Here is a 144,179-nt window from a genome sequence, read left to right as displayed (position 1 = left end):
TGGTATGGGCATTGGGTAAGCTTTCTCAGTCCAAAGGGAAGAAATTTCCCATAAAAATAGCACAAATGGGCCCACAGGCCCAACACAAGTCCAAAACTCAGCGGGACAGTATTCACTCAATCCCACAGCTGCAAATATCATCAAGAGAACTCACTATCACGCAGGCGGCATTAAGGAGATAGTGTTTAAACATTTGTGAAGGATCTGCCCCCCTACCCTTACCTTTTACCCCCACCCACAAAATAATCTCCCCCATTCTCCCCACACCCCTACCTCCAACGCCCACTCTTCTCCATGAATAAATCACCTCACACCAGGCCCCACGTTTAACATTCACCATTACAATTCCAAATGAGTTTGGTAGGGATGCAGACCCAAATCGTATTATTCTGACCCTGACCCCCCATATCTCATGTTGTTCTCACACTGCAAAATACAATGATGCCTACTCTACAGTTTCCCAATGTCTTAGCTCATTCCAGCATTTACTGAAATGTCCAAAGCCCAAAGTCTCTTCTGAGACAAGACTGCCATCCCTTCTGCCCCTGAGCCTCTGAAATACAAAGCAAGTTAATTACCTCCAAGGTATGACTGTCCAGGCATTGAGTAAGAACCTCCACCCGAAAGGAAGATTTTTTGCCAGAGAGAAGAACAAAACACAAACGGGACTTACAGGTTCCCATGACATTCCAAAACCCAGCAGGCCAGTTATTCAAACCTACAGCTCCAAAATCATCCTTTTTAAGTCCTTGTCCCACATCTAGGACACAAGGGCGTGAGGGCTGGGCTCCCAAGGCCTTGGGCAGCTCTGTACCTGTGGCTTTGCAGTGTTCAGCCCCCGCAGCTGCCCTCATGGGCTGGGCTAGTGTTGAGCACCTGTAGCTTTTCCACAATGAAGATGCAAGATGTTAGTGAGTCTATGAATCTGACGTTTCAGAATGGTGCTCCCTGTGTGGTGGTTCCAACCCTATATGTTCCTTCCATACTGCCCTAGTAAAGGATTCCCATGAGGCTCTGCCTCTTTGAATAGTTTCGACCTGGACACCCAGGTTTTTCTGTAAATCCTCTGTAGTCTACATGAAGGATTCTGAGCCTCTAGTCTTGGCCTTTTTGCACCTGCTGGCTCAACACTATGTGGAAGCCACCAAGGCTTGCAGCTTGCACCCTCTGAAGCAGCGACCCAAGATGTACCTTTGTATCTGTCAGCCATGGTTGGAGCTGGAGCTTCAGGTATGCAGCCAGCAGTGTCCTGAGGATGGACACAGCAGCAGGGCCATGGGACTGGATAAGGAAATCATTCTTTTCTCCCAGGCCTGGGGGCCTGTGACAGCAAGGGTTGCTGCAAAAGTCTCTGAAGTGCCTTCAAGGCCTTTTTATCCTTGTCTTGGCTATTAGCACTCAATTCCATTTTATGCACATTTCTGAAATCTTCTTGAACTTTCCCACGGAAAATCAGCTTTTCTTTTTGACCACTTGGCCAGCCTGCAAATTTTCCAAACTTTTAAGCTCTCCGTCTCATTTAAATATAAGTTTCACCTTGAGGTCATTTCTTTGGTCACATATAAGACACCTCAGGGTGTTTGGCACAGACCAGACACCTCTTGAGCTTTGCTGCCTAAAAGTTCATTCCACCAGATACACTCTAAATCATCACTCTCAAGTTCAAAGTTTCACAGATCTCCAGGTTAACGGCATCGTGCAGTAACGTTCTTTGCTAAGGGAAAACAAAAGTGACCTTGGCTCCTCATCCCAGCAAGCTCCTCATTTTCATGTGAGACCTTCTAAGCCTGGCCATCACTGTCCATCATTCTGTCATCTTTTTAATTATAACTATTTAACAAGTCTCTACACTGGTCCAAACTTTTCCACATCTTCCTGTCTTCTTCCAACACCTCCAAACTCTCCAACCTCTGGCCGTTACACACTTCTCAACCTGCTTCTACATTTTCAGCTATGTTTGTTGCAGCCTGGCAATGTGGTAAAAGAAGCAAAGTCTGTTTCAGGAGAAAAATTCAGGCAGGCTTCAGATATTTGCCGGAAAAGAAGCTGAGTGCTCATTGCCAAGAAAATAAGGAAAAGGCCTTGAAGGCATTTCATAGCTCCATTTCACAGCACTAATTTTCTGTATAATCAGAAAGAAAAGAGGTTGAACTGGCTCATGGTTCTGCACGCTTTAAATAAATCATAGAGGCTACTGCATCTGGGAGGACTCAGGAAGCCTCCCAATCATTCCAGAAGACCAAGCACCAATAGTATGTTTTATATGGCAGAAGTAGAAACAAGACAGAGAGAGGAAAAAGGTGCCACACCCTGTTATACAACCAGATTTCCTGAGAACTCTCTAACACAAGGTCAGCATCAAGAATGCTTAACCATTGGTGGAGCCATTGGTGAAAGATCTGCCCCCTACCACCCACAACCCCCACTGTTTCCAAGCAGAAGCCTGAGGCAGAGGCAGAGCTACTAGGAAAACCTCTACTAGGACAAAGCAGAAAAAAAACAAAAAACAAAAAAAAAGGCTTGGTGGCCCCACACAAGAGGTTACCATCCTCCAGACTCTCTAACCTCTGGCCATTACCCAATTCAGAACTGGCTTCTACATTGTCAGCTATCTGTGTCACAGCCTGGCAATGTGGTAAAAGAAGAAGGGTCCATTATCAAGGGAAAAATCAAGAAGGCCTCCAATATTTGCATTAAAAAAAACAGTGCTAACAGCCAAGAGATTGCGGGAAAGGCCTAGAAGGCATTTCATATCTTCACCTTGCAGCATTGATTTTCTGTATATACATAAAGAAAAGAGGTTTAATTGACTCACAGTTCTTCGGGCTGTAAAGAAAGCATAGTTGTTTCTGCTTCTAGGAGGACTCAGGAAGCCTCACAACCATACCAGAAGGCCAAGCGGCAATGAAGTGTTTCATATAGCAGGAGCAGAAGCACGACAGCGAGAGGAAAGAGGTGCCATATCCTGTTATGCAACTTGATCTCATGAGAGCTCACTATGAGGAGATCAGCATCACAAAGACGATGCTTAACTATTGGTGAAGGATCTGCCCCCCACCCCATATCCACCCCTCACTGTCTCCATGCAGAAGCCTGAGACAGAGGCAGAGCCTCTTGGAAAACCTCTACTAGGGCAGCGCAGAAGGAAAATATGGGTTTGGAGCCCCTATGCAGGAGGCCACCATCCTCCAGACCCCAGATTCATAGATGCACCAACAGCCCGCACGCTCAGTATGGAAAAGCTACACACACTAAACACCAGCCTAGCCCATGAGAGCAGCCATGGGGGCTAAAGCCACAGGTGCACTGCCCTAGTAGAGGTTTCCCATGAGCCTCTGCCTCTGCAGCAGGCTACTCCCCTCCCACAACATGCCACCCTCACACCACCCTACAGCCAACCTACTCCTCCCCACCTAACCCACCTCTTTGTACTTCCAACCCCACCCCTCTCCCATCCATGAATAAATCACCTCCCACCAGGCCCCACCTGCAACATTCAGGATTACAATTCCACATGAGTTTAGGTAGGGATACACAGCTAAACCATATTATTCTGACCCTGATCCCCTGAATATCATATCCTTCTCACAGAGTAAAATACAATCACGCCTTTTCAAAAGTTGCTGAAAGTCTTAAGTCATTTCAACATTAACTCAAATGTAAAAAGTTCAACGTCTCACCTGAGAAAAGGCTACAGTCCCTTTTGCCTATGAGTCCCTGAATTTAAAAGGGAGTTCTTTTCTTTCAAGGTATGATGATGGTAGAGGCATTGGGCAAGTTTTCTCAATCCAAAGGGTTTGAGATTGCCAGGAAAATAACACAAATGAGATGACAGGGCCAACACAAGTCCAAAACCCAGAAGGCCAGTATCCATTCAATCTCACAGCTCCAAAACCATCACGAGAACTCACCATCGTGAGGAAAACATTAAGGAGACAGTGTTTAACCATTTGTGAGGGATCCTGCCTCCAACCCTACCTTTCACCCCTCACCTCCACCAAAATCCACCCATTCTCCCCAATCCCCACCTTCCAACACCCACTGCCCTCCATGATTAAATCACCTTCAACTTGGCCCCACTTTTAAGATTTCCAATTAAAATTCCAGATAAGTTTCTGTAACACACAGCCAAATCTTATCATTCTGTCCCTGCCTACCCAGATTTCATGTCCTTCTCACTTTGCAAAATGAAATGATGCATTACCTGCCATTTCCCCAAGCCACTATGCTTTTTTTACAGCCTGCAGAACTATAAGCCAATTAAACCCCTTTTTGTTATGAACACACAAAAAATTAGTACTGTGAAGTTAAGCTATGAAATGCCTTCAGTGACTTTTCCCCATCGTCTTGGATAAGACCCCCAAGGTCTTAACTCATTCCAGCATTTACTCAAATGTCTGAAGCCCAAAGTCTCAACTGAGACAAAGCTGCAGTCTCTTCTGCCCCTGAGCCTCTGAAATACAAAGCAGGTTAACCACTTCCAAGGTACGATTGTCCAGGCATTTAGTAAGAATCTCCACCCAAAAGGAAGATTTTTGCCAGAGAGAAGAACAAAACACAAACAGGACTTACAAGTCCCACAAAATTCTGAAACTCAGCAGGCCACTTATTCAAACCTACAGCTCCAAAGTCATCCTTTTTAAATCCTTGTCCCACATCCAGGGCACAAGGGCATGAGGGTGGGCTCCCAAGGCCTTGGGCAGCTCTGCACCTGTGGCTTTGCAGTGTTCAGCCCCCGCAGCTGCCCTCATGGGCTGTGCTGGTGTTGAGTGCCTGGAGTTTTTAACCCATGGAGGGTACGAAGCTTTTGATGGGTCTATGAATCTGGGGTCTGCACGATGGTGGCCTCCAGTGTGGGGGCTCCAACCTCATATTTTCCTTCTGCACTGCCCAAGTAGAGGTTTCCCATGAGACTCTGCTTTTTTGGCAGCCTTCTGTCTGGACACCAGGCATTTTCATACATCTTCTGAAATATATATGGAGGCTCCCAAGTCTCTAGACTAGTGCTCCGTGCACCCACTGGCTTAACACTATGTAGAAGCAACCAAGGCCTATAGCTTGCACCCTCTGAGGCAGTGACCCAAGCTGTACCTGTACATCTTTCAGCCAAGGTCGGAGCAGGAGCTGGGGCTGCTGGGATGCAGGCAGCAGTGTCCTGAGGCTACACACAGCAGCAGGGCCATGGGGCTGGCCCAGGAAACCATTCTTCTCTCCTAGGTCCCAAGGCCCGTGACAGCAAGGGCTGCTGCAAACATCTCTGAAATGCCTCCAAGCCTTTTCCCCACAATTGTCTTGGCTATTAGCACTGGCCTCCACTTTATGCAAATTTCTGGAGACTTCATGAATTTTCCCCCTGAAAATCAGCTTTTCTCTTTGACCATCTGGCCAGGCTGCAAATGTTTCAAACTTTTGAGTTCTGCTTATCATTTAAATATAAGTTCCAACTTGAGGTCATTTCCTTGGTCACACATAACAGCACAGACTGTTTGATGCAGACAGGATCCCTCTTGTGCTATGGTGCCTAGAAGTTCATTTCACCAGATATGCACTAAATCATCACCCTCAAGTTCAAAGTTTCACAGATCTCAAGGGCAAGGTCGCCCTGCAGCCACGTTCTTTGCTACAGCAAAACAAAAGTAACCATGGCTCCTGTTCCCAGTAAGTTCCTCATTTTCATCTGAGACCTTGTAAGCCTGGCCTTCCCTGGCCTTCCTTCTGTCAGCATTCTAATCAAAACTATTTAACAAGTCTCTACAATGGTCCCAACTTTCCCTCATCTTCCTGTCTTTTTTCAAGCTCTCCAAACTCTCCAACTTCTGGTGTTACCGACTTCTGAACCGCTTTACATTTTCAGCTATCTTTGTTGCAGCCTGGCACTCCTGCCTTTCACCTGTAACCCCAAACACAATCCCCCCTAACTCTCCCCACCCTCCCAATACCCTCCAACTGTCCCCTTCCCACACATCCAACCTCCACTCTCCACCAGGGGAAACTTCAAGAAGGCTTCAGATATTTGCATTAAAAAGAAGCCCAGTGCTAACAGCCAAGACAATGGGGAAAAGTCCTTGAAGATATTTCATAGCTCCACTTTGCAGTACTTATTTTCTGTGTGGTCATAATGAAAAGGGGATTCATTGGCTCATGGGTCTTCAGGCTGTAAAGAAAGCATGGTGGCTTCTGCTTCTGGGAAGACTCAGGAAGCCTCCCAATCATACCAGAAGGAAAGCAGCAATGAAATGTTTCATACGGCAGGAGTAGGAGCAAGACTCACAGAGGAAAGAGGTGCCACAGCCTGTTATACAACCAGATCTCATGAGAACTCACTATCACTAAGTCAGCATCAAGAAGATGGTGCTTAACCATTGGTGAAGGATCCACCCCCCAACACACCTCCACCCCCTACTGTTTCCAGACAGAAGCCTGCTGCAGAGGCAGAGCCTCTTGGAAATCCTGTTCTGTGGCAGTGCAGAAGGAAAACAAGGGCTTTGAGTCGCTCTGCAGGAAGCCGCCATCCTCTAGACCCCAGATTCGTAGACCTACCAACAGTTCACACCCTCAGTTTGGAAAAGTGATAGACACTCAATACCAGCCCAGCCCATAAGGGCAGCCATGGGGGCTAAAGCCTGCAAAGCCACAGGTGCACTGCCCTGGTAGAGGTTTTCCATGAGCCTCTACCTCTGCAGCAGGCTACTCCCCCTTCCTACTACCCACCACCCTCCGACCACCCTACAGCCAGCATACTGTTCCCCACCCTACCCACCCCTTTTTTCTTCCACCCCCACACCTCCCATCCATGATTAAATAATCTCCCACCAGGCCCCACCTCCAACATTTGGGATTACAATTCCATGTGAGTTTTTCTAGAGGCACACAGCCAAATCATATTATGCTGACCTTGACCCCCCCAAATCCCATGTCCTTCTCACACAGTAAAATACAATCACATCTTTTCAAAAGTTTCCAAAAGCCTTAACTCATTTCCACACTAACTCAAATGTGAAAAGTTAAAAGTCTCATCTGAGATCAGGCTACAGTCTCTTCTGCCTATGAGGCCCTGAAGTTAAAAGGGCATTCATTTCTTTCTAGGTACAATGATGGTACAGGTATTGGGTAAGTTTTCTCAATCCAAAGGGAAGAAATTTCCAAGAAAAATAACACAAGTGGGACCACAGGCCCAATGCACATCCAAAACCCAGCAGGACACTGTTCATTCAATCTCACAGCTCCAAAATCATGAATAGAACTCACTCTCAGAAGGGCAGCATTAAGGAGATGGTGTTTACCCATTTGTGAAGGATCCACCCCCACTCCTGCCTTTTACCCATAAACCCAAACACAATCCCCCCCAACTCTCCCCACCCCCTCAATACCCTCCAACTCTCCCCATCCCTCCCATCCAACCTCCACTCTCCACCATGATTAAATCACCTTCCAGCAGCCCCCACCTTTAACATTCCCCATTAAAATTCCACATGAGTTTTGGGAGAGGTACAGAGCCAAATCATATTACTCTGTCCCGGGTCCCCCAAATCTCATGTCTTTCTCACATTGCAAAATACAATGATGCCTTCCCTACAGTCCCCCAAATCTTAACTCATTACAGCATTTACTCAAATATCCAAAGCCCAAAGTCTTATCTGAGACAAGTCTACAGTCCCTTCTGCCATGAGTCTGTGAATTATAAAACAACTTAACTACTTCCAAGCTACAATGATTGTACAGGCAATGGGTAAGCATTCTCAACCAATAGAAAAAAAAATTGCTGGAAAGAAGCACAAAACACAGATGGGATTCATAGGATACATAAATGTCCAAAACCCAGCAGGCCAGTCACTCAATCCTACAGCTCCAGAATCATCCTTTTTGAATCCCTGTCCCACATCCATGGCACAGGGGTATGAGGGCTGGTCTTCCTAGGCCTTGGGCAGATCTGCACCTATGGCTTTGCAGTGTTCAGCCCCTGTAGCTGCCGTCATGGACAGGGCTGGTGTTGAGTGCCTGTAGCTTTTCCATACTGAGGGTGCAAGCTGTTTGTGGGTCTATGAATCTGGGGTTTGGAGAATGATGCCTCCCTGTATGGGGGCCTGTGACAGCAAGGGCTGCTGCAGAGGACTGTGAAATGCCTTCGAGGCCTCTTTCCCATTGTCTTGGCTATTTGCACTGGGCTTCTTTTTATGCAGATACTCTAAGCCTCCTTGAATTTTCCCCCGGAAAATCAGCTTTTCTTTTTGACCACTTGGCCAGGCTGCAGATTTTCCAAACTTTAGGTCTCCACTTCTCATTTCAATAGAAGTTCCAACTTGAAGTCATTTCTTAGGTCACGCATAAGAACACAGGCTATTCAATGCAGACAGGACACCTCGCTAGGCTGCCTAGATGTTCATTCCACCAGATACATCCTAAATCATCACCCCCAAATTCATAGTTTCATAGATGTCCAGGGCAGGGTCACCGTGCAGCCACGTTCTTTGCTAAGGCCAATCAAATGTAACCATGGCTCCTGTTCACAGGAAATTCCTAATCTTCATCTGAGACCTTTTAAGTCTGGACTTCAGTGTTTATCCTTCTGTCAGCCTTCTGATCGCAAGTATTTAACAATTCTCTACAGTGGTCAAATTTTCCTCATCTTGCTGTCTTCCAAGCTTTCCCAACTCTCCTGACCTCTGTCTTTTACCCACTTCTGAACCTGGTTCTACATTGTCAGCTATCTTTATCACAACCTGGCCGTGTGGTAAAAGAAGAAATGTCCACTTTCAGGGGCAAAATTCATGAAGGCTCCAGATATTTGCATGAAAAGAAGCTGAGTGCTGGTTGCCAAGAAAAGGGGAAAGGGCCTTGAAGGCACTTCATAGCTCCACTTCATAGCACTAATTTTCTGTATGATCATAAAGAAAAGAGGTTTAATTGGCTCATGGTTCAGCAGGCTGTAAAGGAGGCAGAGTGGCTTCTGCTTCTGGGACGTCTCAGGGAGCCTCACAACCATACCAGAAGGCCAAGGGGCAAGGAGATGTTTCATATGGCTGGAATAGAAGCAAGACTGAGAGAGGAAAGAGGTGCCACACCTTGTTATATAACCAGATCTCATAAGAACTCACTGTTACTAGGTCAGCATCAAGAAGATGTTGCTTAACCATTGGTGAAGGATCTGCCTCCCACCCCCACCTCCCACTGTTTCCAGGCAGCAGCCTGCTGCAGACGCAGAGTTCTTGGGAAACCTCTACTAGGGCAGTGCAGAAGGAAAATACGGACTTGGAGCCCCCACACAGGGCTACCACCCTACAGACCCCAGATTTAGAGACCCACCAACAGCTTACACCCTCAGTGTGGAAAAGCTACAGGCACTGAACACTAGTCCAGTCCATGAGAGCATCCATGGGGGCTCAAACCTGCAAAGCCACAGGTGCACTGCCCTAGTAATGGTTTTACATGAGGCTCTGCCTCTGCAGCACGCTACTCCCCCTTCCTACTACCCACGACCCTCCCACCACCCTACAGCCAGCCTACTCATTCCCACCCTACCCACCCCTTTTTCCATCCACACCCACCCCTGCCCATCCATGATTAAATCACTTCCTCCCTCTCCCTCATCTTTCTGTCATGCTCTAATCCCTCCAAACCCTCCCAATCTTTGTTTGCTACCCACTACTGAGCCTGCTTCTACTTTTTCAGGTATCTCTATAGCAGGTTGGCTATGTAGCAATAACACAAAACCCCATTTAAGGGGAAAAATTCAAGAAGACTTCAGAAATTTGCATATAAAGAAGCCCTGTGCTAATAGCCAAGACAAAGGGAAAAAAGGCCTTGAAGACATGCACAGCTCTCTCGGCAGTTCTAATTTTCTCTATTATTGTAAATGAAAGAGGTTTAATTGAATCATGGTTTTGCAAGCTGTGAAGGAAGCATAGTGTCTTCCGTTTCTGGGAGGAATCAAGAAGCCTCCTAATTATACCAAAAGCCAAGACAATGAGATACCTCCTAAGGCAGGAGTAGGAGGAAGACAGAGTGAGGAAAGAGGTTCCACAGCCTTTTAAACAACCAGATCTCATGAGAACTCACTCGCTATCAGGAGGACAGCATCAAGGTGATGGTCCTTTATCATTCGTGGAGAACCTACCCGCACCCTTTTATAACTAAATCTTTTTCCACCTAGGCCCCACCTCTAACATTAGGGAGTATAATTCCACATGGGTTTTGATACGGACACAGAGACAAACCATATTATTCTGTCCCTGATCCCATGAATATCATGTCCTTCTCACATTGCAAAATACAATCATGCCTTGCCAGAATGAGTCTTAACTCATTTCAGCATTAACTCAAACTTACAAAGTCCAAAATCTCATCTGAGTCAAGGCTACGGTCTCTTTTTCCTATGAGCCTCTGAATTAAAAAGCAAGCTCACAGCTTCTAACGTATAATGATGGTACAGGCATTGTGTAAGCTTTCCATATTCAAAAGGAAGACCTTTTCCAGAAAGCTTCTTATTTCTATCTGAGACCTCCTCAGCCTGGCCTTCACTATCCATGTTTGTGCCAGGATTTTTATCACAACCATTTAACCAGTCTCTAAGATAGTCCAAAAATTTTCTCATCTGTCTTCTTTTGAGACTTCCAAACTCTTCCAACCTCTGCCCATTACCTAGTTCCAAAGCTGCTTCCACATTTTCAGGTATCTTTATAGCAATGCTGCAATCGTCATTTGCCATTTTCTGTTTGATTCATTTTGAAAAAGAGGTTTAATTGGCTCATGGTTCTGCAGGGTGGACAGGAAGCACAGGGCTTCTGATTCTGGGAGGCCTCAGAAATCTTTCAATCTTTGTACAAGGCAAAGAAAGAGTGAGTTGTCTCACATGGCAAGAGGAAAACACGCAGAGTAGGGAGGTGACATAGTTTTCAGTGGCCAGATCTCACGAGAAGTCACTCATGATTGTGAGGATGGTACAAGGGGATGGTGCTGAACCATTCATGAGAAATTTGCCTTCATAAATCAATTGCCTTATACCAGGATCCACCTTCCACATTAGGAAATATAATTAAATATGAGATTTGGTGGGGACACATATTCGAATTGCATCATCAGTCTTTGAGTATAAAGACATGCACAGCAGGCTTTATCCAGCCAACTTATTTGGGACTCTTTATAGGGTTTGTGGTCTACAGCATATACACTAAAATATTCATACTTCAAAGAGCAGTAAAGTGGTATTATCATTCTTCCAAAAGTCCCAATGGTAGTTTAGGCATTCATGGCATGATTTAGTTCATGTTTGCTACTGTTTCTATTCTGTCAACATATTAACTGTTTCCTACACAATTCTGTATTCAGCTGGATTTCAGTTGAGCACAAAACCATCCTTGTGCTACCACGGATAGCTGGCACTAGCTCCTTGCTAGTGTTATTATTCTGTGTAGAAAGTATCCTTGAACTGGAAACAGTCCACAATCAAATATCTAGTCATTCAACATTATCAATTCCTGGATGATTTTTGAAAAAATAGTATCTCTTGTTGCAAGAAATGCTGCATCTGTGATTTCATGTCTCTCATTCAAATTGGATGGAAGTGGTGAATTTCCACTGAAGTGGTGAAAGAATTCCTGTTCCTGTGATTCTGGTGTCATCAGCCTCTGCATCTCTATCTTCCCTTCTGCCACATGTTGCCTGTCCTCCGCGACTTTGGTAAGAACTTGCTTGTGTATGTGGATGATGTTCAGGATGTTGGTCTGGTGTCCCTGAGACAGCACTAACAGGTCCATGACTGGGTCCAGGTTCTGCCTGGGATGATTGGCAAAGAGCTCACTGACAGTGTTGAAGGCATCTGTGGTGAAGTGGATGGGCTGGTCCAGCTCCAAGGCCTGGCTGAGGCTGAAGAACTGGCAGCCTTCTGATGCTCCTTCTTAAAGCCTGTCACCATCACCTGCTTGCATGTCAACTCATTGGCTGTGAAGTTGAGCCGAGTGCCCTGTTGTTCATCTTCTTGGTGAAGCATTTGAAGCTGTCAATCTTGCTCTCCCACTCCTAAAGTTTGAGTGTCACCCTGGAGGTGGGCTCAGAGCCAGGGAGAATCTGGCACTCACCATCTCATCCTTCTCAGCCTTCCTCTTGCCCTGTCTCCAGGCTGTCTCTTCAGTGCTGGTGTGGCACATCAGGAAGTGATGGAAGATGTGGCACTGTGCCTGCACCCAGAAGCTGGCCATGTGGTTCATCCACCAGATTGGGCCCTTTCTGCACTTGAACATAGAATCCTCCTCAAGAGGGCCTGTGGTCTGCCTCTTGGCACCCAAGAAGCCCACAGTGCTGTAGGAGCCCTGATGCATGGATTGGAGCCCCAAAGGCAGCGCAAACCCTGCTCCTGAGGCTGCTGCTCATTTCCTCTATGTGGCTCCATTTGCAGCACAGTTGTTGAACTGAGGCTTGTGCATGCCAGGCAAGGCCAAGTTGGCTCAAAGAGCAACCAGCCACCTCTGCAAGGGTGTACCAGGAGCAGGTGGACCAGCCACCAACCTCACTTGCTGCCAATCGGGGTAAATCAGTTATTCTGCCCTGGAGGTAGGGCCCCAGTGCCATCTGCTTTTCCTCAGGCCTCCACTTCATCAGCTGTCAGGTGGTGGTCACTCAGGGTGTGGGAACCTGGCCATCCCTGTTTCCTTGAGTGGGTGAGGTTGGTGGCTGGTCCACCTGCTCCTGGCACACCCTTGCAGAGGTGGCTGGTTGCTCTTTGAGCCAGCTTGGACTTACTTGGCATGCACAGGCCCCGGGTACTGACAAGCTGCTCCGAGTGAGCTTGTCTTGTCTTGGGCCAAATTCTAACTCTGGCCAGGGCCACAGAAGGCTGAGTCCCCTGGGTGGTAATCCTGGCTGCTGCAGGGAGGCCCATGGTGCTCCTCCCCTCCCAGGGCTCAGGATGAGGTTCAACTAGGACAGGACCCTTTAGGTATGGGACTTGTGCCCCAGGAGGGGGCCTCTGTCACACAGGTTGGGTAAGATGTATGGCATGCTGCTGGCTTCCAGGGCTGTTGGGATGACACATTCACCCTTCCCTCCAGGGACCTCAAAATGACCAGCTTCCCCTTTGAGAATGACTTCCCAAGGCCTAGGAGCCATCTGGGGCTGCAGGGCAGCTGGCTGCATGCTGCCCTGGCTTCTTCCATGTCGTGCTGGTCACTACCCACCAAGGGGGGTCAGATGCAGGCACCATGCAGGGCAGTTGTCTCTGGACCTGCGTCTTTGTTATCATGGAGCTGGACTGGGCCTGGGTGAGAGGGCCTGATGGGGTTGTCCTGGGTAATCACGGGGGTGATCAGAAAAGATGCAGAATGGAATTGCTGCGAGGATGAACGAGATGACTGTCAGCACAGAATAGGCATCCGGTGAGTGTTCAGGGATTACCCTCAGTAGCTGCTCAGAGGCCAAAACCACCCAACTGATAGCGACTGTCCCCAAGCTAGGAGCAAGAGAAGAGAGCAGGTCCCACTCACCTGAGTCTGATCAGTCAGCTGTGTTGAGATGTGCCTCTCACCTAGAAAACGGTCCTTCACGCAGAGCCACTCAGACACCACAGTGTGTCTCTAACTGCTCCACAACACAGAGGCGATGGGGGCTCAGCAACAGTGACATTGTGGGGTGACACAACCCACCACAATGGGAGCCTGCATGGGTCAACAGCGCCCAGAGTCAGTGTCCTCTATCCCCTGAACTGACATGTGTGGATGCAGTGTGTTTGTGCATGCGTGTGTGCCTGTGTGTGTGTGTGCACATATGTGTGTGTGTGTTTCTCTTGCTTCTCTGGCCAGGCCTAGCTTCTCCACTCACAGGTGCACCCAGGTCATCACCGAGGGCTCATGGCCAGCATTAGAGCTTCTACAGGTGCTCCCCAATCTCTGCCTTCCCCACCCATGGTGGTCCTGGGGATGCAGAGAGAGGAGGGGCACCAGGCACAGCAGAGAGGGCTGGGACCCCCTCTAGGTGGCACACAGGTCATGTGTAAAGTTGTAGGTCTGCCAAGTGGTGCTGGATTCAACACATCTTCTCACCTTCTCTTTCCAGCCACCCTCCAAGGTGCCCTGACTCACCTTCCCTGCAGATGGAGGCAAGGAGACTCCACAGACAAACCCCCTGCCTGAGGTCACACAGTGGCCAGCTGGCCAGGTTCCTACTGACCAGCCGCCCAGGACCAGTTTCCCACTGATGAGGCCTCTAATGACCACTCCTCCATTTACCAGTTCCCACTGACCAAGTCCCCACTGACCATGTCTTCCTAACCAGGCTCACACTTAATAGGCCTCATAGGCCAGACCTCACTGACCAATTTCCCACTGACCTGGTCCCCACTGACCAGGTTCCCACTGACAAGACCACAGTTGACCAGGTCGCTGCTCACCTGACCCCCACTAAACAATTTTCCATGGATCAGTCCCCAGCTGACCGAGCCCCCTCTGACCAGACCCTCACTGACGAGGCTCCAAGCCACTAAGGCCCCACACTGACCAGGCCCCTAGTATACTGCATAGGCCCCACCAGTTTTTCATTGTTTATGTTCCAGCCCATCAGGCCTCACTAAGAAGACCATCAGTGACCAGGTCCCCATGAACCGGGCTTCCAATGACTAGGTCACCAGGTCCCCACTGAGGAGGCCTTTACTGAGGAGGCCACCACTAACCAGGTCCCAACTGACTAGGTCCTAATGACCAGGTCATCTCTGAGCATGGTCCACTGACCAGGCCCCTGAGCAGCGTGCTCAAAGTCTCATTACAATGCCCCCCTCAGCCCACAGACCCTCCCTCCCTGTATGTGTGTCCAGAGGTCAGGCCCTGGGGTTTTTTTTGGGACATGGCTTTTCCTCCAAGACAGAGGGAGAGACAGCTGGCCTCAGGCTCCAGGTGCCCAGCTCCACACTCACCCCAAAAGCCCTCTGGGCCAATCTCAAAGGAGATAGTGAGGTGGCCTGGCACTGCCTGGACATGCCATGTAGCCTATTCCTGAGTGTCAGAGTGGGAGGAAGGCAGGGACATTTGGCAGATGAGACATCTTGTGCTGTTGGGCATCCCAGGGCCCTTCCCACAGAGTCCCGATCTACAGACACAGCACAGAGGCTACAGGAAGACTAATGCAGGACCCTTGAGGCTGAGCCAGGGACCACATGAGGACTGTGCCCAGACAGCCAGAAGGCCCTTTGCTAGTTTCTTGGTACCTCATGGATGCGGCAGCGGTTGTTCTGTTGGGGACCAGTGAGCACGTGCTGGGGAGGGCTCGCCTGTGCTTCCTCAGTGGCTCCACCTCTGCTTCTAAGAAAAATCACTCATTCCATGGCTGGAGCAGAGAAAATACAACATTAGCTTAGAACATCTTGTTCCTGAAACTAAAAAAGTGCTGACAGAGTAACGAAGACAAATAAAAAAGACAAGAAGTCAGCTTGAAATGTCTACCACTGGCCTAATCTTGGGGAATTGGAGCACCAGAATCATGAGCTTTCCCTTCTCAGTTATTTATTGGTTTTACTTCTCCAGGTACAGCAAAGAAGAGAAGAAAATAATCATCTGGCAACCATCATAGTAATAATTGTTCAAACACAAGTCATCCATGAAATGCTAAATCTAGTGGGTTCTGGGAGTAACTGGATATTTACAGAGCCTCAAAGTATCTCCCCACAAAATACGGTTCAACTACAAAAAGAAAATTGTCACATTAGCATGCACAAGCCTGGCAGGTACTCCTTAACTCCCCTAAGTAGTAAAAGCTGTAAAATGCAAAGAAGCCTTCGATGACCTTTACTAAAGTATCAATGATGACTTCGTTCTTTGGCTGTTTAAACAGCTGGCATTTGGGCAATTTGAGTACGTCAAACTCAATAATACTGGTGTTCATTTGCAAGATCCACTTAAAACTTAAGGAGGCTAAAAAACATCATTTAAATTACCCTATAAATTATCATCACACATGTGATACAAAAACATCCTACTTCAGTAAAGATTGTAATGTTATATATTTTATGAGAAACAATTAAAATGTTGTGTAAACAGCCCAGTAATAAAGTTTTATAATCTTTTAAATAATAAAATTTTTCCTTAAGACTTTATGGTTAAACATTCTCTTCATTAGATGTGGCTTACCAGTGGATTATAGAGAAGTAAGTAGACGGGAGCAAGTGTTCAACACAGCAACAACTGGAAAGAGAAAGAATTATGTTCTTTACCTAAAACACTTCAGTTAACTAAATGTGAGTTTAAATACTAAAGAGTTGAGAACTTTATCAGAGTTAGTAAGAATGAGAAATATCTATGTACATTTACAATACAAAATTACTATTAAATAATTTACACATGGCATTAATTCTATTGTGTTTAAATATTAGAGGTTTTTCATTCTTCATTCATGTAATCAACAGCCACGTGCTAAGGTACTAGAACCAGCACTGGAATTCCAAGATGAAGATGGCATGGTCCACCTCCCAATAGTCATATGCTATAACCTAAAAACACAGACAGGTAGGCAATGTCCACATAGTGTCATAGATACCATGACAGGTATACAGCAGGGCACTACTGGAACACACAAAAGGGACATCTATCCCACTTTTATGTCAATATCATGGGCTTTCTGGTGGAGGAGATAACATAGGTTGATACCTGAAGGACAAGGAAAAGCTTGCCAGATAGAGGGAAGAGGCGAAGGCAAAGAGCCTGAGGTGAGGAAGAGCCCTGCGGAGTTCTACTCTCCTCCACTTTGGTGCTAGAGCAAAGGGTAGAGTGCGGTAAGTGGCAAAAAACAAGGCTGAGTAACTTGACAAGAATCACATTGACGTGGGTGTTTTTATTTCATGGTGAAAAATTTGGAACTTTTCCTGAGAACAGATGTAAGCCAATGACACAGTATATGATAGGAGATTTAAAATGTCACCTGTCAAGTGACTGCTTATGAAGGGTTATTGCCCAGCTAAGAATTTCAAAATGAGTCTGAGGTCTGTTGGCCTTCAATCTGTACCAAAACCCTGAGAACTTGGTGATGCCTTTGTTTTCTGAGAATCGTTTCAGTGTGCTGGCTGACAGTTCCATGATGATGGCAAAACTTAAGAAAGTGTAGAGCCAGTAAAAAACAGATGCACAGACTTCTTGGGAATTTTTTAAGCTATGGAACATGATGAATTTATGGTGCATAAGTACAGTCTTCTCTGTGAAAGTTTTTGTTTTCACATCTTGCATTAGATGTGTGTAAGAAAAAAAATACTTGACATAGTATCTACTAACCAAACAATGAAAAGGAATGCCATTTGTTATTTACACTTAATTTCTAAAATAAACCTAAATGTAATTAATAAATTTTGGCAACATACTTCTCTTTGTTTCTCTAGTTATTTGTTCTACACAGTCCAGCTCCATCTAAAATAAGTAAAAATAATAATAATGTTTAAGTTAAACAAGAAACATTATCATGCAAATAATGTATCACTTACAAAATGTGACCTTTAGTATTTTTAGTGACTAGACATAACTTGAAGTTTGCTTAAATAGAAAAATAATCACATAAATAAAGTAAAATTTCTACTTATTTTAAGTTTAGATAACAGAGGATGCACCTGTGTAATGCTGTTTAGAGTAATCAGACAAAAATACAGTTAATATTGGTCTACTGCATATACATGATTTTAGAAAGGTAGTGTTTTATTAGTACAAAGGTTAAACAATGGCCAGGTGTGGTGACTCATGCCTGTAATCCCAGCACTTGGGGAGGCCAAGGCAGGCAGATCATGAGGTCAGGAGATCGAGACCATCCTGGCCAACATGGGGAAACTCTGTCTCTATTAAAAATACAAAAATTAGCTGGGCATGGTGGTGCACACTTGTAGTCCCAGCTACTCAGGAGGCTAAGGCAGGAGAATTGCTTGAAGCCAGGAGGTGGAGGTTGCAGTGAGCCAAGATTGCACCACTGCACTCCAGCCTGGTGATACAGTGAGACCTTGTCTCAAAAAAAAAAAAAAATTAAATAATTAAAGTCATCTTTTCAATGAATGCATTGCTTTGAAATTCTTAGCAAAACTCTGCCCTTTATACAAGTTTAATCCAATTTTTTTACATCAATAAATTTTATCTTAAAAAGAAATTTCTATTCTCTACTTATAGTAAACTTTTTTAATAGTAAATTTTTCTTGTTTTTTTTTTTGTTTGTTTTTTTCTAGTTTGTATTCTAAATTAAGGTGGTACCTGTGTAGGCTTCTTCCAAGAGAATATTGAGGGATGCCAAGGTTTAGAGTACAGTGGAACCCATCACACAGGTAGTAAGCATAGGACCCAATAAGTAGTTTTCCAACCCTGGCCCACTCTGTCCCTCCCTGTTCTTATTTCCCAGTGTCTATTGTTCCCAGGTTTATGACAATGTGCACCCAATGTGTAGCTCCCACATAAGTGAAAACATGAGATATTTGGTTTCTGTTTCTGTGTTAGTTTGCTTAGGATAGTGGATTCCAGCTGTATCCATGTTGCTGCAAAGGACATGATTTTGTTCTTTTCTTGGCTGCATAGTATTCCATGGTATGTATGGAACATTCCAATCTACCTTGGATTTTCAATCTGCCTTGGATGCACCTGGATTGACTCCATGTCTTTGCTGCTTTGAATAGTGCTGCAATGAACACACATGTGCAAGCATCTTTTTATTACAATGATTTATTGTCCTTTAGGTATACCCCTAGTATAGTAATGGGATTGCTGCATCCAACGGTCATCCTTAGTTCTTAATTTCCAAACTGCTCTCCATAGTAGCTGAATTAATTTACATTGCCACAAACGGTGTGTGTTCCCTTTTCTCCACTGCTTCCCCAACATCTTTTTTTTTTTCTTTTTACTTTTCAACAAAAGTTATTCTGACTGGTGTGAAATAGTATCTCACTGATGTTTTGTTTGGCACTTTTCTGATGATTAACAATGGTAAGCATTTGTTAATATGTTTGTTGGCCACTTACATGTGTTATTTTGAGAAGTGTCTGTTCACGTCCTTTGCCCATTTTTAATGGTGTTATTTATTTTTTGCTTGTTGATTTGTTTAGATCTCTTATGGATTCTGGATAATAGGCGTTTGCTGTATCCATAGTTTGTGAATATTTTCTTCCATTCTCTACGCTGTCTGTTTAATCCTGTGATAGTTTCTCATGCTGTGCAGACGCTCTTTAGCTTAATTAGATCATACTTGTCAATTTTTGTTATTCTTGCAATTGCTTTTGAGGACTTTGCCATAAATTAATTGAGAAGTATGAAGTCCAGAAGAGTATTTCCTAGGTTTTCTTCCAGGATTTTTATAGTCAGAGGATGTACTCTTATGTAAGAAAAGCACAAACCTTTTTTTTTTTTTTTTGAGACAGAGTCTCCATATAGTGCAGTGGTATGATCTTGGTTCACTGCAACCTCTGTCTCCCGGGTTCAAGTGACTCTCCCGCCTCAGCCTCCCAAGTATCTGAGATTACACATGCCTGCCAACATGCCTTGCTAATTTTTGTATTTTTAGTAGAGATGGGTTTCATCATGTTGGCCAGGCTGGTCTCAAACTCCTGACCTCAGGTGATCCACCTGCCTCGGCCTCCCAAAATGTTGGGATTGTAAGTGTGAGCCACGGCACCTGGCCAAGCACAAAGCTTTGAACATAAAAATGGAAATGAACATTTTAGTGTTTTGTTTAATTCATAAAATGCAATTATTTTGGATTCTACTAAATAATAAACATCTATATGTGGTAAACTGTTTGGATGCCAATCATTCAGTTGTGATTATGGGTGGGAAGAGTTGAGATGGTGCAAATAAACTTTTTTTTAAATTTTTTATATTCAAGATGAAGTCTCACCCTGTCACTCAGGCTGGAGTTCAGTGGCACGATCTCGGCTCACTGCAACCTCCGCCTCCTGGGTTCAAGCAATTCTCTGCCTCAGCCTCCCTAGTAGCTGGGATTACAGGTGCTCTCCACCACACCTGGCTAATTTTTTTTTTCTACTTTTTGTACTTTCACCATCTTGGCCAGGCTGGTCTTGAACTCCTGACATTGTGACACACCTGCCTCAGCCTCCCGAAGTGCTGGGATTACAGACATGAGCCACCACACCTGGCTGGTGCAAAGAAACTTTAAAAGTGACATGGGCTGGACGTGGTAGCTCATGCCTGTTATCCCAGCACTTTGGGAGGCTGAGGCAGGCAGATCACAAGGTCAGGAGTTTGAGAACAGCCTGGCCAATATGGTGAAACCCTGTCTCTACTAAAAATACAAACATTAGCTGGGTGTAATGGCAGGTGCCTGTAGTCTCAGCTACTTGGGAGGCTGAGGCAGGAAAATCGCTTGAACCTGGGAGGTGGAGGTTGCAGTGAGCCAAGATGGTGCCACAACACTCCAGCCTGGGCAATAGAGTGAAACACTGTCTCAATTTAAAAAAAAGGGGGGGCAGTATGAACCACAGCTAAACTATAATCAATTAGAGAGTAAGCCAAAGCATCTCAAACTATATCATCAGTTATCAGGCAATAATATGCAATTTCTAAAACCTAACTTAAATGCAGCTTTTAAAGACATTTTAAATGTGTCAGTTTAGTCACATTTATGGAATAAAGTTAGTAAACGGGTATCTCTTGAAAATGAGAGCTCCAGGGAATTAAAAAATGTAAAGTTCCCATTTCCTTTCTGTGTTAACACAGCTAATTATGATCTTTACAAAACATGCATAAGTCAACAGAATTCAGTATTTCACCAAATTAAAAACAAGAATTATATTAGAGAAATGAAACCCAAAAGAGAAATGGTCATGTAACTAACCACAGTCTAAGAGTTCTTGCAGTTATTTGAAGTCTGTGGGCTTGAAATAGGAATTCTTATGGGTGTTTGGGGAATATATTTTCTGTTGAGTCCTATACTAGTAAGATTTTCAACACAAGGTGACTCTGGGTCTCGCCTTGTAGGAAGAGCACTGAGAAAATATTTCATCTGCTCTTTCTCCATAAGGAGCTTCATGCTGATCACTGCTATTTTCTTATTTGATCTGTAAAGATAGCAAAGACACACGCTTAGTATTTCATTTTTCCTCTAATGATTCTTAATGACTTGCAGTTTTTAAAAACTTGCCCTGAGAGCAAACCAAATTATCCACTAAACAGTGTTTTCACACTGAAGATGTGTGAGAGCATACCTGTTGTAAGCAAGTATAATTTTAAAATCATTCTAAAGAAGCACCTGTGTTTCTAAGGTGATTTATACTGAACAAGCAGTACAAACAAAGTAGACAGGGAAGAGAAATGGCTATCAGTGATATATGGCTTGACAGGTAACACTTGCTGCCTTCTAAAAGGGCTCTACTTGTGAGATTCTGAAGATTCCATTAGAAATACTCATATTTAAAGGGTAACAATGTGAGAAAAGAATATGTTGATTTGCTTGATTATAAGAACCACTTCACTAGAAATAATTGTATCAAAACATCATGTTGTACTCCTTAATGTAGGTTAAGAAAACTAAAATGAACAACAACAAAAAAATTTAGGAATACTTGTGTTTAGCAAACAAATTTTAGGTTTCACCCTTGTGCATTTCACCCATTATCTAGGAACAATTAAGCATTTGGCACTGAGGAATAATTCAGAACAACAACTCCTGGGGGAGAACTAGATTGGCTGGTTGGTGATCAAAAAGAACTAAAGCATGTCTGAAGGCAATTAGCGCCCAGCACTGTGACCAAGGCACTGGAGGTGGGGCTTTTTCCTTCTGCCTTCCACACACCCCTTCAGGCTGAACAAGTTTTTTTTTTTTTATACTTTAAGTTTTAGGGTACATGTGCACAACGTGCAGGTTAGTTACATATGTATACCTGTGCCATGTTGGTGTGCTGCACCCAGTAACTCATCATTTAACATTAGGTATATCTCCAAATGTTATCCCTCCCCCATCCCCCCACCCCACGACAGGCCCCGGTGTGTGATGTTCCCCCCTTCCTGTGTCCATGTGTTCTCATTGTTCAATTCCCACCTATGAGTGAGAACATACAGTGTTTGGTTTTTTGTCCTTGCGATAGTTTGCTGAGAATGATGGTTTCCAGCTCCATCCATGTCCCTACAAAGGACATGAACTCATTATTTGTTATGGCTGCATAGTATTCCATGGTGTATATGTGCGACATTTCCTTAATCCAGTCTATCATTGTTGGATATTTGTGTTGCTTCCAAGTCTTTGCTATTGTGAATAGTGCTGCAATAAACATACGTGTGCATGTGTCTTTATAGCAGCATGGTTTATAATCCTTTGGGTATACACCCAGTAATGGGATTGCTGGGTCAAATGGTATTTCTAGTTATGTTTTAACCACTTTGTGAATTACACTTCTTTAAATTCCTTGATAATTATTCCCTATTTCACAAGGATGCCTTTCTGTAACATCTTGAAAATGTTACACAAATAGTCTTTCTTGAGGCACGCTCTAGTGATAATACTAAAGATCACAATCAAAAATGATTGTGCCCGGAGTAGCAGTACCACTTGAAACTTTGGGTTTAGGTTGTGATCTACCAAAAAATAAATTAAACTCATTAATATTTCTATTTAGGAAAATTCTGACAAGCAATTTTATAACAAGATCACATTATTAATTATAAAGCTTCGAAAGTACTTAGTGACAAAAACTAACAGATCAGGTTAACTACATGAGACTTTTCAGGGGAAAAAAGCCATACAAAAGCAAAAAAAAAAAGAGAGAGAGAGAGAAAGAAATGGGACAGAAACTATCCTTGACTAACATTTTAAAGGTAAGATTATTTACTAACATTATTTTCTGAAATTACATTATTAGATTAGCATTCACTTCCTACTAATCTCCTGAAGCCATCTCACTAAAAATTATGCTTTCAAAACAAATTAATGAGCTTAATTCATTTTCTATGAGTGTATGTTTTGACTTACTTTGTTAATTTTTTTGACATGGAATTGTTAGCTTTCAATGCTGCTGCAAAGGCTTCCTTATATTCTTCTAATTCGGTTGTAACCTCTTCATAAGCAGTTTTCATTTCTGAGAATTTACATTCCACATCTTTAAGTGTGAGTTCCTTTTTATTTAGTGAAGCCATATTATCCTTGTTTAACTGCTCTAATTGTTTTTCATATTGTGCTTGTTCCTAAAACAAAGGAAAAGAATACACTTTTAAAACAATTATAACCTAATTATTATATGTTTGTTGCCTTTCATTTTGAGTCAGTGATTCAAAGAGCAATTGTGAATATGTTAGTAAAAGAGGCTGAAGCTTAAAATATTTATCAGCAAGATCAAAACTAATAACTGAATTCAGAATTGTCTGATTTATAAAAATTTGAAATCATAATTATGTTAGTATTAATGTAATCTGGTCATATAAAAAGTAATAGAATCCATTCATAATTTTAAAAAGTGATTAATGAACAATGTAGCTTAAGACCAATTCAAAAGTATCACATAATTTTGAAATCACAATTGTTTCTTATGCCAACTGATCTTAATCATCAAATGACTCCACAGTGAGAATCATTACTCTGAAAGATTGATTTTGTTATAATAATAATGGAAATGTAAATATTTAAAAGAAAAAACAGATGCCATTTTTTTTCTAGAACTCTACAAAGCAAATTGCTACAAGAGAGGCAGAGGAAACATAATATATACATATCCAAAATATAATTTGCGGTGAAATAAATGAAAGCACATTACAGATAAACTTACCTGATTTAAAAAACTAACCTGTAAATGGATTTCTTCTAATTTTTCTACTGCCTGCACTGCCTTTTCATCTAGCTCCAATTTATATTCTTGTAGTTTACTAAGTTCTACCCTATTGTTTTCCATATGTGTCTTAAGATTTAATATTTCTTCTTTCAACATCTTTTTATCCTCCTCAAGTTTCTCACATTGCTGTTGTACTTTTTTCATAGATAAAAACTCCTGTTGAAGAACTTGATTGTCTTTAGCCAAATTGACACATTTTGAAGATAAAGCTTCCTTCTCTGCCGTAAGATCATCAAACTGCATGAATAAAATAATATAGCTTGATAATGAAGTAGGCTGAGAATAATCTAATACAAAACCAATAGCAAATTTTGAAATGCATTTACTTGCAATAAAATGTTATCCGTAATGCAGTGGATTCTTCAAATGTGAACCCTTAAATTACTCAGAATTTTAAGAACAAAGTTAAAGCTACCATGAGTCACAAAAATATATTATTTGCTATCATCATCTTTGCCACAGAACTTTTGCACTTCATCTTACTTTTATTTTTCTGATAATTCATTTTTGTTCCTCCTTAGATGGCACTAAGTTATCTCTTAGTAAAAAGTGTCTAACCACCTTCCCTCATTATCATTCCCCATAATATGTCAAAAAAAAGTTTCAGAGATATCATATTGAGTTATTTAGGCCAAAGTCAATAAATGGCTCTCAGAATAAGACTTTGAAAATAATATAACACTCTATACTAGGCATGGTGGCTCATTCCTGTAATTGTAGCAATTTAAAAGCCTGTGCCAGAATGATCACTTGAGGCCAGAATTTGAGATCAGCCAGAGCAACATAGTGAGACCCCCATGTCTACAAAATTTTTTTTTTAAATTAGCTTGGCATGGTGGCTCATGCCTCTAGACCCAGCTAGTTGGGAGACTGAGGCAAAAGGATGGCTTGTACCCAGAGTTCAGGGCTGCAGTGAATTATGACCACATCACCGCACTTCTGCCTGGATGACAGACAAAGACCATATCTCAAAAAAACACAAAATAATGAATCCTGTAAATAAGGATTCTGATGCCATAAGCCTTTCCTTAAACTGCAAATGTTTCATGCTAATTTGAATTGCATTTTACGAAGTAATGATTCTTGGGGTAAAGGCCATAGAATACACACCCAGAAATAAATCCACATATTTACAGCCAACTGATTTTGGACAAAGGTGCCAAGAACATACACTGGGGGAAGGACAGTCTCTTCAAATGAATGGCACTGGGAAAACTAAATATCCATATGGAGAAGAATGATACTAGCTTCCTATGTAACAGCACATAATGAAATAAACTCAGAATTGATTGAAGACTGACATTTAAGGCCTAAAATTATGAAACCACTCTAAGTAAATGGAGGAAAAATGCTTGAGGACATTAGTCTGCACAAAGATTTTTATGGGTAAGACATCAGAAGCATAGGCAAAAACCAAATGATAGACAAATGGTATTACATTAAGATAAAGAGCTTCTGCCCAGCAAACTGAGTGAAGAGAAAACCAGTGGAATGGGAGAAAATATTGTCAACTATTCATCTAATAAGGGACTAGTATCCAAAATATACAAGAAACTCAAAAAACTTGACAGTAAAAAAAAATCTGGGTTCAAAATTGGGCAAAATATCTAACTATACTTTTCTTTAGAAAAAAGAAATACAAATAGCCAATAAATAAATTTAAAAACGCTCAGTATCACTAATCCTCAGGGAAATAAAAATCAAATCTTCAATGTGATACAATCTTGCTTCAATTTGAATAAATTGCTATCATTGAAAAGACAAAAAAATAACATATGCTGGTGAGGTTCCAGAGAACAGTAAACTCTAACATGCTGTTGGTGGGAAGGTAAATTAGTGCAGCCACTATAGAAAACAACATGAGGTTTTCTCAAAAAGCTAATAATGGGACTGCCAAGGGATCCGGCAAACCCACTATTGGGTATTCAGGCAATAGAAAAGAAAACAATAGATCAAAAAGATACCTGTACTCGTATGTTTATTGTAGCACTATTCACAATAGCTGATGTATGGAATCAACCTGCATGTCCATAACCAAATGAATGGACAAAAAACTGTGGCACACAAACACAGTAGAATACTATTCACCGTATAAAGGAATTCAATCCTGTTATTCGTGGCCATGTGGATCAGTCTGAGGGATGGTATGTTAAGTGCAGACACAGAAAGATAAACACTGCACATTCTCACTCATATGTGGGAGCTAAAGAAAAACTGAGGGCTGGGCAACATGGCTATTGCCTGTAATTTCCTAGCACTTTGAAAGACCAAGGCAGGAGAATCACTTGAGGCCAAAGTTCCAGAGCACCCTGGACAACATAGGTAGATAGCTCTACAAAGTCAAAAATCAGACAGGTGCAATGGTGCATGCCCATAATCCTAGCTGCTCAGGAGGGTGAGGTCAGAGGATCACATGAGCCCAAGAGTTTGAGGCTGCAGTGAGCTATGATCAAGCCACTGTCTCTAGTCTGGGTGACTACAGATGCCCAGAGCCCAGACTGGACTAGCAAGGCCCTGTCTCTTAACAACAACAAAAAAGCTCACAGAGGTAGGGGAGGGGAGGATGGTTAATGGATACCGAATTACAGTTAGATAAGAGGAATGAGTTCTGGTGTTCTGTGGCATTGTAGGGTGAATATGGTTAACTATGATTTATTGTATATTTTTAAAAAGGCAGAAGATTTTGAATGTTCACAATTCAAAAAATGAAAAATGGTTGAAGTAGTAAATGTGCTAGTTAGCTCGATCATTACACACTATATACATGTATCAAAATATCACTCTATTGGCCAAAATTATGTATATACATGTCAATTAAAACAAAAGAGAAGCTATATTTATCCCATTAAAAAAACAGAATATGGGCAATCCTTACTGACTTCCTTCTAATGAATAGAATGCAGTAAAAGGGATATCATGTGGCTTCCCTATCTCAGACTGCTTTCCCTTTGAACTCAGCCCCCAGATTGTGAGTGAGATCAGGCCAGAGAGACAGCCTGGGAGTGTCAGTGTCAATATTCATGCTGCCTGCTCCAACCAAGGTTCCAGCCAATGGCCAGCATCAACCATCAAACACATGGGTGAGCAAAGCTTCAGAGGATTCCATTTCCCCAACTGATCAGCTATTCCTAGGGAAGCTGAGGGGAGCAGAGATGACCTGTCCTGGCTAAGCTTTTTTCAAACCATAGGTTCATGAACAAAATAAATGTTTTTCTTTTAAGCCACAAAAACCTGGATAATTGTTAGAAAAATAAGTTTTAAAAAGAGACAACAGGAAACATAACTTATGCAGAGAAAAGAGTCTCCTTTAAAGTAGGATCTAATAAATGTTGAGATTAATTTATTGATGGCAAACATTATTGAGAAGCAGTAGATAACCAGGAGAGAGACATAAGCTGCTGAGGAGGAACATTTCCTAAAACCCCCTTCAATTATGAACTCTGATAACAAGGCAAGGGTGTCTCCTTACAATTTCCCCTCAAGTTAGGAAATAAGACTGCAAAGAAAGAAGAAGTATGATTTGAAAAACAACTAGAAATACTTGGTTAGATAACCAAAATCAGACATTTGCCTGATTTCAGTTAATGAAAATTCTAAAAGAATAAGCTTTGAGTATTTATTAATCAATCTAGTATTCAATTTTCATTTTCCTTTTCTCAATGAGGAAATAAGGAGAACATTATGGAATGATTTTTAGTCTTCACAGAAGTAAAATAAGCACAATATGCTTTGAGTGTTAAGACATCAAATGCAATTTCTCCTTTATCTTACTTCAAGCTTGTTTGTATGGAGAAGTTAAGACCATCCCATCTCTGTATTATACCACAATGCTTCTCTACAGCACACAACTTGGCTCCGAAATTTCAAAAGTCAAAATACTAATCTACTATTTGTCTCTGATAAATTGCCTGAACATTACCTGATTTTGAAGTGCTGCACTCCTAAGACTTTTTCTTGGAATGAGTTAAACTTTATATCCCAAGAATCCTCTACTGAGCTAGAAAGCAGAGCTGTGCATCTCTGTTTCAGTAAAAGGAGGTCAATACAGGGAACTGTGGTTTCTGAGAATGCAAGATCTGCACCAAGTAAAGGATTAGATGCAGAGCTACCCAAGAGAACCAGCTACCAGGTGGAAAGAGGATCTGCGAACTACAACATGATGACTTCACATGATTTCCACTGAGGAAAGCTGGCAGCTCAGACTTCTCCTTCCTGGATGGTAAACATCTATGGAAGATTCTATGAATTATAATGAGTTAGCAAAACATAATACACTAAATATTAGACTACATCAGCAGATCCTGTGATGAAAACTTACTGAAAATATAACTATAGAGGGAGGCAATGGAAAAGAGACTAAAGGTTTGAATAGAGAAAAAAAGAAAGAGTGTCTTGTAAGCCTGACTTGCCATCATGTCTTAGAGTAAGTAAGGTATAAGCTGGCCAGAGATTCCTTTGAGGCACAAAAGGTGAAGTTAAAGATATTCCACTAAATTTAATTTTTATTATGATATAAGACAACTGGTAATATGCAACATGCTTGAAAAAATCTTCTCATTAAATTCAATTTGGCCTTGGCATAAGAATAGATATAAACAAACTAAGAATTGATAATCTACAAATAAACCTGCACATTTACAGTCAATTGATTTTATACAAGGTTAACAAAAGAACAGAATGGGAAAAGAATAGTCTTTTCAACAAATGGTGCTGCGACAACTGGATATCCACATGCAAAAAATAAATAAAGTACGAAGAAAACCCTGGCATAAATCTTTGTGACTGCATTTGGCAGTGTTTTCTTAGCTATGACTCCAAAGGAAAAATGGATTCAATGAACTTCAAAATTGAAAACTGCTGTGCTTGAGAAGACAGTATCAAGAAGTGAAAAGGTAAGATACTGAGTAGAAGAAAGTATTTGAAAAGCATGTATCTGATAAGGGACTTACATATGTAGGATATATAAAGAACCTTTGCAATTCATAAATAACAAGATAACCCAATTTAAAAAATGGGCAAAGATTTTGAATAGATATATTTGCAAAGAAGATATAAAGATGGATAATAAGCACATTAATAGATGCTTAATGTAATTAGTCATTAGGAAAAAGTAAATCAAAACCACGTGTGGTATCACTTCACACCACAGGATGAAACCTTTATTCAATAAAAAAGAGAAAATAAGTGTTAGGAAAAATGTAAAGAAATTAAAGCCCTTATCCAATGCTGCTGGGGATGTAAAGTGGTGCAGCCACTTTGGAAAACAAACTGGCAGCTCCTCAAAAGGTTAAGCATGAAGTTACCATATGACCCAGAAATTCCAGTCATGAGTATATACTCCAGAAAATCAAAAACATATGCAAGCACAAAAACTCATACGTAAATGTTTACAGCAGCATTATTAATAAGAGTGAAAAGTGGAAAGAACCAAAATGTCCATCACCTTTGGGTGGGAAAGAACCCAAAGGTCCATCACCTGGTGAATGGATAAATAAACTGTTTGATGTATCCATACAATGGAATATCACTCAGCAATAAGAAGAAACTAAGTACTGATACTGTATTAGGAGGAGACAGCAAAATGCCTAGGCAGATAAGGAAGGGTCCCCGGAGAATCCCCAACAAGCCTCACAAGTGTTTACACCAGACGTTATGTGCAGATAAGGGAACCTGGACTTGTCTTGCCTGGACATGCCGGCAGCAGACCCGAGGCCCACAAGCACTGGGGGGATGGGGTGGAGTCACCAGGAATTCACGCCTTATGCAGAGCAGGAGCCTGGCCGCTTCAGCTCCTGTGCTCCTGGTATTCAATTGTGAGGTGGAAACCTGTTTGCAGGACGCCCCTCTTTGCTGAGAGCTTTCCTTTCACTTAATAAATTCTGTCCTCCTCACCCTTCAATGTGTCTGTGTGCTTAATTTTTCCTGGTCATGAGAGAAGAAACCAGATTGAGCTGAACTAAGGAGCAAAAACCCTGCATCAATACCTGCTGCAGCACAGATGCAGCATGGAAAATTATGCTAAGTGAAATAAGCCAGTCACAGTAGACCACTTGCTTTTCATTTCAGAGGCTTATAGGCAAATCTATACAAAGAAGGTGGGTGGTTACCTAGGGCTGAGGGAGGAAGGGAAAACTAGTGAAGATAGCTAAATGATGTGGGGTTTGTTTTTAGGGTGATGAAAATGTTCTACAATTGATTGTAATGATGACTGCATAACTCTCTGAAAATACTGAAGTTAATAAATTGTATATTTTAAATGAGTGAATTGCATGGTGTGTTCATTATTTCTCAATAAACCTGTTACCCCCCACCCCAAATTAATTTGGTACTAGTGATTTTGGTAGTAGTGATCTGGAGACAGGTACTGCTTGGTTTCAGATCACTGGCCAGGGTTCAAGGCCTAAGAGAATCAACAGCATGTCCTTTTCATAGAAAAAGAGATTGATATTTTAAAAGCTATCCTTTTCATTAGTTTCAAGTCTGTAAAATTAAATGAAAAATCTTTCACTGCTTAAAGCACTGACAGATTTATATTGAGGAATAAGACCTTGTTTTCCTTGGCCCCAATTTCTATCTAAAGGGTCTGGGAATCACACCCTTCAAACTATCAAATCTCATCAGATGGGTTTTATTAACTCTTATAATGTGGCTTCCTTTCTAACCTGATTCTGGTGCAGCATCACAGAGAGAAGAAGCTGAAGGAAATCAAAATATTTTACCCCAAAATATATTTTTTGTCATATTTTGAAATGGCTGCTGCAGGGCCAAGAGATTGAAATGGTCCTCATTAATGTAGCCCAATCTCTCCCCTTCTAGGTCTTCCCAGATCTGGGGAAGATTAACTAAGAGCCTGAGGCATTCAAAGTCTGAAAAGATATATTTACCCTCTATTTTCTCAACATATTTTGGCAGAATTTGGGTTTTTCCATTATCAATATTTTCCAAAATTACATGATTTTTAATACCAAAACTGATTTAAAATTACCATACGTTGGAATATAAATTATTCTATTATAAAGATACATGCATTTGTATGTTCATTGCAGCACTATTCACAACAGTAAAGCCATGGAATCAACCCAGATGTCCATCAGTGATAGACGGGATAAAGAAAATGTGGTACATATACACCATGGAATACTATGGAGCCATAAAAATGAATGAGATCATGCTTTTTGCAGGGATATGGATGAGCTCAAAGCTGATATCTTCAGCAAACTAATGCAGGAAGAAAAAAACAAACACTGCATCTTCTCACTTAGAAGTGAGAGCTGAATGATGAGAACACATGGACTCGGGGAGGGGAACAACAAACACTGGGGCCTATTAGGATCAGGAGGGAGAGCATCAAGATCAATAGCTAATGCCTGCAGGGCTTAATATCTAGGTGATGGATTGATAGGTGCAGCAAACCAACATGACACACGTTTACCTATATAACAAACCTGCACGTCTCACACATGTAATCTAGACCTTAAGATAAAATAATTTTTTTAAATTACCTTCTGTTTTAGCTTCTTAATCAGAATATCCATTTTCAGTTGATCTGTTTTTAAGTCTCCATGGCAATCAAAGTCTTCATTTCCAAATACATTTAACATATTTATTGTCATTTCCAGGAGTTTCTTATATCTGCAGAAATGTACAGAATTAGTAAGTCAAGTATTTTTAAGAGTAAATATTTAATAATTGTTTAAACATCTGTTATGGCATATCAAAGAAACAAATCTATAAACTATGTTACTTTCAGTTTCAACTGAACATAGTTTGAAAGCATTCTATATGAAATTATAATCTTAGATAAATAATATGAAGAACAATTTTATGGCATATATGGCAGGTAAAGTGATATTATAGCCATACAGTGTTTTTGTTTTGTTTTTTGTTTTGTTTTGAGATGGAATTTCACTCTTGTTGCCCAGGCCAAAGTGCAGTGGTGTGGTCTCAGCTCACTGCAACCTCTGCCTCCTGGACTCAAGTGATTCACCTGTCTCAGCCTCCCAAGTGGCTGGGATTACAGGTGTGTACCACCACGCCTGGCTCATTTTGTATTTTTAGTAGAGACGGGGTTTCACTGGTCAGACTGGTCTTGAACTCTTGACCTCAAATGATCCACCCACATTGGCCTCCCAAAGTGCTGGGATTACAGGTGTGAGCCACCACACCTGGCCTAACCATACACTTTTTGTAAATAAACTACTGATATCCATGTTGGTATGCTAAGTAAAATAACGTATTACTAAATATAAGCCATAACCCAGAGATGAGTAACCAAGATAAAAAAGTAAAACACATACATTTAAAAAGACACAAAAGTACATTTTGATACCCACTGACCACAGTCTATCAGAAGAAAAAAAAGTACACACAAAAAGCATCAAGGAGATCATTCAATGTAGAAAAAGAGAAGAAAACATCTTTAATATCTGAGTTGAGGAGAAAAAGGATACAGGCAGTTTTAGAAAAAAGGAAAGGGGCAGAGAGATGTGTGACGATTTAAAGACTTTGAAGAAGAGATCTAGACATCTTTGCTGACATAATGTCAACAAAATGAAAGAGATACAAAACCATGTAGAGAAAAGCAATGACAGAAAAATGTTGATTCTAATCAGAAAACCAAATTAAGTGCTCAGTAAATAAATAGAAAAGTAGCTGTGTTCAGGGTTTCAAAGACAGATTCCATTGTTTTAAAAAAAATCTGTGATCAAAACATGAATGTTCATTTTACTTTTTCTTTAAGTTATACGTATATTTTTATATATATGAAATTTATTTATGTAAAACAAGTTTAATAACATGTATACTTCATGTATACAACAGAGGTACTCATGTACAATGAGTAAATTTCCACGTTTTATATCTAAAAGAAAAAGCAGAAACAAAATATAAGCTACATATCAAGATAAATTTGATGTTAAAGAATGACACAAACAGGTCTTCTTTAAACAATTTGAATGCAGCAGAGGATACTACAAAAGGAAGAAAAAATGACCACAGACAGCAAAAAATATCTTCAGAAATAAAAATTCAAACCAGATAATGAAGAGTGCACTGGACATTATATGTCCAAGGCGTGGTCATTGTTTTCAAAATCATTAAAGAATAAGTGGCTGGGCATGGTGGCTCATGTCACTTTGGGAGGCCGAAGCGGGCAGATCACGAGGTCAGGAATTCGAGACCAGCCTGACCAACTTGGCAAAACCCCGTCTCTAATAAAAATACAAAAATTAGCCGGGTGTGGTGGCACATGCCTGTAATGCCAGCTACTCAGGAGGCTGAGGCAGGAAAATTGCTTGGAGGCATAGGTTGCAGTGAGCCAAGACCGCGCCATTGTACTCCAGTCTGGGAAACAAAGCCAGACTTTTTCTCAAAAAAAAAAAAAAAAAAAAAAAGAATATTTTGGCATTCAAAAAAAATTTCACCTTGCCCCAGCAGCTCAGCTGACTCCCACCCCCATGACACACGTCTAAAAAGTTGTGCTGTGAGTTTCTGAAATACATTTTAAAACAGAATTCATTTAATTATGAAAATGCAAACATAAAATGAATTTGTATCTAGGTTTTAGTCAAGTAAAATTAGAGTTAAATCAATTAATAAATGGCTAACATGTTCTACAATATGAAAACCATACCCAGTTGCCTCTTCTTCTAATTCATCATTTTTCTTTCTTATTCGATTCACATTATACTTCAGTGATGATATTAACTCAAAAAGTTTTCTTAATTCTTCATTTTCTTTTTTAGGCTTAAAAAAAGTGTTTAAAATTATTTTTGTAAAATCTGGAGACCCTCTTTTATCTCAAAAATATTATTTCTCATAAGTGGATTAGTAATACGTATTTATGCAGGTGTATAAAGTGTATTTTATAAACCTGATGCCAATAAGGTCAGATTTCAATAATAGTCACTTTTCTTAAAACTGCTAAAAATGATTCAAATTTTCATCATTATCTTTTCTGAAATTTAAACTGCCAACAATGTTTGTTACAAATGAGGGTTTTTACACACAAAATACTAAGGGTTAGTTAAAAAAAAAAAGAGTAGTTATATTTACATTTTAGTTTTTAAAGATGCTCTAGAAATATTGTTTTTAACAGTTTAAGATATTCCAAGTTCTCTTAAATTACATCTTACTAAGACAAATTTTAGAAAACTCTTATCTAGTTCCCATTACATTTTTCATCCTCATCTGTCTTCAGGCTGAGCTAAATACTGTCATTCTAAGTATTCACCCACAGGTTTCAGTTTTTCCCTTTCTCTTAACCATTTCTCTTTAAATAAAGTTTATTTTTTTCTACAATAAACAAAAACAACTTTCGTCTACTTTTTGTGGCTTTTCTATTATCCTGTTTCTCCCCTTCCATTGGACTCTATGACACATGGTTTCATTCAGAAATCTTTTTTCATCAATTATTGTGTTTTTTATATTGAAATCTGATTTTTAATAATTCCAATAAAAAAGTCCAACGGTCATGAAGGACTTTATCCTGCTTTACTCAGCAGAGCAGTGACCAAATGCTCCCTCTGCTCCTCTGACCCCACTTCCTTTCTAAATGCAGTGACCTCTGTTCTTCAGCCCTATCCCTTTCTATTCCTCTGACCCCGCCTCCTTTCTAAATGCAGCAACCTCTGTTCTTCAGCCCTATCCTTTTCTGGTTTTTTGTTTTGTTTTTGTTTTTTGTTTTGAGATGGAGTCTCCCACTGTCACCCAGGTTGGAGTGCAGTGGCATGATCTCGGCTCACCACAACCTCCACCTCCTGGATTCAAGCGATTCTCCTGCCTCAGCCTCCCAAGTAGCTAGGATTACAGGCATGTGCTACCACACCCAGCTAATTTTTTGTATTCTTAGTAGAGACGGGGTTTCACTATGTTGGTCAGACTGGTCTTGAACTCCTGACCTCATGATCTGCCTGCCTTGGCCTCCCAAAGTGCTGGGATTATGGGTGTGGCCACCACGCCCGGTGGCTATTTCGCTTTTTAAATTCTCTCAGGACTCCTAAAATCTCAAAACTTTGACCTAGATTCCCTAATCTACATTTCCAGCTCTGACCTTTTTCTTGAGGTCTCTTCCTTCTAGTACACATATTATAGACAATATTCTCCACCACATGCTCATACATTGCTACTTGGTGCAGATTACTTTTGTAGATAGTGAATCTTGTCTATTTTATGTTGGTTCTTATTGATGTTACTTTGAGTATACTGTTATTTTCTAATCTCAAAGGGGGACTATCTCACTGTTACGATACTAACCAGTATACTTTGTCCTTTTTTTCATTCTTTCTTCTTTTTTGGACCAATATACTTTGTCCTTTTCTTTTTTTGAGATGGAGTCACACTGTGTCATCCAGGCTGGAGTGCAGTGGTGCCATCTCAGCTTACTGCAACTTCTACCTCCTGGGTTCAAGTGATTCTCCTGCCTCTGCCTGGCAAGTAGCTGGGACTACAGGTGCACACCACCACGCCTGGCTAATTTTTGTATTTTCAGTAGAGACAGGGTTTCACCATGTTGGGTTGGCCAGGCTGTTTTTGAACTCCTGACCTCAGGTAATCCACCCCTCTCAGCCTCCCAAAGTGTTGGGATTACAGATGTGAGCCATGGAACCCAGCCCTCTTTTTCTTTGATAATGAAAACTTTCCCATGAGAATCAGATTATCAATTGTTTGCCTTTGTTTTCTTTTAAATAATTTCCTTTTCCATAGAGATATGGCATGATGAACATCTTGTTCTAAAGTTCCTTTTGGGGGACACTCAACTATGTCATCGGGAAGCTTCAGTAAGTAGAGATCTCCCTTCTTCCCATTCAAGATTCTTCATCTCAAAATGGTGTCTACCAAATGTCTTAATCCAGGTAGTCCCTTGCTTAGAAATTCATGAAATAAGAACCTTCTGGAGAAGTTAGAGGCTATTGATTGAGATGGTTTAAAGCTGCCCCTTATTATGTGTTTTACTCCCAAGGCAGACATCAAAGCGGCTAATAATTCTATGCCTGATGTCTAACTCACTTCTATGGGAATCTATACAACATGATTTATTTATGAGACAGAGTCTCCCTCTGCTACCTAGGCTGGAGTGCAGTGGCTTGATCACTGCTCACTGCAGCCTCAATATTCCAAGCTCAAACAACCCTCCTACCACAGCCTCCCAATGTAGCTGGGACTACAGGCATGCACCACCATGCCTCAGCTAAGTGTTTAAAAAAATTTTTTTTTTTTTTTTTAGAGACAGAGTCTCACTATATTGCTCTGGCTGGTCTCAAACTCCTGGGCTCAAGCAATCCTCCTGCCTCAGCCTTCCAAAACCAGGTGTTTAAATGGGGACTAACATGAAGCACTTAGAAGACTACATGGAACATAGTGAGCTACATAAAATATTTGCTATTAGCATAATAATTTTATTGTATATCTTAACAAAATTGTGTATTTACGCAGGTGGCATGCCAATGGAAGTAGTCTCCTATAGCTGCACTGAATCATTCTTAACACTGAGAGTTGCAGCAAATGGGGGACATAATTTATAACTTACTTTTCTCTCTGTATGACTCATTAGGCAATGACTGTGTATGTACTACAATGTAAATAGCACCTCCTGGATGGAATAGTACGTAACTGACATGACCAGCAGAGACAGGCTAAAGACACTGAGCTGAAAACCCTGGACTCTATTGCTAAGTCAAGGCTCCTGAATCCGTTCCCTCTGAGCAACTGTTGCTGTGGTGCTGCCTTCACAAGCACTCTGCTGAGCACTCAGATTGAGGGGCTGTGCTATCCTTCATCAGACAAGCTGCACCCAGAACTGTTCAGCTGACAGACTGGGAGCAGTCCAGAAACACAGTAATGGCTGCATAGTGAAAAAAGGCCAATTTATATTCTTTTTCATAGAGAGAAAAACATAAACACGTGATTGAACGCATCTCCTGTGTTAGACTAATTGGGTTAGATTTGATATTTAATTGCTAAAAATATATTTAGAATATAACCTTACTGTGTCAAGGTCTCAAAGAAGAAATAATTGGTATGGTATAAATGATTGAATTGTATGCTACAAACTTCTAAGCTAAAATATTTTCAATGTATGCAAGGATAGGTGGCATACACATTATATATTATTCCCCCATTAAGCAAATTTATAATGAGAGAAAATTATCTTCCATAAAAAAATAAAAGCCATGTAAAATTAAGGACTAAGTTTTTCAGCACAGACTAGACAACGATTGCTAACACATAAGGTCAATGACAGAACAGTCAGAGAAAGCTTCATGAAAACAAAAAAATTGTCTGCCAGGTCTGAATGAATGAGGCTAGATGAACAGAAACTGAGAAGGCAGAAAGAATAGCATGAGCAAGACAAGTGCTGAAATCTGCCCAATTAACTCTGAGGATAAAGTCCAATGGCAGGGAAATAAAAACCCGTGTCCACATAATAACCTGTAAGTGAATGTTCACAGCAGCATTTTTCATAATAGCTAAAAAGTGGAAACTAACCTAAAGGTCCATCAACTGATGAACGAATGGAAAACCAGTATAGCCATGGAATAGAATATCATTTAACTATAAGAAGAAATAAACTACGAATGTGTGCTAAAACATGCATGAATTCTGAAAACATTATGCTAAGTGAAAAAGCCAGTCACAAAGGACTACATATTGTATAACTCTATGTATATGAAATATGCAGAACAGGCAAACATATGGAGACAAAAGTAGACGGTGGTTGCCTACAACAGGGGTAGGTGGAGGGACATGGAGGAAGGCTGCAGTCATGCCTAGGAGATGTGGGGTCACTTTTCAGGGTGACGAAAATGCTGTGAACATACTAATAGACACTGAGTTGTACATTTTAAATGGTTGAACTGTCTGATATGTGAATGACATCTCAGTGAATCTTTTTAAAATCCAAAGGCAGGATCAAGATAATTTTCTCAACTCTTAATTTTTGATGTACATGCTATATCAAATCTAAATATTTCTACAGTTTTACAGTATATTTTAAATAAAAGATAAAGAAAATGCCTAACTTTTCAAATAGTTTGTAAATTAACCTAAAACATGCACATTTCAAAGAATAGTATAATGGCCTTTCTGTACAAGTTAACCTAGAATCTGTGAAACAAATAGACACAGATTCTGTGTCCATTCACAAAAGTGAAGAAATAAGACAATTTTCTGGAACATTCCATGAAACATTCTCCTCTGATTTAATCTGGCTTGCCTCATCAGAGCAATACACAAATTACTTAAAAATACTGTTTAACAGGAAAAAAGTCAATTTTCTATGAGGAATGATGTATAATTCTCAACTTTTCCAAGGGTACATATTGTAAGAGAAAAGGTATGCAATGGTTTTTCAAAATGGTATAATGAAAGTCACAATATAAAAAAATAGTACATTATAAAGATAGTAAAATGGAAATCATTCATTATAATGAAAATAAAAAATCAAGCTTCTGCCAAAATTAGTATCCTAAAACACGTTATATAATTCAACTAGCTACAGAATAACTGTTGACATGTTAAATTCCATACATACTTGACTTTTCACTTGAAATAATTTCTTATTTGAGGCCTGTGTCTCATCCAAATTAATGTGACAACGTGATATACCTTCCAGTGGAGACTCTAACGTCGTTAATTTTTTTACGCTGTCAGCCACTTCTTGTTGAAGTTGTCTCACAACCACCTGATAAAATATTTGTTACTGATTTTATAAACTGCCTTATTAAATTATGTTAATAATGTTTAATTCTAACATATCTACTTTGAAAATTATCACCACACATATCAATTCACCTTCTTTTAATCACATGTACACATTTTTATTTATTACTGAATTCAGTGAGGGATGCAGAATATGTTCTCTTCCTGCCAAATTGGTATTCTCTTACTTACACAACAGATTCATTCCAACATTCAATCATCTCAGAAGCTCAACTCAGCCTCAAAGTTCCTAACATATTCAATCACCTGTTCAAATCCTTCCAACAGATTCCTATCTCAGAATAAAAGTAAAATTCCAATGGCCTTTGAGGCCCTAGGTAAAAAGGCCTCTACCTCCCTCTCTGACTTCAAAGCTCCTACAACTCCCTCCTGTAATTACTCCATTCCCACTGTATGTGAAGCCTGCCACCCCTCAGTCTGAAAATGGAGATGTAGTGCCTAACTCGTAAATCACAGACAGCTACAAGTATCTTTGTACTGAACAAAATTATATTCCAATGACAGTCATTGAGCCTTGCAATAAAAATTATGAGCTAATTATTAATATAAATATTCAAAGTAAACTATAAATACCAGTGGGAAAACTAAACCAAATATAGTTTTGCTAAGTTTTACCACATTTATCCTAAATTATGATTTTATAACAAGTAGGTGCCTTTAAAACATTACATGGTCATAAAAACACGTAATTTGACATATTTTCAGATTTGTTAATATGAATAATAACAAAGCTATACCAACTAAAATACATAAAAAGCTAGTTAAAGCAAGGTATTACAAGACACAGCAATACACTTCAATTCATCTGGGGAATCTAGAATTAAGTGTCGAAGAAAATCACTTAATTAAATTTTAATTTGAAAATACTCACTTCAGGTGTAAACATTTCCATTTATAACTACATTATGGTCTTAACATGTGGCAACATAAAGACATTAAAATTACTATTTCAGCAATACAGAACTATCTACCTTAAAATATGACTCTGTGCCTAATAAAATTTCATAGGTGACACAATGTCTTTTCTCAAAGTAAATCATCTCTCACCTCTATCTTTTATTTCCTAGAAATGAGGCATGTTTCTAAGCCGATATAGTAAACACATTTTTCCTTTTTTTATTAAAACAGCTTTGTTGAAATATAATTTACATACTATAGAATGTATCTGTTTTAAGTTAAAAGATTTTTAGTACATTTACTGAGTTGTGCAGCCATCTCTACAATCCAACTTTAGAGCATTTCCATCACTGTAAGATTCCTCATGCCCATTAGCAGTCACTACCAGCTTCCAGCCCCAGCCCCTTGCAAACATGAATCTACTTTTTGTCCCTATACATTTATCTTTTCTGGATGCTTCATGTAAATGGAATTATACAGTATGGTAAACACACTTTTAATCTAGATTTTTATATTCAACTAAGTTCAACATGTATCCAGAACCAAATGTTTAAATTTTCTTTCTAGAAGTTTGAAAATATTTATCTTCCTTGATACTTACTACTCCTTCTGTTTTCTCTCTCTCATACTGAAAGAGACTTTCTTTTAAATGATCACATTCATTCATTAGCTTCTTACTTTTCTCTTCTAGCACGAGGTCTTTCTTTCCACTCTCAATAAAGCCTCTTTGGATATTAGTTACTATCTCTTTATGATCCTCTTTCTGATGAACGTCATCTAGTTGCTGTACAAGCCACGCATTTTCACGTTGGAGGTGACATATCCTCTCTTCTACACAGTTCCACTTTCCAGTGGAATTATTCACTTTAGCTTCTGCATTTTGATACATCTCTTTCATTTCCTGTGTTTGCTGCTGTGTTTGGCTTAGGTCGTTTTGTACAGTTTCTAAAGCCAATGACTTTTTTCTGAGACTATCTCTTGTCTTACGGAACTTATCTTTTAAGGCATTGAATTTAATTTGTGTTTCAGAAAGTTGTTCAGTAAGAAACTCATTCTCATCTTTTACTTTGGAAATAGCAGAACTCATTTCTACTTGTACAGAAACATCTCGTGTTCTCTCTAAAGCAAGTTTTAGGTTTCTTTCTGTTTTCACACTTTCACTGTGTTTGCTTATAGCAGCAGCCAGTCTAGACTGATAAGATTCAATGTCAGCTTCCAGTCTTTTCTTGCTTTCTTTTTCCTTCAACAGTTCGGCATTGAGCCTTGTATTCTCAGCCTTGAGATCATTAAGCTCTTGTTGATACCGGAATGCTGTTTCTGTTATCATTTCCTCATTGAGTTTTATATACTTTTCAAGGGCAGCATTTGTTTCTTTAACAATTTTAATGTCCTTAAGATATTTATTTTCTTTTTCCAAGTTGTCATTTTTCATTGTACATATTTCCTGTCTGAGTATAGCAATATCTGCCTTCAAAATGCAATTTTCATCCATCAGACCTTTCATTTCTTCATGATTATGAAAATCCTAAATAAAACAAAAGAAAGTTTTAGCTAGTACTCAATAAAATAACATATCATGATTACCTCTGAAGTTAAAGAATAACCTGCACATCCGTACCACTAAAAAGTTTACCATAAGTGGATATCCACCTGGAGAAAAAGTTGAAGCAAAACTTTGAACCTTATAGAGCATAAATTCCAGAAAGTTCAGAAATGTATTTAGAGTCAATGAATTTATAAAAGTAAACACACACACACACACACCAGAGAATTTTTAAGAATATCAGAATTGGAAAAGCCTTTCCCTGAATTACAACAAACTCAAAAGCATAAATTAAAGCATTAACAAATTTGACTAAATTAAGATATATCAAAAAATTGCATTTACACTTTGATACCTAACCCATACACCACCCTATAGTAAGAACTTTTGTTCACACATATTTGGACAGATAAAATTTCCCAGAGTTATTACAGTTCTGTTTCACTGATAACATTCTATTTCAGTTTGACTCTTTTAACACTTTTATAGTCAGTTATAAGAATTACATTCACTAAATCATAAACTAGACATTATACTAGTCACTCCTATATACATTCATTGATGAACTCATCTAGTTACCATAATTTTGAAAAAGAAATGTTAAAAATATAAGCAAGCTACAGGATTTTCCCCAGGACTTCTGACTCTACTTCTAGTTCTCCAACAGATCACAGTTACTTCTGTGGTGTAAATACATCAATACGAAAGAAAACTTTTATTTCAAAACGCCAATAGTAAATAAGATAAAATTTATAGAGCTCTTCTTAGAATATCATGAGATTATTTGCGATTGCAATAATTTCTGTTTCCTCTTTATAATATTAGGTGCAGTAATCAATATGAAATAGGGGAAAGTACAAGGAAAAATTTTACCTGGAACAAAATTTTTATCAATAGGTTATCACTAAGTATAAATTATGGCATATTATTGTTTTCAAAAGCTCTTTGTAATAAAATAATATCCTATGTGGATGCCAAGATTTATAATAAATATTAATAATTGTACCTGTAAGTGTCATCATTCATTTTTAAAAATGAGATAACATTTATGGTTTTAGACCTAAACAATATATATTAAATCAAGTGGATATTATAAGTAACAGTGATAAGATAAAGTTTAAAATATAGAATTTTTACCAAAGATTGATTTACCCGATTTGGAGTATTTCTTGCAGTCTTTGATTTCATCTCTAGTGACTGAACAGTTGGTTCAAGTTGTTTTGCTTCAACTTCTTTCTTATATTGTTTCTCTTTCCTTTCTAATTCTTCTCTATTTTTTTTGTACAGCATATTAACATTTGTTTTTTCTTCATTTTCTTGTTTTAAGGTGCATCTGCAGATAAAGACATTTGTCTTAAAATTCATTTTGTTAAAAAATAAGGAGTTCATCCTGTTATCTACCTCTGCAGATGTTGTTTATTATCCTAATAAAATTTCTATGTTCTGGATTATTTTTCCTTTGCAGTTCTCAGATATTTAATTTCTCACTTCAACATCTTCAAATGAATGCATATACTTGAAAAGTAGTAAGGAAAGAATATTCTGCTAAAGTTTTTGTTACTAGTCACTCTAATATATATTATAAAAAAGGATACCAGAGATAATTCAGTAAAGTTACAGGTTCAAAATTACCTTTTTAAATCACACAGTCATAATTACTCCCTAATTAGAAAAGATCATTTACAATCAACTAAATTTTTAAAGTTACTATTTATTGACAAGCGTATAAGTTCACTAGAAATAAATTTTCATCTTTATGAAATATTGCAGGTGTTTCTCCAAATGATTTACAGAGTGAGATGACACCTTCAGATGTCTCTCACACAAACTATATCTGCAGATGACTGTCATCCAAAACTAGGCTAAAAAGTCTAACATCTGTTTCCCCACACTTTTTATATTTCTTTCTTAATACTTTCAATTCACCTTCTTATTACATATATTTTATATATTCATTAACCTATTGTTCATTATGTGTAATATATAATTAATGCATGTTAATTATATATTAATAAGTGTGTGTATGTTTACACCAGTTATGTTTTCCTGTGAAATCTAGCCCCAGAAGTGGAGTTGTTGAGTTAAAGGGATGTCAGGCTATTTGAAATTTTGATACACAGCACTAAGTTACCCTTCAGAAATAATTTACTAATTTCCTATACCAACAGTGTATGAGAATGCCTTTTTCCTCACATTTGCCAACACTAATAATTACTTTTTAAATATCAGCATGACTTTACAAAATATATCTTATTTTATGTTAATTTGCTTTTTTCTGAATACCAGGCAGGGCTAAATACCCCTGGTAAAAATATAAAACTTGTTAATCATAAGGAATATTAGTCCAATTTTCAATTAGTTTATAGCACAATGACAATTATCTCCTGTGAAATACTGCTATAGGCAGCCAGGCACGGTGGCTCGCTCCTGTAAACCCAGCACTTTGGGAGGCCGAGGTGGGCAGAACACGTGAAGTCAGGAGTTCGAGACGAGCTTGGCTAACATGGTGAAATCCTATTTTTACTAAAAATACAAAAAATTAGCCGGGCATGGTGGCACATGCCTGTAATCCCAGCTACTAGGGAGACTGAGTCAGAAGAATCGCTTGAACCCAGGAGGCAGAGGTTGCAGTGAGCTGAGATCACACCATTGAACTCCAGCTTGGGCAGCAAGAGAGAAACTCCATCTCAAAAAAACAAAAACAAACAAAAAAAACCCAAAACCAAACAAACAAACAAAAAAACACTGCTATAGGCTTACCTATCATGCTCTTCCTTCAGCTTCTTGGGAAATTGCTGAGGATACGTTTTCCCAATCTTTCTTTGTTGGGTTAATCTGCCAGCAGCAGCAGAAGATGTACTATCACATATATTTTCTGAAAGTTGTATTTTTTCACTTTTGTTTGTATTATTTCCTTCTTTGACCTTTAATAAAAGATGAATAATAATTGTTATTATTTTATTCAATAAAAAGAACTTTTTCCCTGATTTTTATTACTTGATTCAGGTTAACTATCACCACTTTAATGATAAAAGTATTTTGTGCTTACTTTAATTTTATCATTATACATAATTATTATAATTATAAGATACTCTTATTTTATCATCGAAATTTTTGTCAAATCTGCTCATTTCTGTTTGAGGGAATAGAAGAATTTTCCAAAATTTCAAAAAGGGCTCTTCTCCATTTTGTGCTTTTATTCCCATCCACTCTTTGCTATCTGGTATAAATTTTTATGCTATCTGGCTGGCAGAAACAGAGAAATAAAAAGACACAGGCATAATATATGTCTTCTGTCTTTACTACCTGGATTTTACATGAAATAGCCAGATTAAGAAGATGTGACCTTGTAGGCCTTCAGGAACAGTAAAGAAGTTTTCCCTTTTCTGTACTGAGCTACTCTTTTCCCCACTGCCTTTTATCTCTCTCTTTTTTTTTTTTTGAATCCTGTGATATCAAAAAAGTAAAGGTTCTCTTTGAATTATGGGAACCAACGTTTGCCACAACAAAAGAAGCAGAGTGAAACTGCTGAGTTTCTAGTGCAGAATTCTGGAAAATGAGATGCTTCCCAGATTTCACATTCAATTACCACAAAAGTTTATAGGTGGAAAACATATGGTACAGTTACCTACTTTAACCCCATTATCTACTGATAATGGGAGTCAAACCAACCAAGACATATTAAATGTTTCATCCAGAGCTCTTGAGGTGGCATTCACTAGCATTTCATGGCACCATATAACATGATACAATTCCATATTGCTGAATTACATAAATTACCAGATAAATTTATCAAATTAGATATATTAAAAGTCTAACTTGAGCAAAGCAATTTAATGCCTCAGAGGGTGGAAAAAGGCCTCATCTGCTTTTACTTTGAAAGAAGAAAATCTCTAGATTTTTGTCTATCTTTAGAACACAATGTACAGAACTCAACTTTCTACTAAAGAGTCAAAGGCTAAATTTTTGGCTAAGAAATTATGCTTCTTATATGATAAAAATCATACATGCCAAAACTTACCATACTTTATTAAACAACATAACGTAAGGTCTGATTCAACAGAAATATTGCAGAGTGGTGATTTTTTAAAATATGTGTAAGTATATGTTTGTTTTCAAAAATATTGGAAATAACCATGATGGGACTGTAAGTTCAAACAGTTTGAGCTAAGCAGATAAACTTGCATGCATGAAAACACATTAAACAGACTCATTTGGCTGGGAATATTCGTTGCAACTCTCAAGGCTAGACGTGTTTTTGTGGCTTGTCTCAGTCATTGCTTCCCTCCCATTGTATTCCCATTCTATCATTAAATAAATGTAAATTATCTCTAAATGAATACAAGAAAAAAGAATCTAGAATCTAGAGCTTGTTTCTTTAGCAATTTCTTTATGTTGATCTGGTTCAGAAGGTCACATGGTATGTGGCTTAATTAGTTTCCCAGCTCATACGCCACTTGGAAGACTGATAGTGAGACATAGGTTGATTAATGAACAAACATTATGAGAACATTCTCCAGAACCATTATTCAGATAGCAGAACTAATCTACTTTGACACATAATTACACATTTAGATAACCCCACTGTAACTGTACACATGAGATTTTCTTGAATAGAAAATTTGACTAAATCAAATAATTGATAAAGAGGAAAAAGAAGCAGCAAGTGAACCTCTGTCTTTTTGAAGTTGGACTTGCTTTTCTCCAAAGCCAGGAACTCAACTTGTAACATGCCTACCTCATTCTTTTTTTAATTATTATTATACTTTAAGTTCTGGTACATGTGCACAACATGCAGGTTTGTTACATATCTATTCATGTGCCATGTTGGTGACCTTGGAATATCTTCCCATAAGTCTTCTAGCTATATTTTTGATGTTCTCTCACTATGTGGTAAAGAATAACTCACATTTTATAATTCAAGATTCATGCTTCTGTAGTTGTTAGCACTGGGATTGCCATATAGTGGCTGCTGGAATAAACGCTGTATTGGTTTTCTGTTTTTATAAGTATCTGTAGCAGCAGAAATACTGTGGCTTTCTATCTGAATCATATGCTTCATTTCTTTGGGGTGGGTAAACAACAAATCAAAAAGACTTTCTGGATCTCTAGACTGAGGCCAATGCCTAATGTCCAATTTCCAATTAGTGGTATCTGGGTTTACATTTTTTGCCATTTGCATGTCAAACTCTTAATCATCTTTCATTTCAATCATAATTACTGGGTTCCTTAATTTTTTGGTTTCAGTATCATTACAAAAATTTTCATCATCTGTGTTAGAAACAAGCTATGTGTCTGGTTTGCTATCATTTTTATAGTCTGATTTATTTTCATTTAAATGAAGCTTAGAAGATGACTGGTAACTGTATTTCAGGGACCTGGAGTATGAATGGAATAAAAAGACATTTGACATGGGCTTCCTCTGTTCAGGCGCTGCCTGGAATGCCACAGAGTTAGACCCTCCAGATGCATCTTCCTCCTCACAATCAGGGACCTGATTCATCAGATTAGAGGGCACTCCTTTTTTGTTCGTCCCTCTTTAGAGTTACTATGTAGGAGCTCTTCCTCAGGGCAAGCAGTAATTCTGGAGTTTTCAAAACTTTCACCAATATTCAGCTTGAACTTGTTTGTAATGAATTTTAAAGAAAGTCGTGAATATACAGACAGATTATTCCCTTTATCACAATTCTTACCCAGTTCTGGTTCTTGAGACTTTTTTTTTTTTTGGCAGGTGCAAAATGGAAAACAAATTTGCTTGTTTTGTTTCTCAGATGCCTTTTCTGTCAGAGTGCATGTTTTAAAATTAGCTTTAATCAAGTATAAACAAAAATACTAGAAAATAATTAAAATTTAACTGTGAAACTTAATCTATGTGTTGCCACTCTTAAATTATGGGATTGTAACTAAAAAGTGAAAAATAATTTGCCTTGGCTTAACATAGGACAGAAATATGAACTGGCAAGCTGAACGCTTAGCATTTGTTTGGATTAAACTTAATGCATTATGTGTAAAATCTACCAGAAATGAATTCAAAGCTGATAGGTAGTATTATAAAATCTTCCTCTCTTACAAAGATTTTACCTCAGCATACCAGAAAAAGTGAGCCCCTACAGTACGTGTATATTTCTGAAGATTAACTACAGACTAGGCAAACACTGAATTATTAAGAGCCAAACTGAACACCAATAAGAAAGGGAAGCAAAAATTTAAATTCTAATTCAAATAATATACTATGATAGTGTTATGTATCTAGATGGATTATCTGCTTATATCCACTTCTAATATATTTTAAGTTCCACTAGTGATAGTGGATGGATTTTTTAAATTTTAGTAACATTTACTATGTATTTATGTCAAAATAAAGTTATTGTTTGTACCCTGACACCAAAGGTCCCATTCCACAAGGTAGGATTCTCTTAATAGGCAACTGGGTTGACTTTTATGACCCCACTCACTCCCTGAACACAGACACAGAAGTCAAATGGTGACCACAAAACAGAATAAATCTTTAACCTCGGCACTGGTGACCAGCAATATAAAACTGCAACATTTGAACCATTGGCAATGATGACTCCTTTAACACTAGTTTAACTCAGTGGCCATCATTGTTAAATTGTTCACAATTTCTATTCCTTAATAATATGACCCAATATTTCATGTTACCTTCTGTATTATGAGTAAGGTTATAACAATAAAAGAGCAAGATAATTCTGAAAATGTCTTGCCTCAATTCCAAGGGTAAAGACAGCTATGAGTTACTAGAGATAGTAAGAATTACCAGAATAACTAATAGTTACTAGAGATAGTAAGAATATCTTAAGTTTCATAACTGGTTAAGATGTTTTAAAAATTAAATATAAAATTATGATCTATCGGATTCTAAAGGTATAGTCTAAAAGGTCATGTCATTTGGACTATGCTTTGTTACTGAAGCAAAAAAACAAAACCCAATATTAAACAAGAAACTTGAATTTTCATATACCTGTGGTTGCTTCTTTTCACTTCTTTCATGCCTTTCTTGCTCTTCCTCTGAAGCCACTGGTAAGGCTTGTTCTGTTGACAAATTCATTGGTTTAGTTCAAATGAACTAAGAACAGTTAGATAAAGACTATAATCTATATAAAAATAAATAGAGAATAACATTTCTTTGTATTTTATATTTTGAGAGTTTCAATGAAGCTTAATGTTTACTGAAATATTTAGTTCTTTAAGAAATACTTCTAATCATCCAAAATTTCAACAAACCACTTGGGGAGACATTAGATATCACCAGGTTCAAGCCATATGAAATCTCAGGGTCACTCACAAATTGTTCCACCCAACATAAATCAACAAAACTGTTAGAAACAAAACAAAATTTTGAAATACAGTCAAAATATACAATGTAACACTTTACTATACTTCATAACAGTATCTTTTTAACAAGACACTAATTGAGTTGGCAGTTACTAATAATTTGCAAAATTATTGTTGTTTATACCTTAATTAGTGTGCACCCCATTTTTTACATCGCAAATGTTTTCCCCTACTATTCTGAAAAATTTATTTTCATCTTTTAAGACTCAGAAAGTAGGCTGGGCATAATAGCTCACATCTGTAATCCCAGCACTTTGGAAGGCCAAAATGGGGGAACTGCTCAAGGCCAGGAGTTTAAGACCAGCCTGGGAACCATAGATAACCTTGACTCTACAAAAAATTGGACAGGTATGGTGATATGTGCTTGTAGTCCCAGCTACTCAAGAAGCTTAGGTGAGAAGATCCCTCGAGCCCAGGAGTTTGAGGTTGCAGTGAGTCTCGATCACACCATTGCACTCCACCCTGGGTAATAGAGTAAGAACTTGTCTCCAACAACAGAAAAAGAAAAAAAAAGGCTCAGAATGCTGTGTGAAGTCTTCCTTGATTCTAGCTGTCTTTCTCCACACACACAGGTGTCTGCTTCATTGGAGTTCCTTAGTACTTTGTCAACTTTTCCAGCGTCACTTTACCACCTGAACTGCACATCATGTCTTTACATGTTGATCCCCTTTGCTGTTAGACTGTAGAGGACAATCTTTTGAATCATCTTTGTATAAACAGTCTTAATTTTGCTAAATAATTACTTATTGAGTTCCTGCTAAGTGTTAGGCACTGGGGTATAAGGAAGGAAAATAAAAGCTGTCAGGGATGGCTTTCCTAAAGATCATGCATGAGCTGAGACTTAGAGAGTAAGGTTAGCCAGATTAAGTGAGGCAGAGGGCAGGAAAGGGTGAGCACATGCCAGGCAGCAACAAGAGAGGGAGAGAAGCCTCCAAGAGAGTATGTATTTCTCTGCAAAAGAGGAATGGTGAGGGGGCCATTACCAGCAGCTCAGTAATTCCAGAGAAAAAGGCAGATGGGGAAAGGGCTACAGATGGAGATTTGGGCAGAAATCAGTTTCCTTTTCTTTTCTTTTTTTTGGGACAAGGTCTTACTCTGTCTCCCAGACTGGAGTGCAGTGGCATGATCTTGGCTCACTGCAACCCGGCCTCCCAGGTTCAAGTAATTCTCCTGCCTCAGCCTCCCAAGTAGCTGAGATTACAGGCATGTGCCATTACCACCTGCTAATTTTTGTATTCTATTAGAGATGGGGTTTCACCTTGTTGGCCAGGCTGGTCTTGAACTCCTGACCTCAAATGATCCACCTGCCTCAGCGTCCCAAAGTGCTGGGATTATAGACACGAGCCACCATGCCCAACCCAGAAATCAGTTTCTGAAATCCTTATATAAAACTTTAAGATGCTTGGACATAGGTATTCAGGAGTGGTTCACAGATCTATTTGCATTAGAGATAATTAACTCTAATTATTGTGAGGAGCATAAAATTCTGAGGCATATAAATCAATGAACAAAGATAAAATATAAGGCAGTGTTGCAAAGATGATGCAGGCCTGAGGAGATGTTTTCAGAAATATTTAGGACATAAGTATCAGTGGCCATTGTAAGCATGAATTTTTATTGAATGAATAAATGTATATATCTGGGTCCCTGGAGAAATACACTCTGCTCATTACTTTACAAATTTTATCAAATGAGAAGTAAAATAATATACATAAACTGTTTCAGTTACTTGTATTTACTTTACACTTTTTCTGTTTCAGTTTTACTGTGCCAAGGAAATGCATTTGGGTTTTGTGGTGGTTGTTGCTGTTGCTGTTGTTGTTGTTGTTGTTGTTGTTGTTGAGATGGAGTTTCACTCTTGCTGCCCAGGCTGAAGTGCAGTGGTGCAATCTCAGCTCACCGCAACTGCTGCCTCCCAGGTTCAAGTGATTCTCCTGCCTCAGCCTCCCGAGTAGCTAGAATTACAGGTATGTGCCACCATGCCCAGCTAATTTTGTGTTTTTAGTAGAGATGTGTTTCTCCATGTTGGTCAGGCTGGTCTCAAACTCCCAACCTCAGGTTATCTGCCCGCCTCAGCCTCCCAAAGTGCTGGGATTACAGGCACGAGCCACCGCGCCCAGCCACATATGGGGATTTTGTTTTAAAAGTTCTGTTTCCTGGATCTACCAAGCTCATGAGAAAATAGAAGCAAACAAGTCATTTGCATAGGTAAGAAACTTTGGATTTATACTTTGTCATCACTACTCTAGAAGATTATCATCATGTTTTGTAAAATAAAATGTTAATTCTAGACATAAGGGGAAAGAGAAATTAAAACTATAGGGGTGAAAAAATATTGCATAATTTATTACTGTTGACCTGACCATATGACTGATTAAGGGCACTGAATTTAACTTGTATGTGAAGTAGACCCCATATTAGCTGCAGTTAATCAATAGACCAGGTATTCTAGCAGAATTAAATTTGATGCTCCTGTGTTATCTTTAAATGATACAGCTCTTCTGAAAACCCATACTCATAGTGCATGATTATCCATTAAGACAAGGTGATGGAATGTGTGAATACAGCTCAGGAGACACCACAAGGCAAATGCTCAATGGTTCCCATTAATATTGGGGAAATCAACATTATAATACAGAAAACCATAGGCATTATTTAATATTTGGTTTTGGAAGGTATTTTTAGTGACACTGCATAGAGTTGTACCTAATAATTGCAAAATTACAGATGTAAAAATAAAACAAAGGCACATTGTGTTTGAGTAGGAAATCTGTAGACGTCTAGCTGGTTTTCTATTCCAGGCCCAAAATTCTAAATATAATCATGGTACCCGCACACAAATTTATGTTAAATACCAACTTCAATGAAATTACTCTTTCTCCTCATTCTCTTTGTTATTTATATGTTGCTTTCCTTAAGGGAAGAATACAAATGCCTTGCTAAGAAGCATTTTGTTTGGTTGTAGGCTGCATAAAGGGAGTAAACACAAAGTACATTTGACCACAAAATGACTTTTTAAAAGCCAGAACTATGGTAGCATGAAGCCAACTGAGGTAATCTAGAATAAAATTTTCTATGTTTGTTTCCCTTCTTTGCTCTCTTTCTACTCTAATAACTGCGATTCACAGAGGTAATGAAGAGTATAATTCCCTGATAAAAACACAGCTCCAAGATTAATCCTTTCTTTAACTATGAAGTTCGTGTGTCCAAAGTCTTGTAGTTGCTGATTTTTGATCACGAATGGTGATACAGATATTTATCATCAACTCACAACTTCCCAAATCTTTGAAAAGTCTTACTATTGATGGTTCAACTAGTAGAAACATAATCTAAAATATCTGAAAATAAAGTTTTTATTAGAATGTAAATAGTAATACAAATTGTAATAAGGTGTAAAAGTTCTTTCTTCACTGAAGCAGGACCATGATGTCCTCTACCCCACAAACACACTACTCCCTCATGGTCTAATGTATCTTAAAAGTCCTGTAATTTCTATTAACTCAGACAAGTTTACTTAACTTGTTCTAAGCTTCTGTTATTTACTACAATTTACTTTATCACTCAACAATCTCTATTATATATGTTGTTTTCCATGAGAAATTTTTTTATTAATAATTAGGATTCTTCAGGGATAAGAAAATATTTGAATAACTAAGTTTGTGCATAAACACATTAAGGTCAAATACCCATGACAATATTGTGTGTTTCTCTGTACTAGAGACAAAAACTTCAAAAAAATTTTTAATGAATATACATTAAAAACTGCTTTCATTAAACTGAGATGATCTTCCCTCAATGCATGAATACCTTCAGAATTCACATAGACCAAAGAATTGTATAAAATATAATAGCCTTAAAAATCTTATTTGTACCTGGCACAGTGGCTCCTGCCTGTAATCCCAGCATACTGGCAAGCTGAGGCAGGCAGATCACCTGAGATCAGGAGTTTGAGAGCAGCCTGGCCAACATGGTGAAACCCCATCTCTACTAAAAATAGAGAATTTAGCAGGGTATGGTAGCACATGCAGGTAGTATCAGCTACTCGAGGGCCTGAGGCAGGAGAATTGCTTGAACCCGAGAGGCAGAGGTGGTAATGAGTCAAGACCGAGCCACTGCACTGCAGCCTTGGTGACAGAGCAAGACTCTGTCTCAAAAACACAAACAAACAAACAAAACACCTAATTGTTCCCACATAAGTCTATATTCACACAAGATCTGAAGAGTACACAACACCGTGAGACAGGACAGACATAAATTTTAAAAGTTATATTCCCAGTTTCTGTAAAAATAAAACGGTTGAATTTAAGCTTTTAAGACAAGTCAAGGAAAAGAGCAAAAAATGCAAAAGTGAAACTTGAAAGGTCATTTTCCCATCAAGGGCTCATGATCCACTGGACATTCACAAACTATATTGTTCAAAACATTACTTCTGAATTTTGATCTGAGTATCCCTGGAGTTGCAGTTTCATTCAAAGATGTCCAAGAGGTCAAATAAGACAATATCATTTGCTATTTTCAGTTTTCTTTTCTGAGAACAGCACAACAAACTTCTTCAGAGAAATGAATTGTCCTAACTTCATAGGCTAAAGGCTCATGAGTCACAGTTCTAAGGGCATTTATAAAATATGGTGGTGCATGCTTGTATTCTGAACTTTTCAACTTTAAACTCTCATATAGTAAATATTAATAGATACAAACTGATTAAAGAAAAGCCCACTTAATCTGACATTATTTTTATTTTTCTTTCTTTCTTCATTTATCAGCAACAGGAGAGTCTAACTAAATGTGGTAAAGTGGTATAAGGGAATACAATGAAAAGTGTAAAATGAATTAAACCAGAGATAATCATATCAATGTGGATATATCTGGAAAATATAATACAAAATACACCAAAGAAAGTGGCAGAAAGGTATGTAAAGTGTATAACCACTCACATACCATTTTGGGACACAAATAAAAAATTCTGCATATTATTTCTGAGCATCACAATATAGTTAAAGATTTCAAAAGGGCATTGAAATGAAAAACAACCAACTTATGATGTCGGTAGCCTCTATGCAATCATGTTTTAAAAACCTTAACACCAAAAAGTCTCAAAATCACCATTTTAAAAGACTGTGTCTACCAGTTATAAATGAATCATTACTTTCCTCATTTTTAATAGTCAAAGATGCCACAAACACACACATACACACAGCTATATATACACCTACACACACAGTCTTGCTCATTAGAACATCTGATTGGCTTCAGATCATCAGTGTAATAACACTAGCAGCAAGCCTCTAAAGTTAAAACAGAATCTGACATGTTAATAAGTAAAGCTTTCCTCTAGGTAAAGTTCAGAACTCCAAGTAGCACTTAACTCATTGGAAATATCTTAGAGTCTCAAAATTCACTGCTTTGAATCCCTGACAGGTATAAAAATTTTATACTGAAAACTTCATGCTATTCAAAACATTAAAAGAGAAACATCTGAGTTAAAGGTTACATTTTTAAAATCTTTTTTATGCTTCTAAATTTATTTTTATTCAAATATGGATACCAACAATAACATTTATGTCAATGCCTTCCATTCAATTTTGAACAAATAGAATTAGGAATAAGAATAATGTGAGTACTTCCAATCATTGAATGTACTTATTTCCAGTATTCCATTAAATGTACCTGCTCTCAATGTCTGTACATTCTTTCTTTGTACTGCTCCTTTCACAGCAGGATCTTCTACTTCAGTGCTAGGCTGAATGGGTTTTAAAAGAAAATGATTCATAAATCATATATATTTTATACAACATGGAGTTAGTGATTCAAAAATATACATAATTAATTACCTTCAAGGAAGGATGTTTTGCAGGAGGCCCTACAAAGCAAAGGGGATATGTCATCAATTATATGTAAGTATGACAGGGCCAACCAAACATTCATGCAGTGGTACTATCGAGCTGAATTCTCATGCCTGGCTATAAAAATAATTACTTAAGGTTTTGAGGGTTCTTCTTGGCATCTTTTCATTGCCTAGGACGGCAACATGACAGAAACATAATGAGGAAAATAGGAATATAGGATTCCTAAAATGCACAGTTTACATTTCAGTAGTGAGATTATGTTTCAAATGCCTATACCTAAAATAGAAAAGCATGGATATCACCGTGAACATGTGGACTGATGAGGAGAAAAGGGACCATTAAACAGAGGAGCAAATCAAACCTGAGGGAATCGACGTCAAAGCTGATGGTGAATGTACAGAGTATTTTAACTCAACACAGCAGAGGCATTGCTGCCAGCATGCCACAAACAAATTCCCCTTGTCTTGTCACTGAGGAAATACACAGTTGGGATGACAGTTCAGGTGAATGTGTGATTCACCTCTCATCAAAGAAAGTGTTCTACATTGATCAGCTAGTATACACACTTATGAAATGACAGCTAATCAAACTACTCATTTTTCCCATGATCACATGGGCTACTGCAGCACCTACATTTCTCCTATCCCCTCATTTGGCCTTGAGTTAGAGCTCCTTGATCCACTCATGCAAGGATCACATAAAATAAACCATGTCGAATAAGCTTCCGATATCAAAATATTTATCAAAAAAGAAAACACTGAATTACCACAGACTTGCTGGATATGAATACATATTTATATTTCAAAATCAGTGCAGTATTTATTGAAAAAGAGAATTTTGGTATTCACAGAATGAATTTTGTAATATCAAAAAAAATTAGCCAAAGCATCTATATGCAACTTAATCACATCTTATTCACTCATGTCAGTGAAACTTCTCTCTCTGAGGCCTGACAGTTATCAAGTGAAATGAGCTGCTGTGGTTTACCCCAACTCTAGCACTCCCTCCTGCCTCCAGTACTCTCCACAGCAATAACCTCTTTTGTGAGACTGGGCATATGCTGAAGCAACTGGAAGTGAGTTGTCTCAAGTTTACTTGGCTTCAACTCCCAAGACCCCAGCAAATGTCTTTCTTTCCTCCCTCCGTGTCCTTTCACAATCCCTCTTCCTTTGAAACAGTGATTTTTAGAACTGTCATCCTGATGCTTCCCTTCCTAACTGCTTTTTATGGATAATTGTGACCACTTTTTTCATCTGTATTCAGCAGTAGTATACACCTGTAATCTCTCTGTTTTCATCTCATTCTCCTTCCCCTGTGGCTAGAATCATGCTCAGAAATAAAAGGAAATTAATGCTTTCCCTGGATTCTGTTATTTTTTAAATTGCTCTCCAATGGTTCTTTTTCCAGAGTTCTCTAAAGGAAGGCTATTCCCTTGCTATTCAGAGCTGTGTCCAAGGACCAGCACCAAAAATCACCTGAGTACTCATGAGAAATGCAGACTCCCATACCTGCTGAATCAGAATGTGCACCTTCCAGAAGCTCTTCAACTCATTCATGACAATTTGAATGCCCTGTTCTACACTGATGTGCTTCCATATTGGTTTCCCCTAATTGCCCTTTTGGCCTAGCCTCAATTTCTTCCCTATTATGTCCCTCAATTTAATACTACATTATAAGCCATAATGTTTCTAATGAACTTTTAATCAGGCAATAACTTCTTGAATTAATTTCTTCTCCATAAATCACCCAACACTATTCAATTATGTTAATTTGGCCTATATGATACTATCCTATGAGGTTACAACATTTTCTATAAAAACAAATTATAGCCATACATGGCTGACCATCTTTGGTGATGTTCATCTATGGTAGATAAAACACAGGTCTGTGTGGTGAGGTGCCTCAATCCTTAATGCCTCCCCAGTAGCGAGGATGACAGCAAGAGAAGGAAAATGTTACTGTAATTCTCTGACACATTTTGGTACTGGAAGCTCACTTTATCTTCTTTCCTGTTTCTAACACCATGTTCTTCCTTCTTCTACAGATCAATTTGCCTTTACTATCCTCTCTTACTTACCTCTGCATATGCTTTTTTATTTATTCCATGTACAATCCGCTCTCCTCATTCTTTCTTTCTCTTTATTCATTTCCTCTTCCCTCTCTCCTGACTTGCCTCAGGTCTTAGAGTATCTTAAAATGGAACTCACAATTCAGCTCCTTTAGTGGTACTCCCAATAGAATCAACTGCTGACCCTTGGTTAGAGACACAACTTATCACCATTTCACTTCTCCTTTACTTATTATACAGTTAATAGGACACTTTCTTTAGCTATTACACTCTATTAGTGCTCATATTTTCAAAGAAACATTCCATCAAATGACTTTTTTTGTTTTGTTTTTTCTGAGACGGAGTCTCGCTCTGTCGCCCAGGGTGGAATGCAGTGGTGGTATCTCCGCTCACTGCAAGCTCCGCCTCCCGGGTTCAAGCCATTCTCCTGCCTCAGCCTCCTGAGTAGCTGGGACTACAGGCGCCCACAACACCACCTGGCTAGTTTTTTGTATTTTTAGTAGAGATGGGGTTTCACCATGTTATCCAGGATGGTCTGGATCTCCTGACCTCGTGATCCGCCCGCCTCGGCCTCCCAAAGTGCTGGGATTACAGGCGTGAGCCACCGCACCCGGCCTCCATCAAAAGACTTTTTAAATAAAATACGGTTCTCACCTTCTCCTTGTCCATTGACTATTCTGTTTCCTTTTTCATGCGAAGATCCAGGTAAAGGCTCTGACACTTTCTCGGGGACACACTGCTAAGGTAATATCAAGAATTAGTTTCCATTTTAAAATTATAATGAGTTGCATCAAGAGTTTCTTATCAATCTCTTTTTATGAAACTGGGTCTCACTCTGTCAACCCAGGGCTAGAATGCAGGGGCCTGATTATGGCTCACTGTTGTCTCAAACTCCTGACCTCAAGCAATCTTCCCACCTCAACTTCCTGAATAGCTGGAACTACAGGTGCGTCCCTTCATGCCATGCTAATGTTTTTATTGTTATCTTTGCAGAGACAAGGCCTCATTATACTGCCCAGGCTGGTCTCAAACTCCTGAGCTCAAGTAAATCTTCCACTTCTGCCCCCCAAAGTGTTGAGATAAGCAGTGTGCACCACCACACCCAGCCCTAATCAATTTCTTTAAATCAATCTCAATGTTGCCCAGGCATGGTGGCTCACACCTGTAATCTCAGCCCTTTGCAAGGCCAAGGTGGGTGGATTGCTTGAGTTCAGGAGTTTGAGACCAGCCTGGGCAACATAATGAGAACACATCTCTACTCAAAAAATACCAAAAGGAGTCAGGCATGATGGTGTGCGCCTGTAGTCCCAGCTGCTTGGGAAGCTGATGTGGGAGGATCACTTGAGCCTGAGAGGTGGATACTGCAGTGAGCCAAGATCATGCCACTACACTGCAGCATGGGCAACAGAGCAAGACCCTGACTCCCCAAAAATTTCAATTTAAAATATGAGAATGAAGAGAGATACAAACAAAAAACAAGCCTAATTGGTCAATGAAATATGAGCTTAAGCCAAGAAAGAAAAGAGACAACATGAAGTACAATAAAGTACATGGGGAAATAGATCTATAACAGAGCCTTTTGCTCTTTCATATCCCTGATAATACTAATTAATATTTATGCTACAATTAGTTTTTTGTAAGTACTTCTGTGATATAGTTTATTACTATAAGACATTCAATTAGCTAAATATGGTCATCGACCACTACCTGAAAGAACATTATTATAACACAGAGAGAAAACTAGAACTTTCAATCAACTTTCCACCCAGAAAAAAATTGGTCACCAGAATTCTAAAGAGTAACGTATGGCAGACACATGAAAAAATGCTCATCATCACTGGCCATCAGAGAAATGCAAATCAAAACCACAATGAGATACCATCTCACACCAGTTACAATGACGATCATTAAAAAGTCAGGAACCCACAGGTGCTGGAGAGGATGTGGAGAAATAGGAGTACTTTTACACTGTTGGTGGGACTGTAAACTAGTTCATCCTTTGAGGAAGACAGTATGGTGATTCCTCAAGGATCTAGAACTAGAAATACCATTTGACCCAGCCATCCCATTACTGGGTATATACCCAAAGGATTATAAGTCATGCTGCTATAAAGACACATGCACACGTATGTTTATTGCGGCACTATTTACAATAGCAAAGACTTGGAACCAACCCAAATGTCCATCAATGATAGACTGGATTAAGACAATGTGGCACATATACACCATGGAATACTATGCAGCCATAAAAAAGGATGAGTTCATGTCCTTTGTAGGGACATGGATGAAGCTGGAAACCATCATTCTGAGCAAACTATCGCAAGGACAAAAAACCAAACACTGCATGTTCTCACTCATAGGTGGAAATTGAACAATGAGAACACTTGGACACAGGATGGGGAACATCACACACTGGGGCCTGTCGTGGGGCGGACAAGGGGGGAGGGATAGCATTAGGAGATATACCTAATGTAAATGATGAGTTAATGGGTGCAGCACACCAACATGGCACGTGTATACACATGTAACAAACCCACACATTGTGCACATGTACCCTAGAACTTACAGTATAAGAATAATAAAGAGTAATGTATGGCTTGAAAACGTATATTTAATAGAACATGAGTTAGAGCTAATAAAAAGCTTAAGAAATGTTAATCTAAAATCTCAATGTTAAGATTCCAGTTGAATGATACTAGAAAATATATTGTAACCCTATTTTCTACTGATGACCTATTTCTATTTTATTTCCTTTTTAATTATGGCATAATTTCTCAACATAACATATCAAAACTTATACACCCTTAAATATTAAAAAATACAATGTAAGCAATATTTTAAATACAATATTTAATTATTAGATACATTAGGTTTATTATATTACTTATAACATTCCATTATATAAAAATTCATTTGTCTATTTATTCAGATTAAACAACTATTAAGGCTGAATGTCTTATGCCTGTAACCCAGCACTTTGAGAGGCTGAGGCAGGCAGAACACTTGAGCCCAACAGTTAAAGACCAGCCTGGGCAACAAGGCAAAACCCTGTCTCTACAAAACTCAGCTGAGCATGGTGACACAGGTCTATGGTGACATAGCTCTATTGTTTAAACTACTTGGATGGCTGAGGTGTGAGGATCACCTGAGCCCAGGAAATGGAGATTGGAGTGAGCCAAGATCTCACCAGTGCCCTCCAGCCTGGGGGACAGAGTGAAACCCCATCTCAAAAAACAACAACTAAAATGCTTCTTACATGGAAGACTGTATTCTAGGTACTCCAGGATACACACAAATATGTTTACTGACCTCCAGTAGCTTACGGTATGCAGGAGCTTCCAATGATTATTTAAACAACTAAATAGAAAACCTTCTGAAATTCAAAATTTCAGAATATGATATGAGGACTTTGAGTGGCTATTTTATTTTTTAAGATGTAGTCTTGCTCTGTCACCCAGGCTGGAGTGCAATGGTGCGATCTTGGCTCACTGCAACCTCCGCCTCCCGGGTTCAAGCGATTCTCCCACCTTGGCCTCCTGAGCAGCTGGGGTTACAGGCATGCACCATCACGCCTGGTTAATTTTTCTGCTTTTGTTTTGTTTTGTTTTGTTTTGGTTTTGGTTTTTTTTAGAGACAGGGTTTCACCACGTTGGCCAGGCTGATCTTGAACTCCTGACCTCAGGTGATCTACCGACCTCGGCCTCCAAAACTGCTGGGATTACAGGTGAGTCTCCACACCTGGTGAAGTAAATATTTTAAATAAACTACAATGACAAAATTATGAGGATAAAGTCTTACCATCCATTGGTATTAAGAGTCTCTGCTTCTAGAACTGGTTATTTGCAGCAAAATACATGTTATTCAATTAGATGAAGTGCCTTATATAAACTCTTCATGGACAACTCATAAACCACACAAAAATTCCTTTGCAATACACATTTTGAGAACATAAATTTAAATTTCTATATTTCCACAATTTATATTTTTAAATCAGATACGATGTTGCCCAGGCTGTTCTCAAACTCCTGGGTTCAAGCAATCTTCCTGCCTCAAATTCCCAAGTAGCAGGGACTACAGGTGTACACCACCACACTCAGTTATTTTTCTACAATTTTTATTTTTTTTTTGTCTCACTACAGAACCAATAATATAAGTAGAAAAACAATCTCTCGTAAAAACAATATGATACCAAAATAATAAGTTTCCAAGAACAAAAGCTATATGCTATGTGCTGAATATTCTTGCCACTAAAAATCACCAGGAGGATCCCATGATTACTGCAAATAATTTGATCCACTGAAGATTTATACAGGCATAAATATTAAGAAAGTCACACTCGTATGATTTAAAAGTCAAAGTATTAGTATTTATCCAAATAAACCTTAAGCAAATTTCATATTTCCTCTATTGGAGAAAGCATTTCCTAATGTGATTTTCCTGTCACTACTAATTTTCCAGTTCATTTTTTTTCAGCTCCCACCCTGTCACAGTACTTATCAATCTTTGTTAGTTACCAAAGTTAAACACATTTTTTGAATCAACTAGCCATATGTATGTTTTTCTCTGACCAACTTTCCATTACCACCATAAAACAATGATAGGTAAACCACTGCTAAATTTGAAAAGTAAATACTATGCAAAAGTACATTCAGAGTGAGAAAATTAATTTTACAAGAGACCACTTTACCTTAGTAGCAACATTCAAGTCTTTGTCATCCGATGCAGGCAATGAATCCACACGCAGTTCATGGAAAATGCTTGAGAGCAAAAACACACAACGAAAATGAGCAAGTTGATTTCTTTACAATTTTTTTAACTGCCAGTTTATATCCAGCTTCCCCCTCAAAAAAGGAAACCATAATCTAGGGAAAGGTCAGCAATCTATATATTAAATAGTGATTCTTGATATAATTAAAATATGTCCTCTTCTAAAAATAGATTTTAGTTACCTATTTCTGCCTCCACTTGTCTAAATCTATAAAATATTCAATGAAAACTAACCTTGAGCTTTATAACAAATAGTGACAGTCAATAAATTGGCAGAGCCTGACAATGATTTGCCCTCACAAATTATCTGTCCTGAAGCTGAACTTAAAATTCAATTAATGGATGACATAAATTTTGTTACCTAAACTGGAAGAAAACTAATAACCTAAAACAAGGTAGAAAGATCCACTGTCTCTTTTCCATGATCTGTCTCTGGATAAAAGACTAATCTGCATCACTTCAATATGGCAGTCTTGATTCCTCAGCATGGAACCCACTTAGGAAGGTCCTATTGCTTTCCTTTGCCCTAAATCAGTACAGGAAAGCCCCTACAATATTTGAAATGTATGAAAGCTAAATGTACAGAAGTCAAATAACAAAGGTGTATGTTCTTATTGAGAATACTTTTCCCAGAAAGATTGAAATATTAACAATTATAAAATCCCATTATTTTCACCCTATAGGTCCTACCTTATTCAGGTCCACATAAACTAGCAAGCCCTTAAAACTTTTCATAGGCACTCAGACACCCAAGGAGAGAGACTGTCAGAAAAAAACAGAGTCCTGGTAGGTGTACCTCTATTTCCCTAAGTACTCTCTAAGTATCTGTCTTCCTATGGGCTCCCACTTCCAGATTCCACTTCTGCAGGGCTCCACAGAAGTCTCCAATCTTTAAATCTTCAGTCTATGAAAGCACAGATTCCTGAAAGGATGGCCTCAAATGACCAGGACTAGGAGCTCTCTATATCCCTGCTCCTGAAAAACAAGCTAACTGGAGTCTCCATCACCTGCCCCCAGCTAGACACACTACCAACTACCCAACTGAACTCCATGACTGATTTGCCAGCCAATCATGCCCCTGAACCAGCCCACATGGACATGGGAAGGACATCAGTGAATCGGGAAAAGAGGCAGAGGTGAGGAGACACCTGTACTGGGCCACAGATCTATGTAGTTCAGCAATCTCCAGCCCCTTAGTACTCCAGGGGCTCTAAGCCACCCCTTTCTAAGTCAGGATGGAAGTAGATGACACCACATTTCTATCTGCTGCAGACGCTCCTCCCAGTGTCTCAAAATGTTTTAGCATCTTTCAGTAAAAATCTTCAAGTTTGTCAGTCCTTGATTTAAAAAAAAGCAGCAAACTTTTTAGAGCTCCCTTGAACCTTCTATTTTAATGTGCCTTCGTAGATAATTCCCAACATCTTGTGTCCTTCATTTTTATAATTTATCTTTATCAAACTTGTCATAAACCCCAATATTTTGATCTCTTATAGAAGAGTCTGTACTCCTATCCAATCCAGTGTTGTTTATCTTCAAACTTGGACTTCCCCTGCTCATTCCATTCTTATCTACTTCCATTGGGTTCCCCAGCTAATTCCATTCTCATTCTACCCACAGACTCACTCCCGTTTGTATTATTAAAACACACGCCAATAGGATATAAAAAGAAGCAAGAGTACTGGGCTTTAACATGAGTTCAAATCTCATTTCTGCCAATTCCTATGTCTAAAAAAAAGCATCCTAAACTCTTTGAGCCTCACATTCTCTATCTAGAGAATCATTTGACCAGAATGTTCAACACAGGTAAAAATACTAGAAGGTATTTTAATTCATTCCAAGATTCCTTAAAATTCTGTAATTCTATGTCCTCTTGATTCTGTCTATAGAAAAACTTAGAATACATAGCCAGCAGAGTTTGAAAAAATAATAGAACAAAAGAAATACCAAGAAAAGCAGAGAAGAAAGTTTTAAAAAATGAAGGCAAGATTATAGAAAAGTCACGGAAAAAGCAACAAGACTAAAAAATGTATTATGGAAGTAAGCAGAAATACTTGCCTAAATGGAAAACCAAACTGGGAAGTCAAATAATTTGTCTCTAAGACTTGCCTAAACTTGCTTTTGTAAAACTTACACCCCTATGGCAAAGCTAAGTAAGATCTGCCCTAGAGCCTTTGATGGTAAAAATAAGATACTGGTTACCACTGAAATTGTCAAATTTATTAGGACAAACTCTTGGACTAACCACATTCTAATGATAAACTTAAATGAGAGTTCAAGGTATTTAAACTCTCATTAATTTAGACATTAATCAAATTAATCAATCTGACTAATCTGATTCAGACCTATACCTTGATCCAAGGGCTGCACAGATATCTGTCAATCTATGCTGAGGAGCAAGAGACAGGATTTGGAAGGCAGGCAGGCTGATGGTCAAACTGTAGGCCAGCTACTTTGTTAACTATGGGATCATGAGGCAATTAATCAGCTCTAATCCATAGTTGTTTATTTAATAAACAGTAGGTTATAGGAACACAGATGTTGTGATGGCTTTATGAGATGATAAACGCATAGAACATATTAGGATGTCTAGCCCAGAATACAACACTCAACAGATATTCGTTTCTTCCATCTATATTTTCTTAGTTAACATAATTTTTTAAATCTATAAAATCCTACCTGACTGCAGATTCATCAGAACTTCCAACATCTATTAAAGAAAAAGGTAAAATGCATTTTAAATCAATAACAAATGTACAGAATATTAAAAGCATAAGAATGCACAGTGATGCATCCCTCTAATCCAAACTACTTGGGAGGCTGAGGCAGGAGGATCACTTGAGGAGCCCAGAAGTTTGAGACCAGCTTGGGAAACATAGTAAGACTCTACCTTCATAAAAAAATTGTGCACACTTGTATGTATGCTTTAGATCCTGTTTTTTGTTGTTGTTGTTTTTGTTTTGTTTTGGTTTGGTTTTTTAAAGCATAAGACTGATGCTTTGTTACAAAGCATTCCTTTGGGAGCATGCCTGGGACCTTATTAGAATTAACATTCGTTATACATATTGGTAGGTAATTAATGCAGTAAGAACTCTTCCCTTTGTATTTATTAGATGCAAAGAAGAATAAATTTATTAAAATTTGGTATCTACAAGTGAACTGCAGTATGCAAGTCATCTTAGCCAAACCCTATGAGGTTGAGTAAAAATGGTATTGTTAGCAGAACAGGTGTGATGAGTCACCAGTGTCAAAGAGCATGATTTCTGGACCAAAATATGAGGCGCCATTAAAACAGAGTACACAGTAGTACCCCTTATCCACTATACGTGCAGAAAGACATACTTGACACATTTTTCTCTACTGTCACACCACAGCAACAATCATCAACAAAGAAGGCTTCTGTGACCAAATGTGTGGAGGGTTTTTCCCCACCAACAAGCAAGCAATCATTCCTGCTGATGACACAATTCAATTCTCACACCTTATCTGCTGGTAACATCAGATTCAATTTAATTTATAAATTAAACTTTAGCATAGATATGTATGTATAGGGAAAAACAGTTTGTGATTCAGTACTATTCATGGTTTCATGCATCCACTTGGGGGTCTTGGAATGTATCTCCCACAGTTAAGGGGGAGCTACTGCACTTATTTTGTTATAACACAACACAGCCTCTCTAGCTCTTCAGTTCAAACTGCTCAGTTTAGAATAAAACACCCTAACACCAGATGTCAGCAAAACATAGGAATCCGACCAGAAACAGGAATCCTTGCAAAGACTTTCCAGCCGCTAGTGGAAAAGAGCTCAAAAGAGATCAATGTATTACTCTGGCTACTACTCTTTGGGGAAGGTGCTGGGTGGTTTACTTAGTTGTAGCTATTTGCTCTGCCCTACATATAGCAAGGCCCAAATTCACCTGCCATTTTACCTCCCACAGAAAAACCACTGGAAAGATCACTCCTTTAAGAGCTTATACGCTAGGAACCACACCTCACATTCAGAGAGAAGCTGAAGAAACACCAGGGAGGTGTGGCAGGCTGCTGGACAGTACTATATGATGTGAAAAATATATAGAAAGAAAACCATCAATGCCCTTTTACTACCAGAATGTTCCAGTGCTTGCCCTTCTCCCTAGTAGGGGAAAAAAATTCTTTTTCACCTCACAGAAAGCAAAACTCTCTTGCTATCCCTCATGACAGAATCTAGTTGTAGGTGAGTCACATCATCATAATACAGGCTGTTGTCAACCTCATCCCTCAAAGGAAGAGGATCAGTGAGGAACCTATGTACTTACCTATAGCATTCACTGTCTGGTCTTATTTCCAACCGAAGGTAAGTATGAAAGACTTTGTGATTCCAGTTTTATAAAGTACAACCCCTTGCACTTGTCCCCTTCCATTGCTAGAGAATCTATCTGGACCCACCTCACAGAGCAAGATGCTCCAGTTTGTGCTGTGTGGTACAGCATGGTGTCCTTTTCCTCAACCCTTTCTATTATGTGCACATATCTATACAAATCATGTTTTCTAAGTATGTAAAGCATATGTCATCAGAATATATCATTCTTTACAATGATAAAGAAGCAAAAGAAAAACAAAAGGACAAAGAACATCTTAAATGACTACATTCAACTGCCATGGAGCTTTAATTTTTTAACTATTCAAAAAGATATCCACTGTATTATTCCAACTATGTGACTCTTCTGAAAAAAGTAAAACTATGAAGACAGAGTAAACATCAATGGTTGCCACGAGTTACTAGGGAGAAAGGGAAAGATGAACAGGCATAGCACAGAGAATTTTTAGGGCTGTGAAACTGTTCTGTCGATAATATTACAGTAATAGATACATGTCATGTCATTATACACTTGTCCAAATTCACAGAACGTACAGCATCAAGAGTGAAGCCTGATGTAAACTATGAACTTTGAATGATTATAATGTGTCAATGTAAGTTCATCAGTTGTAACAAATGTACCACTCTCTGGTGGAAAATAGTAATAATGGGGGAGGCTATGCATGTGTGGGAGGCATGGGATATATGAGAAATCTCTGTACCTTCCTCTCAATTTTGCTGTGAACCTAAAACTGCTCTAAGAAATAAGGTTATTGATTTAAAAAAAGATATTCAGCTGGGCTCAGTGGCTCATGCCTGTCATCTCAGCACTTTGGGAGGCAAAGATGGGTGGATCACCTGAGGTCAGGAGTTCAAGACCGGCCTGGCCAACATGGCAAAACCTCGTCTCTAATAAAAATACAAAAATTAGCTGGGCATGGTGGCTGGCACCTGTAATTTCAGCTACTCAGGAGGCTGAGGCAGGAGAATCGCTTGAGCCTAGAAGGTGGAGGTTGCAGTTAACTGAGATCGCACCACTGCACTGCAGCCTGGGAGACAGAGTGAGACTCCATCTCAAAAAACAAAAAGATATTCACTGTCTATGCATCCCAGGATCTCCAGAACAATTACAATAAATAAATAAATAAATAAATAAATAAATGGCTGGGGGCAGTGGCTCATGCCTGTAATCCCAGCACTTTGAGAGGCCGAGGTAGGTGGATCACCTGAGGTCAGGAGTTCGAGACCAGCCTGACTAACATGGTGAAACCCCATCTCTACTAAATACAAAAAATTAGCCAGGCATGATTGTGCATGCCTGTAGTTCCAGGTACCTAGGAGGCTGAGGCAGGAGAATCATTTGAAACTGGGAGGTGGAGGTTGCAATGAGCCAAGATTATGTCATTGTACTGCAGCCTGGGCAACAAGAGCAAAACTCCGTCTCAAAAAAATAAGTAAATAAAATAAAAAATAAAGATATTCACTGAACCTGTTACTATGATATATTTAAGCAAGACACGGTGACCCTAAAAATTAGAGATCATTGAAGACCAAAGTAACAACATGTGGTCATTACTTCTCAAATTGAACTATATAAAATATATAAAATAAATAAATTTAATTGCATGCTTAGGTAAGAAAATATTGATAAAAATAATTGAATATTTTATCTTATTTCATAATTCTAAACAGGGATTTAGCACAATATGAAAACTAGACTATTCATGTAATCAAAATAAAAGACAATTTTTATTCTAATGTTAACTCAGAAATTATTTTGCTTATTTAATTTAACAATTTTACTGAAAGGTTAATGAGATAAATAGGACAGATTATAATTACCTAACATTGCTATGGTAACTTATATACAAATAGCTGTTCATCACCAAAAGTCAAAAAAGTAACAAGCACTGCAACTTAAGATGGATCATACAACAGAAATTAGTACCAAGTTACCTTATCTTATAATATTATGTTATTAAAATGAAATTTTAAAACAACACCAAAAATTAAGTTGGGGTTACAAGTGTTGTGCAGAAAAGATTTCATATAGCAGGCAAGAGGCTGCCATCCTTAGAAAGGCCTGCATGCAAGGCTGGCCCTTGGCTGGTGTTTAGGAAATTGGAAATGGGAGGGTTTCCACCATTCCCTGAGAAGAGTGGCTCACTGTGTCTAAAGTGCTTATAGAAACAGTGTATTTACTCTAAACAGCTGCTTTCCTTGTAAGAGTCTGGAATTTGGGTACATGTGAGGGAGAGTAACCTCCATAGAAAAACTTGGGCACTTAGTCTCTAATGAAACTCTGGTACTGGTAGACATCACTGCACATATGTTGTCAAAATGTGAGCCTGGGAGAATTAAGCAGATCCCGGGAACTCCACAGGACAGAACTCCTGGAGGCTTGTGCCTTGTTTCCTCCAGAATTGACCACATGCACCTTTTTCCTCTACTAATTTTGCTTGTCCCCTTCCTTGTTATCAATTAAAGATCTGAGTATGACTATTTGTTGAGTCCTGTGAGTCCTTCTAATGAACCACCAAACCTGGGGTGGTCTTGGGAAACCTTGACACAAATTCATTGTGTAAGATTTGTATTAAGTTGATATGATACGTGTAACTGTAATCAGATGGTTATTTCACAGAATAACTTTACCTAATCTGTTTTTCTTTTCTTTTTTTGCCTTGATATTTGACTTGGAGATTCTCGTATTTCTATATCTATCCAATTGAATAAAGCCATAGAAGGAATAAATGAAAAAATAATGTCAGAAAATAATGTGAAATGAGCAGCAATCCTCTTTTATCTGAATAAAAAATAGAGAATCTGGGTGATTGACAATATGTTCTACAATATGAATGTTTCTAGAAAAAAAATGAAAAAGTGGTCAATTTTCTGCAACTCAACTGGGCTTCATTCCTTTTTATAATAATTTTGAAGGCCAGGTGCAGTGGCTCACACTTGTAAATCCGAGCATTTTGGGAGGTTGAGGCAGGAGGATCACTTGAGCCCGGAAGTTCCAGACCGGCCTCGGCAATATAGTGAGACCTCATCTATTAAACAAACAAACAAACAAAAATCCCTTAAAAAGAAAATTAGCCAAGTGTGGTAGTGCATGCCTGTAGTCCAAGCTACTTGGGAGGCTAAGGTGAAAGGATCATTTAAGGCCAGCAAGCAGAAGTTGCAGTGAGCCAAGATGACACCACTGCACACCAGTACTGACAACAGAGGGAGACCCTGTATTAAAAATAAATAAACAAATAAATAATTGTGTATCAGGCCAGATGTAACCACACAAAACTGTAGTCCCAGCTACTCAGGAGGATGAAGTAGGAGGACTGCTTGAGCCCAGGAGTTCAAGGCTACAGTGAGCTATGATTGCACCAATGAATAGACACTGTATTCTAGCCTAGGCAACATAGAGAGACCCCATCTCCTATGATAATAATAATTGATTAATTGTGCATCATTCAAGTAAATTGTGTAACTGGAGAAAAACATATGACTATTGAATATACTATTATAGTCTACTACTGACCATAGAGTTCCTGTTTACTTGCTTCTAATCTTTTTCTTCATTTCTCATAAAACTGAAAACATGATTTAAACCCATTAAAGGCAGTTCATCACAAAACAAGTCAAAAAGTCAAAAGAATTGCATCCAAACAGTAGGATGCGTTATCCACCGCTCTCTGTGAACAGTTGGATTTGGTCATTAAGAATAAGCAGGACTTTTAACTTTGTGTCTGTGTGCACAGGTGTGTGCACATGTGCACGTGTGTATGTGTATGTATGTAAACTATGACAGATAAAATCATTTTGCTTGTGTACGAATATGTAATATAACTTGTGCTTCTCACAAAGGAATTGCTTTTCCGTCTCCTGTGCTCAGTAGCTGTCTTCAAAAAATAATCTCCTATTTGTATGGGTGCACACTGGTTCAGTTCTACAGTTCTTATTGCCATTTATTTATGGTACCAGAAAGGGATTGCTGAGTTCCTGGTTCTAAAGATAGTTACTTTCTTAGTGACACAAATCAATATGTAATACAGTTCACCCTTGAACAGCAAGGGTTTCAACTGCAGGGATTCACTTATATGCAGATTTTCTTCTGCCTCTGCAACAGAGAGACAGCAAGATCCACCTCTCCTCTTCCTCCTCAGCCTAATCAACCTGAAGATCATGAAGACCTTTGTCAGGACTACTTATGCTTTATGAAAAGTCAATATGTTTCTCCTGATGATTTCCTTTCTAACAGCTTCATTTCTCTAGCTTATTTTATTGTGCGAACACAGTATATAATAATGCAGCAAAAACAAAATAGGTGTTCATCAACTGTTTATGTTATCAGGAAGGCTTCCAGTCAATTGTGGGCTATTAGTAGCTAAGGTGAAGGAATCAAAAGTTATACTCAGATTTTCAACTGCACAGGGATCAGAGTCCCTCACCCCCACATTATTCATGGGTCAACTGTAGTTATTTGTTTACTAAATATAAACAATTTATTATAAAAATGAAATCGAAGATCCATTTGTATAACAAGTCCAATTTGTTATAATGTGACTATAGAGGAAACATACAACATACTAACTTAAAAATCTTTTTTCTTATTTATGCAAAAATATTATATAGGATTTTAGGGATCATAATTAAATAAATGAATGTTTTCAGACAATAATGTTTGAGATTGTAAATTAGCTACAACTACCTTCTTAAATAAATCTGAATTTCAAACTAAAGAAGTTAAATTTTAAAAATTAATTTACATATGTATATACATATATACACATTCAATTTACACATATTTTTAAACTGGTCTTTTTTGACTGAAACTACCTTAATCTTACATCTTACTTTGTATTTTATCAAGAGTAGGACCACCAAGACAAGTAAGAAATTCACAATCAGAAGTCTTACCTGATTTCTCCTTTTTAAGTATCTTCTTTTTATGTTCCAAAATTTGTTGTTGAATTCTATGTATACAAAAGTAATAAATAAAATTGCCATTTTTATAATGAAATAAAAAATATTCACCAAACATATTAAATTCCAAAACACTTTCAAGCAATATCAGACCTAATATCAGAATTTTAATGTCCCATACACTTCAAATTTGTAAACCTTACAAGCTTATTAAGCTTATAATTAAAGAAGAAAAGAAAGTGAAGTACTCATAAATGGAGGAAGCACAGCTCAGTAAATGAACTCTAGTTAGCTGGATATCATGCAAAGTGTCCTGCACTCAGAGTAAGTCCTTGCTCTGTAACCAAAATACCTCGCTCTGTAGGTATTTTGTCTTCAGACAAGTTGCTTCTCTTAGGCTCCATGGTTTCTTCTAAAAAACAAGGATTCTGCTACCTTACTTCACTAGGTTGTTTGGAAGATGTAATGAGATTACATGTTTATATGTTCAGAGAAATAGTAAAGCAATGGAATAATTTATTCTTGAACTTTATTGCTGAAACCATTTTGGAATCCCAAATAATGCTCGGTGTGTGTTTTTCTGTAAGTTCTAATACTCAAATGTTGCAGTTTTCAGAAAATGTTATTAAGTGCTAATTTTGGTTATTACTTGTATTCATTGTGGCTTGTAATTCAGGGCATTTTACCTAATTCATAACTTATTACTAAATTTCTATATATATAAATTTAGTGAGCTCATCACTGAGCTCATCAATCACACCAAGGGCAGAAAACTAATAGGTGTCAAAACCTGGCTTGGACAACTACCACTCCTTCTCTACCTCCTCAAACTCTGAGCCAGCAGATCTGTGCTTGGCTGCTGGATCTCCATGGTCCTCTCCAACTAACAGACAAGACAAAACCCTGCTTTGATTGTTTTTCAGTTCCATGAAGGAAATACAAGTTGACATTTTCTCATTTCCAAGACATGTACTAACAACATGTAACATCCCCTTATTACTCAGCTCTGTTCCCATTTCAGAGATCACCATACATCAATAGTTTCATAGCGATAATCACAATTTCAATATTGCGTGTCACCTGTTTTGGTTTTGCTCACACTGCTTCCTTGGAGCTACTCAACAAATAGTCAAATGGCCTTCCTGGGACTAGGCAAAATATGGAATGTTTTCTGAATTTGTGTGCCATCCCTAGGCAGTAGCCATGCTTATCTGCTCTGTATTGATCCAATTTTAAAATATGTGCTGTTGAAATAAGTACAAAGCCCTGTTTGATACATGGATATTCATGAGTCATGGATGAGGCTTAGCTCTATTAAATCCAACTCACTTACTTCAGATTCAGAGAATTTTATTGAATGGCTTCCTGTGAGGTAGAATTTTAAAATATATTGAAAACTTGAGGAAGAGCTGCAAGTAGCCCAGGAGATTTTCATGATTATAGAGACACATTACTTGAGGGGCCAACTGCAAGCTGGTTCCCACTACTCAGTGGAAAGATAACATGGAACATTCCGCTATCTAACCAAAGCTGCTGCACAGGATATAAAAAAGCCTCAAGGTACAGATCTGATAGCAAAAGAGACAGGGAACTCTGATCTCTTCCTGCAACATTATTTGAACATCCCTGACTATTGAGAACAATCCCAACTAATATTGGTTAAAGGAAAGACAAACATGGCTCTCAAAGGATAACATACCACGAAGGCCTAGGCAAAGTCTAGCTAAGACGTGGGCTCCAAATAAGGTTTTTAGTGTAGGGTGAGCATCAACTTGCTCAATATTTGTGTGGATAAAGCTAGGAGGCCTAGCTGCCAGAGCAGGGTGCTGGGAACAATGACTGAGCACAAGTACATAAACTAATAAACACCGTAGCTTTGACCTCTATATATGAATCACCATGAAAACTGAGGGGTCTGAATCAGTGAAGGCATCCTGGTGGCAAAGGTCAATCATTATCAGATTGCAGGACCGGTTATAATGGCAATAATACAGCAAGTGAGTCCATGGAAACAACAGAATGATTAGAATGGCCTTTTTTCCCCTTCTTCTGACTTGTAAAGAAAGATTGCCTTCCTTGGACTTAGGAAACCCCTTAGCTTCTTGGAAAATTCAAAGAAGGAAGACACAGGAGAGAGCCCCAGGGGACAATACAAGATTTTCTGTTAAACTGGACATTACAAGACTCAATAACTAATTAGAAAAGTCAGGCCAGGCATGGTGGCTAGCACTTTCAGAGGCCGAGGCAGGGGGATTACTTGACCTCAAAAGTTCAAGACCAGCCAGGGCAACAGAGTGAGACCTTGTCTCTACAAAAAAAAAAAAAAAAAAAAAAAAAAGGAAAGGAAAGGAAAAGAAATCAAAGACATGGCTCTTTTTATCCCATGCATGGGGATTATACTTAGAATAAAATGAATAACATTGAGATCCCTAGGGATAAATGTCTCAAAAATCCAGAAAAAATCTCGCACTCTACTTCTAACTAATCTAGACTTCTGCTTGATTTCTGGCTAAAAGGTAGACTAACTCTTCGCTATTTCAAACTATCTGAACCAAACTATGAACTCTCACCTAATGCATAAGATGGAGTAGTTGCAATTATTTTAAACTTCAATTTAGCATTAACTGGCCTTTTAACATAAACACTTACTTTGTCAAATGATGAGAAATAGCATAATCTTCTGCATCTCGTCCACACATGTCTTGAGCGAAGACATCAATATTTTGCTTAAGAAGGATATTGACAATACCTGGTGAGTCATAGTATACAGCAAGCATGAGAGCTGACCTAAAACAACAAAGAAATAACTCCACTCAAGAACTTTAATAAAGACTTTTTTAAAAAGCTAGTTTGATACACTTTACCAGTTTAATATCCGCCTGTCAGTATAGATGTAATAACTATTTGCATGTACTAGCTTGGGTCTATAAGCATCTAGGGTGCTCAAGTGTTCATCTTTGTAAATTGTCACCAAGGCTAAAAGAAAGGGACAACAGGGAAGCCTCTTGTCCCACTGGGGTAAGACATAATACAAGTTGCTAACTTATAGTCCTTTGATGGCCAAGAAACTGTGCTGAGGTCACTTATCTAAAGTAGGCAAAGATTTAGATGAAGATTTCCCCATTGCTTTCCTAGTCAAATCAGCTAGGGGTCAGATAAGAGTTATCTGCAGGCTGAAAACAACAACAACAACAATAATAATAATGACAATGCTAGTAGTCATAAACTAAAAGTCCACACTTTGAAAATGAATAAAACTTGTCAGGTGCAGTGTCTCATGCCTGTAATCCCAGCACTTTGGGAAGCCAAGGAGAGCAGATCACGAGGTCAAGAGATCAAGACCATCCTGGCCAACATGGTGAAATCCCATCTCTACTAAAAATACAAAAATTAGCTGGGCATGGTGGCGTGCACCTGTAGTCCCAGCTACTTGGGAGGCCGAGGCAGGAGAATCGCTTGAACCTGGGAGGTGGAGAATGCAGTGAGCTGAGATCACACCACTGCACTCCAGCCTGGCAACAGAGCAAGACTCCATCTCAAAAAAAAAAAAAATTAATAAAACTAATACAAAACCCTTTAGCTAATAAAAGATTACAGTACGAAAAACATCTGATTATAAATACCAAACTCTGTATATTATAAGAGAAGATGAATCCTACTATATACTATTCTTTATGTTACTCAGTCCAAATATTTGCTTGTCTACCTGATTATTCATGGTGATATTTTTCATTATATGCCAATAATTATGTTAATCTTCTTATTAATATTTCTGACTTGAGTGACCACTCTAGAATACTCAGGTTTTATTTTTAAAAAAAGAACTACTGTACCGTCTCAGCCTATCAACGGCATGTGAACTTGCTTTCCTTTTCAATAAAAATTCCACCATTTTCTCTTTCTTGCAAATTATAGCAAATAAAAGTGGGGTATTATTGTCCTATAAAACAGCAGAAAAAATTAATAATTCACAAAATTACATATTTCTCAACTGAACTGAAAATCTTCTCCAGGATGCTTTGAACTTCAACATACAATATAGAAAGGAAGTAAATGAAAAGCAGTCCCTTCATTCTCACTCCTCTGTGCTTTCTGATGTGCTGTGCTTTGCCTTGCAAACAACCCTCCTCTGTCTCCCTGGATTAACTGTGGTCATTGCCAAAACTCACTTTAAACATTTACTAGTCCCAAGAATCCTTGCTTTGATCACAGCACTTATCATGGTACATTGTAGTCATTTCATTGTTTCCCACTGAAACCAAGAGCTTCTTGAGGCAAGGGCCTAAAACCCTAAGACACAGTAGCAAATATTTTAAGTTTTTTACATTAATTAATGATCTAAATTACTATCTCTAAAGCAGTGTCTCTTAAACTATATTCCAAAGAATATTTGCTTTATCAGAAGTATTATACCGCAAGAGAAAGACTCCATGACCATCTGTATTTGAGAAGTATTACAAAACTGTATTTTATGTCCAATAATCAAGAAATCTCTTTAATTTCACCTAATCCCCTTTCACAATACTATTTGTGGCAAACATTAACATTTGAGGAATTAAGAGTTTCAGAGATACAGTTGCCAGAGCTTCCCAATACAGGTGGCAGTTCCCTCTGGGTGGTACAAACTTGCTTGATTCACTTTTATGAATGGTGTCAGGATCCCAGATGCCAATGTCAGGCACTCCTGCTCCAAATGGGTCACCATGGAAATGAGCTTTGAATTAAGAGAGATTGGCTTCAAATGCATTTATTTTCCTTATTATTAAATAGTCCATGGGTTTTTCCCCTAATACAAGAGAAGAGATTTTTATCTTTACTGTTAGAAAGCTCAGTATATTCTGTGTAAGAGAGATAGGTTTAAAAAACTTAAGAACAAATATTTTAAAAACCAAAACTCAGTAAGAAATACTATTCTCAATTATAATGGTAATCCCGGGACCCTAGTGCAGCTCTACTTTTTAAATCCATTTTTACTGGCTTCCACTTAAATGGCTACTTAAAATTATTTTTTATTTTAGACAAAATATAAATCAGAAATAAAAACATAATGGCTTATCAATAGAAGTTCTCATACTGATCCACATGGATTATTTCTGGCATAATACAAGCCAATAAGTCACTTGCATCCTTAAGGAAGAGCACTGAGGAGAAGGATGTACTGTCTGCAATATTCATAAATTATCCAACTATAACCAGGAATAACCTAAAAAGGCTTCTAGGCATTCTTATGGGCAGAGAATTATTTGTGGTATATATAAAGAAAAGAGTTAAAAACTTCTAAACTCTAAAATTCAACTCCATAACTGAGGGATTTATATACTCTATAGACTATATATTATAAACAAATACATGCTGACTTAAAAACCTTGAAATTTTTATCAAAATATACTATAACATAGGAGTTGTAAACTCAGATACTTACAAGGACAAAGGAAGGTTGCCTGAGTAAGGGAAGTACTAAGGTGGGCACAGTAGCAAACTGGAGAATACCTGCCTTCTATAAAGGGGCAACTTCTGCACAGCAGACCAAAGAATGATAGAAACTCAGGGGACACCAGATTTGATTTTTTAGGATACGCCTGAAGTCCACATTTCTTCACGAGTCTTCTAAATTTTACATGTTGATTCAACTTATAGAGGCAAACAAACAAATCTGTGTACCACATTAGAATATAGCCCTTGTTTTTTTTATATTCGCTATTAATGTGTTACTAAATGGTTGTGTATAATCCAAGTATTTGCATGTAAAATATTTTCTTTCTCTGGTATCATATGTTCTACCAAAAAATCAGGCTCTCATATATAATAAAAATTGCTAAAAAGACTCACAATACCTGCTTCAAGAATTTTTCTAACATGTATTCATTTAAAATATGTTTGTATATAATTTTCCAAGATTGTTAACCAAATAGATAATTGGTTCACAAGACTGCTAAAACTAAATTATTAAAAGAATTCCTATCTATATTCTTATTAACTTCATGGATTTCAGTGTTTAAAACTGACATTTTGGGTATGCTAAAGTTCTATAAACTTAACAAACATACTGAGATAGTTCATAATAAAACTTCAACTAAAAAAAATAGTTTAGGATTTGCTACTATCTTAATTGAGAAAGCCAAACTTGTAATGAACATTTGTTGACACATAATCACCTGCGTGGTGACAAAGGGACATGAAATCATGAAAGGGTCAGCCTCTACCTGTTGAAAGATTACTCATAAGCAAATTTCTGAATACTCTCTGAATGGTAGTGAATGATTCATGGTGGGAAGCAAAACATGTTATTCTGTAAGCTGAGAGATATTGCCAATGATATTTCCTTTCACTTCCCAGTCACAGATGTAGAGAAAGACAGATAAGTCAGGCTAATATAATTGAAAAGGAGAACTTTGAAGGAAGTGGCAACTATCAAATGCCAACTCTTCTAGAGATTTCTTACATTTTTGAGATACAGAAATTTATATATTGCACTTATCTATTCTGGGGTTTTTAATCAAGAGTGTATCCCAACCTTGAAGGTTTTTTGTTTTTTTGTGGTTTTTTTTTTTTGGCTATTATTGTTGTTAGAGACAAGAGTCTCACTATGTTGCTCAAGCTGGATTCAAACTCTTAGGCTCAAGCTGGGACTACAGGAATACACCACTGTGCCCAGCTTCAAGAAAACATTTTTAAACACGTTCAGGCCTTATTAGGTCTATTACATCAAAATCTTCAGGGGAAAGCCTACAATTGTAGATTTTTAACAAAATGTCCTCAGGTCACTGTAATGCACAATTCTGAGAATCAGTGCAGCAGACAATCACTTCAGTCTCACCTCTCACCCACATGGCTAATTCCTTTATCAGTTGGAGATGTGGCCAAAAAGAGAAAAGAGTAAGAGATAGTGTCATTTATTAAAACTCCAGTTAAGTTTCCTGGCTATGGGTAGAACAGGGACAAGTAAACTCAAAATCCCACTTGATTTTGCTATTTACAAGCTCCTTATCTCCCACCTTCCCACTAAGACATTCTAGATTTGAGAGGAGGCTTTAGGTTCTTATCTAAGTGGCTGTTTCTGCCAGGATGAGCAATAAGTCAGTTAATAATTTGTTCCACCTTCTGCTGAAGTGTTTCTCACTTCGTCACCACATATTCACTGCCAATCTGGTTTCCTCAGAGTCCTCCTAAAATTCATCTCTAGGCAAGTTGCAACTCATTCTTTTTCAAACCAAAAATTATTAGACCCAAAGCTAAACAGCACCTTGTCTCAACACATAAAACAAACTTAAAAACAAAAAAAAACCTCTTCCTGGCATTTTCCCTCATTATCTAATATCCAAGTGACCTGCATATTTCTGATCGCTCTCTTTCTCCCCTCCCATTTTTCCCTCTTAAGCCTTGCCACTGAAAGATGATACATCAGTTTTTCAGAAAATTAGCAGCAGCAGCAACATGTCCCTTTATTGTAAGTTGCTTTAGTTTTGTTTGAGTTTTAGGATAAAGCCTATTTCCGGGGAATATTTTCTTTCCTTTGTTGTTTTACACTAATTAAGAAAAAAAAAAAAAAAAAGAATAAGCCTGTGTAGAAAAAAAGTTGAAAAGGTTTTACCTTTAACAAATTCACAAATATTTTCCAAAGTGCATTTTATAAAGCTGTGCCCTTTAATGCTTCTTTAAAAGTATCAATATTTAAAATAAAATCTTAGACAATTAAGTTATTTCAAAATAACTTAATTTGTATTTGCATTCAGGGAATGGTTGAGCTTCCAAATATAAAAAATTGACCCTTACCTATGTCAATGTTAAAACAAATATTTTGGAAAGAAAGTTGATTGACCTATACCTTGTCCAGTGCTTCAATATGTGCACCATGGGAAAGCAGTTTTTCTGCCAGTGAGGTGCTCTCACTATACACGGCATAATGGAGAGCAGTGTTGCCGTAGATATCCTTAAGGTTTGGATTGGCGCCATGTTCCAGCAGAATAACGGCACAAGCCTCTTCCTGGCAATGGACAGCCTGTCCGTGTTAGACCAAGAAACAGATTGTAAATTCCAAGAATTCAAAATACACATTCCACAGGTTTCACCAACTAGTTATATGTAAATGAGATCAATTTATTTTAATTCTATATATGTAAATCAAATCCATGTCATGCTAAAAGAGTTGGCTCTAATATACCTGTATCAAAGGCGTTCTGTTTTCTTTGTCACAGACATCAATCTGGCATTTTCTGTTAACCAGGAGAGTGACCACTTGCACATGGCCACTGGCACAGGCCAAGTGTAGAGCAGTTCTATGAGAGTAAGAGGATTTTTTAAGAAACTGTAGTACAATATCTCAAAACATACAATCATTCATGTAATGTAAAAACTGAATAGCATGTTTTTCCTCTGCCTTCAAAACAAATAAATTTTTTGAAGAAAGTACAATACTTACTCTTATTGCTCACTGCCTTAATGAAAACAGCAGCCTATTTGAGTAGAAAGAGCTCAGTCTTTGGATTCGGTTCAACTAGGGCTTGAGTCCTACTTTAAGCCTTGACACTTACCAACTATTGCTTAGCCTTTCTGTACCTCAACTTCCTCATTAATAAAGATGACAATAGTAGCTATCTCATAGGACACCATCATGATGCTTAAATGAGAAGCTATGTAAAGTATGCAGAACAGTTCCTACGACAACTCAATAATTGTAAGATTTTTGTTTTTTGAGACAAAGTCTCACTCTTTTGCCCAGGCTGGAGTGCAATGGTGTAACTATACCTGGAACTCCTGGGTCAAATGATCTCCATCCCCAGCCTCCTGAGTAGCTGGGACTACAGATGAGCACCAGCATGCCCAGCTATTTATTTAAAAATTTTTGTAGAGTAAGAATCTCACTTTGTTGCCCAGGCTGGTCTCAAACTCCTGGCATCAAGCAATCCTCTCACCTCAGCCTCCCAAAGTTCTGGGATTACAGGTGTGAGCCACTGCACCCAGCCAGATATTATAATTATTACTATTACTACTACTTAACAAAACCATTTTAATTAGGTAGAATGATACAATTACACCTACTTTGCAAGATGACTTAACGAGTAGGTCACATTTTAACACCTCTGACATTGGAATGCCACTTATAATTCATGATTTGTTATAACTATAATTGGTAGCATTTTAAAAATTATCTTATTGATATATAAAATATCGGGGCATCACGCAATCCATGAGACCTTACATTAAGTAGAATATGGTATACTCAGCAGGTCTAGGGCAGTTCTAGGCATGTAACTGAAACTTAAATACATTTTAGTTCTTAAAGGTACTATGGGGAAAGAGCACTGAAATAACAATAATGCATTTTTTAAACAAATTAATTCTTTGATTTTCAAACAACTTGAAGCCAAAGGAAACTCATGATTCAAATGAATACATATGGCTCATTGTATTCAATATTTATACTTAGAAAATATATGCAAATAAGACTTTCCAATGATTAATATTAGTATTTAAGACTGACAAACTTTCGAAAGAGCAGTTAAAGGTTATCTTCTACTATTTTCTAACTTCAGAAATGCTTTTGTTTGAAAGGTGGGAGATAAAGTTTCAAGGAGATTAAGTCCCAATATTCCTATTTTAAATCTCTCAGCTTGTGCAGGCGGGGCAGGTAAACATGAAGTGTTTAAGGATGGACGGGTCCTGAGAGATGACAGAATATGTCTGCTACATAGCAGGTACTCAGGTTATGCTTGATCCATAAATGGAATGAAAGAATGGATAAATACAGTTGGGGAGTTCATTATTTTTAAATAAACTCCTATAAAGCAATATTTTTGCAATAGTAATTATTTATATGTGTTGTTTTATTTTTAAAGAATACAATTAAAATGAAATGATTATGTTTGCATAAATGGAACGAGTATATAAGCAAAACATATGTACATAATAAAATATATAGATAATAAAATCTGGAAACAGATAAAAACATTCCCTTTTTACTTCTGAAGAGGCTAAAAGCTCAAAGAAGATAACAACACACACAATAATGATAAAAAATAGAAAGTGAGAAATTATTTTCATCAGCACAAGATTCATATTCCTCTCTTCCCAAGGATTAGTCCATTAATAATAAACTTTTACTAGAAGTTTTGTACTCACTGCAGCAATCACAGATAAGAAAAAGGAAAAAAACTTTACTTAAAATACAAATGCTCAGAAATTACAAATTTTATATTTTGTACATATTTTTGCTAAAACAAGACCATAGTATGTTTGTGTATGTATAATTTAACTAATTTTTTCTCCTTGCTAGCTATAACAAAATACATCTTTGCACATCAACGTACTTCTGTATCTATTGCCACCTTCAGTGGTCACATATTATTCCATCCTATGGATGCAACTGAAATTTATTTATAGGATCCATTCTATGGGTTCTCTTTAAAATAAGTACTGTGAAAAATAAAGTGCATGTATCTTTATTTCCTAAGGGTATTTTAGTATAATGGAATTGGTGGGTAAAGGGCATACACATTTTTTAAATGTAGTACTTACCATTTTCAAATGAGTACTTTGAAAAGTAATCAGCAACTTTAAGCAGCAGTATAAAACATCCTCACAAATATTGTGGATAGAAAACTGTTTCATTCCTCTTTTAGTTTAAATTCTTATACCAGAAATGCGAAGGATTTTTTCCTATGTATATAAGTAACTTGTAGATCTGGAAAAAGGTACTTTGCCCACTTTTAGAGTGTTTGATAATTTGATTTGAAAGAATTCCCTGTAAAATGAAGAGGTACTTTTCATCTAATGTGTATATATAACTGATATTTATAACATATTATATGTGTTATATATGTATACATATCAGTAATATATATATATATCTTATGATATATAATAAACAACATAGGCCAGGCGCGGTGGCTCACACCTATAATCCCAGCGCTTTGGGAGGCGGAGGCGGGCAGATGACTTGAGGTCAGGAGTTCGAGACCAGCCTGGCCAACGTGGTGAAACTAAATATACAAAAATTAGCCAGGCATGCTGGCACCTGCCTGCAATCCCAGCTACTTGGGAGGCTGAGGTAGGAAAATTGCTTGAACCGGGCAGGCAGAGGTTGCAGTGAGCCAAGATTGTGCCATTGGACACCAGCCTGGGCAAAGAAGCGAGACTCCGACTCAAAAAAAAAAAAAGAATATAATGAATTCCCTATAAAATGAAAACATACTTTTCATCTGAAAAAATATATATATATAATATAGTAAATATTTTTCAAGTAAGCTCTCTTATCTGAGAACTTTTCGCCCACTGAAACAACTCACGGTTATTTTTGATAGGGGAACAAGTACTCTCATTAGGCACCTCCTATAATGTATATAAACCATGTTTTAAACGTGTACGTTAAAAATAACAACGCTGTATATGCTTAACTTTGTGAGTTAAATCACTCAAATTCTCCAACTGCTCCAGCCAGGGAATTATGAGGGATGGAAAACAGCTGAGAGTCCGTTTGGCTCCGCCGCTCCGAGGGTGCCCGGCGCCCTGCACGGCCCCGTCCCAGGGTCTGCGGGGAAGCCGGGCCTGGGGGCCCCCTCCCACCCCGGGCTGAGCCCCCGCTACCTGTGCTGCTTGTCCAGGGCGTCCAGGTCTCCGCTCCTGCGCGCCAAGCAGCGCTCCACCTCCGCGGCGTCGCCTTTGACAGCTGCCCTGTGGATCTTCTGCAGTTCGGAGTCCCGGATTCGGTATCCGGAACCCGTGTAGACGTGGTCTATGGAGCCCTGGGCCGTCTGGCCCCTGCGGCTCCCGAAGCCGAATAACTTCATATTGGTGACTTCTTCTCAGACCCCCAACCACCGGCTCTTGAGCGAGGGCAGCTCCCTGTCACCTTTTCACCAACCCCCTCCCCGACCCCGGCCGACCCAGCCCCAAATCCCCTATCCAACCCCAAAGCCCCGATCCAACCCCAACTCCGCTATTTCAAATCTATAATCTACACAATCCGCGATCCAGCCCGGTCCACCACAGCCTTCAGCAGCGACACTCGCAGCCTCCGACCTCTCAGACCGAGTGAGCCTCGCAAAGCCGTTGGGCGCGCGCCTGCACGGCAGTTGCTGCCGGGCTCCCAGAAGACGCTCCCTGGCGGCGCGCGCCAGCAGGTGGGGCTGCAGCTCTGGGCGTGCGCCGATGGGCTCGCCGGTTCTCCTGGGATCGCCCGGGCAGCCCCAGGATCGCAGGCGCGCAGCCAGCCCGGCCTGAGAAGGAGGGCCTGTCTGGCCTTGCAGCCCGCCCCGCTCCTCCTCAGAAGGGAGATAGGGTGCTGGCAAGGGCACTCCGCGGCCACCTGAGTGGCTTCGCGGATTGGCTGAACGCTGAGGCTCTGACCCTGAAGTCTGTGTGGCTAGTGTCAGGTAGCTGGAGAGGGATGGAGGCAGAGTCAGGGACTGCTCCTTCCCCCACCCGCCCTCACTGCTGCCAGTGCCACACGCGCGGTTTGCAGCTGCAGATCTGGCACTGGCGCAGGATGGCGGAGCTTCCTTTGGATGGCCTCAGGGCCGCAGAGCGCACAGCCCACCTGGCCTCAAGGTCCGCTCCTCTTGGACATCTTTCTGGATCCTGGGCCCTGGCGCTGGGCACTCTGTGTCCACACGGATGAAACAGCGGCTGCTGGCGGGGCCGGTTGCCTGATTTTGCCGCCTGGGGGTCTGGCCTCAGGATCCACGCTACTGCGGGGCGGGCCTGGTCTGGAGTGTCCAGTCACTTGCTGCCGGTGCACCACGTCTAGACTGCAGCTGCGGCTCCGATGCAGGCGTGAGCTGGCGGGCCTGGTACCTGATGTCCTCAGGGTCAAGTGCATCGCCCTCCCACTTGAGAGGTTGCTCTGACTTGGCCTCCTCCAAGAACGCAGGGGCCGCCGGGACTGGCTCTTCGTGGTAACCGGGATGGTACCGAGCAGCAGGTTTTCACCCTGGTGCCACTGCTGTGCGGACTGCCTGACTTGGGCACCCAGGCACCCGCCCCAGGGTCCGCGCGGCAGGTGTGCAGGTAGGGTGAGTGGCGCGGAGGGTCGGGGGTTGCTCCGTCATCTCTGCCCGTGTGCAACTTGCAGTTTTGCAGTTTTCTGCAGCAGCCGAGGCGCTGGCGCGGGAAGGCGGAGCTCCCCTGGATGGCGTCAGGTTTGCAGGCACAGAGCACAGCCCACCAGGCCTGAAGGTCCGCTCAGGGGCCATAGTGGTTGAGTTCTCTGTGGAACTGGGATGGGGTGAACGGCCAGTTCCCGTCCTTTGGCCACCTGGCCAACTGCCAGACTTAACCGCTGCCGCCCAGGAATCTGTCTCTAGCGTAGCCACTACTTGGGTAGAAGTGGGGGTCGGGGTGGGGCGTCACCGGTTGCCAGGCCAGCACTGTCTTTGCAACATATTCAGATGGCGGCGGGCAGCTCAGGCGCCAGCATGGGCTGGCGGGGCTCCCCTGGACGGCCCTCAGGTCGCTCACAGCATTGTCCCAGGACTTCCTCGGCCTGTGCCAGGTGGGCAAGGTACGGGGGTAGCTTCGAAGGCTTCTATCCCAACTCTACCTATTTCTATCTATCTTCTCTTGAGTTATTTTGCCTTTATCTCAGTTTTATTTGCAAAAATAGTATACGCAAAATACATCGAGTGAATGCACATCAGGCATATAGAAGATCTGGCAGAAACATGTTTTCTCCTGCCCATTTCCAGTCAGTATTTGAACACAGAGGCTTCCACGGTTTTGATTCTTTCCACAAAAGGTTAGTTTTGTCTGTTTTCACCATTTATGTAAGTGAAACTATAAATTATATAATTTTTATGTTCACTCACTAAACATGCTTGTGACACATCATTTTGCTCCTATTGATTATTCATTATTTTCTAATATTCAACTTTATGACTATACCACAGGTTTGAGGCCTTTGCTTGTTTTGTTTTTAATCCATTCCACTATTGATAGACACAAAAGCAGTTTCTGATTTGAGGCTATCATGAATAAACCTGCTACGAACAAATCAGATATACATATTTTTTTCTGTAATAATATTTTCACTTTTCTTGAGTTTAAGTACATAAGAGTGGATTTTCTGGGTTATAAAATAAGTATATATTTGGCATTGTATGAAATGGGGAGACATTTTCCTAAGTGGTTATGCCATCTTAAACTACAATGAAAATGAGAGAATCAGTTCCACTTTCTAACCAATACTTGATGCTGTCAGTTGTTTTAGTATTATCCATTCTTATGGGATATAACTGCTGAGTAGCTGTCTGCCTTCTCCCATGACACAGAAAATTGAGGGCCCAGAGGACAGTTTTATTTTCATATTTGACATCTTCTATTATTTTTTATAGAAGGATGATTTCAGTAGTAAAATTTTCTTTCAATTTTCTAGGTTGTCTCTGAATCTTACTGGGGTTCCTTGTCCTAAACCACGTTCAGAAATTTTCACGACCGACTTCTTATCTTTGTCATACCAGGCCAATGAGGGACAGCATTCCTGAGACTTTTTAAGTACTTTGTGTGTGTGTGATGGTCTAATAATCATAGCCTTAAAACTTTCTGGCTGGGCATGGTGGCTCACACCTGTAATCCCAGCACTTCAAGAGGCCGAGGCGGGTGGATCACCTGAGGTCGGGAGTTCGAGACCAGCCTGACCAACGTGGAGAAACCCCAACTCTACTAAAAATAAAAAATTAGCTGAGCATGGTGGCACATGCCTGTAATCCCAGCTACTTGGGAGGCAGGAGCTACTTGGGCTGATGCAGGAGAATTGCTTGAACCCATGAAGTGGAGGTTGCAGTTAGCCAAGATCACACCATTGCACTCCAGCCTGGGCAACAAGAGTGAAATTCTGTCTCAAAAAAAAAAAAAAAAAAAAAAGAATCTCACACTTCTGGGAGACACTGAATTTGTGAATGTGTACAGCATATCACAATAACTTTTCTTTGAGACCAAGTCTCACTCTGCTGCCCAAGCTGGAGTGCAGTGGCCCATCTCAGCTCACTGCAACCTCTGCCTCCCGGATTCAAGCAATTCTCCTGTCTTGGCCTCCCGAGTAGCTGGGATTACAGGTGCTGCAACCATGCCTGGCTAATTTTTGTATTTTTAGTAGAGACAGGGTTTCACATATTGGCCAGGCTGGTCTCGAACTCCTCACCTCAGATGATCTACCCGCCTCGGCCTCTTGAAGTGCTGGAATTACAGGTGTGAGCCACCATGCCCAGCCAGAAAGTTTTAAGGCTATGATTATTAGACCATCACACAAAGTACTTAAAAAGTCTCAGGAATGCTGTCCCTCATTGGGACCACAACACCCAGATGATTTTTTTTTTTTTTGTAGAAAGAGGAGCCTTGCTATGTTGCCCAAGCTGGCCTCAAACTCCCACCCTCGAGATCTGCCCATCTCGACAACCAGAGTAACTGGTTCTACAGGAAAATACCACTATCCCATGATAATTATATTTTATTAATTTTTATTTGCATAGACAGGAGGTCTTGCTATGTTGCCCAGGGTGGTCTCAGACTCCTGGACTCAAACAATTCTCCCATCTGTGCCATCTGTGCCTCCCAAAGTGCTCCCAAAGTGCTGACGCCACAGGCGTAAGCCACTGCACCTGGCCCGACTTAAGATGTCTTTAATCTAGCATCCCATACTTCATATAATCAGGAAAAGCAGTAGTGTTTTTTTTTTTTAATTACTTAGTATCTCAACAAGAATCAACCATCTCTCACCATTGCCAGGACCCTGGTCAGAACCACTATCATCTCCTACCTGGATGTTGCCACAGCTTGGCCTCCGTGCTTCTACCCAAATCTTCCCACAATCTTTCTCAACTCAGCCACCATGGGATGCTTTTAAATCAATAGACAGTTCGTGTCACCTCTCTGCTCAGAACCCTTCCGCATCTCCCATCTCAGACAGCATAAAAGCCAAAGCCCCAGCAATAGCCTCCCAGGGCTTGCACAATCTGTACTGATCTGAGTCCCACAACTCCCTGGCCTCCTCCCCTACCTTCTCTCCCCCTCTCTGCTCGACAATCCTCTTTCCTGAGCTTCAGACACACCACGGAGTTCCCTCTTAGCATCTTTATTCTGTTGTTTCTGCCTATAATGCTCTTCCCTCAGTACCTTGGCCAGCTCCTTCCCCTCCTTCAAGTCTTTGCTCAATTTTCACTTAGGAGGCCAACCCTGACCACTCTATTTAATATTGCTATGTGTCCCCATTCCTGCCATGCTCACTCATTTCTTTTTACTTTTTTTTTAAGATATAATCTCGCTGTGTCACTCAGGCTGGGGCACCATGGCACGATCACAACACACTGAGACCTGGAACTCCTAGGTCAAGAAATCGTCCTGCCTCAGCGCCTCTAGTAGCTAAGACTACAAGTGCATGCCACTACACCCGCTAATTTTTTTTTCCCATGTAGACAGGGTATCACTTTGTTGCCCAGGCTTATCTTGAACTCCTGGGCCAGAGCAACCATCCTGCCTCAGCCTCCTAAATAGCTGGAATTATAGGTGTGGGCCACTACCCCTGGCTTCATGTTCATTTCTTCTTGCTGCTGTTACAAACTACCCTACGTTGAGTGGCTTAATACACCACAAATCTACTACCTAACAGGTCTGGGGGCCAGAAGTCCAAAATAGGTCTATTAAGGCTAAAGTCAAGGTGTCAGCAGGACTGCATCCCTTCTGGAGGTTCCAGAGAGAAGGTGTTCCCTTGCCTTTCCCAGTTCCAAAAGCCACCCCTATTCTTTGCCTCATGGCCCCTAAATGCATCTTCAAAGCCAGAAGCAAAGCATATTCAAATCTCCCTCTGTGACCTGTGCTTCCACCATCAAATCTCCTTCAATTCTGACTCTCTTACCTCCCTCTTTCACTTATAAAGACCTCTTGTGATTGCTGGACACAGAGGCCGGGGCTCACAACCATAATCCCAACAGTTTAGGAGGTCAAAGCAGGAGAAATGCTTGAGGCCAGAAGTTCGGGACCAGCCTGGGAAACACAGTGAGACCCCCCCCCCCTCAATTAAACAACAAAAAGAAATAAGAGAAAATTAGCTGGGCATGGTGGTATGCATCTGTAGTTTCAGCTACTTGAGAGGCTGTGGTGAAAGGATTGCTTTAGCCCCAGAGTTCAAGACCAGCCTCGGCAATATAACAAGATCCCATCTCTACAAAAAAATACAAAAATCAGCTGGGCATGGATGGTGTGCACCTGTAGTCCCAGATGCTTGGAAGGCTGAGGTGGGAGAATTGCTTGAGCCCAGGTGGTTGAGGCTGCAGTTAGCTACGACTGCATCATTGCACTCCAGATTGGGTGAAACAGAGACTCTGTGTTCAAAAGAAAAAGAAAAAAAATACACATTTGGTTTCTGCCCCTCGTCCTGGCACAGAGCTTCTCAAGTTCTTATAAAGGCCTTGGTGATAAAGGTGATAGGACCCCATCTTTTGTTTGAATATTTGGTCTTAGTCCCAGGTTTCTAACACAAGAGCCTCTAAGACCTTTGGGATCACCACAGTAAGAATGCATTTGGTGATGTTACTGAGATGACTGGGTGACTGAAAGCTCCTAGACCGCTTAAGAAAAAGGGCTGGTTGCCAGAAGAACAAACCATGTGATTAGAGGCTTGGAACTGTCAGCCTCACCCACTGGGCTCCAGGAAGAAATAGTGGCCGAAGACTGACTTAATCACCAATAGTCAATGATTTCATCTATCATGCCTGCTTAAAGAAGCCTTCATAAATGACCTCAACAACCAGATTTGGAGAATGCCGGGGTTGCTGAACACAAGGGAGATAGCAGGAAGGTAACACGCGCAATAGAGAGCATGGAAGTTCTGCACCCCTCCCGACCTCCCGACACACCTTGCCCTGTGGTTTTTTTTTTTTTTTTTTTGAAACAGGGTCTGGCTCTGTCCCCCAGCCTAGAGTGCCGTGGCACAATCGTGGCTCACTGCGACCTATGCCTCCCTAGCTCAAGCCCCATCTCTCATCCTCTCACCTCAGCCTCCTGAGTAACTAGAATTATAGGCACTGAGTAGCCAGAACTATAGATCACTGCACCTGGCTAATTTTTAGAAAAACCTTTTTGTAGAGATGCGTTTTCACCGTGTTACCCAGGCTGGTCTTAATCTCCTGAGCACTTAAGCGATGCTCCCGCCTCAGTCTCCCAAAGAGCTGAAATTACAGGCATGAGCCACTGTGCCCAGCATGTACATCTCTTTCACCGGCTGTTTCTGAGATATAGCCTTTAAAATGAACCAGTAAAAGAAAGTAAATTGGTGAGATGCAGTGGCTCACACCCATAATCCCAGCATTTTGTGAAGTTGAGGTGGGAGGATCATGTGAGCCCAGAAATTTGAGACCAGCCTGGGCAACATAACAAGACCCCTTCTCTACAAAAAATAAAAAAACTTAGCCAGATATGCTGGTGCGGGCCTGTAGTCTCAGCTATTTGGGAGGCTGAGGTGGGAGGATCACTTGAGCCCAGGAGTCCCATGCTACAGTGAGCTTTGATCACACCACTGCATTCCAGTCTGGCAATAGACTGAGACCCTGTATCTCAGAAAAAAAAAAAAACAACCTGTTTTTCTGAGTTCTGCAAGCTGTCCGAGCAAATGATTCCACCCAGCAATGGGGTCATGAAACCCTGTTTTCTAACTGGTCGGTCAAAACTACATGTAACAACCCAAGACTTGCAATTGGCATGTGGAGTGAGGGTAGACTCCTGGGACTGAGACCCCATCCTGCGGGGTCTGCACTAACTCCAGGGAGTGTCAGGATGGAATTGTGGGATACCCAGTTGGGATCCAGATTGTCTGAAAATCAGTGTAGAAACTCCACATGCACATTTGGTTAGAGGTGTTTAACCATAACTACTATTCACGAAAAAGGTCTACTCATTACAACTGAAAATCATAAAATTGTAAGTTCTACAAAAATAAATCAACCTTATCTACTGCCCAGTCCTACCAAACTACAGAATGTGAGAACAGAAGGTCTGACCGTGGACTCGAGAGCTGACATTAGGAATGTCACCACCATCCTGCTCTCCAAGGACTCCTCATCTTCAACAAACTCCTCATCTTCAATGGGCAGGGTGGAAACTGCAACTTGTGCCATGATCCTTGCACAAGAAAAGTAGTAAGAAAGTGAGTGGTAGAAATCCAGTGTCCTAAACTCACATCCAGAGCTGTGAGAGTTTTTCACCGGCTGGATAATTCACAGTTTTCTTGAATCAGGGGAAAAATAAGACTCAGAAACTAGGAATTCGTTTTGCCCAAAACTCTCATCAGATAGAGAATCCATCCACTAACTTTCTATCTAGTATTATTTCCATAAGTTAGATCAGTATCACTCCCAAATGCACATGGCACCCAGAATCTGCGCATTTCTCCCAAGTAAAAGAGGAGGTGGATGGGCGCAGTGTCTCATGCCTGTAACCCCAGCACTTTCGGAGGCCAAGGTGGGTGGATCACTTGAGGTCAGGAGTTCAACACCAGCCTGGCCAACATGGTGATACCGTCTCTACTAAAAATAAAAAAAATTAGCCAGGTGTGGTGGCACGTGCCTATAGTCCCAGCTTCTTGGGAGGCTGAGGCAGGAGAATCGCTTGAACCCAGGAGGCTGAGGTTGCAGTGAGCAGAGATCTCAGCACTGCACCTGAGCCTGGGTGACAGAGTGAGACTCTGTCTCAAAAAAAAAGGGGGGGGGGGAGGAGGCAATGCACTTTACAACCCAGTGATGGGCTACCACAACTCAACACAGCAAAGAGGTGCCAAGCTCCCTTTCTCCCCTGCACAACCCGACACAGAAGAGTTGGTGCAGTGGAATGAGGTTGAATGGAGAGAAGTTCCTCTTCTTTCCTTTTTTTTTTTTTTTTTTTTGAGATGGAATCTCACTCTATCACACAGGCTGGGTGCAGTGGCACAATCTCGGTCACTGCAACCTCCGCCTCCCAGGTTCAACCAATTCCCTGCCTCAGCCTTCCGAGTAGCTGGGATTAGAGGTGCCCGCCACCACACCCAGCTAATTTTTGTTTGTTTAGTAGAGACTGGGTTTCACTATGTTGGCCAGGCTGGTCTTGAACTCCTGACCTTGTGATCCACCTGCCTCGGCCTCCCAAAGTGCTGGGATTATAGGCATGAGCTGCTGCGCCCAGCCGAGAAGTTCCTCTTCTTACTGAGAAAATGGATCACAGGGCATCAAGTAACACATAAAATTCTTTATAATAAGCAGTATTATTTTTGGAAAACCTTTCCTAATATTTTGGTATCAGCAAAAACCCTCAGATTAATTTCAAACACTATAAAAATACAGTACATAAACAGAAAATATTAACTGTCAGCAATGCTATAGAGAAATTGGAAGCTGTATGCATTGCCTTTTGGAATGTAAAATGGTACAGCCCACTGTGGAAAATGGTTTAGCAGCTCCTTAAAAATATTAAGCACAGAATTATATGATCCACCAACACCCTTTAAGTGTATATACCCAAAATAACTGAGAGCAGGGACTCAGACAGGTATTTGTACACCCGTTTAACAGCAGCATTATTCACAGTGGCCAAAAGGTAGAACCAACCCTAATGCCCATCAGTAGGTGAATGGATAAAGAAAATGTAATATATACATACACAGAGTATTATTCAGCCATAAAAAGAAAAATATCTGGCCAGATTCAGGGGCTTACACCTGTAATCCCAGTATTTTGGGAGGCCAAGGTGGGCAGGTCTCTTGAGCCCCAAATTTTGAGACCAGGCTGGACAACATGGCACATTTGGTCAGAAGTGTTTGACCATAACTACTATTCAAGAAAAAGATCTACTCATTAGAACTATAAATCATAAAATTATAAATTCTACAAAAACAAATCAACCTTATCTACCACCCAGTACTACCCAATTACAGAATGTTAGAACGGAAGGTCTCACCATGGACTCAAGAGCTGATATGAGCAATGTCACCACCATCCTGTTCTCTGCGGACTCATCTTCAACGGACTCCTCATCTGCCATGGACTCCTCATCTTCAATGGGCAGGGTGGAAACTGCAGCTTGTGCCATGATCCCTGTGCAAGAAAAGTAGTAAGAAATTGAATGGTAGAAATCCAGTATCCTAAACTCACATCCAGAGCTGTGAGAGTTTTTCACTGGCTGGCAAATTGTTTTTTTGCATCAGAGAAAAAAACAAAACTTGGTAACTTGGTATTCGATTTGCCCAAAACTCTCATCAGATAGAAAGTTAGCGGATGAATTCTCTATCTAGTATTATTTCCATGAAGTTAGATGAATATCACTCCCAAAATAAATCCACGTGGCAACCAGAATCAGTGCATTTCTCCCAAGAGGAGGTGGCCAAGCTCCCACATCTGTAATCCCAGCATGTTGGGAGGCCGAGGTGGGTGGATCAGGAGGTCAAAAGATTGAGACCATCCTGGCCAACATGGTGAAACCCTGGTCTCTACCAAAAATACAAAAAATAGCTGGATGTGGTGGTCTGTGCCTATAATCCCAGCTACTTAGGAGGCTGAGGCAGGAGAATCACTTGAACCAGGGAGTCAGAGGTTGCAGTGAGCCGAGATCGTGCCACTGCACTCTAGCCTGGTGACAGAGCAAGACTTCGTCTAAAAAAAAAAAAAAGAAAAAAACAGTAAAATACAAAATGTCTTTTTCTCCTAACCTTCTTAGCCTTCTGCTGGTACTTCAATTTCTGCTGGTACTGTTTGGTCATTGCCCTCTAAAGAATGATGGCTTCCTAAAAAGAAAACAAACAACATATAAACCAATAAAAACTCACATTGAAAGATAAAAAATAATCTAGGTGACGATGCAAGCACTTTTAAGACATAATAGGCCAGGTGCAGTGGCTCACACCTGTAAACCCAGCAGTTTGGGAGGCTGAGGAGGGCGGATCACCTGAGTTCAGGAGTTCGAGACCAGCCTGGGCCAACATGGTGAAACCTCATATCTACTAAAATACAAGAAATCAGCCAGGCGTGGTGGCGGGGGCCTGTAATCCCACCTACTCGGGAGGCTGAGGCAGGAGAATCACTTGAACCCAGGAGACGGAGGTTGCAGTGAGCTGAGATCGCGTCGCTGCACTCCAGCCTGGGTGACGAGAGTGAAACTCCATCTCAGGAAAAAAAAAAAAAAGACATAATAAACATAAAATATGATTCTATTAACTCTATTAATCCAAATAACGTTTTCTAATTCAGAAGAAATATATAACATGTCTATTTGGTAGCTTAAAAACATTCTTTTAAAATACAAATACAGTAGACCCAAGTAGGCTTGGGGACTTAATATTAGTTACTCTAGCTACATGATAAAATTACTGGATATTGGAATCTGAAGCAGCACAATTATGCTTCAAGTACCATGCTCATCTGTCACTGACACACACACACAAGTGTGAATGCCTGCTTTGCTCAATTAACTCTGTAAATAAGTTCAGGATTTGCTGTGGAATGTTCCCTGCTTTCCATTTTCACTATGGTGAAAGTTATGGAAACTCGATCCCCATAATTTAAGCAAAGTTGTACTTAAAGTAACTCATATGTAAAAATTTAAGATACTACCTTTAGTGTCAAAAACATTTTAATCCAAGTAACGTAATCTGCCTGCTTCTAAAAACTGGCATATAAAGCAACAGATCTGTTAGGCAGTCACAAGGTAAACAGGCTCATCCTACTGGAGCAGAAGTTTTACTCACAAATATGAAAGAAATAATCTAAAATATCAGAGTGCCACTTAGGATTAAGACCACAAACTGCCCCCAGTACACATCCTCTGTCCTTAAAGATCTGAGCTACTAACATGGAAAAGATTGAAAAACACTGTCTTCAAGTATAAATAAAAATATATTACATTTCGGTAAGAATACATTGTTTAGGGGGAAGGGAAGCAGATGCTCATCTATTTTGTCCTATCTATTGATAACTAAATTCAGAAGCTGTACTAAAAGTCAAACAAAAGTTATAAATACATCTCAATTTTTAAAGAGCAATGATTACAGTCAGAAAAACTCATTTGGTGGCTAGTATTCTTGAATTAAAAGTGCCATACCAAAGTGAAATCTTTTTGGTTTTCAACACCTAGCTTTTTCATGTCACAATTATTTTGGGATTCTTTTCCACTTACTGCATATTGTGAAAACTCACCTGAACTCAAAACTCTAGGTAAATCTATAAACCTGTAACTCAGAATCCACCTTTAATTCATTTGTAAAATACACTTTCTCTGCACACATTTCCTCTCTCTTCTTTTAACCGTAATATTTGGATTTAGGGAGCATCAAGTTCCTTGACTGTAAAGTCAATGAAAAAAGAGATATGAAGTCAAAAGAATGGGAGATAATGAACAAGAGGCCAGTAGTTAAAAAGTAAAATTTCAATAAAGAATAACAGTTAAGATGGTCGTTCATGTTATTACCCAAACACTAGGGGTTTCGTCCAGGTCCTCCTGCTCATCGGAGAAAAAGCCAGTCACTGAGGTGACAAGTACTGCCAAGGAAGAAAGCTTTAACCTGGTGCTGCGGCCCAGGAGCTGGGAGCTCAGTCTCAAATCCATGGGCTTGACTAATAGGGGCAGGAAAAAAATTTAACAATGTATAAGAGAACAGAAATTAGGGAGGGGCAGGAGGCATGTGGTGCTGTGATCTGGTATGTTTCAGTTATCTGATACTTCCTGAAGGTCTTTTTTTGAGGAGAGAACTCAGATACAACAGATCCAAGTTTCAAGCTTTAACAGCAGGGTCAATTTTGACGTTCATCCAAAAAAAACCCATCCATTGGGACAACAGGGCCGGTGTCAATGTAAGCAATGATTCTGTAGTTCCTCTTTGTTCTTTCAAAATCTAAAATAAACAATTGAATTTATATTATATGCTAAATCTAAAGAAAATACATCTTGTTGTACTTGAGGCCAGAAGAGATAGAAGTAAGGCAGTCAAGTTTGGGAACATTATAAAAAATTCAAAAAAAGTAATAAATGCATAAAACTTACAGAGTAACAAGTGCTATTTCAGAATTCTTCTAAATACTAAGTATTCACATGACCTTATCAATATTTGCATTACTAACCATACAATAAGAACTTGACTTCTGACTGTTCTGAGATAAGGGATAAATGTGTACTTTACCTTAAATGGGAAAGTGCATCATGTACCCACTTCGAGATTCACAACAGGGAAAACTGATTTGAAAAATTGTTGCTTGTGAAGTTCATTTATATGTTAAAAAAAGGCCAATACATTTTCCCTTTTCCACATAGAAAAGGAACACTATACTTATAAATACTAAAACACAGTCTGTGGAATACAAGGAACCAATAGAAACAGTATGTAGGAAAATGGAAGTGAAAAGATTATACATTGCAAAGACTTCAGTAGAAGGAGTTTTTCATCAACATCATCAGTTTCAGAAGGGCCTGCTTTGGGATACAAAGACAATACTTCAACAGTAACTCCCCCAAGCCAGACGCAGCGACTTATGCCTGTAATCCCAGTAATTTGGGAGGCCAAGGCAGGCAGTGAGGTCTGGAGTTCAAGACAAACCTGGCCAACAGGGTGATACACCGTCTCTACCAAAAAATACAAAAATTAACCAGGTGTAGTGGCATGCACCTATACAGTCCCAGCTATATGGGAGGCTGAGGCAAATGTACTCATTTTTTCATTCCTGCACCCAAGAAACTGCAACCAATCTACTCTGTTAAGAGCAGAGATAAAGGGTTTAGACTCCATATTACATGTGAAATAGAAGAAATGAATCAGTTTAGTATGAACTTGTATGCACTTTTGGAGAGGAAAGTAGGTCAAGAAGCCATTAAGATACATGAAGGAAGGTCAAATCTTAAAGAAAACTAGAAATTCAGATTTATTTACATAGCTCTAGAAGGAAGAACCAGGAATAGTGGAGAATGAATGTAGAAAACATTTTTAGTGAATGAAAGCATGAGATGATAACACAAGCAGCCACCAATGGAACAAACTGATGTGCAACAGCGGATTTGCCGTCACTGAAGCTATCCAGTCTCCAACTGTTGCAGGTATTACAGAGCTATCGAGAGTTTTAGTAGGCGGCTGGGGTTCCTTTCAGATCTGACATGGCATGATGCCAAAATGCTGTACATGCTCTCATCTTTTTCTGGCTCATTTTTTTTCTCTCTTCAGGTTTCTTAACCTTTTATCTACTTCCCTCTATTAATAATCACCTAAACCATACACTCAGTCTTCTGGAGTAAATTTCTTTATCTTTCACTTCACAAATAAACATCTTTGATGGATGAAAACACCGCAGGAAAGCCACCTAAGCAGATATGACTTCTCAACTTTTTTTTTTAAGTGATTTCCATTCATCACTAATTCCAAACAAAACAATTACAAACTATCATAAAATTATTAGAAAGTGAAAATGGGAAGCATTGGTTAAATATGTGTTTAGTATGCTTCACCATGTCCTCAAACATATTTAAAAAGTTAATCCACACTTCTTTAAGTGCATTGGGGGACTTGCTTTAGATTAAAAAATATGTTAACTATTTCAGGACACTAAGGACCTTACAAATCTGAATTAGCTCAGATTGGCTGCTATCTCCTCAATTATTTTCTGATAAATAAGAAACAAACAGTAAATAGCAACTTGCAGAAAATCTACCAGTAGTACACAAGGGCAGCCAAACTTCAAAATTCTTGCCACTCAAACTCTAGACGGTTACTATTTACTAAAATGTAAATAATAAAAAGACTTTTCTCAATCTTGTCCTCCAGAAAGAAAAGCCATAAAGTTCAAACACTAACCAAAAAAAGGGTAAGGAGAAACGTTTATATATTGGCGTTCCTTTTATTAGTGTCTTCACATACAACACTCCTCAATTTTAAACACCGCTTTCTTTCAGAAGACAAAACCAAGACAAAATGGTAGAAATCAAAGGGTTACAGACTTTGATTTAAAAGGCATAACCTTTTCAAAAATGAAAGCTATCGATGGATCACTTCTGAGAAGAAATTCCCTGGCACTAGGATAGAGGTTGGAAAACCATCTTTCCAGGTGCTCTAAAATAGAATCCTCTCATAGTGCAAGAGTCCTTCTAATTCTAGGGGTCTAGGATTATTTTTATTATTATTGTTACCTTTCCCGTTCTGGAAAATCCTCAAGACTCTGTCTTGTAAATGTCACCAACCCAGTAGGTTCTACAGAAGCAATAAAAGAAAAACATACCCAAAATAAGTTTCAATTTTGAAAACATTATACACACACACGTGCACACGCGCGCACACACACTCGATAAAAGAATAGGTCTAACATTGACTATAAAACTAACCAGGAAATACAAAGCCTAGCATTGGAAAATAACAGAATATTGATTGAAAATATTATCCTTACAGTAGAAACTCCTATAAAACAGTAAGACTTCACTAAACGAAACTATACAAATAACAGCACAACAGTAGGATTTGAGTGCTGGTACTTTTTGGTAAAGTTTTGAAGCTGAATACACTTTTAAAAACAAAACCATTGAAAAAAAGGATGTATAACTGGTACAGCTTATGCAGTAAAGACAAAACTGAATTCAAATTTGTAGACTCCTTTACAAAGAAAGGACTTAACCCTACATTCAAAGACTGGTGAATAAAGACACATTTATGTACTTTGTAGTAAAGTGAAATGCCACAGCTTTAAAAAGAAAATCATTTGCACATCCTCTGAAGTTAGTAAAGCTAAGTTTCAGGCTTAGATAGTGGGCAATCACTCTACTTGTTAGTAGCAGTCTTAGCCAGAGAAGAAATTACTGGTTCTAAGAGTTTACAGAATAAAGATGACATATTTTTCAAGAAGCAATACATTTGGGAGGATCAAAATGGAGTAGTATTAATGTAGTCAATAATTTTAAGAGGATGAGATCCTTTTCTAGTCAGATTTATTTATTTTTTAAAGCTAGTAGCAAAAGAAACAAATATATCAGCTGGCCAGAAGTAATTTGTCTGACTCAAATCAAAGAGCAAACTAAAAAGGCTATGCCATTTCTGTTTTCTTGAATAGAAAAAAGCTCTTAAGGAAAGAGAGAGATGTCAGGAACTATTACTGATGACAGTGTATAACCCAGTGAAAGCCTGGCCATCATTTCATTCCTATGCACAATTCCACATTTCCTTGTTCTCAGTCAAAAGCAGGAACCACTCAAAAACCATACGGAGCAGTTGCAGAAGAAAACAAAATTTTTTGTTAACATAGGTCTTACATTCTTTAGATATCTAACTTTAAGATAAACGGATAACATATTTAAAACTCACGAGTAAGTGGTCAAACAACTCTAACACTAGAGATGCAATTCCATGAATATAATAGAAAACATCTCTCTTGTCATTCGGTAACTTAGCAGAGAAGTAAGAACACCAAATGTCCTTCATATATACTAAGAGATGCTAAGAGAAATTCGTAAACACTGCTGGCAAAGCAAGAAAAGGCAGAAGAACATGGTTTCTCAGATTAACAAAAAATGCCTTGAGAGCATGTCTGTTAGCTTTCTTTTTCATAACAAGGCAACTTTCATCTCAGAATAGGATACTCTGATTAATCAAATACTTCCCATAATAAAATCACAATATATACTACATACAGGTCATAAATTTTCAAAAATCTGATCTATAAGATACTTTATCTAAAACTATATAAAAAGTAATTTAATTCAGAAGGCTTTTTAAAACATTTCAGTCTCAAGATCCTCATCAAATATAAAATACACGTTTAACAACACTGAAAAGTTGGTCCTGATGGAATTCTATTTTATCAATTCTAAAAGGCGGGTTTTTCCACATACTACATTTCTGAAACTGGAATACATCTTTTATAATGGAGGTATCTTACCATAGGTCTAGACTAGAGGAGAATTTTCCCAGAGAAGGTGTGCATCTGCTTCTGCTGTCATCTGGGAACACTATCAGCCCAACACCATCTGAATTAATCCTTTGTGGCAGGCCTTTGTGGACCACACTGGTGGTAAGGCTGCACACCCAAAGCTTAGGGCTTGTGGTTCAAATTCTCAGAGAAATGTTTTTTTCTTTCTCTATTTAGTGTCAAGGTTGAGACTTGCATGCTTCTTTATGGTCCCTTTTCTGGATGGTCAAGTTAATTTCTCATTTATCCCTAGGTGTACCAGCCTTGTGGGTTAGGTCTCCTACTAAACTCCCTGTCCTGAGTGTTTTTCCCTTCTTAGAGGTATATAATGTAATAGCACTTTTTAAAAATAATCTATGACATCTTAGATTCGATGAAATATGGTACCTTAAATAAGCTTCTCCAGTCTATTGAGTAGGCTCCAGAACTTCTACACAACGACTCATTATACTGCAACCTCTTTTATTCTCTTTAGGATTTCCTCTTTAAACCGTTAGCTTTACATACTGCAGACCAAGAGCAATGTTGTACTGTATTTCTACAAAGAACTTAATTAACATGTACAGTAAAAAAGTCAGAAAATAAAATGTCTAGTTATAATTTATTTCTTCAAATTCCAAATACTTATAATGGCATATACATTTCTAGTTTAAAAAACAAACTTTTAGCTTTTTCCTCAAAGTATCTGAAATCCTAAAATGTAGAAAGCCAAGTTAGTTTTTAGAGAAGACATACATGATTTGACTCCCAGGACAAAAAAGTAAACTCTGTACTACTTAGTTATAACAATTCTACTTAAAACGGCAACTCAAAGTACTGTAAAAACAAAACAAAAAAGACCAACAGTAATAATTCTACTTAGACCTAGAATAGCCAAAAAAAAGTAGTCATTTTTTTTTTTTAGACATAATCTTGCTCTGTCACCCAGGCTAGAGTGCAGTGGCACAATCTCAGCTCACTGCAACCTCCACTTCCTGGGTTCAAGTGATTCTTGTGCCTCAGCCTCCCGAGTAGCTGGGATTACAGGCTCCTGCCACCACGCCTGGCTAATTTTTGTATTTTTTAGTAGAGACAGGGTTTCACCATCTTGACCAAGCTGGTCTGGAACTCCTGACCTCGTGATCCACCACGCCTGGCCTTACGTAGTCATCTTTTTAACAAGTCATTACAAATTCTAATTTGATTTTGTGTCTCATAGGTCCAAATGATTCTGCATTTTAATATTTCATTCAGTACAGGGCACAAAACTGAAATTCAATAAGCTATGAGATAAATAATTCCGTATCAGAGAAGCATATAATGTTCCCTTAAATATTAAAATCCTGATAATTGATTTCATTCTAAAAATTTAACAATGTCCAATAGCAATACATTCAAGGGGGAAGATGCCAAGTACACTGTCATGCAAGAGTAAAAGAAGGATATGAGAAAAATGACCTTAAAATTGTTCAAAGACATGTTTTAAGACAATCCTACAACCCAGAACTGAAAAAAAGCCATTTCACTTGACCAGGTTGACATTACCTACTTAGCACAAAGAAACTTTTAAGGTGTTCTGGTTTACATCCACTTGTAGGAAAGGCTACCCATTGATAATAGCTTACATTTATTAAGCATGTATCTCCTTGTTTAATATCTATAACTACCCTGTAAGATAATAACCATTATTATATTATTTCATAGGTGATAAAACTGAAGCTTAGAGGTGTCAAGAAACTTGACCACGGTCATTCAGCTTCTGAGATAAGAGTGGCAATACCAATCTATTATCAGTTGGTCATTACCAGTATTTGTTGGACATTTACTATTACTGCCTCAGCTGCTTTCAGGTTTTGGGGAAGCAAGAATGTTAAGGTTCAATAGAGGAAGATGGATATAAAACTCAGTACAAAACAGTTTTATGAGAACTCCACAAAGGGCTTAGGGGGGCACAAAAGAGAGGAATGGGTAGAAAAGCAATGCGTTAGTTGACTTATACAAATAAACTAGTGAATGCTTCTTTAAATAAAGAGCATCCAAAATTTATTTCCTGGTCAATATAGTTTCTCTGGTTTTTATTCATGAAAATGTTTTGATGTATAGAATATGTGTCCGATTTCAGAGTATGTAAACCCCGCCCCCCTACATTTATAGCACACATTTATGCTTATACACAACACAAGCATAAAACCGAAGTTACCTTGTCGCATCATTACTGTTTCAATGTAGTTGGGACAGGAAGGTTTACGTTAAACACAAAATGTTCCTCACATGTCACTTGACTTGAACTGTTCCCATCAGCAAGAAAAATTACTGCAAGAATGAAAGGAGTTCACTTTTCTCTGTGACTGTTCCAAAGAAGCGGAAGAGCATTTTAAGTTTCTCCGGTTTCCTTGATGAATGTCCCTCAAACAACCTAAAGGACTTAAAAAATAAGAGAATGGAAGATGAGTTAAAATGCCTTAATGATTCAGAAAACTACATCCATATTGCTACCAAGTAACAAAAAGAAATAATTGTTCCAGAAGACAATTCTGTAATGATAAGAACTAGAAAATTGGTTTAGATTCAAATGGCATCTGGAGAGAACTGAAATCAACTAGAACCAGCCTTCTTCAAAGCTGTTCAAATCAGACAGCATTTGCTACCAACCACATTTCTCCAACCTATCTTCCACCACAGAGAAGGCACCATCTAGCCCTCCCAGTCAATTGGGGTCAGTCAGTGCACAGCTACTTTCTCAATGGCTAATAACATTTATAATTCATAATGTTACTACGTAGTTTGATAAGTAACAATAACAGTATCTGAAAAAAATCCTTATCTGAGTGTTTTTGAGGAAATGAGAGTGGAGGGGAATGGGGGAAGGACACAGGCAGGTATAACAAGATATCAGGGCTCAACAATCCTTGTTAATTAAACAACTAGTTTCTTTTACGGACTGAATGTTTGTGCCCTCTCAAAATTTATATGTTGAATCTTTAATCCCTAATATAGCTAAATTTGGAGACAGGGCCTGTGAGGAGGTACTAACAGTTAAATGAGGTCATGGGGTGGGACTCTAATCTGATAGAACTGGTGTCATTTTAAGACAAGGTGAGACTACAGTACTCTCCCCTTTGCCATGTGAGGACAAGATGCCAGCCAACCTATAAGCCAGGAAGAAAGCCCTCATCAGGAACCGAAGCAGCAGCACCCTGATCTACAGCTTCTAGCCTCCAGAACCGTGAGAAAATTAAGCCACCCAGTTCTATGGTATTTTATTATGGCAGCCCAAGCTGACTAATAGAGATCCTTTGCACGGTAACCAAAACAGTGCCTACCCTGTGTCATCTAGTTTTCAGCAACCCGGACTTGGATTACTTAATTCAGTTTCCTTTGAAATGATGTGGCATTGTTATTGGTAACATGTAATTCAGTTTATTCTGAGGAAAGAAAAACAGGGCTTTAAAAGCATTATGACCTGAGTAAGTAGTTCACTAAAAGATTTGTAACACAAAAGCATGCTTTTGAGTATGAGATCTAGCTTTCCAAAGGCATTTAAAAATTATAGAGACTCAGTGGCTATGAATGATGAAGTACTCTTCATCTGCCTCTAGCCATGTGCTCTGACTTTAAAACCAGAGACCCTTCAAGTAAGGTCCACGTTAGTAAGTGCTGAAATGGGTAATTATTTTTCATGATTACAACAGCAAGCTTATGTAACTACGCTGAGAGGGAAAAGTTAATTCCATGAGAAAATCCTATTGAGCGACTGAAATAAATTAGGAAAAGGAAAGGAAATGCAGATTTCAAATGGTTCCGTTTTCAACGATCTGAAATCTGTATTCAAGGCCAATTTCTGGAAAAACAATTTATGTGAATATTTATTTCCTAGAAAGAATACTAATGTAGGCTAGTATTTTAACCAAATCTAAAATCAGATCTCTTTTTTAAAAGTTTAAGACAGCCTGTGTGATAATTTTTATTTATTTAAAAGAATCTGTCTTCTAAAATATTTAATACACATCTCTTATAATCCAGTTGCTAGTTGAAACAGGGTACAGGTTAAATAAGATAGTATTTCTAAATGGATTCTGAATGGATTAAGACTCAATAAAATGGACATTTTATTGAGTGAATGGAGAGATCTAATCCATCTGGCAAGTCAGTTAAGAGAGCTTCTGCTGCCATTTTTATTGACATGTAATAGTGTAATAAACTCACATGTAATACTGTAAAGCTCTGTAAAAAAATTTTAACCTAGCCTATTTGTTTAAAGGAGATGTTAACAATTCATGCTCCCTTGAACCACTTCATTTTTGCTTTTAGGACAGGACTGTTCATTAACACACACAATCAATTACTAAACACAATTACTGAAATAAATATTATCAAGCAGTAACCAAAAAATTCAACGTAAGGCTATCATACCCAAACTCCAATATCCAGAAGCCAATTTAAGTAACCCATGCCTCCTTGGCAAAAGTGTATGGATATTACCTTTTCCTTGTGATAGTAAAACCTATCCATTTTCTTACATCACCCAAGTATCAGCTTTTACACTTCTACAAATAAAGCAGACAATGAACATACTGTGTAGAAATCTTGAGCCCTTAATTAAAAGGTACTCACAGAGTTGTATCTAAATCATTGGCTACAATGATCTAAAACACACACACACAGTTATATCTAGGTCATTTGCTACAGTGATCTAAACCACTTCATTTACATCTTAGTATTAATCACAGGACAAAAACGCTAATATTTTCAGAACTACAGCCAGTGTTGCTATCTGGCACAGGCAACGTGTCTTCAAAACCCCTTGATACTATGTGTTTGCCCCCAAGTAAATAGGAGGGAGATCCAGGCGCCCCTTCCAAAAGCAACAGCTTAGAGGAGAGAAGGAAAATCAAAGATACTGAGACGATTCATTTTAGCCAAAAGCGAACCTGCCACCCAAAAGAGCAAAAAACAAAATCTGAAAACTAAGATGTATGTTATTATATGTTATTCACAGAACTTATCTGCAATATTTTTAAAGAAAAAATTACAAAACCGTGTTTCTCAAAATGTTACAATAAAATTTTATGTGTGTAAAGTCTATTTTACGTGTACATTTGTGTGTGTGTAAAAGAGAGGGGATTATGAATTAGGAAGCGTATGTACCAAAACATTAGAAGTAGTTATCCTTGGGTAATGAGATTATGATTTTCACTTTCCTCTTTATACCTTAATATATCATCTCCAAATTTACAATCAGAATTCATTATAAAGCTATTGCATTTTTATTTATTTATTTATTTTGTGAGACATGGTCTCACTCTGTCACCCAGGCTGGAGAGTGCAGTGGTGCAATTTCAGCTCACTGCAACCTCGGCCTCCCAGGCTCAAGCGGTCCTCCCACCTGAGCCTCCTGAGTAGCTGAGACCAATCAAAGTTAAGTTTTCTTCGGTTTAAAGTAACTTGTTATGTTGTTTAGCCTCATGGTAACCAGAAAACAAAAATCAACAGACACTCTAAACATAAAAACCAAGGAATTAAAACACTACCAGAAAAAATTACTTCACTACAAATAAAGACAGGAAGAAAGGCAAGGAGGAAAGAGAAGAAATAAAAAGAGATCAGAAAGAAAAGAGGAAGGGAGAAAGAACAAAAGAAAAAGCAAAACAATCAAAAAAGTAAAAAATGGCAGTAGTATGTTTTTATCTGTAATAATCCTGAATGTAAATTAAATTAAGACAGAGTGGCTGAATGGATTAAAAGACCCAATTATGTCCTGCCTACAAGGAACTCAGTTCACCTATAAAGACATACACAGACAAAGTCAAGGGATGATAAGAGATATTCCATACAAACGGAAACAAAAAAAGCAGGAGTAGCTATACTTAGATAAAATAGCCTTTAACTCAAAAAAAGAAAAAATAAAGATAATTATATAATGAGAAACAAGTAAACAGCCGTTAAGTGCATATGCAACCAACACTGAAGCACCTAAATATAGATGCAAATATTAACAGGCTTTAAAGGACAGAGGGACTGCAATACAATAATAGAGTAACCTCAACACTCCACCGTAATCAACACCCCACTATCGCGAACGGACAGATCATCCAGACAACAAAACATCATCAGTTAAACTGTACTCTATACAGAATGGACCTAACAGACATTTACACAGCTTTTCACTCTGCAACTGCACAATGCTCATTCTACTGAGTGGCACATCGATTATTCTACAGGACAGACTGTGTTAGGCCAAAAAACAAGTCACAACACTTTTTTTTTTTTTTGAGGTGGAGTCTCTGTCTCCCAGGCTGGAGTGCAGTGGCACTATCTCGGCTCACTGCAAGCTCCGCCTCCCGGGTTGACGCCATTCTCCTGCTTCAGCCTCCGGAGGAGCCGGCCACCACACCCGGCTAATTTTTTGTATTTTTAGTAGAGACGGAGTTTCACCGTGTTAGCCAGGATGGTCTCGATCTCCTGACCTCGTGATCCCGCCTCGGTCACCCAACACATTTTTAAAAACTGAATTCATATCAAGTATCTTTTCTGACCACAGTCGAATAGTATTAGAAATCAGTAACAGATAGAACTTTAAAAACTGTACAAATACATGGAAATTAAAATACACGCTCATGAACAACCAATAAAAGAAATGAAAAAAATACAAGGGAAATTAAATATTTATTGAAACAAGTAAGAATAGAAACACAACATAAATCCTGTGGGATGCACCAAAGGCAATTCTAAGAGGAAAAGTGTATAGCTATAAATGCCTGCATCAGAAAAGTAGGAAGATCTCAAATAGCCTGACAGTACACCTCCTGTAATGAGAAAAACAAGAACAATCAAATGCTAGAATTCGCAGAAAAAATACCATAAAGATTAGAGAAGAAATTTTAAAAATAGAAACAAAAAATACAAAAAGTCAATGAAACAAAAGCTGGGGTGTTTTAAAAAAAATCAAAATTGACGAGTTTTAACTAGATGAACTTAGATAAAAAGAAAACAAAGTCATAAAGAAGGCATTACAACTGGTAACCCAGAAATACGAAGCATTAAAAGATTACTAAAAACATCACAAAGAAATTGAAAAATCTGGAAGTGAATACATTTCTAGACACATAACGAATTCCCAAGATAGAATGATAAAAAATAAAAATAAAAAACCTGAACAGACCAATAATGAGGAATGCAATTAAAGCAGTCATAAAAAGTCTCCTGGCAAAGAAAAACACAAGAATCATGGTTTTCCTGCTGAATTACCAAACATTTTTAAAATAGCTAATATCTATTTTACTCAAAATATTCCCCATAAAATGAAGAGGAAGAAAGGCTTCAAAACTTGTTCTATGAGGACAGCATGACCCTGGTACAAAAACCAGACCAGAACACAACACAAAAAGGAAACCACAGGCAAATATCCCTGATGAACAGAGGTGTAAGAAATCCTCAGCAAAATACTTGAAAATTGCATTTGACAATGCAATAAAAAGATCATCTGCCATGATCAAGTGGATTTCATTCAACCCAGGAATATGAGGATGATTCAATAAACACAAATAAATATGCAACATCACATTCAGCAAATCAACAACAAAAACCATATAATCATTTCAGTAGACGCTGAAAAAAATAAAAGTCAACATTCCTTCATGATAAAAACTCAACAACATGAGTACAGAAGACACATATCTCAGTGCAATAAAGGCCATATATGACAAACCCACAGCTAACATAATCAAGAAGGAAAAGTTAAAAGCTCTTCTCCTCTAAGATCTGGAACAAGTGTGGCTACTTTTACACCACTTTTGTTCATCATAATACTGGAAGTCCTAGCTAGAGCAATTAGGAGAATGCAATAAAAGGCATCCAAATTGGAAAAAAGGAGTCAAATTGTCTGTTTCCAGGTGACATGAACATATATAGAGAGAACCCTAAAGATTCCACAAAAAACCTACTAGAAACAATAAATTAGTCAAGTTCCAAGATACAGTATCAAAATATAAAAATGAATACTACACCCATGCACCAATAGTGAAATATCTAAGAAAGAAATCGAGAAAGCTATTTCATTACCAAAAAAATGATATCTAGGAATAAACTTAACCAAAAAGGCAAGAGATCCCAAAATGAAAACTTCATAAAACATAGATGAAAGATACTAAAGCAGACACAAGTAAATGGAAAGATATCCCATCTCTATGCACTAGAAGAATGTTAAAATATGTGTATCACCCAATGTGATCTACAGAATCAATGCAATCTATGTTCAATTACAAGACATTCTTCATTGAAATAGAAAAAGAATCTCAAAATTCACATGGAAGTTCAAAATACCTCAGATAGACAAAAGAATGTGGAATAAAAAGAAAAGCTGGAGGCATCACACTACCTGATTTCAAAATATACTACAAATTTATAGTAAGGATGGTACTATCAAAACAGTATGGTACTCTCAATAAAAGGGGCGGGGGAGAGACAAGAGAGATGAACGAATGAGACAGACAGACATAGACAAGTGAAACAGAATAGAGAAATCATAAATAAATTCACGCGTTTACGGTCAATTCATTTTTAACAAAGGCCCCAAGAACACACCTTCGGGAAGGACAATCTCTTCAATAAACTGTACTAGGAAAACCCAACACCCACATGTACAAGAATACATCTAGGCCATTACCTTACCATATACAAAAATCTACTCAAAATAAAGATTTAAATACAGAACCTGAAACTATGAAACTACCAGAGAAGAAAACATAGGATAAATGCTTCATGAAATTGGTTAGGACAAGGAATTTTCAAATAGACATCAAAAGCACAAGCAACAAAAGCAAAGATGTAATTACATTAAACTTAAAACCTTTTCCAAAGCAGAGGAAGCAATCAGTATAATGAAGACAGAACCCGAGAATGGAAGAAAGTCTTTGCAGCTATGCATCAGGCAAGAGGTTAATACACAAAATATCTAAAGAACTCAAACTACTCAAAAGTGAAAATACAAATAATCTTATTTTTAAAAATCTACCCAAAACTTTTGTCCCCCACCATTTCCCCACCTTCTTTTCCCGACCGCATTTCGCCCTCTCCCTCTCACCACCCTTTCTCTTCCTCCATCTACCCCCAAACGTTTTCACCGTTTTCTCCCCACCATCATTTCGTTTTCTCCCCGCCCCCGCCCCCGTCATTTCGCAAAGCCTTCTCTATTCTCCCGCTCACCACGCTTTTCCCCAACCATCTACCCAAACACTTTCTCCCGTTTTTTCCCACCGTATTTTCCCCCTTCTCCCTGGCCACCCTCTTTTTTCCCCCTCCTGCTGTCATCATGCCCTTTTCCTCCTCCATCTAAGCAAAAACATTTTCCCCCCGTCTTTTCCCAAAGCCTTTTCCCTACTCCTGCTGCTCACCACCCTCTTTTCCCCCTTTATCTACCCAAAAACTGTTTTCCTCATTGTCTTTCCTCCTGCTCCTCCTTGCCACTCTTTCCCTTCTCCATCTACCCAAAAACATTTCCCCACCATCTTTTCTCAAAGCCTTCTCCCCACTCCTGCTCACCTCTCTCTTCCCCCCATCTACCCCCCAAAATTTCCCCATCTTTTCACAAAGTCTGCCCCCTCTTCCCACTCGTCCTCTTCTCTCCCCTATCCTGCTTGTCACCCTTTTTTTTGCCCTGCATCTATCCCAAACTATTTTCCCGTCTTTTTCCCACCCTTCTTTCCCTGCTCCCTTCTCGCCACCCTCCTTTCTCCTCCTCGTCACCCTCTTTCCCTCCTCCATCTACCCAAACACTTTTTACCTACCGTCTTTTCGCCACCATCTTTCTTTTCTGCCACTGTTTTTTCGCAAAACCTTGTCTTCCTCCCGCTAGTTACCCTTTTTCCTTCTCCCACTTGCTATCTTCTTCTGCTCCTCTATCTACCCAAAAACTTCTCTCCCCACTGTCTTTTCACAAAACCCTCTCTCCCTACTGCTAGCCCATTTCCCCCACCTCACCACTCTCTCCCCTCCCCAATTGCCACCATCTTTTCCCCCTTCATCCACCCATAAACTTTCTATCCACCGTCTTTCTGCAAAACCTTCCCTCACTCCCGCTCCACACCCTGTCTTTCCACCTCCATCTACCCAAAACCTTTTTTCCCCACCATCTTTTCCCCATCGTCTTTTTGCAACGCCTTCTCCTCCTCGCTATCCTTTTTTCCCTTTGGCAATAACCAAACTCTTTACCCACCCCTCTATCTATCCCAAAACGATTTTCCTCTTCCTACCCCTCCAGCCGCGTGGCAATCGCAAGCTCCACTGCCACCACCAACCATAGCGAGGCGAGCTGCGCCGCTGTGCCGTGTCTCAAGCCTCCAGCATATGGCCGGTGACTCCTTTTCCTGGTCCTCTAAGCTGGGCACTGAGCAGCTCAACAGTAAAACACCGAACCCTAAAAAAAAAAAACCGTAACAGCTTTTCAGCATCATTTATATACGGAGGTTATGCGCATGCCGGTTCCTAGACTTCATGTTCTGATTGCATGAGAGCAAGTCTTAAGATAACCAATCACAGCATGAAAATAAAGTCCAATCAGAGTAGGCCTAGAGGTTTTTCTCTCATCCAATCAGAACATGTAGTCCAGGATCCGTAACTTCAGTATATAAAGCATGCTGAGGAAGTGGTGCGTCATTTTTGGGTCTTCTGTGTCGGTGTGCTCAGCTGCTAGGTACCTGGGTTAGAGAACTAGAAGGGTCCATTAGTTTTCACCCGCTGGAGCCTGGAGCCTGGAGCCTAGGGCGCTGCCTCCCTGTTGGTGGTGTTGGTGACGGAGCGGTAGGAGGGAGGCTAGCAGCGGGAGCTTCTCCTGCCGGGCTGGAAGACGAGGAGAAGGAAGAGACACCGCTGCATGCTGGAGGCTGGAGCCAGAGCCTGCGCCTCCGTGGCTTACCTCGCTGCAGCTGGTGGTGACATCAGAGACCACAGCTCGGCTACAGTGGTAGCAATGTGGTTGCAGTGAGCCAAGATTGCATCACTGCTCTGCAGCCTGGCGACAGAGCAAGACACCATCTTAAAAAAAAAAAATTGACCACAGTGTTTTGCATCTGTTTCAGAAAAACAAATGATACCATTATTTAATATGCTGCAGTAACTAGAAGCCTACTTATAATGTTGGTGGCAAATAAGTCATTGGTATATGTTAACTTCCTATAATCATTTACATGTTCCTAAGAGTCACTTTGTGTATTTATATAAGAAGGTCAGCATGTAAATGATTATAGATAGAGAAACTTTTTGTTGAAAAGTAAGAAAGCTTGTCTCCCTTTTCCTAGTTATGAAGGAACCACCACCACAACAAAATAAAGCATACACTTTGTTTATAACCCTGAATCATGATTTATGGCCAGATTATCCTAGCATCCAACTGCCTACCTTGGCATTTATCAGTTGAAATGAGTCCAGAGAAAGGAATTATTTTTTATATATCTGCTGCTCTTGAAGGAGAAACCTTCCTTAGAGGTCACTTGTAAGAACAGGTTCCCAAATCGCCTATATCCAAGGCACTCTGGGCTGCCTGGGAACTCTACAAATCACAGTTTTGAGGGGTTCACTTTTCTGGTTGAAATTTATCATAGTTTATATGATGAAAGGATGACAGGTAGATACTCTTTAAGAGTTGAGGATGTGTTATGTTACCAAGGATTGTAAATATTTAATGAGCAAATGAGTTAGAGTTTCAATAATATTGATGGGACCTATTATCACTCACTTTCATCTAAAGCTCAGTGTTACTTCAAAGCATAAAATCAAGCGAACATCCCATGATTAGTTTCTTACACTGCTGTGCTTTGTGTTTTCATTGAATTCAGAGTATGCCTGTGTACTGTCCCTGGGAACACTGTATGAAAGGATTTTTAAAGTAGTCTGTTCTGATACTGGTTTGTCAATGAAACTTTTCAAAAAGGTTAGTTGAATATCACTTAGTGTTCTTTATGTGACCCTCTTGGGTCTCCTTCCCAGTGCCAAATTCCCCCATCTCAACCTCATTTGGACATCCTATATTAAGAAAAAACAAAGCAGGTACTCATCAGCAGGAACGGAATCCTATTCTCTTGACAGAATTCCCGTCATCTATAACCTGCTGGATAAATAGTTCAAATGCTGTATCTCTGTTCCTATTCCTAGACTTTCTGGCACCTATTACCCTTCAAGTCCATGTGTCTTCCAGTAGGTTGCAGTGCTCTCCCCAGGAGATGGCAGCTACCTAGATTTGTATGTTACAGAGGTGGTCGTGTGCCTTCTCTACCTCTCTCCTATGTTCCCATGTAACCTAACCACACAGGCCATAATCAGCTCCACCCTAGGAAACATAACATTGGTATACCTGTCCCTTGAAGTCCTTAGAGAGAATGGTCTGAAAACAAAGGGAGATTAAAGGTCTTTTCTGTTTCAGGGAAAGTATAGTTCTGTCAGTAGATTTCTGGTTAAAAGACACAGAAGAAGGAAAAAAGACACTCATCTGTAGGAACTCAGTTTAGCCAACGTGACTTCCACTTGGAAGCATTTTTCCTCTCCTCTTCAAGCCCAACTCTAGGGAATGTCCTGTGCAAAAATATCAGTGTAGGCGCATCTCTTTGCGGAACTGAGTTGCTCTGCTTTCAGTTTCCTCTCTCCAGTGCCCCCAAGCTCCTGCCTGGCTTCTTCTGCTGTTCAACCCAGGATCCCATGCTCTAGAACAGCCTTCTCACCATCTTTCCTCAGCTCTTAATTCAAAAGTCCCACTTCTAGTTCATGCTCAGAGAAAAAGCAAGTAGACCTAATCTTTATTAGAATGTGAATTTCTAGACAATAGTACTCTCTTTGGCTTACTTCACTGCCCTACATGCTGAACTTTCAGATAATATAAGGAAGAGAAAAAAGTCTAGATGTTGGAGAGGGAGTCGGTTTCAGGTAGGGAAGATCCAGTCAGTCCTACAGGTTATTATCTGCTCTTCAGCATTCCTTATACCTCTCTGGCAACAAGTGACAGGTGGGACCATATGGAGTTATTATTTTTTGACTTTTGGCTTACAAAATGGCTATTTTATACGATTCAGCCTAATGGGCTTTCATTGCTAACATTAGGGGTTACAGTTGAACCAGCCAACTCAGGAGGAAATTCAGAACCTGGATTCTTATAGTGATAGTGGAAAACAAATTCATGGTTAAGATTTGAATGTGAATTTTAAAATAAATCATAGTATTTTAAAAAACCATTTTTCCTTATTAAATATGTAACTTTGGAAAAGTTACTTAACCAGTTCATAATAGTACCTATTTTATAGGGCTGCTGTGGGGATTTAATGAGATCATTTATGGAAAGCACATGGCACTGTGCCACACTCATAATAAGTACTCATTAAGTGTTGGCCACAATTCTCACCAGCCTTGTTCTCTGTCCTCAGGAGATGATGACCATAATTGGAAAATTGCCCATGTGGTACTCAAAGAGGAACAGAAATTTCGCTAACTTTTCCAGGGCACAAAAGGCGACCCTCGGAACTCAACTGGGGGAATTTACCTGGATGACATCACTCTGACAGAAACCCCCTGCCCCACAGGGGTCTGGACAGTCCGGAATTTCTCCCAGGTCCTTGAGAACACCAGCGAAGGGGACAAGCTTCAGAGCCCTCGATTCTACAATTCAGAGGGATGCGGTTTTGGGTTAACTTTATACCCCCATGGCAGAGAAAGCTCTGGCTATTTGAGACTTGCTTTTCACGTGTGCAGTGGGGAGAATGATGCTATCCTGGAGTGGCCGGTAGAAAACAGACAGGTGATAATTACCATCTTCGACCAGGAGCCTGATGTCAGGAACAGGATGTCCTCAAGTTTGGTGTTCACTACCTCCAAGTTGCACATATCTCCAGGTGGGTGGTGTCGGCATAAATAAGAACTGCCCCTCGAACCAGAGAGGCCCACAGATGTGATTCTGTGGTGCAAGAAAGAGTAACATTCTCCTCACATTGTCCGCCTGGGAATACCGATAACATAGGCGTGTTGGAGTTTCAAGTTAAGATTTTCAATGCCATCACATCCTCCTTCCCTTTCCTAAATTCACTCATCAAACATCTGTTGAGGGCTTACCATGTGCCAAACTCTGTGCTAGGTACTTACAATACAAGTGAATCAGGTGATCCCTGCCTCATTGAGCTCGTTGTGATTGAGGAAACAGATACTGCTAATCATTTATCAAATACTCGGAACTTGCTAGGCTCTGTGCAGAGCTAATGTACTTACTCCTAAAATAGCACTCAATATCACTATGTTCATGAAATAAACTTACATCAGTAAAGAAATGGGAAAACTTTTTTTTTTTTTTTTTGAGATGGAGTCTCGCTCTGTCACCCAGGCTGGAATGTAATGGCGCAATCTTGGCTCACTGCAACCTCCACCTCCCAGGTTCAAGCAATTCTCCTATTTCAGACTCCCGAGTAGAGACGGGGTTTCACCCTGTTGCCCAGGCTGGTCTTGAACTCCTGAGCTCAGGCAATCAACTTGCCTCAGCCTTCCAAAGTGCTAGGATTACAGACATGAGCCACCACACCTGGCACTATTTTTTTTTTTCAAAAGAGAAGACCTAAGCCTCAGAAGAAAGAAGCCATAGCTGTCCCTCTCTTTTCATTAAAAAAATCACGCAGTAGCAGACAACTGATCACTCAGAGCTGTGATTCTCTGCCTTTCCCATCTTTCAATTCTGAATTTCAATTCTCCTGGAAAGAGTAAATAGCTTAATTTTTTTCCAACATTTTTTTATTTTTATTTTTATTTTTATTTATTTATTTTTTTCTGATTCACAAAGCCCTGTATCCTCATAAAAGACAAACTGGAAAGCGAAGTCTAAAGAGGTAATGTGATTTTATGTTACCTACAATTTTGCAGGGACAAATGACACTGTCATCTGGGACAGGCCGTCCAGGGTGGGAACCTATCATGCTGACTGTAATTGTTTTAGAAGCATTGACTTTGGCTGGAGTGGTTTCATCTCCCACCAAATGCTGAAAAGGAGGAGTTTCCTGAAAAATGATGACCTCATCATGTTTGTGGACTTTGAAAGTACTTTTCTTGGTCTTCCTGAGTAAATAATCCTATGCTCTTGGCACTCTACTGATTTTATCCTGATTTTAAAGCACACATGGAGGGTGGGGATGAGGTTAAAAAAAATGTGTTGTAGGAGAACCACATTTTCTTCAGTTGGTCAAGGACGCACATCTTTATTTTAACTGTCCCTGAAAGAAACTGAAATTTTAGTGTCATCTTTTTGAAAATTTTATCAGAGGTAACAGTTCACTGATTTCAATTTAGTTTCCATCAGTCTATCCATGCTAACTTTATGCTTCATTTTGCAAATTCAATAAATAAAAATGTGACTGGATTACTTTAAAATAAAACTAGCTAGTACCGTGGGAATCAGCTGGATTCAAAGCCACTTTTCCATGTCACTGGGGGTGACATATCACTAGAGATAGAAGCAGGCTGGGGAACTTTCACCAGAAGTGGGAGTTCGCTGTAGTCAGTTACTAATCCTGGATCTTCCTCGTGACCCTCTATTTCCTGAAGATATCACCCACCTCAGCCAGACTGAAGTTCCCACTAAAGGCAAAAGACTGAGCCCCCAAGGCCTCATTCTCCAAGGCCAGGAGCAGCAGGTCTCCAAAGAAGGTTCAGGAAAGGCCATGTTAGAGGAAGCCGTACCTGTCAGCCTCAGCCAGGGGCAGCCCAGCTGACAGAAGCCGTCAGTGAAGAACACAGGCCCCCTGGAGGACCATAACTGGCCACAGTACTTCAGAGACCCATGTGACCCAAACCCTTGCCAAAATGATGGCATCTGTGTGAACCTGAAGTGGGTGGCGAGGTGCAGGTAGGCTCTGTGGCTGGGGAGACAGGCAGGCCAGCAGACCTGGGCCGTGTGCATGCTTATGCCTGGTAAAGGCTGCTGTTTGCAGAGTAGGGCGAAGACTACCTCAGATGGTCAGCTGGATGCAGTTTTCCTTGACTCTACAAAGGTGTGCCCTGGATTCATGGGCTTACGCTGCCAGGACAGAGGCGTCCCAGGTCTCCTTGTCTCTTGACTTTCACCCCTTTTCCTCCTCTGGGGTATTGTCAACAGCATCTTGGATGTTGTTGGAATTTCTAACTCTAACAACATCCAAGATGGCTTCTAGCCTAGGGACTTTCTACTCCATGACAGTGGGTCTCAAGACCAAGCTTAAATCTTTGCTGACTACGCAGATGTTATTATTAGCTCCTAATGATTATTAGTTATACAGTCTGTCATTTACACTGCACTATTGTTAAAGTTATGTTTTCAATAATAGTAGTAAGAACACCTGATATTTCTGACCCCTTGTTATGCATCATGTGGTCTCCTGAGCATCTTACACGCATGATCTAAATTCATTCTCACTGCCACCTGTGACATAAGGGCTCTCCTTATCCCCATTTGGTGTATCAAGAAGTTGAGGCTTAGAAAGGTTAAGTAATTTATCTGAAAGGTACCCAGATGGAAAATGCTGAAGCTGGGACTTGCATCTAGGTCTGTCTGGCAGCACAGTTTGCTATATTTAATGTTTAAATATTAAAAAGCAGTACAGTTTGCTATATTTAAATTTAAATATTTAAAAAGAACTTTAATAGTTCTTTTTACAATGTTTGCTTGCATAAAACCCTAAAAACTGTTTCACAAAAGGAGGTATGTGATGACAGAAGCAACAGTTCCATTTGAACAGTAGCAGATGTAGGAGCTATTCTGCCTACCTCAAAAATTTACATTTCTTCTGAGTTCTTTTTAGTCTCCTTTTTTTTCTTTTTGTAGCTTTTGCTTTGCAATAATTTTAGACTTACAGATACCTTGCAAAAATACTACAGAGGCTTTCTCTATACCATTCACCCTGCTTTCCGTAATGTTGGCATATTACACAAACCATAGTACAATTAGCATAGCCAAGAAATGAACATTGGTAGAATGCTAGTAAATAAATTACAGGCCTTATTCGGCTCTTCCCAGTTTTCCCACTAATGTTCTTTTTCTATTTCAGGATCCAATTCCGGATCTCACGTTACATTTAGTTTTTATGTCTCCTGTCTCCTAATCCCCTCCAATCTGGGACAATTCCTCAGTTCTTTCTTGTCTTTCATTACCTTGACACTTTTGAAGATTACTGGTTAGGGATTTTTTTTTGGTTCATCTTGTTCTCTCATGATTAAATTGAGGTTTCACATTTGTGGCAAGATTAGTAAATATGTGCTGTGCCTTCTTGTTGCATCATGTGAGCAGGTACATGATGCTGATACATGTCATTACTGGTGATGTCAACCTTCATCATCTGGCCAACAGCATGTCCACCAGGCCTCTCCACTGAAGAGTTACCATTTCTCCCTCTGTAATTGATACATATCTTGGGAGAGATAGTTCAAGACCATTGAGACATCCTGCTTTTCCTCAAATCCTCACATGCTAATTTCAGCATCTATTGATACAACCTGCTGCAATACTCACCACTGGGATCTTCTAATGTTGATTTCCTATGTCCTTCACATTCATTAATTAGAATTCTTCTGTAAAGAAGAATGGCCCCTTCACCCCGTTAATTTGTTTATGCGATTGTTTATGTATATCACAAAGGAATCATAAACATTGATTCAGTGGGCTCTGTTGCAATGATTTCATAATTTATTTTGTTGCTTCTATTGTCCCAGCTTTGGCCTTTGGGAGCTCTTCCAGGTTGGCTCCTGTGATCTTTCAACATCAGATTTTATGAACACAATGTTACTTTCTGGCACCATAGCATGCTCTAGGCTCATCTTTTATATTTCCTGCCCCACCCATAGAATCAATCACTCTTCCAAGAAGCCCTCTGGCTCCTTTTACTGGGGAAGGCCCATCTGTTTCTGGGCTCCAAAGCCATGGGTCTTCATATCTTTGCCTGACAGGTCCTTAGATGCCAGATTCCATTGTGTGCCCCCAACACGCTTCATCCTTCCCAGGCTAAGGGAGGCCAGGGTTGCCACTTGTATGTCAGCCTCTACTCAGCCAAACTATTCCTCTCCTAGAAACCTGCAGCTGAGAGTTGGCAGAATAAGTTTTTCTAAGATAACAGTAGGGGATATTACGAAGTTGTGTTTGGAGGGGACTGGGTCAGAAAAAAAATGAAATAAACTTGCTATTACTCACTGATTTCTAAGAAGTCAATTCTCAGGATAGAGATGAGGACTTGGAAGGTAAAATCATTCAGGATTAGTAAAAGAAAATGCTGACTTCTTCTTCTTTTTTTTTTTTTGAGACACAGTTTTGCTCTTGTCACCCAGGCTGGAGTGCAGTGGCACAATTTCAGCTCACTGCAACTTCGACCTCCCGGGTTCAAGCAATTCTCCTGCCTCAGCCTCCCGAGTAGCTGGGATTACAGGTGCCCGCCACCATGTCTGGCTATTTTTGTTGTTGTTGCTGTTGTTATTTTTAATACAGATGAGACCATGTTGGCCAGGCTGGTTTCGCCATTTTGGCCAGGCTGGTCTCAAACTCCTGACCTCAGGTGATCCACCTGGCCTCCCAAAGTGCTGGGATTACAGGCGTGTGCCACCATGCCCAGCCAGAAAATGCTGACTTCTGATTGTTTCACTCTGCCTTGTAGAATTCTGCTGAGTAGACCTTCTAGTGGGAATGTTTGAAACAAAGGCTGGAATTTTTACAAAGGTATGGATGAGACACTACAAGTTATATGCCTTGGTTATGAGATTAATTCGTCTTTATACCAGATAACATTAAGAAACAAAACTAAGGGCTGGCCATTATGTGCTTACTCTGTGTCAAATACCTTGATAGGTACAGTGTCCTCATTATCTCAGGTGAACTTCAGGGCAACCTTGTGAGATAGTGACAGTACACACTAACCTTACAGTAACATTTTATTTAATATTATTTAGACGTTTTCAAGCTACCACTGATGCTCTAAGTCAGACTGTATCTGGGGAATTTCCTTTGTAGCTTGTATTCTTAGCCAGTGTCAGGCAATGTATTCCTTTAAGTGTCTCAGACCATCCTCCTGAATCCTAGGTGGCTGAGAAGCCTGGATCTGGAGGCATACCTCTTGGGATTAGATTTCAAGTGTGAAATGCTTACTAACAATGGGACCTTGAGCAAATTATTTAACCTTCCTGTAAGATGAAGATGATGAGAATGGCCAAGTAATAGCCTCCACCTCAAAAGTTGTTGAAGGGTTAAATTAGTTGGTCCATATACAGCACTTGAAATGGGACCAGGCACCACGTGGACCTGCTCAGTGAGCGTTTGCCATTTTTATTGCTGTGGAGATGAGTGTTGCTAGGAGGCACCTGAGGCCTGGGAGTTCCCACACTCTCTTCATGTCCTTTTCCCTCAGGTGCATCTCTGGACATGCTTTCTTCTAAATGGGAGCGCTGTCAGGCCATGCAGTTGCACGGCAGCGTCCTGGGCATGGTGATTGGAGGCACGGCTGGTGTGATCTTCTTGACCTTCTCCATCATTGCCATCCTTTCCCAAAGGCCAAGGAAGTGACCTGCCTGTTGGCATTGGCCAGACCACAGCAGCACCTCCTCCATGCAGGCCTTACCTTCCAATGGTCAGTGCAGTTTGGGGCAGCTTTTTTGTCAGCCTTGCTTTGGATAGGACCTCCAAGGTCTAAGGCCTCCAGCCCCATGTGTGACCCTTGTCATCTTTCTGCCCCACATAATTCTGTTACTCTGCTATGTGCTCCTAATGTATCTAGTGTGTCCTGTGACAACATTCATCATACTTCATTGTAAACCACTTGTTTGATTGACTGTCTTTCCTATAGACTGTAAGCCCCATGAGGGCAGGCACATGTTGTTATTGACCATGCTGGCCACGTGCCTAGATGCATGGCTGGCACATTGTGGGCACTCAACAATGGTTGAATGAATAAAACAATAAATGAATGAATAAGATATAGAAACTCTCATTTATATTGCAGATCAAATATATATTATGAAATTCTTATGTTGAATATGTTAGAATCAAATACTCATTTTTCATTAGACACAGTACTGTCATTACTCTTTTAAGATCTTGTTAAAGATTTCAAATAAAGGTACTTCCAGGCAGCCCGGCTTCACAGCATTTGCTTTCCTCTGAGATTCTAAGAGAAGCCCTTTAATAAATTTAATAAATATTGAGTTAGCACCTTCTTTGTATCTGGTATTGTATGTACGTGTGGGTGTGCATGTGTGTGTTGAAGGTTGGGGGTGTTCAAAAGCTCTTTCCCAGATCTTTTAAGTTTAACAGTATATTTTATAGCTATTTATGTACAACATTATCATATTAACAAACAGAAGGTATCAGAGAACTTTAAAGAAGTATTTTTAGATATGCTTTCTTTCCATAGTTCCTAAGGAGATAAAAATCTAGCTGGGGCAAGGAAGTTCCAAGATAGATCAAGTGAAAAAAAAAAAAAAAAAAAAAAAAAGCTAAAGTTTCTATACCCAATCAGCAATGAGTCAGCTCAGGAAATTTAACAAACAAAAATATTTTAAGGATTCTGAGTGGTCCTTTAAGTTATAAGGTTTCCTAAGTAGAGACTTTATGACAATTTTGTAGAGTTAAAATGCACTGGAAACAAAATGAGAGATTAACAAGAGTTTCTTTAATGCAAAGGTATGAGAACAATTTGTAGCAAGTGAAAACAGCACCCCTGAGGGCAATACCTCTCAAACTTGAGGTGCATCTGTATCCCAGGGAGGACTGATTAAAACAGATTACAGGGCCCCACACTTTACAAACCTCCACTTTCAGTAGAGCCTCCAGGTCCCTCCCAAGAGCTTCCGTAAGTCACCACAACCCAAGAGGACCAGGGAGATTCCCTCATGCAGATGTTCCCAGACCATGCATGTGATGGCATGTGGAGGGCTTCCCACCTTGACATCTTCCTGTCCTCTGTAGAAACTGGGTCAGTAGATCTAGGGTGAGATCTAAGAATGTACATTCTTAAATGTGCCAGGATCTAACAAGGTATAAGAATGTGCCAGAATCTAATAAGTTCTCAGGCCATGCTGCTACTGCTACTGACTCCCCCACAACCCCCACCTCACAGACACCTTGAGAACCACTGCTCTAGTGGATAGAAAACAAGTCTGGAAGCCAAGCATCCTGGCTGCAGGCTTGGATTGCCCATCCAGCTGGCTGGGTAATTTTAGTAAGAAATCATTTAAGCTCTTGATCTTAGTTTACTAACTTGTCAAATGGAAATAATAGCTGACTATCTCCTTCCACATGACTTTACTACTTACAGAGTAGCAGAGTAATACAATGGGATAATGAATATGAACCTATCTTAGAGTTTAATATGTATGAAAATATTACTATTCAATGTTCAGACTAGATAGGAAGCTATCCTGTCACCAGCCCAGTTGTATTATCTCCAAAGTCCAGATTGGAAATGGATTCCAGCTTTGTTTCTCGCTGTGCTTCACAGTCCTGCAAACCCTCCACTAACCTCATAGTTAGGCCTAAAGAAAGCTATGCCCTTAACACTCTGCTGAGTATCTGACCTCAGAAGTGAACTCTAGGCTTTGTTGCTGCTGCTGCTGTTATTGTCCTTTGGTTTTATTAAAAGGAACATGCTGTGGTCTGTCTCACATGGAAAGGTCCCTAGCCCAAACCAATGACAACATTTCTTAAATATATGAGTTTCTCTCTGGAAGAAGCAGAAGCTCAAATTTCAAAGATAACCTAGTATTTTCATCTAGTACTGCAAATTAAAACTGCTAGGTCAAAATAATGATAAGGAGGTACCAGAATGAGGGTAAAGCATTTTGATATTTATTTCTCTCTAGATTCTCAACCAGTACCATGCCTACTATCTATCTTTATCACTTTTGGTGATTAATGGTCACCTCAGTTGATTAATGATCTGGCTCACCATAAATCTGACATGGTATTCAGCTTTTCTTTGAGCCCAAACCCTCAATCATTCCAGGAGGACTAGCAGATACTTTATTCTTTTGAGGTGTTGGGATGGTGATGGCAAAGTGGGCATGTAGGATGGGGAGTGGGTAGAAATTAAGCATTTCATAATCTCTAGGCAGTATGGAATTTGGGATTTAGATGAGCAACATGAAAAATGTGGGAAATCCTCCCTGAATCTGAGTGTCTGACTTCTTTAATCTTACATAGTGGGAATAAGTCATAGTGGCTTGAAATTTTGAAAATGTCTCATGCTTCCCACACCATATCCTTGATACATCCCCATCTGCATCCTTTCCTTCTGTGAACTGAGCTGAGCCAATCTGGCCATTCACAAATGTCAGGTTCTTTCAGTAATATCTGGAGCCTCTGATAATTAGAAGTGGATGGGAACTCTAACCCCCTCTCTGATTATGTTAAAATGAATCAAGATTTGAACTAAATTCTGCTACACATTCATATTTGTTAACCATTGTTGTGGGAAGTCAGGGACTCTGAACGGAGGGACCAGCTGGAGCTGCGGCAGAAGAACATCAGTTGTGAAGATTTCATGGCCATGTATCAGTTCCCAAAATTGCTACTTTTATAATTTCTTATGCCTGTCTTTACTGCAGTCTCTGAACATAAATTGTGAAGATTTCATGGACATTTATCACTTCCCTAATAATAGTCTTATAATTTCTTATGTCTGTCTTTACTCTCTTAATCCCGTTATCTTCATAAGCTGAGAATGTATGTCACCTCAGGACCACTATTGTACAAATAGATTGTAAAACATGTGTGTTTGAACAATGTGAAATCAGTGCACCTTGAAAAAGAACAGAATAACAGCGATTTTCAGGGAACAAGGGAAGATAACCATAAGGTCTGACTGCCTGCAGGGTCAGGCAGAATAGAACTGTATTTTTCTTCTTGCAGAGAGCATATAAACAGATGTGCAAGTAGGAGAGATATTGCTGAATTCTTTTCCCAGCAAGGAATACCTTGGGGAAGGAATGCATTCCTGGGGGGAGGTCTATAAATGGCCGCTCTGGAAGTGTCTGTCTTATGTGGTTGAGATGAGGACTGAAATATTCCCTGGTCTCCTGCAGTACCCTCAGGCTTACTAGGATTGGAAAATTCCAGCCTGGTAAATTTTGGTCAAACTGGTTCTCTGCTCTCGAACCCTGTTTTCTGTTAAGATGTTTATTAAGACAGTATGTGCACAGTGGGACATAGATCCTCATCAGTAATTCTAATTTTGCCTTTGCCTTGTGATCTTTATTGCCCTTTGAAGCATGTGATCTTTGTGACCTTCTCTTTGTTTGTACACCCCCTCCGCTTTTAAAATCCTAATAAAAACTTACTGGTTTTGTGGCTCAGGGGACATAACGGACCTCCCAATATGTGATGTTACCCCCAGAGGCCCAGCTGTAAAATTCCTCCTTTGTGCTCTTTCTCTTTATTTCTCAGACCAGCCAACACTTAGGGAAAATAGAAAGAACTTGCATTGAAATATTGGAGTCTGGTTCCCCCGATAAACCAACAAACCCACAAATAGCCATCCAACCTGTTTTGTATGTGTAGGGAAGTCTCTGCTCTGTCCTTTTAAGTGCTCCACCACCAAGCCTCTTGGATTAAAGGTTCATTCTACACACATGCATTCAAATAATCTGAAGGCCAGGATCAGTCAACTCTCTACCCTAGGGTTTCTGAACCTCAGCCCTGGTGATATTTTGAGCTGGATATTCTTTTCTGTGAGGGCTGTTCTCTGCATTGTGATATGTTTAGTGGCATCCCTGGCCTCTACTTACTTTATGCTCATAGCACACTTCCCCAGTAGTGACAATCCCAAATCTCTAAGACATTGACAAATGTCCCCCAAGGGGCAAAATCATTACTGATTGGGAATCACTGCTCTAGTTGGATGAGCCAATGAAAACTTGTATTAAGTGAGTGAAAACTAGGACCAAATAGAGTTCTAGTCAAAGGTTCTACCCCAAAAGTTAGTTCACTGGGCCTGCCAAAGTATTGTACCTATAGCTATCTTGATAATTGTATTTAACCAATGCAAAAATTATTTTAAGCATCCTTTATACTAATAACAAACCCTCTGGTATAGCTTGCTATAGAAATACTTAAAGTTTTGCAACAGATATTTCTCCAGTAGAGACTTTTGATTAGGATCTTTCAAATACTAACTAACTGCTATTGGAGTGTGTATTCCTTTTCAGAATACTTTGCATACTATTTAACCTCCCCCAGGGTGTGGATTATAGTCCCCCTGCAGGCTGTATACAGTGTAATACCTATATGGAGACATTTACAAGCAAATTACAGATGATCTCACACCTTCCCTTCTTGAGCTCCTCCTTTCTCATGAATTATATCATCTGTTTTATGGCTTGATGAAATTTTTAGAGATTCTGAAGTCCACCTCTTGTATTTGGGTAAACTGAGGCAATTCTGGAGAGGCTAAGTGCCTTAGGCAGGTCACAGAGCCACTTAATAGCAGAATCTATTATTCTTGTTTGACTACAGAAAACCTTAATAAGATTAGAGGTTTGGAAGGTGCTATAAAATATAGGCAAATCTATATTGAACACTATGTAAAGGTCTTTTTTACTTGGTTTCCCTTATTAGGGATATCAGGTTTATGGATGATTTGTCACCTACTCAAATTTCTATATGTTTATAAATATGGCTAAAACATCTTTCTTATGCCAATTTTAATATAAGTATGTTTTTCAAAAGTCTCTAAGCAAAGAAAAGTTTGAAAAGATTTATAGTTATCCTGTAGCTGTGAGTGTCATTTAGCAGACTCTTGAAAACCCTAATGAATGGGGGATGGGAGATAATGGAGTCAGGTGCCAGTGACCTCTAATGAGTACTGATGTGAAAAAATATGATAGGAAAGATTTGATATGGGTAAGGCAGCCTAACAGGATGTGTGTGTGTGTGTGTGTGTGTGTGTGTGTGTGTGTGTAAGAGTTGCAGCTAACAGTGATATCAGAGTAAAGACAAGACCCATCTCTCTTTGCCTTCCACAATTTTACCAAGGACTAGTCCTGGAATCCCAGAATGGATTGAGACATGGGCCTCATCTGGGTCACAGCATCCCTCAGGGCCTAGACAAATTTAGGACAAATTGACCCATGTGTGGCTCACCAGCTCAATGAAAATCATTAAAAACATTTAAAGATCCTATCTGGTCAAGAGAATAAAAGGAGAATAGAAAAATGGGGTCATAAGAAAGGTATGAGAAGAGAGCAGGAGGCAGAGGAGATGTTCAGATATCAGCCCCCAACAAAAATGGTCACCAACATCCATTCTTCTTTTCTCAGTAATAGAATCCCCAAACTCCAACTGGTCAAATGGCTACTCAGAGTCTAGTTTACCTTCTCCTGCTTCCTTTGCAGGTAGATGGGTGATATGGTTTGTCTCTGTGTCCCCACCCAAATCTCATCTTGAATTGTAATCCCCACGTGTGGAGGGAGGGAACTGGTGAGAGGTTATTGGATCATGGGGGTGGCTTCCCCCATGCTGTTCTTGTGATAGTGAGTGAGTTCTCATGAAAGCTGATGGTTTTAAAGTGTGGCACACCTCCTTGTTCTCTCACTTTTCAAGTCTTGCTACCATGTAAGACGTGCCTTGCTTCCGCTTTGCTTTCCACTATGATTGTAAGTTTCCTGAGGCTTCCCCAGCCTTGCAGAATTGCTAGTCAATTAAACCTCTTTCCTTTATAAATTACCCAGTCTCAGGTAGTTCTTTATAGCAGCGTGAAAGCAGACTGATACAGTGAGGTAGTGTGATCAAATTCAGGCCAGTGGAATGGAAGAAGGAATGTTGCATGTGAGCTTCTGGGAACCTTTCCTAAAGGAGTCTTGGTGCACACCTGTAGTCCCTTCTTCTATCCTAATGACTGATAAGGGGATGTAATGGCCAGAGTGAGAGCTGCCAAATGGGGCCACGTGGTGACCTTGGCAAAAGCAGATTAAAAAAATAGAAAGTATCTGGATTTCTGAGGACTGCACCGAGCCAGGCTGCCACACCAGTCTTGGGCTGCTTATCTGTGTTAGAGAAATAAACTTCTACTTTAAGTCGCTATTATTTTGAATGTCTGGCATTCACAGAAAACATGATCCTAATGGATATAATTATTTCTATGGGGCCAGCACATGGCTCAGACTAAGCCAATCATGATACCCTGTACTGCCACATATACCTGAACATTTGGAGAAGAAAAGGGTTAGTCTTCTTTTTAAATCTCAATCTATCGGTCTGTGGACCTCATAAATTCCTCTCCTTGAAGATCTACCTTGGAATGAAATAAATACACAAAGAGAGGAAACAACACAAAAGGAAGAGCCAGAACTCTGAGAACACTGTTTGGGCACCTGAATCTAGCTGTACCTGAAGGTGTACCAATCTACTATCTTTCCCAGTTACGTGGTAAGTGCCCACTTTTGCTTAAACTAATTTGATTGTGGTTCTGTTACCTGTAACTGAGAAAGCCTTAATTAACACCACTGTTATAGTGCATAATTGGCTCATTTGTAAAGAAAAGAAATAATGAAATTAGTTTGAAGATTAAATAAAATTATGTAATATGTAAGATTACCAAAACTGATTTGAAATGCAGACATGGGGTAGTTAACCAGGCTCACACACTTGTTATGTGAATTACTCACCCATTCTGGCTTCATAATGAGCACGATTTAAACTCAAACCTTGATAAAGTTATGATTTAGGATGTCACGTACCTTTGACGTTACTCTCAAAAGCTCTTAACCATGAATTAAAAGTGACAATGTGAAAGGCATATGTAGTTTGATTCTGAATAGAACTGGCATCTAAATCTGAGTTCTGTCAAGATCTATCAAGAATTCTGAGTGTTGGATATTATTTAGACACATAGGAAGAAAGTATGACTTCTCAGAAATGAAGTGTAATTCTGAGGCTGTGTTTAAATATATCAGGAGGAGAATTGAAACATTTGCTCTAATAAATTTGGCTAAGTCATGATGCATGATGTATATATGTGTGTATGATATATATCTACTATAGTTTTTATGCACACACAGTAAGATGCAAAATAATAAAGGCTAACTTTATTCAGCAATAATTGCATGCCAGATATGATTTTGTAGGCTTTATAAGAATTTTACAACAACCCATGGAGCATGTACCATTATTATTTCCTTTCACATAGTGTAAATTGAGGCAGAAAGAGTTATTTTACCAACAGTCAAACTAAGAAGTGGTGGACCTACAACTGAAAAGCACACAGTTTGGCTCTAGAACCAATGCTGTTAACCACCATACCACATTTGCCAAACTGGCTGTCAATCAATGCTGAAGAACAGCCCAATACCCCTGTCCATGCAAAATGAAGCAGAGAATGCAAAGCATTCAAGTAGCAAATCAGCTGCTGTTTCAGTCTGCATATCAGAAGGAAAATCATGACTTAGCTAAACGTATTAGGACAAATGTCCCAATTCTCCACTTGATATGTTTAAACATAGCCTCAGAATCACGCTTCATTTCTGGGAAGCCATATTGCCTTCCTACATGTCTAAATGCCATCCAACACGCCGAGAATTCTTGATAGATCTGAGACAAAAATAAAAACAACACTGGTGATTGAGACCTTACAAGAAGCTCACTTGACTGAAGACTCAAGCTGGGGGGTCCACTAGATAACTAAGTTGAGATCTACTTTCAATAAAGCAGCACAGCAGGAATTCTTTGATGTTTCACCAGAGACTTAAAAAGGAAGTAGGCGCACTCTGAAGTTTGCCCAGAACATTGGTCATTATGTCCTGGGCTGCCCCAAGGTAGAATTATAAAGTGAGATGAAGCTTGGAGAAGGCTTAACTCCTCCAACCTCTCTGTCACTGTTGTTCTCCCTCTCATTTTTTGCATTTGAAACTCTTCCTGCTACGGAAGCCTACTTTTAAGCAAGTAACTGGCATCAGGTTGCATAGAGAAGCAATATAAGGTGGTGGATACATGCCCATGTTCTAGGTCAGACACTGCATTTAGATCCTGATTCTACTGGTCCTCAGCTGTGTGACTGTGGGCAAGTTATTTACCTCTCTGTGCTTAGTTTTTTCCTCTAAAAATGCAAAGAAAAAGAATATTTAGTTACTTTTGGTTTGCTATAGAGTTTAAATGAGATTATACGCATAAAAATCTTAGAACAGCAGCAGGTACACAGAAAGGGCTCAAAAAATGTTGGTTAATATAGTTATATAGTTACCAGCCATTTTCATTCGAGGGTAAATTTAAGTTACTGTGTTTCTCACCCAGAGGTGTATTTGCATACCTTTTCTCTCCTTGAGATTAACCTGAGATTAACCTTCTTAACTTTATCTGTCTTTGAGATTTCTGTTTTTGTAAAAGGAATGTCCAACATGAAGAAGAAGGTGTGAGAGCTATTCCGAGGGTATAGGAGCAACAGGCCAAGGTGCGTGACATCCCCCCAAACTGGGAAGCTGTCTGCCTCATTACTTAAGGCCAGTTCAGCTTGTCCCTCTACACCAAGGACCAACCCTGCCGGCAGTTGGCCCTGTTGACTTCTCCTGGGTCTTCTCGGATCACACGTTAGCAATGTGTGCTCAGAGGATAGGAACTTGCCATCCAGCCTCAGCTGCTGGCTGGACTGTCAGATTGCCCTGGGATAGCTGCAGATTCATCTGCAGATTCATGATGGATTGAAAATGAAACTCCAGGCCAGCAGTGGCTTTCAATGGATGAATTAGGAAAGGGAATAGGACCACCTATGTTAATCCTTTTGCAGCTGCCTTGATGGAAAAAGTATTGGGTTAACATGAAATATGGAAGGCACCCATTTTTCTTCCTCAAACGACCTTCCAGCAGCCTATCTGGAATGGGTGAACCAGATCTTTTCTGGGGCTTTCAGCTTTGCTGTTAGTGCCATAAATGAGATTCAGTCAGTAAGAGGGGGACAGAGAAAGGAAGGAGCTATCTCAGCGAGTATGCCTCAGAAATGTATGCCTGCCTGCAGATGTGCTATGCACACTTGTAAACCAGTCTTTGAGACAGGTCTCAATCAACTTAGAAGTTTATTTTACCAAGGTTAAGAACATGCCTGGAATAATGGAACACACAATCACAGAGACAGCCTGTGGTCTGTGTCTTTCTGCAAAGATATTTTGAAGGTTTCAGTATTTAAAGGGGAAAAGTGGAGGCGAAAGAGGGAGGGTATGGTCACATGGCATAATCCATGCATTGCAGGAGAAAAGGAGCAGGTAGGAAAATAGTCAGTGATGTATTCATCTCAGTAAATCGGTACTTTACATAAAAGGTGAACCTAGTGTAGCTCTCTGTGGAGATATCTGGCCTTTCATCTGTTAGCTATTTGCTTAGCAATAGAAGGAAAAGGCTGTTTCTTGCATGGCTCAGCTTCCATCTTAATTTTTTCCTTTTTGCATAGTGATTGGGGGCCCGAAATTTCCTTTGCCTTTCACACACTGAAACGACGTGACTGGGATTTCCCTCCCTCCACAGTCCTACGTGGCTTTCTGACTACCCTTTCCCCTGTAAGGATCATAATATGAAAGTTAGGAGGCGGGAGTGAAAGAGATTTTTTTCATTTCTGGTTTCTGTTATCCACTATGCCTTGACCTTCGCTCTGCCCATATGATCAAATGACTTCCTGAACGTAGCCCACTGGGCGCGTCATCCGCGGGACTGACTCTGCCTCCCACGGGCTTCCTGAGGCCGGACCGCCGCGGGGACGCCTCTTCTCACGCCCACCAGGGGCGCGCGAGCCTCGGGAGACGCCAGCAGGGGTTGCGGAGCTGCGGTGCTGGAAGCCAGCTGTCACTCCAACCCAGCTGGAGATTCCTGTCGGGAATGCTTGGGATAGGACAGCTGTGAGGGAGCCCCTGGGGCATAGGAAAACCCTCACAGTTCCAGAAAAAACAGAAAACGCATGCACAGTTTTTCTCAGTTAATCAAAGTCAAATTCCTTTTCCCACAACTGCTGGGGTGCCGGCTGGCTGGCAGGATGGAAGAACCAGGATGGCACCAATCAAAATCCGAAAAAGGCAGGGTCCAAAGTCATTCCTGGGTTTTGTTGTTTAATGTCATCGGAAGTGGGCCGTGACAGCAATCTGCCCACCACTTGCCCAATCAGGTCCTCTTGCCTTTCATACTGAGAATAAAGCCATTTTTCCCCCCGGGCTCCTGGGTTTGTTCTGTTTAGGCTTCAATAGTCACCGGCATCCTTCACTTGGCTCTGCATGACAGAATAAAAACCCTGGGGTGGGAACAGGCTCATGTATCTCCTAACCATGCCACCATGTGTGCAGAGGGACCTGTCATGGACACTGGTGGCCTTTCAACTTCATTTCAAAGTTTACAGGTAAAAGGGGGAAAATGGGTGTGTATAAAATCATTTAAGAATAATCCCAGCACTTTGAGAGGCCGAAGCGGGTGGATCATGAGGTCAGGAGATCGAGACCATCCTGGCTAACACGGTGAAACCCCGTCTCTACTAAAAATACAAAAAAAAAAAAAAAAAAAAAAAAAAAATTAGCCGGGCGTGGTAGCGGGCGCCTGTAGTCCCAGCTACTCCGGAGGCTGAGGCAGGAGAATGGCGTGAACCCTGGAGGTGGAGCTTGCAGTGAGCCGAGATAGCGCCACTGCACTCCAGCCTGGGGGACAGAGTGAGACTCCGTCTCAAAAAAAAAAAAAAGAATAGACAGGACGGTTGTGTCTGAATCATAGGACACCACGACCAAGGCCCCCACGCCCACCCCAGACACATACAGATGATATTTGGAGATCAGAACTTGTGTCTGGCATAGAGCGGACTTCGGGAGTTGGCCCATCTCCCCTCTTTTCTTCTTCTGTCCACTAACAGTGGGAAACTTGGTTTCCGTCTAGAATGTGCTAGAGGATAAATAGAGCCCTCACATCCTTTATATTAATCTATAGGACATGAGGGCTCTATTTTCAGCTGTCAATGAAAATTTCAAGCCATCCTCACACAAATGTTGGAACAGGCATCTGTTTGTTCGCCAGACAACTGGTTCTGAAAACTTTACTTCAAGGACCCTTGTTTAAACCTTCTATAACGTGCTGGATCTTTGCACACGGCTTGGGAGTGCGGATGGTGTGAGGGAAGCCATCAGCCCTGCCAGCCAGTTGAGCTCAGGGGCGAGCTGCCGGCCTCCCCCATACCTGGAAGATGGAAAGGATCGTTTGCTGTTTGGAGAATAGAGCTGCATTCTGGGTGACATGCGGAAGCCTGAGAGGCAGCAGCACCACATTGCAAGAAGGCAAACAATTACTACAGAGACAGTGTTGCGGGAAGTCAGGGACCCCAAATGGAGGGACGGGCTGAAGCCATGGCAGAAGAACGTGGATTGTGAAGATTTTATGGACATTTATTAGTTCCCCAAATTAATACTTTTGTAATTTCTTATGCCTGTCTTTACTGCAATCTCTAAACATAAATTGTAAAGATTTCATGGACACTTATCACTTCCCCAATCAATACCCTTGTAATTTCCTATTCCTGTCTTTACTTTAATCTCTTAATCCTGTCAGTTGAGGAGGATGTATATCGTTCTAGGACCTTGTAATAATTGCGTTAACTACACAAATTGTACAGCATGTGTGTCTGAGCAATACGAAACGTGGGCACCCTGAAAAAAGAAGAGGATAACAGCAATTGTTCAGGGAATAAGAGAGAGAACCTTAAACTCTGACCGCCGGTGAGCCGGGCAGAACAGAGCCATATTTCTCTTCTTTCAAAAGCAAATGGGAGAAATATTGCTGAATTCTTTTTCTCAGCACGGAACGTCCCTGAGAAAGAGAATGCGCACCTAGGGGTAGGTCTCTGAACTGGCCCCCCCGGGGCGTACCTGTCTCTTATGGTCGAGATTGCAGAGGTGAAATAAACTCCAGTCTCCCATAGCGCTCCCAGGCTTATTAGGAAGAGGAAATTCCCACCTAATAAATTTTGGTCAGACCGGTTGATCTCAAAACGCTGCCTCCTGATAAGATGTTATCAATGACAATGGTGCCCGAAACTTCATTAGCAATTTTAATTTCGCCTCCATCCTGTGGTCCTGTGATCTCGCCCTGCCTCCACTTGCCTTGTGATATTCTATTACCCTGTTAAGTACTTGATGTCTGTCACCCACACCTATTCGCACACTCCCTCCCCTTTTGAAAATCCCTAATAAAAACTTGCTGGTTTTTGTGGCTTGTGGGGCATCACAGATCCTACCAATGTGTGATATCTCCCCCTGGACGCCCAGCTTTAAAATTTCTCTCTTTTGTACTCTGTCCTTTTATTTCTCAAGCCAGTCGACACTTAGGAAAATAGAAAAGAACCTATGTGATTATCGGGGCAGGTCCCCCGATAAGACAGCTCACGAGATCTCATTAGATATTTCATTGTTATAGTATGGAAAGGAAGCATATTTGTGTGCTGGTATACATGATGTGATTTTAAATCCCAAGTGATAATTTTAGAAACCAACAGAACCTAATATTAAAGCTAAACTACTGTCCTCTCGAAATGATGAGATGCTATTCCGGTTGCCCTTTTAAAAACGCTATCAAGAGGTAAGTTCCCTGTAAGTTCCACCTTCATTTTGGACACTTAAAAAATCAGTCTTTTACTGGCCTGGGTCACTGGGTTTTCTCTTTTGGATGAGGAGGGCTTATTTGACTTCACCATCACATGGCACAAAATAAACGCATTCCACCTACCTGGCATTTCTAGGACCACCTATTTCTTTTTTTCTTCAAATGATTGTGACTTCCTGCTCCATTCACCTCAATAACTCACCCACACGTCCTTTCTATACTTACTAATTACTGTAATCTTTCTCAGCTCCATGTAACTTTTTTTTTCTCTGAAGCATTCCAACATGGATCTCTTTGAAATTCTCTATACAAACCACAAAAGGCCGTGACTTCCCACAGTCTTTCTTAATTTCTGGCCTTAGCAAAAACCTGAAAACCCCACAGACATTTATTTAACCATTTCCCCATGCAAACAATAAGAAGTGGGGGAGGAGGATAGCAGACATCTGGCTTACTCAAGAGATGATGTGTTAGTCTGGACTTAGAATATTCCCAGAGAATATTCCTATAATCTGTATTAGCTTCTCATTTGTGAATATTCTAACCTCACAGACTCTGACGCATTAGGACAAAGCCCTTTGCAAGAAACTGACTTAATGGAAAGCTCTTAATGCAAGAAAGTTTAGGCTCAGGGAATGGACTTTATACACTGAGAGATGTCAGGAACACAGGGAAGCACTGGGCACCTTACGAACAAAGTAGATCGCACAACTCCATGTGCCTTCATTCTCAGGAATCTGCTACTAATAGCCTTGTAATCATTACTGATTGAGAGATGGCAACCTCAGGGCCAAATGAGGCTCCTGCATTCATAAAATTCTCAGCTTCATAACTGCTGTTCTACAATTTTGAATTCTACTGTTCATTTTAGGATTTTCCCGGGAAAGGGTAGTGGCTGGGCTAACTTGTATTGCAGTGGGCAGAAAACCAGCAAGTGTTTCTCCAATTATTTGCTTTCATAGCTTTTCTGGAATTTGGACCCAGTGCTGTGGCTTGAAAGGGTGAAACACATGCATGTATGTGGCTTGAAAGGGTGAAACACATGCATGTATGTGCACATGTGCACATGTGTGCATGTGTGTATTTGTGTGTGTTGGGGATAAGGGAACATGCCCCAGTTAACGAATGGAGCAGTGGGCCAGATCCACATCCTGTGTAACTCCCACAGGCTCCTGCTACGATGAAAGTTCCCTTCACAGGGTTGAACACAGTGATTCCCCAAGGGATCCTGGCTGAAGTGGGTGGAAGTTCAGCGTTTCTTGTCCCACTGAATTTTTGAACATGACAACCACATCCTGCTCCTGATACTGTGTGCTTTCCTTGATTGATCATGTCAAGATAGCCCTGCTAACATTGTGTTCCAAGCCTGGCTCGATTCTTCTTGATATAACTCCAGGAACCAAATCAGCCAAAGGCCTTCTTTCTCTAATTCTAATTCTAATTCAAGGGATTTCCCCCAACCCAACCTCTGTCTCCATCTTCTTAGTATCAAGCTCTGCCCAAAGTTGATCATTCCTGAAGAACAAGGCATGCATTTATAGCATAACAATGATTTCCTTTAGGGACTTTCAGTAATGCACCATTCATTTGGGACAGTGATGTGACAATTCTCAGGCAAATGTGGAAGTAGATGTCTATGTCATTTGTGAATATGTAGAAATAAAGAGTTCATTTACATCAACTGTCCCACCTCTGTCCCATACCTCTCCTTCCCCATGAAGAAAAGAGAGGCAGAAGTAGAATTTAAGTAGAATTTAAAATTAAAAATAAAAAGAAGATATTTTAAAGGGTTAAAATATTAAAAGAAAACTCCTTTGAACCTCAATAAAGAAATGGCTGTTGAATCTCAGCCTCTTTTGCCCCATCTTCCTAATGGCTGGGCCCATTTCTGTTGCCACACAGCCCACATATCCTAAGTAGCCCCACATCTCTATTTTTGTCTTATTCTCCTTTTGGGATCAGACTTTTATTTGCAATGTAGGGTTGCTGTATCCATAGCACATGGTTAACTCTAATATGGATGCAATTTTCATAAGTATTTATATTTTTTAATGAAATACATACACACGAAAAAAAGCACACATGCAGATAATTCACAAACAATCAAATCCTTGGGAAAGTCTCTGCCATTTGTTCAACAAGGTCAAGTGTCATTAGGAGCACAGAACAGCCAAATGTAAAATTTCTTTTCAGGAGCTTTCCAAGTGGTTGGAATAAACACAAGTTAGACCATGCAAAATTCTTAATGTATATTGGTCTGGGAAAGTAAAGATGGAAACAGAGAATACCTAGGGAGCTATGCAACACACCAAGGGCCATTATCCACAGTAACAATAACAGTGACAACAGCAATAATAATGTACAATGCTATAAGATTATTAAAATCTATTCTATAATGCACAGAGAAGTACCTGCTTGAAGCCATTAAATATATGACAGGGTCTGTCTTCAGTGCGATATATCAAATTTGGCAATTGAAAGGTATATAAAATATATATTTTTTGCTTTCAAAATATGGAACGAACTAAAATACAAGGCTTTTCTGATAAACTATAAAAATTTAATCAGCACTTGGATCTAATGACGTATCTTTATAATACTTCCTCTGCAGATACATTCACTTAGTTCAAACCTTAACATACAAAGTTATCCTCAGGAGAATCATGTTTCCTTCCATTCATTTCTTATAAATATTATTATCCACTTGAAGTCGTTCTGATGAAGGAATTTCCTCCCTATTTTTTCAGCCTTTTTTTTCTCCTCTTAGCTAAGAAGACATCAGGAAGACACTGCCCAAAGTATTCATTCCCCATGACTTACTTTCAGTTTCCATTTTTGAGCCATTAAAAAAAAATTCTCAATGTTGCACTATCTGAGTGATTATATTAGATCATTAACATGGAAATCTTAAAACGTGGCCCTTAATGTTGTTTGTCTATATTTGTTCCTATTTTCATCTTTCTCTTTTTCTTCTTTTTCCCTTTCTTCCTGTTTCCCTCCCTTCTTTCCTTCCTTTCTTCCTTCCTTCCTTCTTAGAATTCACTGAAGTATTTCCTAGGTTGTCTTTTACTTACTACTTTAATCAAAGCTTATCTTTGTGCCCAATTTGTAGGAAGTGAAAATGTCTCTTTGAAATTCTATATTACATAGACAGAGAAGTTGGGCCTTCGAGGGCTTGAGTTTCACTTAAATACTATACACATGTGGTATCACACAAGGGGGAGGGGGAGGGAACAAACATAAACATAACAATTATTTTCAGTCTGTCTTTACAAAAGAAAGCCTCTTCTCTATGAAAGTCTTTTTGACATCTGCTCCTGGAAACCTGCCCCAAGAACACATTCTCCATTGCTTTGCAAGGATCTCTTTTTAAAAGCACATCCATCCACTGTCCCCAGGAGGTCACGTATGTTGGATTATCCTGTTCTTAGTTGAGCAACGAATAAGCACTGGATGAGTTTTCCAGGGATAAGCTGGTTGCTTCTGGGGTGGAAACATTATATGTTCCTGAAAAACAGAGCAGCAACTCAGCCTTGAAGACAAGCCATCATGAACTTTGGGGTGTGAACATCTCCTAAGGGACCCAGGGGAGCAGTGGTCTAGGCACTAGGTAAACTCGGCCATGCCTGGAAACCAACCCATACCTGCCCTCTTCCCAAGAGCTAGAAATGCCAGAGAACTAACAGAGTTGTCGTTCTCATGCATGTGTGGCAGCCAACAAGCAGTCACTACTTCACATCATACCAGCAGCCAGGTTTCTACAAAGGACGGGAAGATGTCAAGGTGGGAAGCCCTCCATATGCCATCACGTGCATGGTCTGGGAACATCTGCATGAGGGAATCTCCCTGGTCCTCTTGGGTTGTGGTGACTTACAGAAGCTCTTGGGAGGCACCTGGAGGCTCTACTGAAAGTGGAGGTTTGTAAAGAGAGTAAAGGGAAAGAAAAGAGAAAATTATAGGGAGAGAAAAGGCAGGACCAGAAAAGAAGCAGGAGTCAGGAACGTCAACAGAACTGCTGAGAATCAGTGCAGCAAGGAAGGCAGCCTCTGAGCAACTGCACAGGCTTGTGTCTGCGGGGAGGTGGGGACTGTGCACAGGGAGTGCGTGGAGAGTGTGTGTCGGGCAAGAAAAGGGTTGAAGTGCCCACCCTACCATCAAATTGCTGAACCGCCACCACCGCTAACAAAGTTTCCGTCATGGCCTGGGGGGATCTTAGGGGCTGCTGACAACATAAACCAAAGTTACGGTACTTATGGGGCCCCCAAACATGCCCAATTGGGACTTTCATAATCAGAAGTGAAGGTCCCCCAGTTTCATGGGTAATTCATCAAATTGAAGCAGAAAAGAACCCAAGTCCTCTGGAGTTTTAACAGTTATAGGCATTCACAAAATTTGCTTGTATATGAAAAGCCTTAATGTGGAACATTGATACATTTCTCAACTCTGCATTTGTGAGATCTGTTGAGTTTCAAAAAGCTAGAAGAAATCCTGGGGCTTATTTTCCTGTGGGGGAGGGATGGTGGCATGGGACAGGGGTTTCAATTTGCTAGAATAGCTGAGATCTGTTGCCCAAAGTTATTAATTCCATTCATTTCAAATCTCCAAGGTAGAAATTTAACTGTGAATATTTCTAATAGAATAGCTAACTAGGGTGATCCCTTATGTAATGCATGCACACTTCTATGTGCTTCCATGTGTAACACAAGCACACTTTATAAAAAGAACACAAAAGGAAAACAAACCTAAATAGTGAGATCCTGTAGTAAGATTTTCTAACTGTATTCTTTGCTGCCCCGTAACCCTGAAACATCACCTATCTACTCTTATTTGACATAATTTGAGAAGAACTCTGTGTTTGACAAGGCCAGCAATTTACAGTTCTCATTTTGATGGATGATAGTTTGACAGACAGCTCTCCAAATCATTGTCTAGATTCTCCAAATCTTATTCTTTATGAGTTATTATAAGTTCCCAACAAAGGCAGCTGCCCTCTGTACCCACTTTTTGGTGATTTGTGAAAATGTAAGTTCCTCTATTTAACCTCTACCCCAAAAGAGGACATTTTAGGTAAATGCCATGATTGGGGTGAAAGAGTAGGGGTGTTGAGGCTCCCCATTTGACCAAATGTGTTCTGGGCAAGCAGGGAGAACATAGAGGCCACTACTCACCTGTTTTACCAAACAAACTGTTAAATCTCCTTGATATTGGAGAACTCATAGAAAACACAGGTGTGGATGAACCCAGGGATGTTGACTAGAAGAGAGAAAAAAAGGGAAAATCACAAAGCAAATTTGTGGGACCAAAGCTGTTTACATCCCTAGAAGGATTGATTTTCCACCCTCTAGTGGTCACTGCCGGCATCTCTAGTCCCACTCCCAGAGGTCACATTAAAATACTGGAATCTTGTCATCTGTATTAGAAAAATAACTGTCAAATACAAGTTTTATTGTTTGTTAGGCTTCTAGTATTTTCTGACATGTGAAAGGCAGTCAGATATATCCAAGGGCAATAGTTATGTTCCACAATGAACTATAGAAAATTTTATCCATTATTATTCTTCAACTTGTTTTCTCTAATGCCTTGAATCCCCCCAGAAGACTGCTTCTCATTGAACATTTGATTTCAACCTTCAGTTTATATCATATATTATTTTAAACCCTATTTAAATATGTGGAGTAGCATCTCAATGACAGCTCTATGGCTCTGTTTAATAGGCAGAATGACTTGAGAAGCAAAAACAATGGAATGATCTATGCCAAATATAGCTGTTGAGGGAGATGGGTTTGAGGATGCAATATATTTAGCCTAATTAATCAAAATCCTGAAGAAAAAATTTAGTACTCTGTACTTCAGAATGCTAGTGGAATACATGAGGTTATAAAACGAAAAGTATCTGCAGAGAAAAGGTTTACCTTTGAGTGTGGTGAAGACCATCTCGACAATGAAAACTTATTCAGCAAAGCTTCCTGTACCTGCATTGTTAAAAAGAAGCTATCGTAACTTCAACATGCCAGAAGCACTTCACGCTTTTCTAGAAACATGAAACTGTCATTGCTCTTACCTTCAGATCCTAGAGGCATCCAAAGAGTAAACTGAATAATCCCTGAGAAAAAAAGATTAAAAAGAAGTGCATTTTAATTATAGTCTATTGTCCAGCAAAAGAGAAAGTACTATTAACCTGGTGTTAAATTTGTACTACTTCTTTTTCTATCTGAGTTTATGGAATGAGTCCAGTACATGATACTGTTCAATGAGAGGCAGTTGGTCCACACCAAGGGACTCTAAATGTTATGATGTTAGGAGGATATTTTCTATTTTCCCATTTTCCTTTGGTTGAGAACTGGAGGTCCTGTTGGTTATGCTATTTATACACCTCTTGTGTCTACAATATTCCTCACATAGTTGTGATGAGAATCTTGGCTATGGGGTGGGATAACTAGTTCCTTCCAAATGAGGCATATCATGAAGGTCATTACATATGAACTTTATAACTTGGAGACACAGGCCCAGTAACAGAAATTAAGGTTCATATGTTCTTGGCACAAGCATCCTGAAAGCAGTATCTCAAGTGCACCTCCAGCCTCTGCCTCTTCACAAGCTCACAGTGGCCTCAATCCTTGGGCAGGTTTTTTCCTGTATTATCACCTCTCCATTGGGTGAAACAGAATTAATCACTTCCTTCTTTGTGGTTTAAAGGCTTGCTATCTATACCTCTGTTATATTTCTTCTAACAAACTGGTCTGCATTGTAATTAGTTACGTGCTGCAGGAGAGCAAAGAAGATGTTTTTTGCATTGTAGTACAATCAAGCAGATTGTCTGGCATTCACAGGACATTCGTTCTTTGATTTTTGATGTTTCCAGAGAAGCTGCTATGTGGTACATAGGATTTATTTCATTCAAATGATTATTGAGAACCTACTCTGTACCAAGGTCTCTATCAGGCATAGAGGTATAGTGATGAACAAGAAAAGGGCAATCCCTGTCCTCACAAAGACAGGATTTTCATTTAGGAGATAATAGACTGCATCAAGATAATCTTAGACAAATGGGGATTTTCCTTTTACTGGTGTAATCAGGGTATTTAGCAGAGACTGGGAAATGGCACTAAATTATAATGTAGGTGATAAAAAGCATGAGGTTCCATAGGATCAGAAGAATGTGTTCTTTCCATCTCATTGAATTCTCATTATTACTGCTCTTTAGAGCTGAGGCTTCCTCTGGGCTGAAATCCTTCCCCATTCCTACTCTTGTTTGTGTTTCTATCATTAATTTGTCCTACAGGAATAAAATCTTCCTGAAAGTCCTGCACTGCAAAACTCACCTGGAAGACATTGAGGATGGCAAATACGATATGGAACACAAGGAACACTACTGTCTGCTGTCACTGGTTAATCACTAGATGCCAAGAGCTTACTGAACAAAAGCTTGGCAATCAGAATAAATGGGGAAGGAAGGACCTTATGAATTGTCTACTTAGCCTAAGAAACGGCAGGTTTAGTTCTTCTCTTCCAAAAGATACAGGTATATCACTGGAATTGTACTTAAAATTTATAGATGACTAGCAAATATATACTTTATATGTACTTAACATTTAGATCAATCTTATTTAATACTTGGAGGTTAGAAGAAGCATCTTTAGGGGAACTATATAATATTCTGTTAGCATTTTCTCTGCATTTTAAAAAATCATTTCATCTCAAACACTTATCAGCGTCATGAAATCAGTAATGACTCTTAAACAATTCAACATAAAGGTTTGAACTCTGCACTAGATGTCTCTTTAATTTTTTAATATTTAAAATTTAGTTCAGGCTTTTCTCACCAGGTGCCTTTAGTGGTGACTAAGATAACTGACTTCTCAATTGTTTCTCTGAAAAAAGTGTTGCTGTGGGAATAATTTTAATGTTCAATGTGATATCATGGTGGAGTTTTGTCTTTTAAAACATTAGAAGCATTTTAAATACTAAGAATCAAATATTTATAGATCAAACACTTGTGTTTTAAGTATTATACGGGACCTGTTTACATATAGTAAATGTGTATGTATACATGAGTTGTTGCTGAAGCCGACAAGCATATTACATACATGCATTTTCCCTGTGCCATCATAGTTGCAGTTAGAGTTCTAGTACCTGTAGGCTCGCCTGGGAGGCAGATTAGACCCAAAGGTAGACATTTTTCCCTTTCCCTGAAGCATGATGGTGGTAGTTGATTCTTTGATTTCCTTAGTACCAAACTTTAAGGCTTTTGTAAAAACAAAACGAAAAAACTAGGAGCTTGGAACATTTAAAAATTAACGCTGCTACCATCAATTCATCAAATATTTACTTAGAACCTTCATACATTAAGATTCTGGTAACCAATAAATTAGAATTTATTTCTTCTGCATAAAGTAAATTTTCATACACTCGACCTACTGAGACAGCAAAGGTGTCCTAATTTGAGGCATTTGTGTAATGCCTACATAACTAAATGGTAACTAAAATGGGACAGCATGGGGCAAGACCTTGTAGTTCTTCACAGACTATTTGTCATCAGTTTCTCCAATTAATTTGCTGCATGAGCCAAATAACCATAATTCACCTTTTGTACCCACTGGAGCCATAATTAGAGAATCAGAGGGTGTAGACAGAGGTTAATGCCAATGACAAACACAGGGCAGGATTTATTATTATTATAAAGATCATTACATACAAAAGATTTTTTTTTTAAATTCCTAATTCTAACAAAGGGGATCAACCAGAAATGAAACTAAGCTACTTTCTGAAGTGACACTGTGTCAGAATAATCCAGATTTGAATATAACATTTTGCCACCCACTGACATTTAGATGAAGGACTGCCTCTCCGGAAGAGTTCAGAACATATTCAGGGGTGAACCTAACACCAGGGAAGAAAGACTACTGATGAAAATATTTTTCCACTTTGAACAAATCTGTAAACTACAGATTTTCTTTATAGAAAAATGCTTGGAATAGTCACTGTAATATTTAGCTGTGGATAAAAATTTGTGAAAATAAATACTTTTGAATTAGAAAAAGCAAGGAAGAAGAATGGGGTTGATAGGATGTATATTTAAAATAGATTAACCAGGAACAACTGCACTGTGTTTTATATATGTGTGATAACATATGTATAATTATATATCACTATATATAATAACTATATCTTTATATCTGGTGCAGATGAGTAAATAACCCATGCAAATATCTGGGGAAGGAATAGTCCAGGCACTACAGGAATATCAAAAAGGCCAATATGACACAAGCAGAGTAATGACAGAGTGATATGGAGTGAGGAGCAGATGAAATAATAAGAAAAGTAGGCAGGTCGTTTTGAGGGGTATGTGTCTCAAATTCTAATTTGCATATAAATCACCAAGGTTTCACATTAAAATAAAGATTCTGATTCAGGTGGTCTGGAGAGTTTATATTTCTTACAAGTTTCAGGGGATGCTGGTGCTACTGGTCTGTGTATCACACTTTGAATACCAAAGGACTGGAGATGCGTGCATGGTAAGGAGCTTTGGGATGTGAGTAATGTGGGTTGAATTGTGTCTTCCCCAAAAAGATGTTCAAATCCCAACTCTCAGTACTTGTAAATATGACATTACTTGGAAATAAAATCTTGCCTAGTCAATCAAGTTAAGTGGATTCAGATGGGCCCTTATCAAATGACTAGTGTGCTTGTAAGAACGTGGATATTTAGAAAAACACACAGTGGATAAAGTATGGGAAGATGAAGGAAGAGAATGGAGTCATGTAACTACAAGCCAGAGAATGCCAAGGATTGATGGCAACTGTGAGAAGCTAGGAAAAGACAAGGAAGGATCCTCCCCTGGAGCCTTCAGAGACCCTGAGACTGATGACACCTTACTTTCAACTCCTAGCCTCCAGAACTGTGAGAGAATAAATTTCTGTACTTTTAACCTACTCAGTTGGTGGTAATTTGTTGCAGTAGCCTGAGGAAACTAATACCTTGAGTGGGATGGAGAGTGAAGTCATTGGAGGGTTTTAAGAGAAGAATGGCTCGGTCTGACTTATTCTTAAAGAATCACCCTAATTGCAGAAACAAGAATAGACTGAAGGCAAGGGGCTACAGGGAAGTAGGAAGACCAGTTAGGCGGCTATAGCAGTAAACCTAACTGGAGAGTGGAGAGATGGTGGTTTGAATCAGGGGGGTAGTGATGGTGGTGAGACAGGAACAGAATCTGAAGATGTTTTGAATTACTATTGATAAAATTTGTTAACATAGTATGAGCTATAAAAAAATGAGGGTGGCTGGGAATGGTGGCTTACTCCTGTAATCACAGCACTTAGGGAGGCTGAGATGGGTGGACTACCTGAGGTCAGGAGTTTGAGACCAGCCTGGCCAACATGGTGAAACCCTGTCTCTACTAAAAATACAAACATTAGCCGGGCATGTTGGCGGGTGCCTGTAATCCCAGCTCCTCAGGAAGCTGAGGCAAGGGAATCACTTGAACCCAGGAGGTGGTGGTTGCAGTGAGCCAAGATCATGCCATTGCACTCCAACCTGGATGACAAGAGTGAAACTCCATGTCAAAAAAAACGTAGAATGATTTATAATACTTTGGGTAGAAACCTAGTAATGGGATTGCTGGGTCAAATGGTATTTCTGGTTCTAGAATCTTGAGAAATCACCACATTGCCTTTCACAACAGTTGAACTAACTTACACTCCCATCAACAGTGTAAAAGCATTCCTATTTCTCCATATCCTCTCCAGTGTCTATTGTTTCCTGACTTTTTAGTGGTCGCCATTCTAACTGGCTTGGGATGGTATCTCACTGTGGTTTTGATTTGCATTTCTCTAATGACCAGTGATGTGGGAGATCGGTCAGGGTGGTGGGAGAAGCTATAAGGAAAGACGCAAGCCTTCTTGAAAGGTTGGAAGGTCTTGCAAAAGCTTCATGAGAGAATAAAGGTGAAGGAAGAAAATTCTCTTTCTCTGAGGCTAAGGGTGAGAAGTAGGTGCAAGGAAAAGTGAAGAAGTTTATCTAAATATGCTTGTTTACTTATGTCATCAGGAAACTGACTTTTGAACTTCTGAGCATGAGACTGCTCCCTGTAAGAGGGAGCAAAAATGTTAATTACCCAGCAATTGTGTTGACTCCAGGCCTTGGACGTTATACCAGTACTGAATAAATACAAGCAGCTCTGGCTTATCGAGACTGCTAACTCTCCTCTGCCCCTAGGGCTCGCAGCCTCCTAGCCTGCTCTTACCCTGTATATTTGTGTCTGAGTACTCCTTTCTTCTGTTGCTCAGCCAGGGTCTGCGGGATGGACCCGGCACAGTGATGATGAGCTTTTTTTCATGTTTGTTGGCCGCATAAATTTCTTCTTTTGAGAAGTGTCTGTTCACATCCTTTGCCCACTTTTTGATGGGGTTGGCACAAGCACATGTATGTTTACTGCAGCACTATTCACAATAGCAAAGACTTGGAACCAACCCAAATGCCCATCAATGATAGCAGCCTGGATAAAGAAAATGTGGCACATATATACCATGGAATATTATGCAGCCATAAAAAAGAATGTGTTCATGTCCTTTGCAGGGACATAGGTGAAGCTGGAAACCACAGTCTCAGCAAACTAACACAGGAACAGAAAACCAAACACTGCATATTCTCACTCATAAGTGGGAGTTGAACAATAAGAACACATGGATACAGGGAGGGGAATATTACACACAAGGGCCTGTCAGGGGGTGGGGGGTAAGGGAGGGATAGCATTAGCAGAAATACCTAATGTAGATGACAGGTTGATAGGTGCAGCAAACCACCATGGCACATGTATACCTATGTAACAAACCTGCATGTTCTGCACCTGTATCACAAAACTTAAAGTATAATTAAAGAAAAAAATAGGGCTGCCAAGGGTATAAACAGGGTGTTTCGTGGCTTAATAACTGTATAACTATAAGGATGGAGTCTATTACCTCCTGATATGAGGAACATGATGAGAGAAGGTGAGAATGGGGAAGATGCTGGGTAAGTGGGGAGAATAGTAGGAGATTAAGAGCTCTTTTTGAGGTATGTTCGCTTTGAGATGCCTATTTTGCCTGCAAGTGGAGATAGTAATTAGGCTACTTGGCATAAGTCTGGAGTCCAGAGCATAGGTCTCCACTGGAGATTTATCTGACATGAGTTATTAAAAGAAATTATGATGTTTGGCAAGCATGTCCTTAAGTTGTGAGATTAACATCAAGAAGGACAATCATGTACTTCTAAAACATGGTGTTCAGTGTCACTTATTTGAAAACATACTGGGCCATTATTTGACCTGTGACAGTTCTGACATTCATTCTAAGACTACCAGATATGAAAGTCAGGAGACTGATTAGTTTCTTTTTTGGTGCTTTTCTCACTCTAAACTTCAACTTTCCATATCATTAAAGCCACTAAGGTAAACAATTAGCCTAAGAGGTATATTCATTACTTTTTTGCTGCCTTTAAATTTGATGCCTCATTGTAAAAAATATGACCTCACTTGTATTTGTGTGGATGATATTTTAAAAGATCATACTGGGCAGAGAATATGGACACTTTCATTATTTAATACTTTAGACTAATGCCAATCATTCAAACATGAATTCTTCATTCATCTGTCTTGTCAAAGAAACAGAGCTCATATTGCATATGTGAAATATCACCTAGTGTCTATTTCAATCGTATATATTTTCTGTTTGTATCTTAGAAAAATTATTTCACCTCAACAAGCATATTGCTTGTTGGAATTATCTGGATATAGTGATAAAATAATTATTTTCATCAACATCTGAAGAAAATGCCTATGTATCTGTTGGGATGGGAGGTGGGATGGAGAGGTGTGCAGTTGTCTAGCACCACTTGTGGCTGGGAAGGTATGTGTGTCTACAGTAACAGAAAAATCTATTGTCACCACAAAGATTCCCCATAGCTCCTTTAAAAATAAACCTGCCATCTTGATCTCCATCTGCCTGAATCTTTGGTATCTCTCCCTTAGTTCAAAATTCTGACAGAGAATAGAAGCATATTTATCAATCCTTCAAGCCCCAGTAGAAACATCAGAGGGAGAAAACTTAACCTATTTTGAAATGGTTGACCAATTCTCAGTGACAAAGCTACAGTTACAGTCTGATTTTCTTGTCCATTGCCAAGAAAAAATGATTCAGTCTGACTCCAATTTATAAGGGCATGTTGAAAGCAAGAATCCTACTTGTAGAGATTCTTCTTCTAGGCATGAGGAATGGTTTTTCCAGGTAATGGATTCCTAATTTGCCCTTCTGTGGAACTAGATTTGCATGACAGATGACAGAATATTTGTCACCTTAAGATTCTTGAAAAATTAATTTAAAGCCATGCTATTTCTAATTGTTTTGGCTTATGCTCTGAAGTTTTTTTTTGTTTTGTTTTTTGTTTTTTGTTTTTTTGAGACAGAGTCTCGCTCTGTCGCCCAGGCTGGATTGCAGTGGCGCAATCTCGGCTCACTGCAAGCTCTGCCTCCCAGATTCACGCCATTCTCCTGCCTCGGCCTCCCGAGT

General features: G+C 39.5%; 3 long non-coding RNA genes and 4 pseudogenes across 20 annotated transcripts, besides 2 other annotated features; 1 reads left to right on the top strand and 6 right to left on the bottom strand.

Annotated features, from left to right (window-relative positions):
* On the bottom strand, positions 11,474–12,861 carry SNX18P8 (sorting nexin 18 pseudogene 8; annotated as a pseudogene).
* On the bottom strand, positions 23,037–83,293 carry ANKRD20A2P (ankyrin repeat domain 20 family member A2, pseudogene; annotated as a pseudogene). 6 transcript variants are annotated; one of them, XR_007061496.1, is made up of 18 exons: positions 81,796–82,060; positions 78,374–78,488; positions 78,038–78,211; positions 74,046–74,152; positions 72,862–72,999; positions 70,207–70,262; positions 63,636–63,666; positions 60,880–60,949; positions 56,847–56,931; positions 54,110–54,138; positions 53,946–54,018; positions 47,905–47,975; positions 43,683–43,846; positions 42,075–42,255; positions 39,981–40,904; positions 38,295–38,444; positions 31,267–31,396; positions 23,037–23,123 (listed from the first exon to the last, which is right to left on the bottom strand). The product of XR_007061496.1 is annotated as an ankyrin repeat domain 20 family member A2, pseudogene, transcript variant X1 (transcript). The 6 variants fall into 6 exon arrangements; XR_004837499.2 differs by having other exon boundaries at positions 38,369–38,444; XR_004837500.2 differs by lacking the exons at positions 23,037–23,123; positions 31,267–31,396 and adding an exon at positions 33,392–33,508 and having other exon boundaries at positions 38,369–38,444.
* RNU6-1269P (RNA, U6 small nuclear 1269, pseudogene) lies at positions 71,366–71,472 on the bottom strand (annotated as a pseudogene).
* A 4,185-nt stretch (positions 83,294–87,478) lies between the features above and the next one.
* LOC105369249 (uncharacterized) lies at positions 87,479–91,182 on the bottom strand. The gene is made up of 3 exons (XR_929633.1): positions 91,123–91,182; positions 89,196–89,316; positions 87,479–87,521 (listed from the first exon to the last, which is right to left on the bottom strand). It is a non-coding gene; the product is annotated as an uncharacterized LOC105369249 (long non-coding RNA).
* Positions 91,183–91,194: 12 nt separating this feature from the next.
* Positions 91,195–116,324, bottom strand: LOC102724431 (uncharacterized). Of its 12 annotated transcripts, XR_929624.1 has the most exons (9): positions 116,245–116,324; positions 108,320–108,483; positions 100,270–100,493; positions 98,478–98,638; positions 96,325–96,385; positions 93,625–94,048; positions 93,354–93,499; positions 91,871–91,945; positions 91,195–91,259 (listed from the first exon to the last, which is right to left on the bottom strand). It is a non-coding gene; the product is annotated as an uncharacterized LOC102724431 (long non-coding RNA). The 12 variants fall into 12 exon arrangements; XR_929623.2 differs by lacking the exon at positions 116,245–116,324 and having other exon boundaries at positions 108,320–108,508; XR_929626.2 differs by lacking the exon at positions 116,245–116,324 and having other exon boundaries at positions 98,478–98,596; positions 108,320–108,508.
* On the top strand, positions 111,474–118,248 carry MEP1AP1 (meprin A subunit alpha pseudogene 1; annotated as a pseudogene).
* Positions 127,650–127,944: a silencer, noted in NCBI's record as "tiled region #3636; HepG2 Repressive DNase matched - State 12:CtcfO, and K562 Repressive non-DNase unmatched - State 8:EnhW". NCBI's record gives its function as "represses a minimal TATA promoter and a strong SV40 promoter by Sharpr-MPRA in HepG2 and K562 cells {active_cell/tissue: HepG2 | K562}" and the evidence as "EXISTENCE:reporter gene assay evidence [ECO:0000049][PMID:27701403]".
* Positions 129,704–130,380: an enhancer, noted in NCBI's record as "OCT4-NANOG hESC enhancer chr9:42320033-42320709 (GRCh37/hg19 assembly coordinates)". NCBI's record gives its function as "activates a minimal SCP1, AML or CMV promoter by ChIP-STARR-seq in naive and primed H9 embryonic stem cells {active_cell/tissue: H9 hESC(naive and primed)}" and the evidence as "EXISTENCE:reporter gene assay evidence [ECO:0000049][PMID:30033119]".
* On the bottom strand, positions 136,559–137,989 carry LOC112268033 (uncharacterized). Its single transcript, XR_002956835.1, has 3 exons — positions 137,961–137,989; positions 136,700–136,741; positions 136,559–136,610 (listed from the first exon to the last, which is right to left on the bottom strand). It is a non-coding gene; the product is annotated as an uncharacterized LOC112268033 (long non-coding RNA).
* Between the last annotated feature and the right edge of the window lie 6,190 nt (positions 137,990–144,179).

The sequence above is a fragment of the Homo sapiens genome, chromosome 9, assembly GCF_000001405.40.
Source record: "Homo sapiens chromosome 9, GRCh38.p14 Primary Assembly".
Classification (NCBI taxonomy): Eukaryota; Metazoa; Chordata; class Mammalia; order Primates; family Hominidae; genus Homo; species Homo sapiens.
This window is presented reverse-complemented; position numbering and strand designations above follow the sequence as displayed.